This window comes from Oncorhynchus kisutch, linkage group LG6 (genome assembly GCF_002021735.2).
Source record: "Oncorhynchus kisutch isolate 150728-3 linkage group LG6, Okis_V2, whole genome shotgun sequence".
Classification (NCBI taxonomy): Eukaryota; Metazoa; Chordata; class Actinopteri; order Salmoniformes; family Salmonidae; genus Oncorhynchus; species Oncorhynchus kisutch.
In genome coordinates, this window is record NC_034179.2 from 1,087,728 (window position 1) to 1,231,906 (window position 144,179).

General features: G+C 46.4%; 2 protein-coding genes across 3 annotated transcripts; one reads left to right on the plus strand and one right to left on the minus strand.

The window, feature by feature from the left end:
• The first annotated feature begins 6,766 nt into the window (after positions 1–6,766).
• katnal2 (katanin p60 subunit A-like 2) lies at positions 6,767–69,068 on the plus strand. Its single transcript, XM_031825998.1, has 17 exons — positions 6,767–6,976; positions 7,231–7,301; positions 7,399–7,565; positions 7,858–7,894; positions 8,036–8,159; positions 11,797–11,895; positions 12,615–12,677; positions 49,599–49,676; positions 50,270–50,368; positions 51,372–51,435; positions 51,538–51,656; positions 51,736–51,827; positions 53,773–53,883; positions 64,788–64,950; positions 65,317–65,419; positions 65,924–68,193; positions 68,237–69,068. The coding sequence occupies exons 1-16, from the start codon at positions 6,824–6,826 to the stop codon at positions 66,061–66,063; spliced, it is 1,683 nt and encodes a 560-aa protein (XP_031681858.1). The 5' UTR covers positions 6,767–6,823; the 3' UTR covers positions 66,064–68,193; positions 68,237–69,068.
• A 4-nt stretch (positions 69,069–69,072) lies between these two features.
• Positions 69,073–105,282, minus strand: hdhd2 (haloacid dehalogenase-like hydrolase domain containing 2). 2 transcript variants are annotated; one of them, XM_020474424.2, is made up of 7 exons: positions 105,147–105,282; positions 103,754–103,873; positions 103,314–103,522; positions 103,051–103,135; positions 77,770–77,986; positions 70,978–71,041; positions 69,073–70,867 (listed from the first exon to the last, which is right to left on the minus strand). In XM_020474424.2, exons 2-7 carry the CDS (start codon positions 103,852–103,854, stop codon positions 70,764–70,766), a joined length of 780 nt encoding a protein of 259 aa, XP_020330013.1. In that variant the 5' UTR covers positions 103,855–103,873; positions 105,147–105,282; the 3' UTR covers positions 69,073–70,763. The 2 variants fall into 2 exon arrangements, with proteins under 2 accessions (XP_020330013.1, XP_031681859.1); XM_031825999.1 differs by having other exon boundaries at positions 105,133–105,227.
• Positions 105,283–144,179: the final 38,897 nt, after the last annotated feature.

Here is a 144,179-nt window from a genome sequence, read left to right on the forward strand (position 1 = left end):
TAGAGAGGAGCCAGGCTATGAGGGGTGGCCAGTCCTGTTCTGGCTGTGCCGGATGGAGATTATAACAGAACATGGCCAAGATGTTCAAATGTTTATAGATGACCAGCAGGGTCAGACAATAATAATCACAGTGGTTGTAGATGGAAAAAAGGTGTACTTAAAATATTATTTTTATGTTCGTCAAAAGAGAGATCAGGGTCCAGAGTATCGCCGAGGTCCTTCACAGTTTTATTTGAGTTGACCGTACAACCATCAAGATTCATTGTCAGATCCAGAAGACAGAAGATCTCTTTGTTTCTTGGGACCTAGAACTAGCATCTCTGTTTCGTCCGAGTTTAAAAGTAAAACATTTGCCGCCATCCACTTCCTTATGTCTGAAACACAGGCTTCCAGGGAGGGCAATTTTGGGGCTTCACCATGTTTCATCGAAATGTACAGCTGTGTATCATCCGCATAGCAGTGAAAGTTAACATTATGTTTCCGAATGACATCACCAATATATAGTGAAAACAATAGTGGTCCTACAACGTAAACTTGAGGAACACCGAAGTGTACAGTTGATTTGTCAGAAGACAAACCATCCACAGAGACAAACTGATATCTTTCCGACAGATACGATCTAAACCAGGCGAGAACTTGTCCGTGTAGACCAATTTGGGTTTCCAGTCTCTCCAAAAGAATGTTGTGATCGATGGTATCAAAAACAGCACTAGGACAGATGCAGAGCCTTGGTCCGAAGCCATTAAAAGGTAATTTACCACCTTCACGAGTGCAGTCTCAGTGCTACGATGGGATCTAAAACCAGACTGAAGCGTTTCGTATGTCACCACTTTCAGATACAACATGTGGAACTCTCATAGAGACCAAAAAGGAGATGGTAAAAACTGACTTACATGTAATGATAATATTGTCCTCATATCAATTTAGTTGACCAAAAACCTTTCCAATGTTTGATGATAACAGCCAGGAGCCATTTTCACCCAGGTGAATTCCGTCTTCCACAAAGTAGCCAGGCATATTCCAGAAGGAGTCAAAAATGTTGACGAAGGACTTTCCCAAGTCCTTGGTCAGACTCATTAACCACTGGTGAAGAGACCAAAGATCCCACAAGGCGAGGACATGTATTTGGGCCAGAGACAAGTATTTATTTGTATGCCCAGCGTAGCCACTTCTTCTCTGTAGCCCTCCGCAAGCAGGCAATTATCGCACTGAAAGTGAGGGTGATCGACTTCCTATATACAACTCCTACAGAGTTGATAGTGCAACACGTCCTCCATTTGATCAATACAACGGCTCTGAGATATGAATGATATTACTACAAAGATCATACACAAGCTATAGCAAGCTAACAGTACAGTTTATCTTGAAATGAAAACGACTTTCTGTCAAAATTAGAAACAAGTAATATCTGAAAATGTAGTTTGCCACACTATCTTATCCTGTCACAGATGCCATGGTTGCCCTTAGTTTGAAGATGTGATCCGGAGACAGGTGTTTTCTCAAACTCCTTAGCTATCATACACCAATTCCACTGATTTCAAAACTCGGTCCTTCAGAAAGTGGAGAGCAACACTTATGCAGTTCTATTACGTGATATATATATATATATATATATATATATATTTTAAAGCCGTGTTAGACAGGATTACCTATACATACTGACCAGTTCAAATAGACAGAAGCGTGCTACATGGCAGACCAATCTGAACTTGTCTCTCGGCATGTCCAGCCCACTCATTATCTCAGCCAATCATCTTTTTCTGTGGCTAAAACAACTAGGCTTGTAATTTAACAATTGTATTCGTATTTACAGATGGCATGCACGTTTGTTATTAAGGCACATGAAAGTTCACATGTTCCAGAAGGCATTTCTGCCTAAAAACACATTTTGATCAAAATAAAAGTTTACGTTCAAATGGTTCTCCTGTGAAGTAGTGAAGCCTAAATAAATGGTTCTCCTGTGAAGTAGTGAAGCCTAAATAAATGGTTCTCCTGTGAAGTAGTGAAGCCTAAATAAATGGTTCTCCTGTGAAGTAGTGAAGCCTAAATAAATGGTTCTCCTGTGAAGTAGTGAAGCCTAAATAAATGGTTCTCCTGTGAAGTAGTGAAGCCTAAATAAATGGTTCTCCTGTGAAGTAGTGAAGCCTAAATAAATGGTTCTCCTGTGAAGTAGTGAAGCCTAAATAAATGGTTCTCCTGTGAAGTAGTGAAGCCTAAATAAATGGTTCTCCTGTGAAGTAGTGAAGCCTAAATAAATGGTTCTCCTGTGAAGTAGTGAAGCCTAAATAAATGGTTCTCCTGTGAAGTAGTGAAGCCTAAATAAATGGTTCTCCTGTGAAGTAGTGAAGCCTAAATAAATGGTTCTCCTGTGAAGTAGTGAAGCCTAAATAAATGGTTCTCCTGTGAAGTAGTGAAGCCTAAATAAATGGTTCTCCTGTGAAGTAGTGAAGCCTAAATAAATGGTTCTCCTGTGAAGTAGTGAAGCCTAAATAAATGGTTCTCCTGTGAAGTAGTGAAGCCTAAATAAATGGTTCTCCTGTGAAGTAGTGAAGCCTAAATAAATGGTTCTCCTGTGAAGTAGTGAAGCCTAAATAAATGGTTCTCCTGTGAAGTAGTGAAGCCTAAATAAATGGTTCTCCTGTGAAGTAGTGAAGCCTAAATAAATGGTTCTCCTGTGAAGTAGTGAAGCCTAAATAAATGGTTCTCCTGTGAAGTAGTGAAGCCTAAATAAATGGTTCTCCTGTGAAGTAGTGAAGCCTAAATAAATGGTTCTCCTGTGAAGTAGTGAAGCCTAAATAAATGGTTCTCCTGTGAAGTAGTGAAGCCTAAATAAATGGTTCTCCTGTGAAGTAGTGAAGCCTAAATAAATGGTTCTCCTGTGAAGTAGTGAAGCCTAAATAAATGGTTCTCCTGTGAAGTAGTGAAGCCTAAATAAATGGTTCTCCTGTGAAGTAGTGAAGCCTAAATAAATGGTTCTCCTGTGAAGTAGTGAAGCCTAAATAAATGGTTCTCCTGTGAAGTAGTGAAGCCTAAATAAATGGTTCTCCTGTGAAGTAGTGAAGCCTAAATAAATGGTTCTCCTGTGAAGTAGTGAAGCCTAAATAAATGGTTCTCCTGTGAAGTAGTGAAGCCTAAATAAATGGTTCTCCTGTGAAGTAGTGAAGCCTAAATAAATGGTTCTCCTGTGAAGTAGTGAAGCCTAAATAAATGGTTCTCCTGTGAAGTAGTGAAGCCTAAATAAATGGTTCTCCTGTGAAGTAGTGAAGCCTAAATAAATGGTTCTCCTGTGAAGTAGTGAAGCCTAAATAAATGGTTCTCCTGTGAAGTAGTGAAGCCTAAATAAATGGTTCTCCTGTGAAGTAGTGAAGCCTAAATAAATGGTTCTCCTGTGAAGTAGTGAAGCCTAAATAAATGGTTCTCCTGTGAAGTAGTGAAGCCTAAATAAATGGTTCTCCTGTGAAGTAGTGAAGCCTAAATAAATGGTTCTCCTGTGAAGTAGTGAAGCCTAAATAAATGGTTCTCCTGTGAAGTAGTGAAGCCTAAATAAATGGTTCTCCTGTGAAGTAGTGAAGCCTAAATAAATGGTTCTCCTGTGAAGTAGTGAAGCCTAAATAAATGGTTCTCCTGTGAAGTAGTGAAGCCTAAATAAATGGTTCTCCTGTGAAGTAGTGAAGCCTAAATAAATGGTTCTCCTGTGAAGTAGTGAAGCCTAAATAAATGGTTCTCCTGTGAAGTAGTGAAGCCTAAATAAATGGTTCTCCTGTGAAGTAGTGAAGCCTAAATAAGTTCAGGAGTAAAAATGTGTCTTGTTTCAGGAAACTAGGCGTATGTTGCCATAACAAAAGGGTTGAATACTTATTGACTCAAGACATTTCATATTTTCATTTTTATTTAATTTGTAAACATTTCTGAAAACTTCACTTTAACATTAGAGGGTATTGTGTGTGTGTAGGCCACTAAAACAAAATCTCAACTTAATCCATTTTAAATTCAGGCTGTAACACAACAAAATGTGGAAAAGGTCAAGAGGTGTGAATACTTTCTGAAATGTAGAAGCCATCATATTAGCTGCTAGCTTGCAGCACCTTGCCCGATCTGATTCATGTTCGGTACATAGGGCGTGTTCGTAAATTCTCTCTGGGTATCTACTCCGATTTCAAATCACTCTCGTCTGAGTGTGCCAGAGTTTACGAACGCTCAACACCCATTGAATATGGCCGGTGTCACTAAACGTCAGCAAAAAAAAACGCAAATTCAATTGTTGCCAGCAACACAGTTACATTCACCAACGATCTGGATAACATGAAAACAGCCTCTTCTAGGGTTAGTAAAATGGTCAGTGAAGTGTTCTCTCATTTGTGTCTGGAAGTAGCTAGCAGTGTGCACTCTGGACACTCCAACAGCCGAAACGCTCGGGATTTAGCAGCTGACAATCTGATAGAGCACACTCCAGAGCACACTCTGGCGTGAATTTCCGAAAGCCCAGAGCACACTCTGGCGTGAATTTACGAACGCCCAGAGCACACTCCGGCGTGAATTTACGAACGCCCAGAGCACACTCTGGCGTGAATTTACGAACGCCCAGAGCACACTCCGGCGTGAATTTACAAAGGCCCAGAGCACACTCTGGCGTGAATTTACGAACGCCCAGAGCACACTCCGGCGTGAATTTACAAAGGCCCAGAGCACACTCTGGCGTGAATTTACGAACGCCCAGAGCACACTCCGGCGTGAATTTACGAACGCCCAGAGCACACTCAGGCGTGAATTTACAAAGGCCCAGAGCACACTCTGGCGTGAATTTACGAATGCCCAGAGCACACTCCGGCATGAATTTACGAACGCCCAGAGCACACTCCGGCGTGAATTTACGAACGCCCAGAGCACACTCCGGCGTGAATTTACAAAGGCCCAGAGCACACTCCGGCGTGAATTTACGAACGCCCAGAGCACACTCCGGCGTGAATTTACGAACGCCCAGAGCACACTCCGGCGTGAATTTACGAACGCCCAGAGCACACTCCGGCGTGAATTTACGAACGCCCAGAGCACACTCCGGCGTGAATTTACGAACGCCCAGAGCACACTCCGGCGTGAATTTACGAACGCCCAGAGCACACTCCGGCGTGAATTTACGAACGCCCAGAGCACACTCCGGCGTGAATTTACGAACGCCCAGAGCACACTCCGGCATGAATTTACGAAGGCCTATAGCCCACTCCGGCGTGAATTTACGAAGGCCCAGAGCACACTCCGGGTGTAAATTTACGAAGGCCCACAGCACACTCCGGCGTGAATTTACGAACGCCCAGAGCACACTCTGGCGTGAATTTACGAACGCCCAGAGCACACTCCGGCGTGAATTTACGAACGCCCAGAGCACACTCTGGCGTGAATTTACGAACGCCCAGAGCACACTCCGGCGTGAATTTACAAAGGCCCAGAGCACACTCCGGCGTGAATTTACGAACGCCCAGAGCACACTCCGGCGTGAATTTACGAATGCCCAGAGCACACTCAGGCGTGAATTTACAAAGGCCCAGAGCACACTCTGGCGTGAATTTACGAACGCCCAGAGCACACTCCGGCATGAATTTACGAATGCCCAGAGCACACTCCGGCGTGAATTTACGAACGCCCAGAGCACACTCCGGCGTGAATTTACGAAGGCCCAGAGCCCACTCCGGCGTGAATTTACGAAGGCCCAGAGCACACTCCGGTGTGAATTTACAAAGGCCCAGAGCACACTCCGGCGTGAATTTACGAACGCCCAGAGCACACTCCGGCGTGAATTTACGAACGCCCAGAGCACACTCCGGCGTGAATTTACGAACGCCCAGAGCACACTCCGGCGTGAATTTACGAACGCCCAGAGCACACTCCGGCGTGAATTTACGAACGCCCAGAGCACACTCCGGCGTGAATTTACGAACGCCCAGAGCACACTCCGGCGTGAATTTACGAACGCCCAGAGCACACTCCGGCGTGAATTTACGAACGCCCAGAGCACACTCCGGCGTGAATTTACGAACGCCCAGAGCACACTCCGGCGTGAATTTACGAAGGCCCAGAGCACACTCCGGGTGTAAATTTACGAAGGCCCCCAGCACCCTCCTGCGTGAATTTATGAACGCCCAGAGCACACTTCGGCGTGAATTTATGAACGCCCAGAGCACCCTCCGGGTGTAAATGTACGAATGCCCAGAGCACACTCCTGGTGTAAATGTACGAACGCCCAGAGCACACTCCGGGTGTAAATTTACGAAGGCCCAGAGCACACTCCGGGTGTAAATGTACGAACGCCCAGAGCACACTCCGGGTGTAAATTTACGAAGGCCCAGAGCACACTCCGGGTGTAAATGTACGAACGCCCAGAGCACACTCCGGGTGTAAATTTACGAAGGCCCATAGCACACTCCTGGTGTAAATTTACGAACGCCCAGAGCACAGTCCGGGTGTAAATTTACGAAGGCCTAGAGCACACTCCGGCACTCCGGAGTGAATTTACGAATGCACCCATAGTTGATGAGACACTTGATCGTCTGTTTCGGTTAGGTGGCAGCAAGTAGCAACAGTACCTATGGGGCGGAGTTATGGGAGAGACCCGAATCAGCTTCCAAAACGTTTTGTTTGTTCGTCGCCATGGTCAGTAATGCCGCGTTTAAAACACCTGGGAACTCGGAAATCTCAGACTTCAGTGCGTTCAAAACAAATGGGAACTCGGGGAAAAATGAGCTCCGACTGGGAAAAATCCATTTGAACGGAATTCCACCCGGGTCTCTTTCTAGAGCTCCGACATGCCGACCTGAAGATCAGTGACGTCATGATTTGGTCTCGTATGTTCCGAGTTCCCAGTTGTCTTGAACACGGCATTTTGCCCCAACCACAAACCACAGTGTCACGCCGACAGATCGCAACATCCACAATGGAACTTTCTTATCAATCTATCAGAACCGCGAATCAAGCAAGAGAGGCGGTGTGTATTGTTTAGATCAATATGGCTTAATATATAAATACTATATTTTTCGCATCGTGTTTGCATTAAGTAAGTTAACTTTCACAAGCTAACCAGTTGCATGAGTCATTCAGCGTCCACTGTTGCCTAGGCAATCTGTCTTGGCGCTGTGTGGTGAATATAGTGCTGGAACAGAAAGCTGATCATGTTGCAGATGTCTTGTTGTTACCTGGCTTATCATTATATTACACTGATTAACTCGTTTCTTACATTAGGATGAAATGAGAACAGAGTCCAGAAGAAGAAATCTACTCATATTAATCTTTCATCATTTAATGGAGGCAGGGTAAGTCAGTGTGATATACTGCATATCTAGTCTGATTCCTGTAAAGTAGCCTAGGTCTACAGAGGGCTCGACTTGAACATGACTATGTTGTTGACAGGTACATGGATGCTGCCAGTGCTCTGGAACAGGATACCAATGTCTGCTTCCGGCGGTTTGAAGTGTGTGACAATATAGACCTGGACACTGTGTTGATGGAGTATGAGAGTTACTACTTCATCAAGTTCCAGAGATATCCCAAACTAACCAAGAAACTGCCAGAACCAGGTTGGCGTGGTTACGGAATCTCACTTTAATCATTTAGATGTTTGTATTATTATAGTGCCATGCATCTTCAAGGATGCCCAGCCCACGTGGGCTCATTAGACACTGCATTTTCTGTAGCAAAACAAAATAATAATGTATACATACACAAATACACCATTTCAATGCAAACCTATTGAAAAAGAACCTGCAGTTTCAGAGATATAGGTTATGTTGTGGTAATATGTGGTAATGCATCATATCATTAATTGCTATGTGTTTTGGGTTATCTCCTGTTCATCTTTTTTCAATCTAGTTGAAAGTAGACATGCAAGAAGTTGTGGAAAAAAGAGGTGAGCCTTTTTTCTCTGTTAAAACAAGTTTCAGGGTATGGTGTTGGATTTCTGGAATGGCTCAATATCAGAGTTCTGTGTAGCTCATAGCTGTCTGCTGTGTTCTGTCTGTCCGTCGGTCTACCTGTCTGTGTCCTTCAGGGTCCCCTGCACTGGAGTTCAGCCCCTGCCCAGAATAAACTCCTCCCACAGACCCCCCTCCAGGGGTGGAGTCAAGAAGACAGAACCCAAGATGGTGGTCAAGGACGCCAGTAAAGCTGTTGGTGTATGTTTTCACACCACTCTGTTTCAAACAATCAAATTAGTTTACTGAATGTGCTTACATTTCACTATAGACACACCAGATGGAACAGGCTGTTTGTACCATGTGACATCCCAAATGGCACTATATTCCCTATATAGAACTGTATGGGACCTGGTCAAACTGCACTATATGGGGTAGAGGTCGACCGATTAATCGGAATGGCCGATTTCAAGTTTTCATAACAATCGGAAATCTGTATTTTTGGACACTATAAAAAAAAAAAAAAACTTTTACACCTTTATTTAACCAGGCAAGTCAGTTAAGTCAGTTTACACCTTTATTTAACCAGGCAAGTCAGTTAAGTCAGTTTACACCTTTATTTAACCAGGCAAGTCAGTTAAGTCAGTTTACACCTTTATTTAACCAGGCAAGTCAGTTAAGTCAGTTTACACCTTTATTTAACCAGGCAAGTCAGTTAAGTCAGTTTACACCTTTATTTAACCAGGCAAGTCAGTTAAGTCAGTTTACACCTTTATTTAACCAGGCAAGTCAGTTAAGTCAGTTTACACCTTTATTTAACCAGGCAAGTCAGTTAAGTCAGTTTACACCTTTATTTAACCAGGCAAGTCAGTTAAGTCAGTTTACACCTTTATTTAACCAGGCAAGTCAGTTAAGTCAGTTTACACCTTTATTTAACCAGGCAAGTCAGTTAAGTCAGTTTACACCTTTATTTAACCAGGCAAGTCAGTTAAGTCAGTTTACACCTTTATTTAACCAGGCAAGTCAGTTAAGTCAGTTTACACCTTTATTTAACCAGGCAAGTCAGTTAAGTCAGTTTACACCTTTATTTAACCAGGCAAGTCAGTTAAGTCAGTTTACACCTTTATTTAACCAGGCAAGTCAGTTAAGTCAGTTTACACCTTTATTTAACCAGGCAAGTCAGTTAAGTCAGTTTACACCTTTATTTAACCAGGCAAGTCAGTTAAGTCAGTTTACACCTTTATTTAACCAGGCAAGTCAGTTAAGTCAGTTTACACCTTTATTTAACCAGGCAAGTCAGTTAAGTCAGTTTACACCTTTATTTAACCAGGCAAGTCAGTTAAGTCAGTTTACACCTTTATTTAACCAGGCAAGTCAGTTAAGTCAGTTTACACCTTTATTTAACCAGGCAAGTCAGTTAAGTCAGTTTACACCTTTATTTAACCAGGCAAGTCAGTTAAGTCAGTTTACACCTTTATTTAACCAGGCAAGTCAGTTAAGTCAGTTTACACCTTTATTTAACCAGGCAAGTCAGTTAAGTCAGTTTACACCTTTATTTAACCAGGCAAGTCAGTTAAGTCAGTTTACACCTTTATTTAACCAGGCAAGTCAGTTAAGTCAGTTTACACCTTTATTTAACCAGGCAAGTCAGTTAAGTCAGTTTACACCTTTATTTAACCAGGCAAGTCAGTTAAGTCAGTTTACACCTTTATTTAACCAGGCAAGTCAGTTAAGTCAGTTTACACCTTTATTTAACCAGGCAAGTCAGTTAAGTCAGTTTACACCTTTATTTAACCAGGCAAGTCAGTTAAGTCAGTTTACACCTTTATTTAACCAGGCAAGTCAGTTAAGTCAGTTTACACCTTTATTTAACCAGGCAAGTCAGTTAAGTCAGTTTACACCTTTATTTAACCAGGCAAGTCAGTTAAGTCAGTTTACACCTTTATTTAACCAGGCAAGTCAGTTAAGTCAGTTTACACCTTTATTTAACCAGGCAAGTCAGTTAAGTCAGTTTACACCTTTATTTAACCAGGCAAGTCAGTTAAGTCAGTTTACACCTTTATTTAACCAGGCAAGTCAGTTAAGAACACATTCTTATTTTCAATGACGGCCTAGGAACAGTGGGTTAACTGCCTTGTTCAGGGGCAGAACGACAGATTTTTACCTTGTCAGCTCGGGAATTCGTTTTTGCAACCTTCCGGTTACTAGTGCAACGCTCTAACCACCTGCCTTACATTGCACTCCACGAGGAGCCTGCATGGCAAGCTAACCCTAACCTGTTACGCGAGGGCAGCAAGGAGCCAAGGTAAGTTACTAGCTAGCATTAAACTTATCTTATAAAAAACAATCAATCTTAACATAATCACTAGTTAACTACACATGGTTGATGATAATACTAGTTTATCTAGCGTGTCCTGCATTGCATATAATCGATGCGGTACCTGTTAATTTCTTATCGAATCACAGCCTACTTCGCCAAACGGGTGATGATTTACACTGTCGTTGCACCAAACCTAACCATAAACATCAATGCCTTTCTTTAAAATCAATACACAAGTATATATTTTTTAACCTGCATATTTAGTTAATATTGCCTGCTAACATGAATTTCTTCTAACATGGGAAATTGTGTCACTTCTCTTGCGTTCCGTGCAAGCAGTCAGGGTATATGCAGCAGTTTGGGCCGCCTGGCTCGTTGTGAACTGTGTGAAGTCCATTTATTCCTAACAAAGACCGTAATTAATTTGCCAGAATTGTACACAATTATGACATAACATTGAAGGTTGTGCAATATAACAGCAATATTTAGACTTAGGGATGCCACCCGTTAGATAAAATACGGAACGGTTTCGCATTTCACTGAAAGAATAAACCTTTTGTTTTCTAAATGACAGTTTCCGGATTTGACTATATTAATGACCAAAGGCTCATATTTCTGTGTGTTATTATGTTATAATTAAGTCTATGATTTGATATTTGATAGAGAAGTCTGACTGAGCGATGGTAGGCAGCAGACTCGTAAGCATTCATTCAAACGGCACTTTCGTACGTTTGACAGCAGCTCTTCGCTGTGCTTCAAGCATTGAGCTGTTTATGATTTCAAGCCTATCAACTCCCGAGATTATGCTGGTGTAACCGATGTGAAATGGCTAGCTAGTTAGCGGGGTGCGCGCTAATTGCGTTTCAATCGGTGACGTCACTTGCTCTGAGACTTGGAGTAGTTGTTCCCCTTGCTCTGCAAGGGCCGCGGCTTTTGTGGAGTGATGGGTAACGATGCTTCGAGGGTGACTGTTGTCGATGTGTTCCTGGTTCGAGCCCAGGTAGGGGCTAGGAGAGGGACGGAAGCTATACTGTTACACTGGCAATACTAAAGTGCCTATAAGAACATCCAATAGTCAAAGGTATATGAAATACAATTGGTATAGAAAGAAATAGTCCTATAATTCCTATAATAACTACAACCTAAAACTTAACTGGGAATATTGAAGACTCATGTTAAAAGGAACCACCAGCTTTCATATGTTCTCATGTTCTGAGCAAGGAGCAGCTTTCTTACATGGCACATATTACACTTTTACTTTCTTCTCCAACACTTTGTTTTTGCATTATTTAAACCAAATTGAACATGTTTAATTATTTATTTGAGGCTAAATTGATTTTATTGAGGTATTATATTAAGGTAAAAGAAAAGTAGCCATTCAGTATTGTTGTAATTGTCATTATTACAAGAAGAAAAAAAATTGTCTGATTAATCAGTATCGGCTTTTTTTGGTCTTCCAATAATCGGTATCGGTATTGGCGATGAAAAATCATAATCGGTCGACCTCTAATATGGGGAATAGGGTGCCATTTGTTCCTGCTGATCACTATGATTGGCAGATATTGTTGATGGTTGCAGGAGAACGGGGGGCGCTCATCTCCTCCAGAGCCGACAGAGTTCGGCCTGAATGTTTCCCCCATCATCAGGAACGGAGCAGGAGAAGGACAGATGAAGAAGGTAGGGAACGGAAACACACACACACACACACAGTTTTGTACAACTAACCTCGAGAGGGGACACACAATTCAGTCCCATTCTAAATCCTATTTTTCCTAATCCTAACCGTAACCCTAGCTCCTAAACCTAATCCTAACCGTAACCCTAGCTCCTAAACCTAATCCTAACCCTAGCTCCTAAACCTAATTCTAACCCTAACCCTAGCTCCTAAACCTAATCCTAACCCTAGCTCCTAAACGTAACCGTAACCCTAGCTCCTAAACCTAATCCTAGCTCCTAAACCTAACCGTAACCCTAGCTCCTAAACCTAATCCTAACCGTAACCCTAGCTCCTAAACCTAATCCTAGCCGTAACCCTAGCTCCTAAACCTAATCCTAACCGTAACCCTAGCTCCTAAACCTAATCCTAACCGTAACCCTAGCTCCTAAACCTAAACCTAACCGTAGCTCCTAAACCTAATCCTAACCGTAACCCTAGCTCCTAAACCTAATCCTAACCCCCCTAGAAATAACATTTCACCTTGTGGGGACAAACCAGATGTCCCCAGTTGGTCCACTTTTTGTTTGTTTACTATTCTAGTGGGAACTTCTGGTCCTCACAAGTATAGTTAAACAGGTCCACAGACACATACACACAGTGTCAAAGTGTTTCATGACTTTTAGCTGCTGGTATTTTGCTATGTTGATAGTCCTGTGGTTGTGTTGCTTTTCTCTGTTAGGGTCAGCTGATTGACTGCAGAGGCCTTATCCAGGATGCATCCAACAGTCTGTCAGAACCCATGGTACTGTACTCTGACCCCTAACCCTACCGTCCAGACCCCATAGTACTGTACTCCTGACCCCTAACCCTACCGTCCAGACCCCATGGTAATGTACTCTGACCCTAACCCTACCGTCCAGACCCGATGATACTGTACTCTGACACCTGACCCTACCGTCCAGACCCCATGGTACTGTACTCTGACCCCTAACCCTACCGTCCAGACCCCATAGTACTGTACTCCTGACCCCTAACCCTACCGTCCAGACCCCATGATATTGTACTGACCCCTAACCCTACCGTCCAGACCCGATGATACTGTACTCTGACCCTTAACCCTACCGCCCAGACCCCATGATACTGTACTCTGACCCCTAACCCTACCGTCCAGACCCGAAGATACTGTACTCTGACCCCTAACCCTACCGTCCAGACCCCATGATACTGTACTCTGACCCTAACCCTACCGTCCAGACCCCATGATACTGTACTCTGACCACTAACCCTACCGTCCTGACCCCATGATACTGTACTCTGACCCCTAACCCTACCGTCCAGACCCCATGATACTGTACTGTCCCCTAACCCTACCGTCCAGACCCCATGGTAATGTACTCTGACCCTAACCCTACCGTCCAGACCCCATGATACTGTACTGTCCCCTAACCCTACCGTCCAGATCCCATAGTACTGTACTCTGTCCCCTAACCCTACCGTCCAGACCCCATGGTACTGTACTCTGACCCCTAACCCTACCGTACAGACCCCATGATACTCTACCCTGACCCCTAACCCTACCGTCCAGAACCCATGGTAATGTACTCTGACCCTAACCCTACCGTCCAGACCACATGGTACTGTACTCTGACCCCTAACCCTACCGTCCAGATCCCATGATACTGTACTGTCCCCTAACCCTACCGTCCAGATCCCATGATACTGTACTGTCCCCTAACCCTACCGTCCAGATCCCATGATACTGTACTGTCCCCTAACCCTACCGTCCAGATCCCATGATATTGTACTGTCCCCTAACCCTACCGTCCAGATCCCATGATAATGTACTGTCCCCTAACCCTACCGTCCAGATCCCATGATACTGTACTGTCCCCTAACCCTACCGTCCAGATCCCATGATACTGTACTGTCCCCTAACCCTACCGTCCAGATCCCCATGGTATTGTACTGTCCCCTAACCCTACCGTCCAGATCCCATGATAATGTACTGTCCCCTAACCCTACCGTACAGATCCCATAGTACTGTACTCTTACATACTCATCTCATATGTTATACTGTACTCGATATCATCTACTGTATCTTGCCTATGCTGCTCTGTACCATCACTCATTCATATATCCTTATGTACATATTCTTTATCCCCTTACACTGTGTATAAGACAGTAGTTTTTTGGAATTGTTAGTTAGATTACTTGTTCGTTATTACTGCATTGTCGGAACTAGAAGCACAAGCATTTCGCTACACTCGCATTAACATCTGCTAACCATGTGTATGTGACAAATAAAATTTGATTTGATTTGATTTGACCCCTAACCCTACCGTCCAGACCCCATAGTACTGTACTCTGACCCCTAACCCTACTGTCCAGACCCCATAGTACTGTACTCTGACCCCTAACCCTACTGTCCAGACCCCATAGTACTGTACTCTGACCCCTAACCCTACCGTCCAGACCCCATAGTACTGTACTCCTGACCCCTAACCCTACCGTTCAGACCCCATGATACTGTACTCTGACCCATAACCCTACCGTCCAGACCCCATGATACTGTACTCTGACCCCTAACCCTACCGTCCAGACCCCATGATATTGTACTGACCCCTAACCCTACCGTCCAGACCCGATGATACTGTACTCTGACCCATAACCCTACCGTCCAGACCCATGGTACTGTACTCTGACCCCTAACCCTATTGTCCAGACCCCATAGTACTGTACTCCTGACCCCTAACCCTACCGTCCAGACCCGAAGATACTGTAATCTGACCCCTAACCTTACCGTCCAGACCCCATGATACTGTACTCTGACCCCTAACCCTACCGTCCAGACCCCATGATACTGTACTCTGACCCCTAACCCTACCGTCCAGACCCCATGATACTGTACTGTCCCCTAACCCTACCGTCCAGATCCCATAGTACTGTACTCCTGACCCCTAACCCTACCGTCCAGATCCCATGGTATTGTACTGTCCCCTAACCCTACCGTCCAGATCCCATGGTAATGTACTGTCCCCTAACCCTACCGTCCAGATCCCATGATACTGTACTGTCCCCTAACCCTACCGTCCAGACCCCATGATACTGTACTGTCCCCTAACCCTACCGTCCAGATCCCATAGTACTGTACTCTGACCCCTAACCCTACCATCCAGACCCCATGGTACTGTACTCCTGTCCCCTAACCCTACCCTCCAGACCCCATGATACTGTACTGTCCCCTAACCCTACCGTCCAGATCCCATGGTACTGTACTCCTGATCCCTAACCCTACCCTCCAGACCCCATGATACTGTACGGTCCCCTAACCCTACCGTCCAGATCCCATGATATTGTACTGTCCCCTAACCCTACCGTCCAGATCCCATAGTACTGTACTCTGACCCCTAACCCTACCGTCCAGACCCCATAGTACTGTACTCCTGACCCCTAACCCTACCGTCCAGACCCCATAGTACTGAACTCTGACCCCTAACCCTACCGTCCAGACCCCATAGTACTGTACTCCTGACCCCTAACCCTACCGTCCAGACCCCATGATACTGTACTGTCCCCTAACCCTACCGTCCAGATCCCATAGTACTGTACTCCTGACCCCTAACCCTACCGTCCAGATCCCATGGTATTGTACTGTCCCCTAACCCTACCGTCCAGATCCCATGGTAATGTACTGTCCCCTAACCCTACCGTCCAGATCCCATGATACTGTACTGTCCCCTAACCCTACCGTCCAGACCCCATGATACTGTACTGTCCCCTAACCCTACCGTCCAGATCCCATAGTACTGTACTCCTGGCCCCTAACCCTACCATCCAGACCCCATGATACTGTACTCTGACCCCTAACCCTACCGTCCAGACCCGATGATACTGTACTCTGACCCCTAACCCTACCGTCCAGACCCCATGGTACTGTACTCTGACCCCTAACCCTACCGTCCAGACCCCATAGTACTGTACTCCTGACCCCTAACCCTACCGTCCAGACCCCATGATATTGTACTGACCCCTAACCCTACCGTCCAAACCCCATGATACTGTAATCTGACCCCTAACCCTACCGTCCAGACCCCATGATAATGTACTCTGACCCCTAACCCTACCGTCCAGACCCCATAGTACTGTACTCCTGACCCCTAACCCTACCGTCCAGACCCGAAGATACTGTACTCTGACCCCTAACCATACCGTCCAGACCCCATGATACTGTACTCTGACCCCTAACCCTACCGTCCAGACCCCATGATACTGTACTCTGAACCCTAACCCTACCGTCCAGACCCCATGATACTGTACTGTCCCCTAACCCTACCGTCCAGACCCCATGATACTGTACTGTCCCCTAACCCTACCGTCCAGATCCCATAGTACTGTACTCCTGACCCCTAACCCTACCCTCCAGACCCCATGATACTGTACTGTCCCCTAACCCTACCGTCCAGATCCCATGATATTGTACTGTCCCCTAACCCTACCGTCCAGATCCCATAGTACTGTACTCTGACCCCTAACCCTACCGTCCAGACCCCATGGTACTGTACTCCTGACCCCTAACCCTACCGTCCAGACCCCATGATATTGTACTGACCCCTAACCCTACCGTCCAGACCCCATGATACTGTACTCTGACCCCTAACCCTACCGTCCAGACCCCATGATACTGTACTGTCCCCTAACCCTACCGTCCAGATCCCATAGTACTGTACTCCTGACCCCTAACCCTACCGTCCAGACCCCATGATACTGGACTGTCCCCTAACCCTACCGTCCAGATCCCATAGTACTGGTACTCCTGACCCCTAACCCTACCGTCCAGATCCCATAGTACTGTACTCCTGACCCCTAACCCTACCGTCCAGACCCCATAGTACTGTACTCCTGATCCCTAACCCTACCGTCCAGACCCCATGATACTGTACTCTGACCCCTAACCCTACCGTCCAGACCCCATGATACTGTACTGTCCCCTAACCCTACCGTCCAGATCCCATAGTACTGTACTCCTGACCCCTAACCCTACCATCCAGACCCCATGATACTGTACTCAGACCCCTAACCCTACCGTCCAGACCCGATGATACTGTACTCTGACCCCTAACACTACCGTCCAGACCCCATGGTACTGTCATCTGACCCCTAACCCTACCGTCCAGACCCCATAGTACTGTACTCCTGACCCCTAACCCACCGTCCAGACCCCATGATATTGTACTGACCCCTAACCCTACCATCCAGACCCCATGATACTGTACTCTGACCCCTAACCCTACCGTCCAGACCCCATGATACTGTACTCTGACCCCTAACCCTACCGTCCAGACCCCATGATACTGTACTGTCCCCTAACCCTACCGTCCAGATCCCATAGTACTGTACTCCTGACCCCTAACCCTACCATCCAGACCCCATGATACTGTACTCTGACCCCTAACCCTACCGTCCAGACCCGATGATACTGTACTCTGACCCCTAACACTACCGTCCAGACCCCATGGTACTGTACTCTGACCCCTAACCCTACCGTCCAGACCCCATGATACTGTACTCTGACCCCTAACCCTACCGTCCAGACCCGAAGATACTGTACTCTGACCCCTAACCATACCGTCCAGACCCCATGATACTGTACTCTGACCCCTAACCCTACCGTACAGACCCCATGATACTGGACTGTCCCCTAACCCTACCGTCCAGATCCCATAGTACTGTACTCCTGACCCCTAACCCTACCGTCCAGATCCCATAGTACTGTACTCCTGACCCCTAACCCTACCGTCCAGACCCCATAGTACTGTACTCCTGATCCCTAACCCTACCGTCCAGACCCCATGATACTGTACTCTGACCCCTAACCCTACCGTCCAGACCCCATGATACTGTACTGTCCCCTAACCCTACCGTCCAGATCCCATAGTACTGTACTCCTGACCCCTAACCCTACCATCCAGACCCCATGATACTGTACTCTGACCCCTAACCCTACCGTCCAGACCCGATGATACTGTACTCTGACCCCTAACACTACCGTCCAGACCCCATGGTACTGTACTCTGACCCCTAACCCTACCGTCCAGACCCCATGATATTGTACTGACCCCTAACCCTACCATCCAGACCCCATGATACTGTACTCTGACCCCTAACCCTACCGTCCAGACCCCATGATATTGTACTGACCCCTAACCCTACCGTCCAGACCCCATGATACTGTACTCTGACCCCTAACCCTACCGTCCAGACCCCATTATACTGTACTGTCCCCTAACCCTACCGTCCAGATCCCATAGTACTGTACTCCTGACCCCTAACCCTACCGTCCAGACCCCATGATACTGGACTGTCCCCTAACCCTACCGTCCAGATCCCATAGTACTGTACTCCTGACCCCTAACCCTACCGTCCAGATCCCATAGTACTGTACTCCTGACCCCTAACCCTACCGTCCAGACCCCATAGTACTGTACTCCTGATCCCTAACCCTACTGTCCAGACCCCATGATACTGTACTCTGACCCCTAACCCTACCGTCCAGACCCCATGATACTGTACTGTCCCCTAACCCTACCGTCCAGATCCCATAGTACTGTACTCCTGACCCCTAACCCTACCATCCAGACCCCATGATACTGTACTCTGACCCCTAACCCTACCGTCCAGACCCCATAGTACTGTACTCCTGACCCCTAACCCACCGTCCAGACCCCATGATATTGTACTGACCCCTAACCCTACCATCCAGACCCCATGATACTGTACTCTGACCCCTAACCCTACCGTCCAGACCCCATGATACTGTACTGTCCCCTAACCCTACCGTCCAGATCCCATAGTACTGTACTCCTGACCCCTAGCCCTACCGTCCAGATCCCATGGTATTGTACTGTCCCCTAACCCTACCGTCCAGATCCCTTGGTACTGTACTGTCCCCTAACCCTACCGTCCAGGCCCCATGATACTGTAATGTCCCCTAACCCTACCGTCCAGATCCCATGATACTGTACTGTCCCCTAACCCTACCGTCCAGACCCCATAGTACTGTACTCTGACCCCTAACCCTACCGTCCAGATCCCATGATACTGTACTGTCCCCTAACCCTACCGTCCAGACCCCATGATACTGTACTGTCCCCTAACCCTACCGTCCAGATCCCATAGTACTGTACTCCTGACCCCTAACCCTACCCTCCAGCCCCATGATACTGTACTGACCCCTAACCCTACCGTCCAGACCCGATGATACTGTACTCTGACCCCTAACCCTACCGTCCAGACCCCATGGTACTGTACTCTGACCCCTAACCCTACCATCCAGACCCCATGGTACTGTACTCCTGACCCCTAACCCTACCCTCCAGACCCCATGATACTGTACTGTCCCCTAACCCTACCGTCCAGATCCCATGGTACTGTACTCCTGACCCCTAACCCTACCCTCCAGACCCCATGATACTGTACTGTCCCTTAACCCTACCGTCCAGATCCCATGATATTGTACTGTCCCCTAACCCTACCGTCCAGATCCCATAGTACTGTACTCTGACCCCTAACCCTACCGTCCAGACCCCATAGTACTGTACTCCTGACCCCTAACCCTACCGTCCAGACCCCATAGTACTGTACTCCTGACCCCTAACCCTACCGTCCAGACCCCATGATACTGTACTGTCCCCTAACCCTACGGTCCAGATCCCATGGTACTGTACTCTGACCCCTAACCCTACCGTCCAGACCCCATAGTACTGTACTCCTGACCCCTAACCCTACCGTCCAGACCCCATAGTACTGTACTCCTGATCCCTAACCCTACCGTCCAGACCCCATGATACTGTACTCTGACCCCTAACCCTACCGTCCAGACCCCATGATACTGTACTGTCCCCTAACCCTACCGTCCAGATCCCATAGTACTGTACTCCTGACCCCTAACCCTACCATCCAGACCCCATGATACTGTACTCTGACCCCTAACCCTACCGTCCAGACCCGATGATACTGTACTCTGACCCCTAACACTACCGTCCAGACCCCATGGTACTGTACTCTGACCCCTAACCCTACCGTCCAGACCCCATAGTACTGTACTCCTGACCCCTAACCCACCGTCCAGACCCCATGATATTGTACTGACCCCTAACCCTACCATCCAGACCCCATGATACTGTACTCTGACCCCTAACCCTACCGTCCAGACCCCATGATACTGTACTCTGACCCCTAACCCTACCGTCCAGACCCCATGATACTGTACTGTCCCCTAACCCTACCGTCCAGATCCCATAGTACTGTACTCCTGACCCCTAACCCTACCATCCAGACCCCATGATACTGTACTCTGACCCCTAACCCTACCGTCCAGACCCGATGATACTGTACTCTGACCCCTAACACTACCGTCCAGACCCCATGTTACTGTACTCTGACCCCTAACCCTACCGTCCAGACCCCATGATACTGTACTCTGACCCCTAACCCTACCGTCCAGACCCGAAGATACTGTACTCTGACCCCTAACCATACCGTCCAGACCCCATGATACTGTACTCTGACCCCTAACCCTACCGTACAGACCCCATGATACTGGACTGTCCCCTAACCCTACCGTCCAGATCCCATAGTACTGTACTCCTGACCCCTAACCCTACCGTCCAGATCCCATAGTACTGTACTCCTGACCCCTAACCCTACTGTCCAGACCCCATAGTACTGTACTCCTGATCCCTAACCCTACCGTCCAGACCCCATGATACTGTACTCTGACCCCTAACCCTACCGTCCAGACCCCATGATACTGTACTGTCCCCTAACCCTACCGTCCAGATCCCATAGTACTGTACTCCTGACCCCTAACCCTACCATCCAGACCCCATGATACTGTACTCTGACCCCTAACCCTACCGTCCAGACCCGATGATACTGTACTCTGACCCCTAACACTACCGTCCAGACCCCATGGTACTGTACTCTGACCCCTAACCCTACCGTCCAGACCCCATAGTACTGTACTCCTGACCCCTAACCCACCGTCCAGACCCCATGATATTGTACTGACCCCTAACCCTACCATCCAGACCCCATGATACTGTACTCTGACCCCTAACCCTACCGTCCAGACCCCATGATATTGTACTGACCCCTAACCCTACCGTCCAGACCCCATGATACTGTACTCTGACCCCTAACCCTACCGTCCAGACCCCATGATACTGTACTGTCCCCTAACCCTACCGTCCAGATCCCATAGTACTGTACTCCTGACCCCTAACCCTACCGTCCAGACCCCATGATACTGGACTGTCCCCTAACCCTACCGTCCAGATCCCATAGTACTGTACTCCTGACCCCTAACCCTACCGTCCAGATCCCATAGTACTGTACTCCTGACCCCTAACCCTACCGTCCAGACCCCATAGTACTGTACTCCTGATCCCTAACCCTACTGTCCAGACCCCATGATACTGTACTCTGACCCTAAACCCTACCGTCCAGACCCCATGATACTGTACTGTCCCCTAACCCTACCGTCCAGATCCCATAGTACTGTACTCCTGACCCCTAACCCTACCATCCAGACCCCATGATACTGTACTCTGACCCCTAACCCTACCGTCCAGACCCGATGATACTGTATTCTGACCCCTAACACTACCGTCCAGACCCCATGGTACTGTACTTCTGACCCCTAACCCTACCGTCCAGACCCCATGATATTATACTGACCCCTAACCCTACCATCCAGACCCCATGATACTGTACTCTGACCCCTAACCCTACCGTCCAGACCCCATGATACTGTACTGTCCCCTAACCCTACCGTCCAGATCCCATAGTACTGTACTCCTGACCCCTAGCCCTACCGTCCAGATCCCATGGTATTGTACTGTCCCCTAACCCTACCGTCCAGATCCCTTGGTACTGTACTGTCCCCTAACCCTACCGTCCAGGCCCCATGATACTGTAATGTCCCCTAACCCTACCGTCCAGATCCCATGATACTGTACTGTCCCCTAACCCTACCGTCCAGACCCCATAGTACTGTACTCTGACCCCTAACCCTACCGTCCAGATCCCATGATACTGTACTGTCCCCTAACCCTACCGTCCAGACCCCATGATACTGTACTGTCCCCTAACCCTACCGTCCAGATCCCATAGTACTGTACTCCTGACCCCTAACCCTACCCTCCAGCCCCATGATACTGTACTGACCCCTAACCCTACCGTCCAGACCCGATGATACTGTACTCTGACCCCTAACCCTACCGTCCAGACCCCATGGTACTGTACTCTGACCCCTAACCCTACCATCCAGACCCCATGGTACTGTACTCCTGACCCCTAACCCTACCCTCCAGACCCCATGATACTGTACTGTCCCCTAACCCTACCGTCCAGATCCCATGGTACTGTACTCCTGACCCCTAACCCTACCCTCCAGACCCCATGATACTGTACTGTCCCTTAACCCTACCGTCCAGATCCCATGATATTGTACTGTCCCCTAACCCTAACCGTCCAGATCCCATAGTACTGTACTCTGACCCCTAACCCTACCGTCCAGACCCCATAGTACTGTACTCCTGACCCCTAACCCTACCGTCCAGACCCCATAGTACTGTACTCCTGACCCCTAACCCTACCGTCCAGACCCCATGATACTGTACTGTCCCCTAACCCTACCGTCCAGATCCCATGGTACTGTACTCTGACCCCTAACCCTAACCGTCCAGACCCCATAGTACTGTACTCCTGACCCCTAACCCTACCGTCCAGACCCCATAGTACTGTACTCCTGACCCCTAACCCTACCGTCCAGACCCCATGATACTGTACTGTCCCCTAACCCTTCCGTCCAGATCCCATGGTACTGTACTCCTGACCCTAACCCTACCCTCCAGACCCCATGATACTGTCCTGTCCCCTAACCCTAACCGTCCAGATCCCATGATATTGTACTGTCCCCTAACCCTACCGTCCAGATCCCATAGTACTGTACTCTGACCCTAACCCTACCGTCCAGACCCCATAGTACTGTACTCCTGACCCCTAACCCTACCGTCCAGACCCCATAGTACTATACTCTGACCCCTAACCCTACCGTCCAGACCCCATAGTACTGTACTCCTGACCCCTAACCCTACCGTCCAGACCCCATGATACTGTACTGTCCCCTAACCCTACCGTCCAGATCCCATAGTACTGTACTCCTGACCCCTAACCCTACCGTCCAGATCCCATGGTATTGTACTGTCCCCTAACCCTACCGTCCAGATCCCATGGTAATGTACTGTCCCCTAACCCTACCGTCCAGATCCCCATGATACTGTAAATGTCCCCATAACCCTACCGTCCAGACCCCCATGATCACTGTACTGTCCCCTAACCCTACCCGTCCAGATCCCATAAGTACTGTACTCCTGACCCCCCTAACCCTAACATCCAGACCCCATGATACTGTACTCTGACCCCTAACAACCCATACCGTCCAGACCCGATGATACAGTTACTCTGACCTAACCCTAACGTCCAGACCCCATGGTACTAGGTACTCCTGACACCTAACCCTACCGTCCAGACCCCATAGTACTGTACTCCCTGACCCTCTAACCCTGCCCGTCCAGAACTCCATGATATTGTACTGACCCCTAACCCTAACCGTACAAACCCATGATACCTGTAACTCCTGACCCCTAACCCTACCGTCCAGACCCCATGATAATGTACTTCCTGACCCCTAACCCTACCGTCCAGACCCCATAGTACTGTACTCCTGGACCCCTAACCCCTACCGTCCAGACCCCAGCTACGATACTGTACTCTGACCCCTAACCCTACCGTCCAGACCCCATGGTACTGTACTCTGACCCCTAACCCTACCGTCCAGACCCCATGATACTGTACTCCTGACCCCTAACCCTACCGTCCAGACCCCATGATACTGTACTGACCCCTAACCCTACCGTCCAGACCCCATGATACTGTACTCTGACCCCTAACCCTACCGTCCAGACCCCATGATACTGTACTCTGACCCTAACCCTACCGTCCAGACCCCATAGTACTGTACTCTGACCCCTAACCCTACCGTCCAGACCCATAGATACTGTACTCTGACCCCTAACCCTACCGTCCAGACCCCATGATACTGTACTCTGACCCCTAACCCTACCGTCCAGACCCCATGATACTGTACTCTGACCCCTAACCCTACCGTCCAGACCCCATGATACTGTACTGTCCCCTAACCCTACCGTCCAGACCCCATGATACTGTACTGTCCCCTAACCCTACCGTCCAGATCCCATAGTACTGTACTCCTGACCCCTAACCCTACCCTCCAGACCCATGATACTGTACTGTCCCCTTAACCCTACCGTCCAGATCCCATGATATTGTACCTGTCCCCTAACCCTACCGTCCAGATCCCATAGTACTGTACTCTGACCCTAACCCTACCGTCCAGACCCCATAGTACTGTACTCCTGACCCCTAACCCTACCGTCCAGACCCCATGATACTGTACTCTGACCCCTAACCCTACCGGTCCAGACCCCATGATACTGTACTGTCCCCTAACCCTACCGTCCAGATCCATGAGTACTGTACTCTGACCCCTAACCCTACCGTCCAGACCCCATAGTACTGTACTCTGACCCCTAACCCTACCGTCCAGACCCCCATGAGTACTGTACTCCTGACCCCTAACCCTACCGTCCAGACCCCCATGAATACTGTACTGTCCCCCTAACCCTACCGTCCAGATCCCATGGTACTGTACTCCTGACCGCCTAACCCTACCGTACAGACCCATGATACTGGACTGTCCCCTAACCTACCGTCCAGATCCCATAGTACTGTACTCCTGACCCCTAACCCTACCGTCCAGATCCCATAGTACTGTACTCCTGACCCCTAACCCTACCGTCCAGACCCCATAGTACTGTACTCCTGATCCCTAACCCTACCGTCCAGACCCCATGATACTGTACTCTGACCCTAACCCTACCGTCCAGACCCCATGATACTGTACTCTGACCCCTAACCCTACCGTCCAGACCCCCATGATATTGTACTGTCCCCTAACCCTACCGTCCAGATCCCATAGTACTGTACTCCTGACCCCTAACCCTACGTCCAGACCCCATGATATTGTACTGACCCCTAACCCTACCGTCCAGACCCCATGATACTGTACTCTGACCCCTACCCTACCGTCCAGACCCCATGATACTGTACTGTCCCCTAACCCTACCGTCCAGATCCCATAGTACTGTACTCCTGACCCCTAACCCTACCCGTACAGACCCCATGATACTGGACTGTTCCCCTAACCCTACCGTCAGATCCCATAGTACTGTACTCCTGACCCCTACCCTACCGTCCAGATCCCATAGTACTGTACTCCTGACCCCTAACCCTTACCGTCCAGACCCCATATACTGTACTCTGATCCCTAACCCTACCGTCCAGACCCCATGATACTGTACTCTGACCCCTAACCCTACCGTCCAGACCCCATGATACTGTACTGTCCCCTAACCCTACCGTCCAGATCCCATAGTACTGTACTCCTGACCCCTAACCCTACCATCCAGACCCCATGATATTGTACTGACCCCTAACCCTACCATCCAGACCCATGATACTGTACTCTGACCCCTAACGCTACCGTCCAGACCCGAAGATACTGTACTCTGACCCCTAACCATACCGTCCAGACCCATGATACTGTAATCTGACCCCTAACCCTACCGGTCCAGACCCCATGATACTGTACTCTGAACCCTAACCCTACCGTCCAGACCCCATGATACTGTACTGTCCCCTAACCCTACCGTCCAGACCCCATGATACTGTACTGTCCCTAACCCTACCGTCCAGATCCCATAGTACTGTACTCCTGACCCCTAACCCTACCCTCCAGACCCCATGATACTGTACTGTCCCCTAACCCTACCGTCCAGATCCCATGATATTGTACTGTCCCCTAACCCTACCGTCCAGATCCCATAGTACTGTACTCTGACCCCTAACCCTACCGTCCAGACCCCATAGTACTGTACTCCTGACCCCTAACCCTACCGTCCAGACCCCATGATATTGTACTGACCCCTAACCCTACCGTCCAGACCCCATGATACTGTACTCTGACCCCTAACCCTACCGTCCAGACCCCATGATATTGTACTGTCCCCTAACCCTACCGTCCAGATCCCATAGTACTGTACTCCTGACCCCTAACCCTACCGTCCAGACCCCATGATATTGTACTGACCCCTAACCCTACCGTCCAGACCCCATGATACTGTACTCTGACCCCTAACCCTACCGTCCAGACCCCATGATACTGTACTGTCCCCTAACCCTACCGTCCAGATCCCATAGTACTGTACTCCTGACCCCTAACCCTACCGTACAGACCCCATGATACTGGACTGTCCCCTAACCCTACCGTCCAGATCCCATAGTACTGTACTCCTGACCCCTAACCCTACCGTCCAGATCCCATAGTACTGTACTCCTGACCCCTAACCCTACCGTCCAGACCCCATAGTACTGTACTCCTGATCCCTAACCCTACCGTCCAGACCCCATGATACTGTACTCTGACCCCTAACCCTACCGTCCAGACCCCATGATACTGTACTCTGACCCCTAACCCTACCGTCCAGACCCCATGATATTGTACTGTCCCCTAACCCTACCGTCCAGATCCCATAGTACTGTACTCCTGACCCCTAACCCTACCGTCCAGACCCCATGATATTGTACTGACCCCTAACCCTACCGTCCAGACCCCATGATACTGTACTCTGACCCCTAACCCTACCGTCCAGACCCCATGATACTGTACTGTCCCCTAACCCTACCGTCCAGATCCCATAGTACTGTACTCCTGACCCCTAACCCTACCGTACAGACCCCATGATACTGGACTGTCCCCTAACCCTACCGTCCAGATCCCATAGTACTGTACTCCTGACCCCTAACCCTACCGTCCAGATCCCATAGTACTGTACTCCTGACCCCTAACCCTACCGTCCAGACCCCATAGTACTGTACTCCTGATCCCTAACCCTACCGTCCAGACCCCATGATACTGTACTCTGACCCCTAACCCTACCGTCCAGACCCCATGATACTGTACTGTCCCCTAACCCTACCGTCCAGATCCCATAGTACTGTACTCCTGACCCCTAACCCTACCATCCAGACCCCATGATATTGTACTGACCCCTAACCCTACCATCCAGACCCCATGATACTGTACTCTGACCCCTAACACTACCGTCCAGACCCCATGGTACTGTACTCTGACCCCTAACCCTACCGTCCAGACCCCATAGTACTGTACTCCTGACCCCTAACCCACCGTCCAGACCCCATGATATTGTACTGACCCCTAACCCTACCATCCAGACCCCATGATACTGTACTCTGACCCCTAACGCTACCGTCCAGACCCGAAGATACTGTACTCTGACCCCTAACCATACCGTCCAGACCCCATGATACTGTACTCTGACCCCTAACCCTACCGTCCAGACCCCATGATACTGTACTCTGAACCCTAACCCTACCGTCCAGACCCCATGATACTGTACTGTCCCCTAACCCTACCGTCCAGACCCCATGATACTGTACTGTCCCCTAACCCTACCGTCCAGACCCCATGATACTGTACTGTCCCCTAACCCTACCGTCCAGATCCCATAGTACTGTACTCCTGACCCCCTAACCCTACCATCCAGACCCCATGATACTGTACTCTGACCCCTAACCCTACCGTCCAGACCCGATGATACAGTACTCTGACCTAACCCTACCGTCCAGACCCCATGGTACTGTACTCTGACCCCTAACCCTACCGTCCAGACCCCATAGTACTGTACTCCTGACCCCTAACCCTGCCGTCCAGACCCCATGATATTGTACTGACCCCTAACCCTACCGTCCAAACCCCATGATACTGTACTCTGACCCCTAACCCTACCGTCCAGACCCCATGATAATGTACTCTGACCCCTAACCCTACCGTCCAGACCCCATAGTACTGTACTCCTGACCCCTAACCCTACCGTCCAGACCCGAAGATACTGTACTCTGACCCCTAACCATACCGTCCAGACCCCATGATACTGTAATCTGACCCCTAACCCTACCGTCCAGACCCCATGATACTGTACTCTGAACCCTAACCCTACCGTCCAGACCCCATGATACTGTACTGTCCCCTAACCCTACCGTCCAGACCCCATGATACTGTACTGTCCCCTAACCCTACCGTCCAGATCCCATAGTACTGTACTCCTGACCCCTAACCCTACCCTCCAGACCCCATGATACTGTACTGTCCCCTAACCCTACCGTCCAGATCCCATGATATTGTACTGTCCCCTAACCCTACCGTCCAGATCCCATAGTACTGTACTCTGACCCCTAACCCTACCGTCCAGACCCCATAGTACTGTACTCCTGACCCCTAACCCTACCGTCCAGACCCCATGATATTGTACTGACCCCTAACCCTACCGTCCAGACCCCATGATACTGTACTCTGACCCCTAACCCTACCGTCCAGACCCCATGATATTGTACTGTCCCCTAACCCTACCGTCCAGATCCCATAGTACTGTACTCCTGACCCCTAACCCTACCGTCCAGACCCCATGATATTGTACTGACCCCTAACCCTACCGTCCAGACCCCATGATACTGTACTCTGACCCCTAACCCTACCGTCCAGACCCCATGATACTGTACTGTCCCCTAACCCTACCGTCCAGATCCCATAGTACTGTACTCCTGACCCCTAACCCTACCGTACAGACCCCATGATACTGGACTGTCCCCTAACCCTACCGTCCAGATCCCATAGTACTGTACTCCTGACCCCTAACCCTACCGTCCAGATCCCATAGTACTGTACTCCTGACCCCTAACCCTACCGTCCAGACCCCATAGTACTGTACTCCTGATCCCTAACCCTACCGTCCAGACCCCATGATACTGTACTCTGACCCCTAACCCTACCGTCCAGACCCCATGATACTGTACTCTGACCCCTAACCCTACCGTCCAGACCCCATGATATTGTACTGTCCCCTAACCCTACCGTCCAGATCCCATAGTACTGTACTCCTGACCCCTAACCCTACCGTCCAGACCCCATGATATTGTACTGACCCCTAACCCTACCGTCCAGACCCCATGATACTGTACTCTGACCCCTAACCCTACCGTCCAGACCCCATGATACTGTACTGTCCCCTAACCCTACCGTCCAGATCCCATAGTACTGTACTCCTGACCCCTAACCCTACCGTACAGACCCCATGATACTGGACTGTCCCCTAACCCTACCGTCCAGATCCCATAGTACTGTACTCCTGACCCCTAACCCTACCGTCCAGATCCCATAGTACTGTACTCCTGACCCCTAACCCTACCGTCCAGACCCCATAGTACTGTACTCCTGATCCCTAACCCTACCGTCCAGACCCCATGATACTGTACTCTGACCCCTAACCCTACCGTCCAGACCCCATGATACTGTACTGTCCCCTAACCCTACCGTCCAGATCCCATAGTACTGTACTCCTGACCCCTAACCCTACCATCCAGACCCCATGATATTGTACTGACCCCTAACCCTACCATCCAGACCCCATGATACTGTACTCTGACCCCTAACACTACCGTCCAGACCCCATGGTACTGTACTCTGACCCCTAACCCTACCGTCCAGACCCCATAGTACTGTACTCCTGACCCCTAACCCACCGTCCAGACCCCATGATATTGTACTGACCCCTAACCCTACCATCCAGACCCCATGATACTGTACTCTGACCCCTAACGCTACCGTCCAGACCCGAAGATACTGTACTCTGACCCCTAACCATACCGTCCAGACCCCATGATACTGTACTCTGACCCCTAACCCTACCGTCCAGACCCCATGATACTGTACTCTGAACCCTAACCCTACCGTCCAGACCCCATGATACTGTACTGTCCCCTAACCCTACCGTCCAGACCCCATGATACTGTACTGTCCCCTAACCCTACCGTCCAGATCCCATAGTACTGTACTCCTGACCCCTAACCCTACCCTCCAGACCCCATGATACTGTACTGTCCCCTAACCCTACCGTCCAGATCCCATGATATTGTACTGTCCCCTAACCCTACCGTCCAGATTCCATAGTACTGTACTCTGACCCCTAACCCTACCGTCCAGACCCCATAGTACTGTACTCCTGACCCCTAACCCTACCGTCCAGACCCCATGATATTGTACTGACCCCTAACCCTACCGTCCAGACCCCATGATACTGTACTCTGACCCCTAACCCTACCGTCCAGACACCATGATACTGTACTGTCCCCTAACCCTACCGTCCAGATCCCATAGTACTGTACTCCTGACCCCTAACCCTACCGTCCAGACCCCATGATACTGGACTGTCCCCTAACCCTACCGTCCAGATCCCATAGTACTGTACTCCTGACCCCTAACCCTACCGGCCAGATCCCATATTACTGTACTCCTGACCCCTAACCCTACCGTCCAGACCCCATAGTACTGTACTCCTGATCCCTAACCCTACCGTCCAGACCCCATGATACTGTACTCTGACCCCTAACCCTACCGTCCAGACCCCATGATACTGTACTGTCCCCTAACCCTACCGTCCAGATCCCATAGTACTGTACTCCTGACCCCTAACCCTACCATCCAGACCCCATGATACTGTACTCTGACCCCTAACCCTACCGTCCAGACCCGATGATACTGTACTCTGACCCCTAACACTACCGTCCAGACCCCATGGTACTGTACTCTGACCCCTAACCCTACCGTCCAGACCCCATAGTACTGTACTCCTGACCCCTAACCCACCGTCCAGACCCCATGATATTGTACTGACCCCTAACCCTACCATCCAGACCCATGATACTGTACTCTGACCCCTAACCCTACCGTCCAGACCCCATGATACTGTACTGTCCCCTAACCCTACCGTCCAGATCCCATAGTACTGTACTCCTGACCCCTAACCCTACCGTCCAGATCCCTTGGTACTGTACTGTCCCCTAACCCTACCGTCCAGGCCCCATGATACTGTAATGTCCCCTAACCCTACCGTCCAGATCCCATGATACTGTACTGTCCCCTAACCCTACCGTCCAGACCCCATAGTACTGTACTCTGACCCCTAACCCTACCCTCCAGACCCCATGATACTGTACTGTCCCCTAACCCTACCGTCCAGATCCCATGATATTGTACTGTCCCCTAACCCTACCGTCCAGATCCCATAGTACTGTACTCCTGACCCCTAACCCTACCATCCAGACCCCATGATATTGTACTGACCCCTAACCCTACCATCCAGACCCCATGATACTGTACTCTGACCCCTAACACTACCGTCCAGACCCCATGGTACTGTACTCTGACCCCTAACCCTACCGTCCAGACCCCATAGTACTGTACTCCTGACCCCTAACCCACCGTCCAGACCCCATGATATTGTACTGACCCCTAACCCTACCATCCAGACCCCATGATACTGTACTCTGACCCCTAACGCTACCGTCCAGACCCGAAGATACTGTACTCTGACCCCTAACCATACCGTCCAGACCCCATGATACTGTACTCTGACCCCTAACCCTACCGTCCAGACCCCATGATACTGTACTCTGAACCCTAACCCTACCGTCCAGACCCCATGATACTGTACTGTCCCCTAACCCTACCGTCCAGACCCCATGATACTGTACTGTCCCCTAACCCTACCGTCCAGATCCCATAGTACTGTACTCCTGACCCCTAACCCTACCCTCCAGACCCCATGATACTGTACTGTCCCCTAACCCTACCGTCCAGATCCCATGATATTGTACTGTCCCCTAACCCTACCGTCCAGATTCCATAGTACTGTACTCTGACCCCTAACCCTACCGTCCAGACCCCATAGTACTGTACTCCTGACCCCTAACCCTACCGTCCAGACCCCATGATATTGTACTGACCCCTAACCCTACCGTCCAGATCCCATAGTACTGTACTCCTGACCCCTAACCCTACCGTCCAGACCCCATGATACTGGACTGTCCCCTAACCCTACCGTCCAGATCCCATAGTACTGTACTCCTGACCCCTAACCCTACCGGCCAGATCCCATATTACTGTATTCCTGACCCCTAACCCTACCGTCCAGACCCCATAGTACTGTACTCCTGATCCCTAACCCTACCGTCCAGATCCCATAGTACTGTACTCTGACCCCTAACCCTACCGTCCAGACCCCATAGTACTGTACTCCTGACCCCTAACCCTACCGTCCAGACCCCATGATATTGTACTGACCCCTAACCCTACCGTCCAGACCCCATGATACTGTACTCTGACCCCTAAACCCTACCGTCCAGACCCATGATATTGTACTGTCCCCTAACCCTACCGTCCAGATCCCATAGTACTGTACTCCTGACCCCTAACCCTACCGTCCAGACCCCATGATATTGTACTGACCCCTAACCCTACCGTCCAGACCCCATGATACTGTACTCTGACCCCTAACCCTACCGTCCAGACCCCATGATACTGTACTGTCCCCTAACCCTACCGTCCAGATCCCATAGTACTGTACTCCTGACCCCTAACCCTACCGTACAGACCCCATGATACTGGACTGTCCCCTAACCCTACCGTCCAGATCCCATAGTACTGTACTCCTGACCCCTAACCCTACCGTCCAGATCCCATAGTACTGTACTCCTGACCCCTAACCCTACCGTCCAGACCCCATAGTACTGTACTCCTGATCCCTAACCCTACCGTCCAGACCCCATGATACTGTACTCTGACCCCTAACCCTACCGTCCAGACCCCATGATACTGTACTCTGACCCCTAACCCTACCGTCCAGACCCCATGATATTGTACTGTCCCCTAACCCCTACCGTCCAGATCCCATAGTACTGTACTCCTGACCCCTAACCCTACCGTCCAGACCCCATGATATTGTACTGACCCCTAACCCTACCGTCCAGACCCCATGATACTGTACTCTGACCCCTAACCCTACCGTCCAGACCCCATGATACTGTACTGTCCCCTAACCCTACCGTCCAGATCCCATAGTACTGTACTCCTGACCCCTAACCCTACCGTACAGACCCCATGATACTGGACTGTCCCCTAACCCTACCGTCCAGATCCCATAGTACTGTACTCCTGACCCCTAACCCTACCGTCCAGATCCCATAGTACTGTACTCCTGACCCCTAACCCTACCGTCCAGACCCCATAGTACTGTACTCCTGATCCCTAACCCTACCGTCCAGACCCCATGATACTGTACTCTGACCCCTAACCCTACCGTCCAGACCCCATGATACTGTACTGTCCCCTAACCCTACCGTCCAGATCCCATAGTACTGTACTCCTGACCCCTAACCCTACCATCCAGACCCCATGATATTGTACTGACCCCTAACCCTACCATCCAGACCCCATGATACTGTACTCTGACCCCTAACACTACCGTCCAGACCCCATGGTACTGTACTCTGACCCCTAACCCTACCGTCCAGACCCCATAGTACTGTACTCCTGACCCCTAACCCACCGTCCAGACCCCATGATATTGTACTGACCCCTAACCCTACCATCCAGACCCCATGATACTGTACTCTGACCCCTAACGCTACCGTCCAGACCCGAAGATACTGTACTCTGACCCCTAACCATACCGTCCAGACCCCATGATACTGTACTCTGACCCCTAACCCTACGTCCAGACCCCATGATACTGTACTCTGAACCCTAACCCTACCGTCCAGACCCCATGATACTGTACTGTCCCCTAACCCTACCGTCCAGACCCCATGATACTGTACTGTCCCCTAACCCTACCGTCCAGACCCCATGATACTGTACTGTCCCCTAACCCTACCGTCCAGATCCCATAGTACTGTACTCCTGACCCCCTAACCCTACCATCCAGACCCCATGATACTGTACTCTGACCCCTAACCCTACCGTCCAGACCCGATGATACAGTACTCTGACCTAACCCTACCGTCCAGACCCCATGGTACTGTACTCTGACCCCTAACCCTACCGTCCAGACCCCATAGTACTGTACTCCTGACCCCTAACCCTGCCGTCCAGACCCCATGATATTGTACTGACCCCTAACCCTACCGTCCAAACCCCATGATACTGTACTCTGACCCCTAACCCTACCGTCCAGACCCCATGATAATGTACTCTGACCCCTAACCCTACCGTCCAGACCCCATAGTACTGTACTCCTGACCCCTAACCCTACCGTCCAGACCCGAAGATACTGTACTCTGACCCCTAACCATACCGTCCAGACCCCATGATACTGTAATCTGACCCTAACCCTACCGTCCAGACCCCATGATACTGTACTCTGAACCCTAACCCTAACCGTCCAGACCCCATGATACTGTACTGTCCCCTAACCCTACCGTCCAGACCCCATGATACTGTACTGTCCCCTAACCCTACCCGTCCAGATCCCATAGTACTGTACTCCTGACCCCTAACCCTACCCTCCAGACCCCATGATACTGTACTGTCCCCTAACCCTACCGTCCAGATCCCATGATATTGTACTGTCCCCTAACCCTACCGTCCAGATCCCATAGTACTGTACTCTGACCCCTAACCCTACCGTCCAGACCCCATAGTACTGTACTCCTGACCCCTAACCCTACCGTCCAGACCCCATGATATTGTACTGACCCCTAACCCTACCGTCCAGACCCCATGATACTGTACTCTGACCCCTAACCCTACCGTCCAGACCCCATGATATTGTACTGTCCCCTAACCCTACCGTCCAGATCCCATAGTACTGTACTCCTGACCCCTAACCCTACCGTCCAGACCCCATGATATTGTACTGACCCCTAACCCTACCGTCCAGACCCCATGATACTGTACTCTGACCCCTAACCCTACCGTCCAGACCCCATGATACTGTACTGTCCCCTAACCCTACCGTCCAGATCCCATAGTACTGTACTCCTGACCCCTAACCCTACCGTACAGACCCCATGATACTGGACTGTCCCCTAACCCTACCGTCCAGATCCCATAGTACTGTACTCCTGACCCCTAACCCTACCGTCCAGATCCCATAGTACTGTACTCCTGACCCCTAACCCTACCGTCCAGACCCCATAGTACTGTACTCCTGATCCCTAACCCTACCGTCCAGACCCCATGATACTGTACTCTGACCCCTAACCCTACCGTCCAGACCCCATGATACTGTACTCTGACCCTAACCCTACCGTCCAGACCCCATGATATTGTACTGTCCCCTAACCCTACCGTCCAGATCCCATAGTACTGTACTCCTGACCCCTAACCCTACCGTCCAGACCCCATGATATTGTACTGACCCTAACCCTACCGTCCAGACCCCATGATACTGTACTCTGACCCCCTAACCCTACCGTCCAGACCCCATGATACTGTACTGTCCCCTAACCCTACCGTCCAGATCCCATAGTACTGTACTCTGACCCCTAACCCCTACCGTACAGACCCCATGATACTGGACTGTCCCCTAACCCTACCGTCCAGATCCATAGTACTGTAACTCCTGACCCCCTAACCCTACCGTCCAGATCCCATAGTACTGTACTCCTGACCCCTAACCCTACCGTCCAGACCCCATAGTACTGTACTCCTGATCCCTAACCCTACCGTCCAGACCCCATGATACTGTACTTCTGACCCCTAACCCTACCGTCCAGACCCCATGATACTGGTACTGTCCCCTAACCCTACCGTCAGCATCCCATAGTACTGTAACTCCTGACCCCTAACCTACATCCAGACCCCATGATATTGTACTGACCCCTAACCCTACCATCCAGACCCCATGATCCTGTACTCTGACCCCTAACACTACCGTCAGACCCATGGTACTGTACTCTGACCCCTACCCCTACCGTCCAGACCCCATAGTACTGTACTCTGACCCCTACCCACCGTCCCAGAACCCCATGATATTGTACTGACCCCTAACCCTACCATCCAGACCCCATGATACTGTACTCTGACCCCTAACGCTACCGTCCAGACCCGAAGATACTGTACTCTGACCCCTAACCATACCGTCCAGACCCCATGATACTGTACTCTGACCCCTAACCCTACGTCCAGACCCCATGATACGTACTCTGAACCCTAACCTACCGTCCAGACCCCATGATACTGTACTGTCCCCTAACCCTACCGTCCAGACCCCATGATACTGTACTGTCCCCTAACCCTACCGTCCAGATCCCATAGTACTGTACTCCTGACCCCTAACCCCTACCCTCCAGACCCCATGATACTGTACTGTCCCCTAACCCTACCGTCCAGATCCCATGATATTGTACTGTCCCCTAACCCTACCGTCCAGATTCCATAGTACTGTACTCTGACCCCCTAACCCTACCGTCACAGACCCCATAGTACTGTACTCCTGACCCCTAAACCCTACCGTCCAGACCCCATGATATTGTACTGACCCCTAACCCTACCGTCCAGACCCCATGATACTGTACTCTGACCCCTAACCCTACCGTCCAGACACCATGATACTGTACTGTCCCCTAACCCTACTACCGTCCAGATCCCATAGTACTGTACTCCTGACCCCTAACCCTACCGTCCAGACCCCATGATACTGGACTGTCCCCTAACCCTACCGTCCAGTCCCATAGTACTGTACTCCTGACCCCTAACCCTACCGGCCAGATCCCATATTACTGTACTCCTGACCCTAACCCTACCGTCCAGACCCCATAGTACTGTACTCCTGATCCCTAACCCTACCGTCCAGACCCCATGATACTGTACTCTTGACCCCTAACCCTACCGTCCAGACCCATGATACTGTACTGTCCCCTAACCCTAACCGTCCAGATCCCATAGTACTGTACTCCTGACCCCTAACCCTACCATCCAGACCCCATGATACTGTACTCTGACCCCTAACCCTACCGTCCAGACCCGATGATACTGGTACTCTGACCCATAACACTACCGTCCAGACCCCATGGTACTGTACTCTGACCCCTAACCCTACCGTCCAGACCCCATAGTACTGTACTCCTGACCCTACCCACCGTCCAGACCCCATGATATTGTACTGACCCCTAACCCTACCATCCAGACCCCATGATACTGTACTCTGACCCCTAACCCTACCGTCCAGACCCCATGATACTGTACTGTCCCCTAACCCTACCGTCCAGATCCCATAGTACTGTACTCCTGACCCCTAACCCTACCGTCAAGATCCCTTGGTACTGTACTGTCCCCTAACCCTACCGTCCAGGCCCCATGATACTGTAATGTCCCCTAACCCTACCGTCCAGATCCCATGATACTGTACTGTCCCCTAACCCTACCGTCCAGACCCCATAGTACTGTACTCTGACCCCTAACCCTACCCTCCAGACCCCATGATACTGTACTGTCCCCTAACCCTACCGTCCAGATCCCATGATATTGTACTGTCCCCTAACCCTACCGTCCAGATCCCATAGTACTGTACTCCTGACCCCTAACCCTACCATCCAGACCCCATGATATTGTACTGACCCCTAACCCTACCATCCAGACCCCATGATACTGTACTCTGACCCCTAACACTACCGTCCAGACCCCATGGTACTGTACTCTGACCCCTAACCCTACCGTCCAGACCCCATAGTACTGTACTCCTGACCCCTAACCCACCGTCCAGACCCCATGATATTGTACTGACCCCTAACCCTACCATCCAGACCCCATGATACTGTACTCTGACCCCTAACGCTACCGTCCAGACCCGAAGATACTGTACTCTGACCCCTAACCATACCGTCCAGACCCCATGATACTGTACTCTGACCCCTAACCCTACCGTCCAGACCCCATGATACTGTACTCTGAACCCTAACCCTACCGTCCAGACCCCATGATACTGTACTGTCCCCTAACCCTACCGTCCAGACCCCATGATACTGTACTGTCCCCTAACCCTACCGTCCAGATCCCATAGTACTGTACTCCTGACCCCTAACCCTACCCTCCAGACCCCATGATACTGTACTGTCCCCTAACCCTACCGTCCAGATCCCATGATATTGTACTGTCCCCTAACCCTACCGTCCAGATTCCATAGTACTGTACTCTGACCCCTAACCCTACCGTCCAGACCCCATAGTACTGTACTCCTGACCCCTAACCCTCCGTCCAGGACCCCATGATATTGTACTGACCCCTAACCCTACCGTCCAGACCCCATGATACTGTACTCTGACCCCTAACCCTACCGTCCAGACACCATGATACTGTACTGTCCCCTAACCCTACCGTCCAGATCCCATAGTACTGTACTCCTGACCCTAACCCTACCGTCCAGACCCCATGATACTGGACTGTCCCCTAACCCACCGTCCAGATCCCATAGTACTGTACTCCTGACCCCTAAACCCTACCGGCCAGATCCCCATATTACTGTACTCCTGACCCCTAACCCTACCGTCCAGACCCCATAGTACTGTACTCCTGATCCTAACCCTACCGTCCAGACCCCATGATACTGTACTTTGACCCCTAACCCTACCGTCCAGACCCCATGATACTGTACTGTCCCCTAACCCTACCGTCCAGATCCCATAGTACTGTACTCCTGACCCCTAACCCTACCATCCAGACCCCATGATACTGTACTCTGACCCCTAACCCTACCATCCAGACCCGATGATACTGTACTCTGACCCCTAACACTACCGTCCAGACCCCATGGTACTGTACTCTGACCCCTAACCCTACCGTCCAGACCCCATAGTACTGTACTCCTGACCCCTAACCCACCGTCCAGACCCCATGATATTGTACTGACCCCTAACCCTACCATCCAGACCCCATGATACTGTACTCTGACCCCTAACCCCTACCGTCCAGACCCCATGATACTGTACTGTCCCCTAACCCTACCGTCCAGATCCCATAGTACTGTACTCCTGACCCCTAACCCTACCGTCCAGATCCCTTGGTACTGTACTGTCCCCTAACCCTACCGTCCAGGCCCCATGATACTGTAATGTCCCCTAACCCTACCGTCCAGATCCCATGATACTGTACTGTCCCCTAACCCTACCGTCCAGACCCCATAGTACTGTACTCTGACCCCTAACCCTACCCTCCAGACCCCATGATACTGTACTGTCCCCTAACCCTACCGTCCAGATCCCATGATATTGTACTGTCCCCTAACCCTACCGTCCAGATCCCATAGTACTGTACTCTGACCCCTAACCCTACCGTCCAGATCCCATGATATTGTACTGTCCCCTAACCCTACCGTCCAGATCCCATAGTACTGTACTCTGACCCCTAACCCTACCCTCCAGCCCCATGATACTGTACTGACCCCTACCCCTACCGTCCAGACCCGATGATACTGTACTCTGACCCCTAACCCTACCGTCCAGACCCCATGGTACTGTACTCTGACCCCTAACCCTACCATCCAGACCCCATGGTACTGTACTCCTGACCCCTAACCCTACCCTCCAGACCCCATGATACTGTACTGTCCCCTAACCCTACCGTCCAGATCCCATGGTACTGTACTCCTGACCCCTAACCCTACCCTCCAGACCCCATGATACTGTACTGTCCCCTAACCCTACCGTCCAGATCCCATGATATTGTACTGTCCCCTAACCCTACCGTCCAGATCCCATAGTACTGTACTCTGACCCCTAACCCTACCGTCCAGACCCCATAGTACTGTACTCCTGACCCCTAACCTTACCTCCAGACCCCATAGTACTGTACTCCTGACCCCTAACCCTACCGTCCAGACCCCATGATACTGTACTGTCCCCTAACCCTACCGTCCAGATCCCATGGTACTGTACTCTGACCCCTAACCCTACCGTCCAGACCCCATAGTACTGTACTCCTGACCCCTAACCCTACCGTCCAGACCCCATGATACTGTACTGTCCCCTAACCCTACCGTCCAGATCCCATGGTACTGTACTCCTGACCCCTAACCCTACCCTCCAGACCCCATGATACTGTCCTGTCCCCTAACCCTACCGTCCAGATCCCATGATATTGTACTGTCCCCTAACCCTACCGTCCAGATCCCATAGTACTGTACTCTGACCCCTAACCCTACCGTCCAGACCCCATAGTACTGTACTCCTGACCTCTAACCCTACCGTCCAGACCCCATAGTACTATACTCTGACCCCTAACCCTACCGTCCAGACCCCATAGTACTGTACTCCTGACCCCTAACCCTACCGTCCAGACCCCATGATACTGTACTGTCCCCTAACCCTACCGTCCAGATCCCATAGTACTGTACTCCTGACCCCTAACCCTACCGTCCAGATTCCATGGTGTTGTACTGTCCCCTAACCCTACCGTCCAGATCCCATGGTAATGTACTGTCCCCTAACCCTACCGTCCAGATCCCATGATACTGTACTGTCCCCTAACCCTACCGTCCAGACCCCATGATACTGTACTGTCACCTAACCCTACCGTCCAGACCCCATAGTACTGTACTCCTGACCCCTAACCCTACCGTCCAGACCCCATGATACTGTACTCTGACCCCTAACCCTACCGTCCAGATCCCATGGTATTGTACTGTCCCCTAACCCTACCGTCCAGATCCCTTGGTACTGTACTGTCCCCTAACCCTACCGTCCAGGCCCCATGATACTGTAATGTCCCCTAACCCTACCGTCCAGACCCGATGATACTGTACTCTGACCCCTAACCCTACCGTCCAGACCCCATTGTACTGTACTCTGACCCCTAACCCTACCGTCCAGACCCCATAGTACTGTACTCCTGACCCCTAACCCTACCGTCCAGACCCCATGATACTGTACTGTCACCTAACCCTACCGTCCAGACCCCATAGTACTGTACTCCTGACCCCTAACCCTACCGTCCAGACCCCATGATACTGTACTCTGACCCCTAACCCTACCGTCCAGATCCCATGGTATTGTACTGTCCCCTAACCCTACCGTCCAGATCCCTTGGTACTGTACTGTCCCCTAACCCTACCGTCCAGGCCCCATGATACTGGACTGTCCCCTAACCCTACCGTCCAGATCCCATAGTACTGTACTCCTGACCCCTAACCCTACCGTCCAGATCCCATAGTACTGTACTCCTGACCCCTAACCCTACCGTCCAGACCCCATAGTACTGTACTCCTGACCCCTAACCCTACCGTCCAGAGCCCATGATACTGTACTCTGACCCCTAACCCTACCGTCCAGACCCCATGATACTGTAATGTCCCCTAACCCTACCGTCCAGACCCGATGATACTGTACTCTGACCCCTAACCCTACCGTCCAGACCCCATGGTACTGTACTCTGACCCCTAACCCTACCGTCCAGACCCCATAGTACTGTACTCCTGACCCCTAACCCTAACGTCCAGACCCCATGATATTGTACTGCATCCTAACCCTACCGTCCAAACCCCATGATACTGTACTCTGACCCCTAACCCTACCGTCCAGACCCCATGATAATGTACTCTGACCCCTAACCCTACCGTCCAGACCCCATAGTACTGTACTCCTGACCCCCTAACCCTACCGTCCAGACCCGAAGATACTGTACTCTGACCCCTAACCATACCGTCCAGACCCCATGATACTGTACTCTGACCCCTAACCCTACCGTCCAGACCCCATGATACTGTACTCTGAACCCTAACCCTACCGTCCAGACCCCATGATACTGTACTGTCCCCTAACCCTACCGTCCAGACCCCATGATACTTTACTGTCCCCTAACCCTACCGTCCAGATCCCATAGTACTGTACTCCTGACCCCTAACCCTACCCTCCAGACCCCATGATACTGTACTGTCCCCTAACCCTACCGTCCAGATCCCATGATATTGTACTCTGACCCCTAACCCTACCGTCCAGATCCCATAGTACTGTACTCTGACCCCTAACCCTACCGTCCAGACCCCATAGTACTGTACTCCTGACCCCTAACCCTACCGTCCAGAACCCATAGTACTGTACTCCTGACCCCTAACCCTACCGTCCAGACCCCATAGTACTGTACTCCTGACCCCTAACCCTACCGTCCAGACCCCATGATACTGTACTCTGACCCCTAACCCTACCGTCCAGACCCCATGATACTGTACTGTCCCCTAACCCTACCGTCCAGATCCCATAGTACTGTACTCCTGACCCCTAACCCTACCATCCAGACCCCATGATACTGTACTCTGACCCCTAACCCTACCGTCCAGACCCGATGATACTGTACTCTGACCCCTAACACTACCGTCCAGACCCCATGGTACTGTACTCTGACCCCTAACCCTACCGTCCAGACCCCATAGTACTGTACTCCTGACCCCTAACCCACCGTCCAGACCCCATGATATTGTACTGACCCCTAACCCTACCATCCAGACCCCATGATACTGTACTCTGACCCCTAACGCTACCGTCCAGACCCGAAGATACTGTACTCTGACCCCTAACCATACCGTCCAGACCCCATGATACTGTACTCTGACCCCTAACCCTACCGTCCAGACCCCATGATACTGTACTCTGAACCCTAACCCTACCGTCCAGACCCCATGATACTGTACTGTCCCCTAACCCTACCGTCCAGACCCCATGATACTGTACTGTCCCCTAACCCTACCGTCCAGATCCCATAGTACTGTACTCCTGACCCCTAACCCTACCCTCCAGACCCCATGATACTGTACTGTCCCCTAACCCTACCGTCCAGATCCCATGATATTGTACTGTCCCCTAACCCTACCGTCCAGATTCCATAGTACTGTACTCTGACCCCTAACCCTACCGTCCAGACCCCATAGTACTGTACTCCTGACCCCTAACCCTACCGTCCAGACCCCATGATATTGTACTGACCCCTAACCCTACCGTCCAGACCCCATGATACTGTACTCTGACCCCTAACCCTACCGTCCAGACACCATGATACTGTACTGTCCCCTAACCCTACCGTCCAGATCCCATAGTACTGTACTCCTGACCCCTAACCCTACCGTCCAGACCCCATGATACTGGACTGTCCCCTAACCCACCGTCCAGATCCCATAGTACTGTACTCCTGACCCCTAACCCTACCGGCCAGATCCCATATTACTGTACTCCTGACCCCTAACCCTACCGTCCAGACCCCATAGTACTGTACTCCTGATCCCTAACCCTACCGTCCAGACCCCATGATACTGTACTTTGACCCCTAACCCTACCGTCCAGACCCCATGATACTGTACTGTCCCCTAACCCTACCGTCCAGATCCCATAGTACTGTACTCCTGACCCCTAACCCTACCATCCAGACCCCATGATACTGTACTCTGACCCCTAACCCTACCATCCAGACCCGATGATACTGTACTCTGACCCCTAACACTACCGTCCAGACCCCATGGTACTGTACTCTGACCCCTAACCCTACCGTCCAGACCCCATAGTACTGTACTCCTGACCCCTAACCCACCGTCCAGACCCCATGATATTGTACTGACCCCTAACCCTACCATCCAGACCCCATGATACTGTACTCTGACCCCTAACCCTACCGTCCAGACCCCATGATACTGTACTGTCCCCTAACCCTACCGTCCAGATCCCATAGTACTGTACTCCTGACCCCTAACCCTACCGTCCAGATCCCTTGGTACTGTACTGTCCCCTAACCCTACCGTCCAGGCCCCATGATACTGTAATGTCCCCTAACCCTACCGTCCAGATCCCATGATACTGTACTGTCCCCTAACCCTACCGTCCAGACCCCATAGTACTGTACTCTGACCCCTAACCCTACCCTCCAGACCCCATGATACTGTACTGTCCCCTAACCCTACCGTCCAGATCCCATGATATTGTACTGTCCCCTAACCCTACCGTCCAGATCCCATAGTACTGTACTCTGACCCCTAACCCTACCGTCCAGATCCCATGATATTGTACTGTCCCCTAACCCTACCGTCCAGATCCCATAGTACTGTACTCTGACCCCTAACCCTACCCTCCAGCCCCATGATACTGTACTGACCCCTAACCCTACCGTCCAGACCCGATGATACTGTACTCTGACCCCTAACCCTACCGTCCAGACCCCATGGTACTGTACTCTGACCCCTAACCCTACCATCCAGACCCCATGGTACTGTACTCCTGACCCCTAACCCTACCCTCCAGACCCCATGATACTGTACTGTCCCCTAACCCTACCGTCCAGATCCCATGGTACTGTACTCCTGACCCCTAACCCTACCCTCCAGACCCCATGATACTGTACTGTCCCCTAACCCTACCGTCCAGATCCCATGATATTGTACTGTCCCCTAACCCTACCGTCCAGATCCCATAGTACTGTACTCTGACCCCTAACCCTACCGTCCAGACCCCATAGTACTGTACTCCTGACCCCTAACCTTACCGTCCAGACCCCATAGTACTGTACTCCTGACCCCTAACCCTACCGTCCAGACCCCATGATACTGTACTGTCCCCTAACCCTACCGTCCAGATCCCATGGTACTGTACTCTGACCCCTAACCCTACCGTCCAGACCCCATAGTACTGTACTCCTGACCCCTAACCCTACCGTCCAGACCCCATGATACTGTACTGTCCCCTAACCCTACCGTCCAGATCCCATGGTACTGTACTCCTGACCCCTAACCCTACCCTCCAGACCCCATGATACTGTCCTGTCCCCTAACCCTACCGTCCAGATCCCATGATATTGTACTGTCCCCTAACCCTACCGTCCAGATCCCATAGTACTGTACTCTGACCCCTAACCCTACCGTCCAGACCCCATAGTACTGTACTCCTGACCTCTAACCCTACCGTCCAGACCCCATAGTACTATACTCTGACCCCTAACCCTACCGTCCAGACCCCATAGTACTGTACTCCTGACCCCTAACCCTACCGTCCAGACCCCATGATACTGTACTGTCCCCTAACCCTACCGTCCAGATCCCATAGTACTGTACTCCTGACCCCTAACCCTACCGTCCAGATTCCATGGTGTTGTACTGTCCCCTAACCCTACCGTCCAGATCCCATGGTAATGTACTGTCCCCTAACCCTACCGTCCAGATCCCATGATACTGTACTGTCCCCTAACCCTACCGTCCAGACCCCATGATACTGTACTGTCACCTAACCCTACCGTCCAGACCCCATAGTACTGTACTCCTGACCCCTAACCCTACCGTCCAGACCCCATGATACTGTACTCTGACCCCTAACCCTACCGTCCAGATCCCATGGTATTGTACTGTCCCCTAACCCTACCGTCCAGATCCCTTGGTACTGTACTGTCCCCTAACCCTACCGTCCAGGCCCCATGATACTGTAATGTCCCCTAACCCTACCGTCCAGACCCGATGATACTGTACTCTGACCCCTAACCCTACCGTCCAGACCCCATTGTACTGTACTCTGACCCCTAACCCTACCGTCCAGACCCCATAGTACTGTACTCCTGACCCCTAACCCTACCGTCCAGACCCCATGATACTGTACTGTCACCTAACCCTACCGTCCAGACCCCATAGTACTGTACTCCTGACCCCTAACCCTACCGTCCAGACCCCATGATACTGTACTCTGACCCCTAACCCTACCGTCCAGATCCCATGGTATTGTACTGTCCCCTAACCCTACCGTCCAGATCCCTTGGTACTGTACTGTCCCCTAACCCTACCGTCCAGGCCCCATGATACTGGACTGTCCCCTAACCCTACCGTCCAGATCCCATAGTACTGTACTCCTGACCCCTAACCCTACCGTCCAGATCCCATAGTACTGTACTCCTGACCCCTAACCCTACCGTCCAGACCCCATAGTACTGTACTCCTGACCCCTAACCCTACCGTCCAGAGCCCATGATACTGTACTCTGACCCCTAACCCTACCGTCCAGACCCCATGATACTGTAATGTCCCCTAACCCTACCGTCCAGACCCGATGATACTGTACTCTGACCCCTAACCCTACCGTCCAGACCCCATGGTACTGTACTCTGACCCCTAACCCTACCGTCCAGACCCCATAGTACTGTACTCCTGACCCCTAACCCTAACGTCCAGACCCCATGATATTGTACTGCATCCTAACCCTACCGTCCAAACCCCATGATACTGTACTCTGACCCCTAACCCTACCGTCCAGACCCCATGATAATGTACTCTGACCCCTAACCCTACCGTCCAGACCCCATAGTACTGTACTCCTGACCCCTAACCCTACCGTCCAGACCCGAAGATACTGTACTCTGACCCCTAACCATACCGTCCAGACCCCATGATACTGTACTCTGACCCCTAACCCTACCGTCCAGACCCCATGATACTGTACTCTGAACCCTAACCCTACCGTCCAGACCCCATGATACTGTACTGTCCCCTAACCCTACCGTCCAGACCCCATGATACTTTACTGTCCCCTAACCCTACCGTCCAGATCCCATAGTACTGTACTCCTGACCCCTAACCCTACCCTCCAGACCCCATGATACTGTACTGTCCCCTAACCCTACCGTCCAGATCCCATGATATTGTACTGTCCCCTAACCCTACCGTCCAGATCCCATAGTACTGTACTCTGACCCCTAACCCTACCGTCCAGACCCCATAGTACTGTACTCCTGACCCCTAACCCTACCGTCCAGAACCCATAGTACTGTACTCCTGACCCCTAACCCTACCGTCCAGACCCCATAGTACTGTACTCCTGACCCCTAACCCTACCGTCCAGACCCCATGATACTGTACTCTGACCCCTAACCCTACCGTCCAGACCCCATGATACTGTACTGTCCCCTAACCCTACCGTCCAGATCCCATAGTACTGTACTCCTGACCCCTAACCCTACCATCCAGACCCCATGATACTGTACTCTGACCCCTAACCCTACCGTCCAGACCCGATGATACTGTACTCTGACCCCTAACACTACCGTCCAGACCCCATGGTACTGTACTCTGACCCCTAACCCTACCGTCCAGACCCCATAGTACTGTACTCCTGACCCCTAACCCACCGTCCAGACCCCATGATATTGTTCTGACCCCTAACCCTACCATCCAGACCCCATGATACTGTACTCTGACCCCTAACCCTACCGTCCAGACCCCATGATACTGTACTGTCCCCTAACCCTACCGTCCAGATCCCATAGTACTGTACTCCTGACCCCTAACCCTACCGTCCAGATCCCATGGTATTGTACTGTCCCCTAACCCTACCGTCCAGATCCCTTGGTACTGTACTGTCCCCTAACCCTACCGTCCAGATCCCATGGTAATGTACTGTCCCCTAACCCTACCGTCCAGATCCCATGATACTGTACTGTCCCCTAACCCTACCGTCCCGACCCCATGATACTGTACTGTCCCATAACCCTACCGTCCAGATCCCATAGTACTGTACTCCTGACCCCTAACCCTACCCTCCAGCCCCATGATACTGTACTGACCCCTAACCCTACCGTCCAGACCCGATGATACTGTACTCTGACCCCTAACCCTACTGTCCAGACCCCATGGTACTGTACTCTGACCCCTAACCCTACCGTCCAGACCCCATAGTACTGTACTCCTGACCCCTAACCCTACCGTCCAGACCCCATGATACTGTACTGTCCCCTAACCCTACCGTCCAGATACCATGATATTGTACTGTCCCCTAACCCTACCGTCCAGATCCCATAGTACTGTACTCCTGACCCCTAACCCTACCCTCCAGACCCCATGATACTGTACTGTCCCCTAACCCTACCGTCCAGATCCCATGATATTGTACTGCATCCTAACCCTACCGTCCAAACCCCATGATACTGTACTCTGACCCCTAACCCTACCGTCCAGACCCCATGATAATGTACTCTGACCCCTAACCCTACCGTCCAGACCCCATGATAATGTACTCTGACCCCTAACCCTACCGTCCAGACCCCATAGTACTGTACTCCTGACCCCTAACCCTACCGTCCAGACCCCATAGTACTGTACTGTCCCCTAACCCTACCGTCCAGATCCCATGATATTGTACTGTCCCCTAACCCTACCGTCCAGATCCCATAGTACTGTACTCTGACCCCTAACCCTACCGTCCAGACCCCATAGTACTGTACTCCTGACCCCTAACCCTACCGTCCAGACCCCATGATACTGTACTGTCCCCTAACCCTACCGTCCAGAACCCATAGTACTGTACTCCTGACCCCTAACCCTACCGTCCAGATCCCATGGTATTGTACTGTCCCCTAACCCTACCGTCCAGATCCCATGGTAATGTACTGTCCCCTAACCCTACCCTCCAGACCCCATGATACTGTACTGTCCCCTAACCCTACCGTCCAGATCCCATGATATTGTACTGTCCCCTAACCCTACCGTCCAGATCCCATAGTACTGTACTCTGACCCCTAACCCTACCGTCCAGACCCCATAGTACTGTACTCCTGACCCCTAACCCTACCGTCCAGATCCCATGGTATTGTACTGTCCCCTAACCCTACCGTCCAGATCCCATGGTAATGTACTGTCCCCTAACCCTACCCTCCAGACCCCATGATACTGTACTGTCCCCTAACCCTACCGTCCAGATCCCATGATATTGTACTGTCCCCTAACCCTACCGTCCAGATCCCATAGTACTGTACTCTGACCCCTAACCCTACCGTCCAGACCCCATAGTACTGTACTCCTGACCCCTAACCCTACCGTCCAGACCCCATAGTACTGTACTCTGACCCCTAACCCTACCGTCCAGACCCCATAGTACTGTACTCCTGACCCCTAACCCTACCGTCCAGACCCCATGATACTGTACTGTCCCCTAACCCTACCGTCCAGATCCCATAGTACTGTACTCCTGACCCCTAACCCTACCGTCCAGACCCCATGATACTGTACTGTCCCCTAACCCTACCGTCCAGATCCCATGGTAATGTACTGTCCCCTAACCCTACCGTCCAGATCCCATGATACTGTACTGTCCCCTAACCCTACCGTCCAGACCCCATGATACTGTACTGTCCCCTAACCCTACCGTCCAGATCCCATAGTACTGTACTCCTGACCCCTAACCCTACCATCCAGACCCCATGGTACTGTACTCTGACCCCTAACCCTACCGTCCAGACCCCATAGTACTGTACTCCTGACCCCTAACCCACCGTCCAGACCCCATGATATTGTACTGACCCCTAACCCTACCGTCCAGACCCGATGATACTGTACTCTGACCCCTAACCCTACCGTCCAGACCCCATGGTACTGTACTCTGACCCCTAACCCTACCGTCCATACCCCATAGTACTGTACTCCTGACCCTAACCCTACCGTCCAGACCCCATGATATTGTACTGACCCCTAACCCTACCGTCCAGACCCCATGGTACTGTACTCTGACCCCTAAAGTCCAGACCCCATGACACGGTACCCCCCCTTAACCCATGGTAACGTATACAGTCTGAACATATGCACACAGATCATGGAAGAGCTATGGTCTGTGTGTGTAGAGCTAATTTCAAACCTTAAACCACAAAATGGTGTTCTCTTCTCTCCAGGAGCCTCTTCTGAAACCTCTCAGTGCCTTCATTGGGATGAACAGTGAGATGAGAGATCTGGCTGCTGTTATTAGCAGGGTAAGAACTGTTATGAGCAGGGTAAGAGCTGTTATGAGCAGGGTAAGAGCTGTTATGAGCAGGGTAAGAGCTGTTATGAGCAGGGTAAGAGCTGTTATGAGCAGGGTAAGAGCTGTTATGAGCAGGGTAAGAGCTGTTATGAGCAGGGTAAGAGCTGTTGTTAGCAGGGTAAGAGCTGTTGTTAGCAGGGTAAGAGCTGTTATGAGCAGGGTAAGAGCTGTTATGAGCAGGGTAAGAGCTGTTATTAGCAGGGTAAGAACTGTTATGAGCAGGGTAAGAGCTGTTATGAGCAGGGTAAGAGCTGTTATGAGCAGGGTAAGAGCTGTTATGAGCAGGGTAAGAACTGTTATGAGCAGGGTAAGAGCTGTTATGAGCAGGGTAAGAGCTGTTATGAGCAGGGTAAGAGCTGTTATGAGCAGGGTAAGAGCTGTTATTAGCAGGATCCTTTTTAGTTATTTTGGGAAGTCGTTGAAGACGTTCTTTTAATCTGTAATACTCAGGTGAAACACTAGAGGACTGAAGAGCTACCATTGTATGGAATGTGTGTGTTTATTAATGAATGTCTGAGCTCTACCCCTCTCCTCTCTCTAAAGGACATCTATTTACAGAACCCCGCTGTGCGCTGGGATGACATTATAGGCCTGCAGGCCGCCAAGCGATTAGTCAAAGAGGCTGTCGTCTACCCTATTAAGGTACAGGCCGTAAGCACCATGCTCTTTCTCTGCTGCTGTACCACTTCCATTCTACTTCTGAATATGTCTACACTAAAAGCAGTAGGAAACAAAGTGCTGTTATTCGTGAAGGTATGGCCCATATTAGAGTATGGCCCATCATAGAGTACGGCCCATCTTACAGTACGGCCCATCTTACAGTACGGTCCATCATAGAGTATGGCCCATCATAGAGTATGGCCCATCTTAGAGTACGGTCCATCTTACAGTATGGTCCATCATAGAGTACGGTCCATCTTACAGTATGGTCCATCTTACAGTATGGCCCATCGTAGAGTACGGCCCATCATAGAGTATGGCCCATCTTACAGTATGGCCCATCGTAGAGTATGGTCCATCTTACAGTACGGCCCATCATAGAGTATGGCCCATCGTAGAGTACGGCCCATCATAGAGTACGGCCCATCTTACAGTACGACCCATCATAGAGTATGGTCCATCGTAGAGTACGGCCCATCGTAGAGTACGGCCCATCTTACAGTACGGCCCATCATAGAGTATGGCCCATCTTAGAGTACGGCCCATCTTACAGTACGGCCCATCTTAGAGTACGGCCCATCTTACAGTATGGCCCATCATAGAGTATGGCCCATCTTAGAGTATGGCCCATCTTAGAGTACGGCCCATCTTACAGTATGGCGCATCTTACAGTATGGCCCTTCTTAGTGTATGGCCCGCCCTTCTTAGTGTATGGCCCATCTTAGAGTACGGTCCATCTTAGAGTACTGCCCATCTTAGAGTATGGCCCATCTTAGAGTGTGGCCCATCTTACAGTACGGCCCATCTTACAGTACGGCCCATCTTAGAGTACTGCCCATCTTATAGTACGGCCCATCTTAGAGTACTGCCCATCTTATAGTACGGCCCATCTTACAGTACGGTCCATCTGACAGTACGGTTGCTGCCCCGACATTGTAATTTGATCTGACTCTATAGAACTAACATTCCTTCATTCTGTCCTTAGTATCCACAGCTATTCACTGGCATCCTGTCTCCATGGAAAGGTCTGCTGTTATACGGACCTCCAGGTAACACCTACACACACACCTACACACGCACACTCACCTACACACATGCACACACACACACCTACAGACACCTCCACACACACTCCTAACCTCTCCTCTCAGGTACAGGTAAGACACTGCTGGCCAAGGCTGTAGCCACAGAGTGTAACACCACGTTCTTCAACATCTCAGCCTCCAGCATCGTCAGCAAGTGGAGAGGAGACTCTGAGAAGCTGGTCAGGGTACGTGGCTGTCTGATGTCCCTGTATGAATGTTACAGACTGATGTTTATTAGTTGACATAATGCACTCCTCTCTCCAGGTGTTGTTTGAGCTGGCTCGCTACCACGCCCCTTCCACCATTTTCCTGGATGAACTGGAGTCAGTTATGAGCCAGAGAGGGACTGGAGGAGGGTGAGTTACGGAGGGTGAGTTACGGAGAGAGGGGAGGGTCAGTTACGGAGAGAGGGGAGGGGGAGTTACGGAGAGAGGGGAGGGTGAGTTAGAGAGAGAGGGGAGGGTGAGTTAGAGAGAGAGGGGAGGGTGAGTTAGAGAGAGAGGGGAGGGTGAGTTACAGAGAGAGGGGAGGGTGAGTTACGGAGAGAGGGGAGGGTGAGTTACGGAGAGGGGGATGGGGAGTTACGAAGAGAGGGGAGTGGGAGTTACGGAGAGAGGGGAGGGGGAGTTACGGAGAGGGGGTAGGGGGTAGGGGAGTTACGGAGAGAGGGGAGGGGGAGTTACGGAGAGGGGGGGGGGTTACGGAGAGGAGGGGAGTTACGGAGAGGGGAGGGGGAGTTACGGAGAGGGGAGGGGGGAGGGGGAGTTACGGAGAGAGGGGGGAGGGTGAGTTACGGAGAGGGGGGAGGGTGAGTTACGGAGAGAGGGGAGAGTGAGTTACGGAGAGGGGGGATGGGGAGTTACGAAGAGAGGGGAGTGGGAGTTACGGAGAGAGGGGAGGGGGAGTTACGGAGAGAGGGGAGGGGGAGTTACGGAGAGGGGGTAGGGGGAGTTACGGAGAGAGGGGAGGGGGAGTTACGGAGAGGGGGGGGGGGAGTTACGGAGAGGGGGGGAGTTACGGAGAGGGGAGGGGGAGTTACGGAGAGGGGAGGGGGGAGGGTGAGTTACGGAGAGGGGGGGAGGGTGAGTTACGGAGAGGGGGGAGGGTCAGTTACGGAGAGAGGGGAGAGTGAGTTACGGAGAGAGGGGAGGGTGATTTAAGGAGAGAGGGGAGGGTGATTTAAGGAGAGAGGGGAGGGGGAGTTACAGAGAGAGGGGAGGGTGAGTTACAGAGAGAGGGGAGGTTGAGTTACGGAGAGGGGGAGGGTAAGTTATGGAGAGAGGGGAGGGTGAGTTACGGAGAGAGGGGAGAGGGGAGGGTGAGTTACGGAGAGAGGGCAGGGTGAGTTACGGAGAGGGGGAGGGTGAGTTACGGAGAGAGGGGAGGGTGAGTTACGGAGAGGGGGAGCGTAAGTTACGGAGAGAGGGGAGGGTGAGTTACGGAGAGAGGGGAGGGTGAGTTACGTAGAGAGGGGAGGGTGAGTTACGGAGAGAGGGCAGGGTGAGTTACGGAGAGAGGGGAGGGTGAGTTACGTAGAGAGGGGAGGGTGAGTTATAGTGGGGGAGTAGGAGTTATAGTGGGGGAGTTAGAGAAGGAGTGGGGGAGGGGGAGTTAGAGAAGGAGTGGGGGAGGGGAGTTAGTGAATGGTTGGGGGAGGTGGAGTTAGTGAAGGATTGGGGGAGTTATAGTGGGGGAGGGGGAGTTACAGAGAAGGAGTGGGGGAGGGGGAGTTAGAGAAGGAGTGGGGGAGGGGGAGTTAGAGAAGGAGTGGGGGAGGGGGAGTTAGTGAATGATTGGGGGAGGTGGAGTTAGTGAAGGATTGGGGGAGTTATAGTGGGGGAGGGGGAGTTACAGAGAAGGAGTGGGGGAGGGGGAGTTATAGTGGCGGAGGGGGAGTTATAGTGGGGGGAGGAGGAGTTATAGTGGGGGCGGGGGAGTTAGTGAAGGAGTGGGGGAGTTATAGTGGGGGAGGGGGGGTTATAGTGGTGGAGGGGGAGTTACAGAGAAGGAGCGGGGGAGGGGGAGTTAGAGAAGGAGTGGGGGAGGGGAGTTATAAAGAAGGAGTGGGGGAGGGGGAGTTATAGTGGGGGAGGGGGAGTTATACTGGGGGGGTTATAGTGGGGGGAGGGGAATTATAATGGGGGAGGGGAAGTTAGTAAATGCTGCTCTCTGTGTTTTTAATGCGGCTCTCTGTGTTTTTAATGCTGCTCTCTGTGTTTTTAACGCTGTTCTCTGTTTTACTAATGCATGTATGTGTTATTAATGCTGCTCTTCGTTCTCTGTGTTGCTGTCCTGGTCCAGAGGAGAGCACGAGGGCAGCAGAAGGATGAAGACAGAGCTTTTGGTCCAGATGGATGGACTGGCCCGATCTGATGATCTGGTTTTTGTCCTGGCAGCATCTAACCTTCCCTGGTAGGTCAATCCCTTACCTTCCCTGGTAGGTCTAACCATAACCTTCCCTGGTAGGTCTAACCATAACCTTCCCTGGTAGGTCTAACCCTAACCTTCGCTGGTAGGTCTAACCATAACCTTCCCTGGTAGGTCCAACCATAACCTTCCCTGGTAGGTCTAACCATAACCTTCCCTGGTAGGTCTAACCCTAACCTTCCCTGGTAGGTCTAACCCTAACCTTCCCTGGTAGGTCTAACCCCACAGCCTCTCTAACACTAACCTACCCTGGTAAGTCCTGGCGTTTGTCCTGGCAGTCTCTAACCTGCCCTGGTAAGACCTGGCATTTGTCCTGGCAGACTCTAACCTACCCTGGTAAGTCCTGGCGTTTGTCCTGGCAGCCTCTAACCTACCCTGGTGAGGCCTGGCAGCCTCTAACCTACCCTGGTGAGACCTGGCAGCCTCTAACCTACCCGGATGAGCCCTGGCGTTTGTCCTGGCAGCCTCTAACCTACCCTGGTAAGTCCTGGTGTTTGTCCTGGCAGCCTCTAACCTACCATGGTAAGTCCTGGCAGCCTCTAACCTACCCTGGTGAGACCTGGCAGCCTCTAACCTACCCTGGTGAAACCTGGCAGCCTCTAACCTACCCTGGTAAGTCCTGACAGCCTCTAACCTACCCTGGTGTCACCACGTTGGCCTCTTTGGGTATAACAAGCCCCATCCCCCACTCCCTGCCTCCCCCTTTCCTCCTTCAACTAGGTTGCTGTGGTCAGAGAGACGTTGTATAGTATAGAGAGAGTATATTTTCATAGACGACAAAGGAAATCCTTCCACCTCAAAGAACTAGAGGTACGAACAAATTTCATGTTCCGGAGAAAGTATAAAAGATGGGTGAAGAATCCAGCTACGAGCTGGTCTGTTTGTCACAACTTGGGGAAGCTCATGGGAGACGGTGTGGCCACATTACCATAACACTGTTTATATAATAGACTCAGATATGAGGTTTACATCTAATTGTTGTATAAGATGAATGAGTGAGGATGATACTGTTTGTATAATTGTGTAATATGATTTTGGACTGTTTAATGAAGAAAAATACAATTCCCTTTTGATTTGAACTAAATCAGAAGACCGCCCCTGAGGCCAGTTAGGGTCAGGCCTCCTGGGACAGCCCTTTTTCGGCCCTTCCGAAAACCCCCACTCAGGTTTTCGATCAGCAGACCGAGCTTACCTCAATTACGAGATGGCTAAAGGTTGCAGACCATGTTTTTCTCCATTAGGGGAGACAAAGGTTGTGGACCATTGCTGAATCTTTTAATCATACCACGTGGTTAAACTCTTAGACTATCGATACCGACAGAATAAGAACAAGTCTTTGATATTAATTACTAGTCTGCAGCTAGGAATTCGGTATCACTGAACGCAAAGAACGACAACCGCCGAAACATCCACTCTATAACAAAAAGAATGAATGTCACTCTGAACTAACCACTATAACCACGACAGAGAGAGAGAGGGAGAGAGACGGACAATTCTACAAAAGAAATGAACTTTTCACCAGCGTAAATATATATATATATATATATATTGATTGCAATTGTTCCCGAATGAGTGAGCGTTCATGTGCAAAGGATTAGCATTTCAATTGTTATAATTATCACTTTGCCGTGACTTCTTAGTCGACCCCCACTTCCCCTTTTGTCTAACAAGCTGCCAGGCCGGTTTAGCCCACTAGGGCACATTCTCATTTCATGTAACCACATTTACCATATTTACAGTTTGTTTATGCATTTCTGTGAATTACTTAGTAATAAATAAATGATTTAAGACAATTGATGTATGGATGACTCATAGTGAAGACTGGGTTCGTGCAGATAACCAACAATTTACCACGTTTGGAATGAGACTAACGTGAGGTAAAGTAAATTATTAATTAATCAGAAGATTATGGATCAGATATGAAAATATCTGAAAAGACACAACATTTATGACGCCCCCGGGTAAGGAATCTAAGATAGAATTAGACTTTGCTGTGGAATTCTATATATCAATTGTGCAAACAGAATTGTACAAACAGACTGCTTTGTATACATCCAAATTGGTTGTGTGTGTGTTCCCATTGGAAGAGGCTACAGAGCGCCTCCGGTAGTGGTTTTTAGCGTCGGAGCAATGAGTGATAAATTCCAGATTTAGTCCGTTAGGCCAAACATCTTAACTTCTAGAGCCAGTAAGGTTAGAAATTAGAAGATATTCTTTCCTTCCGAGCCGAAGTATTTTTGTCCGCCTACCGCACTACACCAGTGTGGACTGACTACAGGCAGATCCGTATTATGTACCGTGTCGCTCCGGTCAACATAACGCTAGCAAAGTATGCCGAAAGGTTTAATGTGAGATGTCACTAGTAAACCCACCCTTTCCATGGTGAGAGGACCCTATTTTGTGCTTAGAACGTGATATTTCTGAACAATTTAGGATTACGAGATGCTAAACTAACAGAGGGGGAACATTTTTCACTTCCTGTGTTCCGTTTAAAATCCTCCACCTTCCGTGACGGAAGTACCGCAATTTGTACTTCCGTTTGATTTCAGCATTCTGCATCACTGGTGGTGAAGAATCGCAAGTACATTTCTTAAAAGAAGTGTTGGAAATCCAAACGTGGATCACGTTAAAATAATCCAGCAATCTCAATTGCTTGGGTCTCATTCAATTTATTTATTTAAATTGTTGGACATACCTTTCTAGGTTCTTTCAATTAAACGAGACACCTTAAACTTTGCAATAGTAACCTAGATGAACCAACTTCCCAGGTTAATTTAAAATGTAATACCCAGATAGCCTATCCAGGTATGATATCATTATCATTGATTAATTCGCTTAATTTGCTTTTGCAAATTCATTCACGTCGAACTTCCACAGTACTGTCCAGTACTGATGGTTAATTAACGTCTATAAATAGATTAAAATCATCTTTGCAGCTCCCAATATATTCCAAAACCAAACTTTGGAAAATTAGGAAAAACATTTTTTCCTTTCAAAATGTTCTAATAAAGTGCAAGCTATCAGAGGGGGTAGTCCCCACTCGCCTATCAGAGGGGGTAGTCCCCACTCGCCTATCAGAGGGGGTAGTCCCCACTCGCCTATCAGAGGGGGTAGTCCCCACTCGCCTATCAGAGGGGGTAGTCCCCACTCGCCTATCAGAGGGGGTAGTCCCCACTCGCCCGCTAATTAGTGAACCTCCACCCGCAAATGGATTGATCTCTGACCTCAGCAGCGATACCAACCCTAATTATGCCATTAGTGGAAAAACACAACAACGCTTTCCAAAATCAACCATCGGGCGCAGGCCTCGTAAAGGTTCTCTCCAGTCTAGCCCTGATGTCTTGCCACCCAAGATTGGCATCTGTCCAATACCACAGTGCACAGCTGAAGCACGAGCAGGTAATGGGAGACATAAAGGGACAGAGGGAGAGAACCGGGAAACCAATGACAAATGCTGAAAAGGGAAAAATTCTGCTAGCTATGGAACTGCGCTTGAAAACTTAACAATTAAATGTAATTGCAAAAACGTATGACGATGAACAAGTACAAGCTCTTCAACAAAATTGGCTTCTACAGGAACAAGGATCATATGCTACAGGATCATATGCTACAGGAACAACTCGATTTAGCCAAAACTAAATACGATGATGTTCACGCCAAACTAGATAAATCTTAAGAGTTATCTACAAACAGGAGCGCTCAACTTGATAACATGCATGCAGCTTTGTTGAACGTTACTCAAAGTAACACGATTCTACTCAAAACGCTGCAGGCCAAAGACGATCAGTTAATGAACCCAATGACAAAGTTGGATGACAAATCAGCAGAACTCACTGAAGTCACTGACCAAATGAATGATGAGAGAACTCAGGTGATGAAGATGGAAATATTGATTTCTAAGCAAGCGGAGGAAATCTCATCACTGAATCTTTTGCTCCGTACTCAAGACCTCTATCTGCAAGCCATGACAGATAAGTTTGAGACAGAAAGGAGCAAGTGTGACACTCACGTGTCCAAAATCAGTACTCTAAGCGCTCAAGTGGACTCTGCAATGCAGCAGAATACCACCCTTAGGGACCATCTGGAGGAAGTCCAGAATGGTCACGCTCTACAGCGGGATTACCAATCCAAGCAACCGGAGCCCAAGCCTGTCCCTCAGTCTTCTCCTCTTGGCCATTCAGCACTGAGTAATATTGCGCCACTTGGCCAACAACAACAAGGCTTGGCTTCTCCTCTTGGCCTTTCGGCCCCAATCTCTCCACAGGATGAAGCCAACCCTTTCAGCCCGCTTGGCGCGGAATACCTTGACAAACTCATCAAGAATTTCCCCACCTTTGACCACGTTCCAGGTCAGCCAAACGATACTGAGACGTTCCTAGCTGACATAGAGGACGCGTTGGATGGCTACCCGAACGGTACGGGTTCTGACAGGGTTTACCTGTTGAAGCAAACGTCAAATAGACACGTGACAAGGTTAATTCGTCTACAACAGCAACACGTGCTAAACGACTACGCTAAACTTGCCACAGCATTGAAATTACAATTCAGTGGTTCTGCGACTCGCAAACACGATAGCTCACTGGCTAACACCGTCAAACAAGCTCGGAACGAACATCCACAAGCTTACTATCATAGGCTTTGTTCAGCTTACTTTGGCTTACTTTTACTCACTGAAACAGGCATGGAAGACCTGTTACCTTTTAAACAAATGTTCCTGTCGAACATGTATCCTACCTTCATTACCTACTTGGGCCCTGCCGCCCACGTTGGCTTGCCTATCTTACAACTCAGAGAGCTTGCAATCACAGCTTTTGAAGCATTAAAAGTTCACAACGCTAAGAGCCCTGACCACTTGGTTTTGAAGTTTGACCAGGAGCACCCACTCCAGTTAGAGGGTGCATTATCAGGTATTGGAGCGTTGAGAGATGACGCACAACAACAGTTTCTACCACGAAACCATGATTCCAAAATCTCTGCGGTCTAAATAACTGTAAAGATAAAGATAAATCACAAGGACCAGACGGGGGATAACCGGACACCAGGTCCACAGGAATTAACACCCATAGCAAGGACTAGACAAGGAATTACCGGACACCAGGTCCACAGGAATTAACACCCATAGCAAGGACTAGACAAGGAATTACCAGACACCAGGTCCACAGGAATTAACACCCATAGCAAGGACTAGATGGGGAATTACCGGACACCAGGTCCGCAGGAATTAACACCCTGAGCAAGGACTAGATGGGGAATTACCAGACACCAGGTAATGTGTCACCACTCTGACATAAAGGTTGCGAAGAAAAAGGTCATGCGCTTTGTTAAAGCCAAGCCCACTCAAAATCGGAAAAGTCAATCTGCTTCCACCTTGAACAGAAATGGCACATCACGTCGTTGCGAACGACCTCTCCACTTTGTGGGAAATATGTCCACTAACCATGAATCTAAATGGCCATACCTGGAAACAATCCTGGAGGACTGCTTAACTTGTCATGCGCTAATTGATTCGGGTGCGACAATATCACTCATCTCTCAAACATTATTTGATGATCTCAAAAGGGCTTTGAAGCCAACTAAACGTTGGTTAAAAGTGGAACGATGCAACACTACACTTCGAGGGGTCACTCAGACTACCTCGTCTCTCACATTGAGAGTCATGCTGAAACTACACTTCAAGGACGTATCGCTTGTTCACCCTGTGTATGTTACCAGCCTCGAAACTGTAACCCTGCTACTTGGCGCAGACTTGATGGATCGGTTACTCCCATTGATGGATTGGAAAACCAACCAGGTATGGTCACAGGCCACCGTGCCTTCTCCACTGACCACACTGTCTACCCCTAACGCTAGCTGCAACGCAGTCATTCACGAGGCGTATCTGTCGAAAGCACCCCTTGGGAAAAAGACGTTTAGAAACCTTTTGGGGCAGAATCCGATCCAAGGAGATATTACGATATCTCGACACATTCCATCAGCCAACTTGATTGACCATTCTTGTCCTGATTTCGAGCCAGCTGTCTCTGTGAATAAGCAAATTCCCTCCTCCTTGCAGTCGTGCAATACGGTAGTTGATATGAACTCCTCTTGCCCTTCGGACACGTCCGCAAGCACTGCGGTCGTATCAACAAGAAAACATTGATGCGCAGAGTATACTCTGCTTCCGATGATACACCTTCCACTTTGTTGGGGACTGTCACCCCTTACAATGACACTAATGGCGTCAGTCCAGCAACTGACCCGATGACTCCCACTGGTGAAACACTTTGCGATATCACAGACCGATATCCTCGTCTCAGTTCACATGTACTGAAGTGGTTGCCACACGCGGACGCGGTGGTGACTGACATGCCTCTAAAGACACTGAGCGTTTTGAAGCACAAACACCAGGAGATTTGGTTGAAAGGTTACAGCCATTCTCATAACACGGACAACTCGTACATAGGGTCCGACCTTTTCGTTTGCGCCTCGGACACCAACACCACCCGCTGGTGGGGGGGTCCCGAGACACAAAGGGGGGGAATAGTAGCCCAGACCCATGATGAGCCTCATCGAGGCCGGTGGTGGGGTCGAGACTACGGACAACACCGTACGAGGCCGCCAGAGCATAAATCAAATCTAGTTGTAAACTCCCCTATGAGAACAGTGAGGAGCAGACAACCCCCATCTAGGGGCCTATCTTAGAACACATCTAAGATAGTACTGAGGTGTACCACACTGGTCGTAAAGGAAGTCCAGTGGACTTGTCCACCTCCAAAACAAATGGCAACAATAATCATTCCTTGCCATGTGTAGGTTCAACTACAATACAACTAGTAAAATGCTCCAATCATGTGTTCCTGTAGTATAATATTTCTGAATAAATCGGTAGGATAACTGGTCCCTTTGAGCACCAGTACCAATACCAGTGACAGTCAGTCTAGCTACAATCAGTAAGAAGGTTAGAGACACAACCAATCAAATGACCCTTGACAATAGCGACATAGGAGTCACTCAGAGTGCAACACGTGGAAGGGAATCTCCAGTGCACTCTTCCAATGGTTAACACACATGTCACTAATAAATAGAATCCTTAATTCAGGAGGAAAAGTATTAGAATCATTAACTACGATCACACCACCTACGACTGGTCCAATACTTAATGAGTACTTCCGTCGTGAGGTTAGCTCCTCCGTGGATAACATAGCTATGAAAGAGACTTCATACCTATCACCACTACAATAGTGGAAGACACAGTGACTTGTAGTAAAAACTAATACAGACTTCCTCGACACCAATTCTGATTGACCTCCAGGCATTGACCTGAAAATTACCTGACTACGTCAGACTCATTCTGAACAAGTTGTAATCTGCCAGGATACTTGGTTTTCTTACTTTGACATGCACGCTTGTGTAAGCATAAACACACATGCACAACAGAACATCCAATTAGGATTTATGCTAGGATCACTTAATGGTCCAAGCAAAATACCAACCTTAGTAAAGTTGAACATTTACTTCTCGGCCTTTGACTCTACAGCTACAGCACTCACCAGTTTTCTTCCCAGAAGTCCATAGGTCATCCCTGTAGACTGCCAAAACTAGTGCCTTACAGCTGTAAACGTATCATATAGTTATCAACTTAGGATAGTGCCTAAGCAACACACCAAGTAGGAATACCCCAGATATGGCATTAGAGACAATGCCATGATAGTCATTTTGCCAGAACATTGGACGTATATAGAGTATAGTCCAATTAGATTATTTTTGTGTGAAAACTATTTTGTATATCTTTTGTTTATGCTTTCATTCCTTTTCGGTTCAGTTCCTTTGACACTTAGGAAGTGATAGAGCCATAAACAAAGTCCCCATACAACCATCACTTAGAGCCACAATGCCGCTCACTGGGGAATGAATGTAATTATATATATTTCATGAGTGTGTGCGTTGTTAACATCTGCCTACGTTACTGCCCAGATCTTCCAGTCTGGACGACAACCAGACTATGGGTCTGGAACGGCGACCCCAAATCCGGACACCCACGGCCCATCCTTCTGGCAGCATGCCCCGCTGTCAGGGTGCCTACCAAGGTAAACCACCAGAGGGGGGGCCGCAATGGCGATCACTAACCAGGGACATCCCCTGGCCCTCCCTGGGGTACTTTGCAGCTTCCAGGGAACCTACTAAGGTACATCACTAGAAGGGACCGCAACTGAAGACCGCCCCTGAGCCCAGTTAGGGTCAGGCCTCCTGGGACAGCCCTTTTTCGGCCCTTCCGAATAAAACCCCCACTCGGGTTTTCGATCAGCAGACCGAGCTTACCTCAATTACGAGATGGCTAAAGGTTGCAGACCATGTTTTTCTCCATTAGGGGAGACAAAGGTTGTGGACCATTGCTGAATCTTTTAACTTGTAACGGCTGTCTTCCTCCGACGAGGAGGAGGAGTAGTAAGGATCGGAGAACCAATGCGCAGAGTGGTACGTGTTCATGCTCTTTATTAAAACAAGCGAACACTGAAACAAAACAATAAACGACACGTGAAATATCCGTGTGGAACACACAGACACAGAAAATAAACACAGGTGTAAAAAGGCTACCTAAGTATGATTCTCAATCAGAGACAACAAACGACACCTGCCTGTGTTTGAGATTCATACCAGGCCAAACGCAAAACACAACATAGAAAACGGAACATGGACAAACCACCCAACTCACCCTGACCGTACTAAAACAAAGACACTAAGGTCAGAACATGACATAACCATAACACGTGGTTAAACTCTTAAACTATCGATACCGACAGAATAAGAACAAGTCTTTGATATTAATTACTAGTCTGCAGCTAGGAATTCGGTTACATTGAACGCGAAGAACGACAACCGCCGAAACAACCATTCTGTAACGAAACGAATGAATGTCACTCTGAACTATCCACTATAACCACGACAGAGAGAGAGAGATGGACAATTCTACAAAATAAATGAACTTTTCATCAGTGATCAAGACGACACACTGAGCGTAAATATATATATTGATTGCAATTGTTCCCGAATGAGTGAGCGTTCATGTGCAAAGGATTAGCATTTCAATTGTTATAATTATCACTTTGTCGTGACTTCTTAGTCGACCCCCACTTCCCCTTTTGTCTAACAAGCTGCCATGCCGGTTTAGCCTACTAGGGCACATTCTCCTATCATTTCTTGTAACCATATTTACCATATTTACTTTTTGTTTATGCATTTCTGTGAATTACTTAGTAATAAATAAATGATTTAAGACAATTGATGTATGGATGACTCATACATGACTCATACATGACAATTTACGACGTTTGGAATGAGACTAACGTGAGGTAAAGTAAATAATTCATTAATCAGAAGACTATGGAGTAGTTATTTTAGGAAATTATAACTTTGTAATCTGAATATTTTTGCTTGGTGCCCCAACTTCCTAGTAATTACGGTTACATGATTAGTCAGTTTAATCGCGTAATAACTAATTACAGAGAATCTTTGATAAAAAACTATAAGTCTTCAGTTAGTAAAGACACGACACTGGTAAGTCCTGGCGTTTGTCCTGGCATCCTCTAACCTGCCCCGTTGAGACCTGGCATTTGTCCTGACAGCCTCTAACCTACCCTGGTAAGTCCTGGCAGTCTCTAACCTGCCCTGGTGAGACCTGGCGTTTGTCCTGGCAGCATCTAACCTGCCCTGTTAAGACCTAGCGTATGTCCTGGCAGACTCTAACCTGCCCTGGTAAGACCTGGCAGTCTCTAACCTGCCCTAGTAAGACCTGGTGTATGTCCTGGCAGCCTCTAACCTGCCCTGGTAAAACCTGGCAGCCTCTAACCTGCCCTGGTAAGTCCTGGCGTATGTCCTGGCAGCCTCTAACCTGCCCTGGTGAGACCTGGCGTATGTCCTGGCAGCCTCTAACCTGCCCTGGTGAGACCTGGCGTATGTCCTGGCAGCCTCTAACCTGCCCTGGTAAGACCTGGCGTATGTCCTGGCAGCCTCTAACCTGCCCTGGTGAGACCTGGCGTTTGTCCTGGCAGCCTCTAACCTGCCCTGGTAAGACCTGGCGTATGTCCTGGCAGTCTCTAACCTGCCCTGGTAAGACCTGGCGTATGTCCTGGCAGCCTCTAACCTGCCCTGGTAAGACCTGGCGTATGTCCTGGCAGCCTCTAACCTGCCCTGGTAAGTCCTGGCATATGTCCTGGAAGCCTCTAACCTGCCCTGGTGAGACCTGACGTTTGTCCTGGCAGCCTCTAACCTGCCCTGGTAAGACCTGGCGTATGTCCTGGCAGCCTCTAACCTGCCCTGGTAAGACCTGGCGTATGTCCTGGCAGCCTCTAACCTGCCCTGGTAAGTCCTGGCATATGTCCTGGCAGCCTCTAACCTGCCCTGGTGAGACCTGGCGTATGTCCTGGCAGCCTCTAACCTGCCCTGGTGAGACCTGTCGTTTGTCCTGGCAGCCTCTAACCTGCCCTGGTAAGACCTGGCGTATGTCCTGGCAGCCTCTAACCTGCCCTGGTAAGACCTGGCGTATGTCCTGGCAGCCTCTAACCTGCCCTGGTGAGACCTGGCGTATGTCCTGGCAGCCTCTAACCTGCCCTGGTAAGACCTGGCGTATGTCCTGGCATCCTCTAACCTGCCCTGGTAAGACCTGGCATATTTCCTGGCAGCCTCTAACCTGCCCTGGTGAGACCTGGCGTATGTCCTGGCAGCCTCTAACCTGCCCTGGTAAGCTCAGAAGAACTGGAACCATATTTATCAAGCTGCTCAGGGTGTTGATCTCAGAGCAGGTAGAGATATAGTCAGGGTTCAACACCTACAGGGTCAGGAGGGTAACAGGTATGACAGGTGGTCTCGGTAACAGAAGAGGTTTCTCCCTATGTCTCTCTTCGTCTTCTCAGGGAGCTGGATCATGCCATGCTGAGACGTCTGGAGAAAAGGATTATGGTTGGCCTTCCCTCTGACAATGCCCGACAGGCCATGGTCTCTCATTGGCTGCCTCCACTCAGCTGCACTGGAGGGGTGGAGCTACGCACCGAGCTGGCCTATGAGATGATTGCAAAGGTAGGGGGGAGGAACAGTGGGATCTCACATCTCTGTTGACCAAAAGATTGACTACTAAAAAGCTGTTCTTGCCATAATATGGACTTAGCTTGTTTGGTAAAAGACCATCTTCTGTACACCACCCCTACCTTGTCACAACACAACTGATTGGCTCAAACGCATTAAGAACTTCTAACAAGGCACACCTGTTAATTGAAATTGTATAGTAGTTAAGTAATAGATGTTATCTTGTATTATAGTAAGTTAGCTAGTTGTAGTAGTTAATATTAGTAATAATGTTGTTATCTTGTATCATAGTAAGTTAGCTAGTTGTAGTAGTAATAGATGTTGTCTTGATATATTAATACTAATATCTATATATTCTAGGCGACGGAAGGATACTCTGGGTCTGATATCAGGCTGGTGTGTAAAGAAGCAGCCATGAGACCAGTCAGGAAGATATTTGATGCTCTAGAGAGCCACCAGCAGGGTAAGGAAACAGCCGTGAGACCAGTCAGGAAGATATTTGATGCTCTAGAGAGCCACCAGCAGGGTAAGGAAACAGCCGTGAGACCAGTCAGGAAGATATTTGATGCTCTAGAGAGCCACCAGCAGGGTAAGGAAACGGCCGTGAGACCAGTCAGGAAGATATTTGATGCTCTGCAGAGCCACCAGCAGGGTAAGGAAACAGCCGTGAGACCAGTCAGGAAGATATTTGATGCTCTAGAGAGCCACCAGCAGGGTAAGGAAACGGCCGTGAGACCAGTCAGGAAGATATTTGATGCTCTGCAGAGCCACCAGCAGGGTTACATTGTAATATTTACTCAGCTGAAAACTCCGGTATTGACAAAAAATGGAGGATCTCGTTTTTCAGTAGCACTTGGCTGTGTGCAGTAGATTTAGCATGTAGAATCATCTGGAAATTAGTAGAAAATGACGGCCGTGGTGATAGGACGGCTATCCGTTATTAATAATACCACTCCTCCCCTTACAGGGAGCTGCAACATGCCTGTCATTCACCTGGAAACTGTGACAACAGACGACTTCCTGGAGGTGATCGCTCACACCAAACCCTCGGCCAGGAACCTTATAGACAAATACACCGCCTGGGAGACTGAGTACGAGTCTGTGTGACACACTCAACATAGCAATATACAGTGCCTTCAGAAAGTATTCAGACCCCTAGACTTTTTCCACATTTTGTTATTTTACAACCTTAATTTAAAATGTATTCAAAAAAATAATAATTAACTTTTCATTTTATTTTTTAAAATTTTACCCCTTTTCCTCCCCAATTTCGTGGTATCCAATTGTTTAGTACCTACTATCTTTTCTCTGGTACAACTCCCAAAGGGGCTTGGGAGAGACGAAGGTTGAAAGTCATGTGTCCTCCGATACACAACCCAACCAAGCCGCACTAACCCTAACCCTTCTTAACACAGTGGGCGCATCCAACCCAGAAGCCAGCCGCACCAATGTGTCAGAGGAAACTTCATGCACCTGGCAACCTTGGTTAGCGTGCACTGCGCCCGGCCCGCAACAGGAGTCGCTGGTGCGCGATTAGACAAGGATATCCCTACCGGCTAAGCCCTCCCTAACCCGGACGACACTGGGCCAATTGTGCGTCGACCCCATGGACCTACCGGGTGTGGCCGGTTGCGAACCCAGAGTCTCTGGTGGCACAGCTGGCGCTGCAGTACAGCGCCCTTAACCACTGCGCCACCCGGGAGGCCCTTAAAAGATAAAAACTCATCTACACACAATAACCCTTAATGACAAAGCGAAAACAGTTAAAAGAAATAAATAAACAGAAATATCTTAATTACGTAAATATTCAGACCCTTTGATATGAGGCTCGAAATTGTGCTCAGGGACATCCTGTTTTCGTTGATCATCCTTGAGATGTTTCTACAACTTGAATCGAATCCATCTGTGATAAATTCAATTGATTGGACATGATTTGGAAAGACACACACCTGTCTATATGAGGTCCCACAGTTGACAGTGCATGTCAGAGCAAAAACCAAGCTATGACGTCTAAGGAATTGTCCGTAGAGCTCTGAGACAGGATTGTGTCAAGAAACAGATCTGGGAAGTGTACCAAAAAATGTCTGCAGCATTGAAGATCCCCAAGAACACAGCGCCCTTCATCAGTCTTAAATGGAAGAAGTTTGGAACCACCAAGACTCTTCCTAGAGCTGGCCTCCCAGCCAAACTGAGCAATCAGGGGAGAAGGGCCTTGGTCAGGGAGGGGACCAAGATCCCGATGGTCACTCTGACAGACATCCATAGTTCTTCTGTGGAGATGGGACAACCTTCCAGAAGGACAACCATCTCTGCAGCATCCCACCAATTAGGCCTTTATGGTAGAGTTGCCACTCCTCAGTAAAAGGCACATGACAGCCCACTTGGAATTTGCCAAAAGGCACCTAGACTCTCAGACCATGAGAAACAAGATTATCTGGTCTTATGAAACCAAGATTGAACTCTTTAGCCTGAATGCCAAGTGTCAAGTCTGGAGGAAACCTGACACCATCTCTACGGTGAAGCATGGTGGTAGCATGAGGGTATGTTTTTCAGTGGCAGGGACTGGGAGACTAGTCAGGATTGAGAGAAAGATGAACGGAGCAAAGTACAGAAAGATCATTGACGAAAACCTGGTCCAGAGCACTCAGGACCTCAGACTGGGGTGGAGGTTCACCTTCCAACAGGACTACGACCCTAATCGCACAGCCAAAACAATCAGGAGTGGCTTCAGGACAAGTCTCTGAATGACCTTGAGTGGTCCAGCCAGAGCCCGGACTTGAACCCAATCAAACATCTCTAGAGAGGCCTGAAAATAGCTGTTCAGCAACGCTCCCCATCCAACCTGACAGAGCTTGAGAGGATCTGCAAAGAAGAATGGAAGAAACTTCCCAAATACAGGTGTGCCAAGCTTGTGGCGTCATACCCAAGAAGACTCAAGGCTGTAATTGCTGCCAAAGGTGTTTCAACAAAGTACTGAGTAAAGGGTCTGAATTTCTTTCATCTAAAAAACAGTTTTTGCTTTGTCATTATTGGGTATTGTGTGTAGATTGATATGGGATTTTTTTTAATTAAAATTTAGAATAAGGCAGTAACGTGACAAAATGTGGAAAAGGTCAAGGGGTCTGAATACTTTCCGAATGCACTGTACATATCTGTAGCAATGAGCATCTTAGATTAGCAATACAATGTAATAGGTCAGTGTGTCTGTACATAGGGCTTGTCTGAGACAGAACCTAGGTCAGTGTGTCTGTACATAGCGCCGGTCTGAGACAGAACCTAGGTCAGTGTGTCTGTACATAGGGCTTGTCTGAGACAGAACCTAGGTCAGTGTGTCTGTACATAGGGCTTGTCTGAGACAGAACCTAGGTCAGTGTGTCTGTACATAGGGCTTGTCTGAGACAGAACCTAGGTCAGTGTGTCTGTACATAGTGCCGGTCTGAGACAGAACCTAGGGCAGTGTGTCTGTACATAGGGCTGGTCTGAGACAGAACCTAGGTCAGTGTGTCTGTACATAGGGCTTGTCTGAGACAGAACCTAGGTCAGTGTGTCTGTACATAGGGCTTGTCTGAGACAGAACCTAGGTCAGTGTGTCTGTACATAGGGCTTGTCTGAGACAGAACCTAGGTCAGTGTGTCTGTACATAGGGCTGGTCTGAGACAGAACCTAGGTCAGTGTGTCTGTACATAGGGCTTGTCTGAGACAGACCCTAGGTCAGTGTGTCTGTACATAGGGCTTGTCTGAGACAGAACCTAGGTCAGTGTGTCTGTACATAGGGCTTGTCTGAGACAGAACCTAGGTCAGTGTGTCTGTACATAGGGCTTGTCTGAGACAGAACCTAGGTCAGTGTGTCTGTACATAGGGCTTGTCTGAGACAGAACCTAGGTCAGTGTGTCTGTACATAGGGCTTGTCTGAGACAGAACCTAGGTCAGTGTGTCTGTACATAGGGCTTGTCTGAGACAGAACCCAGTGTTTCTGTACATAGGGCTTGTCTGAGACAGAACCTTTGGTAAAAACGGTTTCTGGAACTTCACTGAAGAAATGGAAGGTTGCTGACCTGTGTTTTATACAGCTGAATGGATTCTCTATGTTCAATTAAAGACAATATGAGTCATTGGTAGTACTAGTCATGATCACTTTTTTTATAAACATGATTACACACAAGACATTTTTCAGAAACATGCCATTTTAAACACTCTTCACAAGTGCAAAGGTTTGATGCAGTCTTGTTATCCCAGTATCTATTCATCAACACAGAAACCTAACTACCTATTCATCAACACAGAAACCTAACACGACCTATTCACCAACACAGAAACCTAACACTACCTATTCATCAACACAGAAACCTAACACTACCTATTCATCAACACAGAAACCTAACACGACCTATTCATCAACACAGAAACCTAACACTACCTATTCATCAACACAGAAACCTAACATTACCTATTCACCAACACAGAAACCTAACACTACCTATTCATCAACACAGCACCTTAACCCTAGCCTCAGTTAGATGAGGAACACAGCAGCCATAGTTAGATGGAGTGTGGGACTAGAGGAGGTGTTACAGTCTGGTGTGGGACTAGAGGTGGTGTTACAGTCTGGTGTGGGACTAGAGGTGTTAGTCTGGTATGGGACTAGAGGTGTTACAGTCTGGTGTGGGACTAGAGGTGTTACAGTCTGGTGTGGGACTAGAGGAGGTGTTACAGTCTGGTGTGGGACTAGAGGAGGTGTTACAGTCTGGTGTGGGACTAGAGGAGGTGTTACAGTCTGGTGTGGGACTAGAGGTGTTACAGTCTGGTGTGGGACTAGAGGAGGTGTTAGTCTGGTGTGGGACTAGAGGAGGTGTTAGTCTGGTGTGGGACTAGAGGAGGTGTTAGTCTGGTGTGGGACTAGAGGAGGTGTTACAGTCTGGTGTGGGACTAGAGGAGGTGTTAGTCTGGTGTGGGACTAGAGGAGGTGTTAGTCTGGTGTGGGACTAGAGGAGGTGTTAGTCTGGTGTGGGACTAGAGGAGGTGTTACAGTCTGGTGTGGGACTAGAGGAGGTGTTACAGTCTGGTGTGGGACTAGAGGAGGTGTTATTCTGGTGTGGGACTAGAGGAGGTGTTACAGTCTGGTGTGGGACTAGAGGAGGTGTTACAGTCTAGTGTGGGACTAGAGGAGTTGTTACAGTCTGGTGTGGGACTAGAGGAGAGTTAGTCTGGTGTGGGACTAGAGGAGGTGTTAGTCTGGTATGGGACCAGATGAGGTGTTAGTCTGGTATGGGACTAGAGGAGGTGTTACAGTCTGGTGTGGGACTAGAGGAGGTGTTACAGTCTGGTGTGGGACTAGAGGAGGTGTTAGTCTGGTGTGGGACTAGAGGAGGTGTTAGTCTGGTGTGGGACTAGAGGAGGTTTTACAGTCTGGTGTGGGACTAGAGGAGGTGTTAATCTGGTGTGGGACTAGAGGAGGTGTTAGTCTGGTGTGGGACTAGAGGTGTTAGTCTGGTGTGGGACTAGAGGTGGTGTTACAGTCTGGTGTGGGACTATAGGTGTTAGTCTGGTGTGGGACTAGAGGAGGTGTTACAGTCTGGTGTGGGACTAGAGGAGGTGTTACAGTCTGGTGTGGGACTAGAGGAGGTGTTACAGTCTGGTGTGGGACTAGAGGTGTCAGTCTGGTGTGGGACCAGAGGAGGTGTTACAGTCTGGTGTGGGACTAGAGGTGTCAGTCTGGTGTGGGACTAGAGGTGTTAGAGTCTGGTGTGGGACTGCAACATGATGAGATATACCCATGTCTAAATGATCTAATAGTGAGAGAATCATAGTTAAAGGATGTGTTGGAGGATGTGGTCCACAGCTTGAGTGAAGCTGTCACAGGTCAGGTATGGTGGAGGATTAATTTTACCCTCATCTCCCACTCTGTATTTACCTATAGAAGACAACATGCTATGAATCAATAGAAATGATTGGCATTAGTTGCTTTTAGAATGCTTTTAAAGAGGTTTTCTATGAGTTATGAAGCGATGTCATGTCTCTTACCGGTTCTGACTACAATTCCCAGCATGCCAATGTTTTGAGCCCCGCCCACGTCGTCTCTGGCGTCCTGTAAAGGGGGGGGTAGATATTGAACAATATTGTTAAACAGATTGACGTTAGATATAAATTGCAGTTAGATTGTGGATTCTATCAATGTAATGTCTGCATCTTTTCCAATCCCCCATACAGTGGCAACAATAACCTCAACCAAATGTTTTCTGTAGTTGTGGATCAGACCTGCAAAATGGTCAGGAGGAATGTTGGACCATTCCTCTTTACAAAACTGTTTCAGTTCAGCAATATTCTTGGGATGTCTGGTGTGAACTGGTCTCTTGAGGTCATGCCACAGCATCTCAATCGGGTTGAGGTCAGGACTCTGACTGGGCCACTCCAGAATAGAGGCATGGCCGTTTAATTAGGGACAATTTCAAGTTTTCGTAACAAATCGGTAATCAGCATTTTTGGACGCCGATTAAATTGCACTCCACGAGGAGACTGCGTGGCAGGCTGACCACTTGTTACGCGAGTGCAGCAAGGAGCCAAGGTAAGTTGCTAGCTAGCATTAAACTTATCTTTTTCTTGCCACTGTGTGTGCGTGTGTGTATGTATAAATATATATTATTTTAAATATAGTTTTTATATATTTTCCTTTATTATTTTCCGCTAACCCTACCACCCCTCCCCTAATTGGTGTAAACTAATGGACAACAACAGTTCATGCTTATACATTTTACAATAATATTTTTTGTTTTTAGTCCCATTCTTCAGCTCCCCTCAACCCCTCCCATCTATCTCTGAACACCATCCAGTTTCGAGTTCTATTTGCTAAATATTTTTCATCTGTGCTGTTTCACAAAAGTTCTGAACCTACAGTGGCTTCGGGAAGTATTCAGACCCCTTGAATTTTTCCACATTTTGATAGGTTACAGCCTTCTTCTAAAATGTATTAAATTGTTTTTTACCCCTCATCAATCTACACACAATACCCCATAATGTCAAAGCAAAAACAGTTTTTTAGATAGTATTTTTACAAATGTATTACAAAAAAATCATATTCACACCCTTTACTCAGTACTTTGTTGAAGCACCTTTGGCAGGGATTACAGCCTCGAGTCCTGTTGGGTATGATGCTACAAGCTTGGCACATCTGTATTTGGGGAGTTTCTCCCATTCTTCTCTACAGATCCTCTCAAGGTCTGTCAGGATGGATGGGGAGCGTCGCTGCACAGCTATTTTCAGGTCTCTCCAGAAATGTTTCATTGGGTTCAAGTCCGGGCTCTGGCTTGGCCACTCAAGGACATTCAGAGACTTGTACTGAAGCCACCCCTGCATTGTCTTGGCTGTGTGCTTAGGGTAGTTGTTCTGTTGGAAGGTGAACCTTCACCCCAGTCTGAGGCCCTGAGCGCTCTGGACCAGGTTATCATCATCAAGGATCTCTCTGTACTTTGCTCAGTACTCGATCCTTACTAGTGTGGTGGCATATTTCTGCTTTACCAAATGAGGAGAGTTACAAACTACACACCAGTCAGAGTTATACTTAAACTACATCTTTAATAATAATAATGATAAGCTTTGCAATAGCATTTGACTTTCAGCAATTCACTATTTCTAATGAACCATTGAGAAGTGACTACAGAAAAGTACAAAGATCTTTTATAGCCAAGATACACCCCTCTCAACTTACACTGACGAACCACAGATCTTAGGAACAGTTCACAAAGGTTAAGATTTGTATGACAGATATCTATAAAACATAGCAGACAGTTACTGCTGTGTCAACAGTTTTCATTGTAAAGACCAGTGTCTGGCCCCCTCTCTCCAATAGGGAACCTGTCTCTCCCTGGTACGGCATAGAACAGAACCATTAGCTCATGTAATCTGGAATGCTCTTTAGGTTTTATCACCCCAAAGACATCGTAAATCTCCTCTGTCCGTGTTATCTCATAGAGGCCCATCCTCAGTGGAACACACACACAAAATACTCTATTCTGTCGAATGTAACAACTATTATAATGTAATACAAGCATTATAACAATCTTACAAGCATTATAACATAATCTTGCAATTTCCCACGACACTAGTTCCCCAGTCCCTTCCGCTGAAAAACATCCCCACAGCATGATTCTGCCATCACCGGTCTTCACCGTAGGGATGGTGCCAGGTTTCCTCCAGACGTGACACTTGGCATTCAGGCCAAAGAGTTCAATCTAGTTCATCCGGATAGCCTCAGACAACAACATTGATCCGAACGCTGACTCGGTGAGTGAGTTTATTAGCAAGTGCATCGGTGATGATGTACCCAAGGTGACTATTAAAATCTTCCCCAACCAGAAACCGTGGATTGATGGCAGCATTCGTGCAAAACTGAAAGCGCGAACCACTGCTTTAAATCATGGCAAGGCGACCTTAAACATGACCGGATACAAACATTGTAGCTATTCCCTCCGCAAGGCAATCAAACAACCTAAGCGTCAGTATAGAGACAAAGTAGAGTCGCAATTCAATGGCTCAAACAGGAGACGTATGTGGCAGGGTCTACAGTCAATCACAGACTACAAAAAGAAAACCAGCCCCGTTGCAGACACCGACGTCTTGCGCTCAGACAAACTAAACAACTTCTTTGCTCGCTTTGAGGACAATACAGTGCCACTGACACGGCCTGCTACCAAAACCTGCGGGCTCTCCTTCACCGCAGCCAACGTGAGTAAAACATTTAAACGTGTTAATCCTCGCAAGGCTGCTGGCCCAGACGGCATTCCTAGTCAAGTCTTCAGAGCATGCGCAGACCAGCTGGCTGGTGTGTTTACGGACATATTCAATCAATCCCTATCCCAGTCTGCTGTTCCCACATGCTTCAAGCGGGCCACCATTGTTCCTGTTCCCAAGAAAGCGAAGGTAACTGAGCTAAATGACTATCGCCCCGTAGCACTCACTCCCGTCATCATGAAGTGCTTTGAGAGACTAGTCAAGGATCATATTACCTCCACCCGACCTGACACCCTAGACCCACTCCAATTTGCAATTACACTGCACACTGCCCTAACCCATCTGGACAAGAGGAATACCTATGTAAGAATGCTGTTAATCGATTACAGCTCAGCATTTAACACCATAGTACCCTCCAAACTTGTCATTAAGCTCGAGACCCTGGGTCTCAACCCTGCCCTTTGCAACTGGGTCCTGGACTTTGACGGGCCGCCCCCAGGTGGTGAGGGTAGGAAACAACATCTCCACCCCGCTGATCCTCAACACTGGGGCCACACAAGGGTGCGTTCTCAGCCCTCTCCTGTACTCCCTGTTCACCCATGACTGCGTGGCCATGCACGCCTCCAACTCAATCATCAAGTTTGCAGACGACACTACAGTGGTAGGCTTGATTACCAACAAAGACGAGACGGCCTACAGGGAGGTGGTGAGGGCACGGTCAAAACTAGAAGCACAAGCATTTTGTTACACTCGCATTAACATCTGCTAACCATGTGTATGTGACCAATCAAATGTGATTTGACCAGAGAAGCTTGTTTCTCATGGTCTGAGAGTCTTTTAGGTGCATTTTGGCAAACTCCAAGTGGGCTGTCATGTGCCTTTTACTGAGGAGTGGCTTCCGTCTGGCCACTCTAAAATAAAGGCCTAATTAGTGGAGTGCTACAGAGATGGTTGTCCTTCTGGAAGGTTCTCCCTTCTCCACAGAGGAACTCTAGAGCTCTGTCGGGTTCTTGGTCACCTCCCTGACCAAGGTCCTTCTCCCCCGATTGCTCAGTTTGGCTGGGAGGCCAGCTCTAGGAAGAGGCTTGGTGGTTCCAAACTTCTTCCATTTAAGACTGATGGAGGCCAATGTGTTCTTGGGAACCTTCAATACTGCAGAATGTTGTTTGTACCCTTCCCCAGATGTGTTTCTTGACACAATCCTGTCTCCGAGCTCTATGGTGTCAGATCAATTCTATAAGAAGAGAGACTGCAGATTTTTTCAAACAACATATTTATTTGCAAAAATGAAGCAATCAACCATCACTAAGAGTTGAATGCTCATCGAACAGAGCTGTCAGGTTTTTAGAAATATTTGCAAATGTATTAAAAATAAAAACTGAAATAAAAGAAACGTCCCCTTTTCAGGACCCTTTCAAAGATAAACATCCAAATAACTTCACAGATCTTCATTGTAAAGGGTTTAAACACTGTTTCCCATGCTTGTTCAATGAACCATAAACAATTAATGAACATGCACCTGTGGAACGGTCGTTAAGACACTAACAGCTTACAGATGGTAGGCAATTAAGGTCACAGTTATAAAAAGTTAGGACACTAAAGAGGCCTTTCTACTAACTCTGAAAAACACCAAAAGAAAGATGCCCAGGGTCCCTGCTCATCTGAGTGAACGTGCTGCAAGGAGGCATGAGGACTGCAGATGTGGCCAGAGCAATAAATTGTAATGTCCATACTGTGAGATGCCTAAGACAGCGCTACAGGGAGACAGGACGGACAGCTGATCGTCCTCGCAGTGGCAGACCACGTGTAACAACACCTGCACAGGATCTGTACATCCGAACATCACACCTGCGGGACCGGTACAGGATGGCAACAACAACTGCCCTAGTTAAACCAGGAATGCACAATCCCTCCATCAGTGCTCAGACTGTCCGCAATAGGCTGAGAGAGGCTGGACTGAGGCCTGTTGTAAGGCAGGTCCTCACCAGACATCACCGGCAACAACGTCACCTATGGGCACAAACCCATTGTCGCTGGAACAGACAGGACTGGCAAAAAGTGATCTTCACTGATGAGTTGCGGTTTTGTCTCACCAGGGGTGATGGTTGGATTCACGTTTATCGTCGAAGGAATAAGCGTTACACCAAGGCCTGTACTCTGGAGCGGGATCAATTTGGAGGTGGAGGGTCCGTCATGGTCTGGGGTGGTGTGTCATAGCATCATCGGACTGACCTTGTTGTCATTGCAGGCAATCTCAACACTGTGCGTTACAGGGAATCTCAGCAATCACTGCCTCATTGCCTTCGTGCGCAATGGGTCCACGGTCAAACGACCACCCCTCATCACTGTCAAACGCTCCATAAAACACTTCAGCGAGCAGTCCTTTCTAATCGTATGGAAAGTTACTGAGTCAGACAAGGGGTGGATAGAGAACTGGCTGTATGGAAAGTTACTGAGTCAGACAAGGGGAAGGGTGGATAGAGAACTGGCTGTATGGAAAGTTACTGAGTCAGACAAGGGGAAGGGTGGATAGAGAACTGGCTGTATGGAAAGTTACTGAGTCAGACAAGGGTGGATAGAGAACTGGCTGTATGGAAAGTTACTGAGTCAGACAAGGGGTGGATAGAGAACTGGCTGTATGGAAAGTTACTGAGTCAGACAAGGGGAAGGGTGGATAGAGAACTGGCTGTATGGAAAGTTACTGAGTCAGACAAGGGGAAGGGTGGATAGAGAACTGGCTGTATGGAAAGTTACTGAGTCAGACAAGGGTGGATAGAGAACTGGCTGTATGGAAAGTTACTGAGTCAGACAAGGGGAAGGGTGGATAGAGAACTGGCTGTATGGAAAGTTACTGAGTCAGACAAGGGGTGGATAGAGAACTGGCTGTATGGAAAGTTACTGAGTCAGACAAGGGGTGGATAGAGAACTGGCTGTATGGAAAGTTACTGACTCAGACAAGGGGAAGGGTGGATAGAGAACTGGCTGTATGGAAAGTTACTGAGTCAGACAAGGGAAGGGGTGATAGAGAACTGGCTGTATGGAAAGTTACTGAGTCAGACAAGGGAAGGGGTGATAGAGAACTGGCTGTATGGAAAGTTACTGAGTCAGACAAAGGTGGATAGAGAACTGGCTGTATGGAAAGTTACTGAGTCAGACAAGGGGAAGTGCAGAAAGTTCACATTATGTTCCTAAGGAGGGAGGCAAAGGGCACCAGTCTAGTTAGTTTCTGATAAGGCAGACCAGCTGTGGAACTATGGAGGAGCAAGGAATTCAGCTGGAGGTCAAGTCAATAGCTGAAGTGAGAAGAAACCTCTGGGAGGGGGTCCAGAGGGGCCCACCACAACAACCCTCCTACTACAGTCCTATCTCACACATACACCTCTACGCCCATGAAGGTTCAAGCATCAGGCAGGACCATGTCTACACCAGTGAGATGAAAAATGTAGTTCCCACTTAGCAACAGAGATGTATTGGCTGTCTAGATCTGTAAGGAGGTGACTATTAGGATGTTATAAATATGTGATTGTGAAAGCAGACCTTGTCTTTGTAGATGTATGTCCCAATGGGTGAATTAACTTGGTTTGACCACTTCCTATTCATCCATTTGAGTTTTTACTATGTTTGCTCAGAACCTAACACGATGAATTGGAACGCTGACTAAGCCAGGCCTAATCGCCCAACATCAGTGCCCGACCTCACTAATACTCTTGTGGCTGAATGGAAGCAAGTCCCCTCAGCAATGTTCCAACATCTAGTGGAAGGCCTTCCCAGAAGAGTGGAGGCTGTTATAGCAGCAAAGAGGGGACCAACACCATATTAATGCCCATGATTTTGGAGTGAGATGTTTGACGAGCAGGTGTCCACATACGTTTGGTCATGTTGTGCATCTGTATTCCCAGTCATGTGAAATCCATAGATTAGGGCCTAATAAATTTATTTCAAATGACTGATTTCCTCATATAAACTGTAACTCAGTAAAATCTTTGAAATTGTTGCATGTTGCATTTATATTTTTGTTAATTGTAGATAACCCTAACCCAACTATATAGGGAACAGGGTACTATTTGGGAGTCCTCCAGTGTGACTCACGTCTCCAATCATGATGGCCTCTTCAGGACAACAGCCAATGTCCCTCAGAGCCTCCAGGAAGAATGTCCCCTCAGGCTTCCCCACAACGGTGGCTTGACAGTCTGTAGCGTACTCTAACCCTGTCACAAAGGCTCCGGGGCCCAGCGCCAGACCATCCTTCCTCTTATAATACCTGGCCTTATGGATGGCTATGAGGGGGGCCCCGTCTAGAACCAGCCTGGTAGATAGAAGAAAAGAGTTTTATTTGATGTGTACTAAGGCAGCTGAGACTCACATACAAGAAAACACATGTAAAGCAATAAATAGAGATGTGACAGTGGGGTCTGAAATGATTAATACCCATGATCAATAATGACTGTAAAACAGATCAAATACCGAGCTATATTCCTCAAACAGTAAATGTATCGACACGTGTAGAGATTCTTATAAATAAAGTAGTAAAAAGTTTAGTTTTTGGTCCCATATTCATAGCATGCAGTGACTACACCAAGCTAGAGACTCAACTTGAACAACCGTGTTGATGCATTTGCAGTTTGTTTTGTTGTGCCCAATAGAAATTCAGCAGAGAAAAAAGCATGTATTGTCATTTGTCACTTTTACTGGAAATAACAATATCATATATTTCTAAACATTTCTACATTAATGTGGATGCTACCATGACTACGGATAATCCTGAATGAGTGAGAAATGTACAGATGATCAAAGATTTGTATTTATTATCGATCCCCAGTAGCTGCTGTCAAGCTAGCAGCTACTCTTCTTGGGGTCTGGAAAAATGAAGGCAGTTATAGAATTTTAAAAACATTACAATACATTCATAACATGTTATCATGTGTGTGTATGCATGTATCTGTGCCTATGTGTGTCTCTTCACAGTCCATGCTGTTCCACAAGGTGTTTTTCTATCTGGTTTTGTTTTTTTAATCTGCTTGCATCAGTTACCTGATGTTGAATAGAGTTCCATGTAGTCATGGCTCTATGTAGTACTGTGCGCCTCCCATAGTCTGTTCTGGACTTGGGGACTGTGAAGAGACCTCTGGTGGCATGTCTTGTGGGGTTTGCATGGGTGTCTGCCTTGTTCTGAGACAATTGCAATTTTCCCAAGTCCCTCTGTTGTATCAATATGATTTGAACATGAGTTTACAATTCAGGGTTACTCCAAGCAGTTTAGTCACTTCAACTTCTACAGTTTCCACATTATTTAGTTGAGGTTTAGTCAATGATGTGTCCCAAATATAAATATTTAAAAAACTAAAAGTATTGTGACTAACTTCTCCCTTGCCACCCACTCTGAAACTAAGTGCAGCTCTTTGTTAAGTGTTGCAGTCATTTCAGTCGCTGTAGTAGCTGACGTGTATAGTGTTGAGATTGCCACATACATAGACAAACTGACTTTACTCCCAGGACTGCGGATTGTCCCGGGTTTGTGGCAGTCTAGATCCCTGCTGTTTGTTGTGTTCAACCTTCCCTGTGACCTGCCCTGTCTGGAACTGCGAGGAGTAACAGCGTAGCCTACATTGCTACCATGACAAAGACCAACGCCAGTGGGAGTATTGTTGAGGACAGTGGTGTCTCTCTATCACACGTGAAGGATCTTTTAAAATTAACAAAAAGAGACTACACACAGTTGTTACAACAACAAGAAAATAGCTTAAAGTGTTTTGTCCAAATACTCATGGATTCTACTAATAAAAGAATGGACGACCTGACCAGAGAGGTCCAGGACCTGAAGAACAGTTTGCAGTTCTACCAGGGTCAGCTCGGTGAGTTGAAACATGAGAGCAACAAGATGACAGCAATCTGTAAGTCATTGAGAGAGGACATCAGTTCTGTGTGTGAATCCATGATTACAATGACAGATAAATCAGACTCGAAGGACAATCAAGACGGAGCAACATGGTTCTGGACGGAATTGTAGAATCTCCACATGAGACCTGGACGGAGTCTGAGGACAAAGTGAGGGAAATGATTCTCTGAGAAATTGAAGATGGACCACAGGAAGATTGAGGTGATAGGCCCAGGCCGATAGTGGTCAAGTTCCTGAGGTTCAAGGACAAGGTAGCGGTTCTGGAAAGAGCCAATAACTTTAGAGGAATGTATATCTTCCTCAACGAGGACTAACCTGAAGCAGTGTGCCAGAAGAGGAAAGAACTGATCCCAGCAATGAAAGCTGCCAGAGCGCGTGGGGACATTGCTTACATCCGCTACGACAGGCTCATTGTCAAGAAGCCTGGTAGGGATGAGAGAGCCAAGACTATGGGTTCGTAGCTTCAACCCCGCAGCGCACAAGCACCAATTTATTTGTATTTACTTATTTTTTTAATTTAACTAGTCACGTCAGTTAAGAACAAATTCTTATTTACAATGACGGCCTAGGAACAGTGGGATAACTAACCAAAAGGCAAAAGACCTCCTGCGGGGACGGGGATTATAAAAAATATATACAGTGCCTTGCGAAAGTATTCGGCCCCCTTGAACTTTGCGACCTTTTGCCACATTTCAGGCTTCAAACATAAAGATATAAAACTGTATTTTTTTGTGAAGATTCAACAACAAGTGGGACACAATCATGAAGTGGAACGACATTTATTGGATATTTCAAACTTTTTTAACAAATCAAAAACGGAAAAATTGGGCGTGCAAAATTATTCAGCCCCTTTACTTTCAGTGCAGCAAACTCTCTCCAGAAGTTCAGTGAGGATCTCTGAATGATCCAATGATGACCTAAATGACTAATGATGATAAATACAATCCACCTGTGTGGCCCAGCGCCAGACCATCCTTCCTCTTATAATACCTGGCCTTATGGATGGCTATGAGGGGGGCCCCGTCTAGAACCAGCCTGGTAGATAGAAGAAAAGAGTTTTATTTGATGTGTACTAAGGCAGCTGAGACTCACATACAAGAAAACACATGTAAAGCAATAAATAGAGATGTGACAGTGGGGTCTGAAATGATTAATACCCATGATCAATAATGACTGTAAAACAGATCAAATACCGAGCTATATTCCTCAAACAGTAAATGTATCGACACGTGTAGAGATTCTTATAAATAAAGTAGTAAAAAGTTTAGTTTTTGGTCCCATATTCATAGCATGCAGTGACTACACCAAGCTAGAGACTCAACTTGAACAACCGTGTTGATGCATTTGCAGTTTGTTTTGTTGTGCCCAATAGAAATTCAGCAGAGAAAAAAGCATGTATTGTCATTTGTCACTTTTACTGGAAATAACAATATCATATATTTCTAAACATTTCTACATTAATGTGGATGCTACCATGACTACGGATAATCCTGAATGAGTGAGAAATGTACAGATGATCAAAGATTTGTATTTATTATCGATCCCCAGTAGCTGCTGTCAAGCTAGCAGCTACTCTTCTTGGGGTCTGGAAAAATGAAGGCAGTTATAGAATTTTAAAAACATTACAATACATTCATAACATGTTATCATGTGTGTGTATGCATGTATCTGTGCCTATGTGTGTCTCTTCACAGTCCATGCTGTTCCACAAGGTGTTTTTCTATCTGGTTTTGTTTTTTTAATCTGCTTGCATCAGTTACCTGATGTTGAATAGAGTTCCATGTAGTCATGGCTCTATGTAGTACTGTGCGCCTCCCATAGTCTGTTCTGGACTTGGGGACTGTGAAGAGACCTCTGGTGGCATGTCTTGTGGGGTTTGCATGGGTGTCTGCCTTGTTCTGAGACAATTGCAATTTTCCCAAGTCCCTCTGTTGTATCAATATGATTTGAACATGAGTTTACAATTCAGGGTTACTCCAAGCAGTTTAGTCACTTCAACTTCTACAGTTTCCACATTATTTAGTTGAGGTTTAGTCAATGATGTGTCCCAAATATAAATATTTAAAAAACTAAAAGTATTGTGACTAACTTCTCCCTTGCCACCCACTCTGAAACTAAGTGCAGCTCTTTGTTAAGTGTTGCAGTCATTTCAGTCGCTGTAGTAGCTGACGTGTATAGTGTTGAGATTGCCACATACATAGACAAACTGACTTTACTCCCAGGACTGCGGATTGTCCCGGGTTTGTGGCAGTCTAGATCCCTGCTGTTTGTTGTGTTCAACCTTCCCTGTGACCTGCCCTGTCTGGAACTGCGAGGAGTAACAGCGTAGCCTACATTGCTACCATGACAAAGACCAACGCCAGTGGGAGTATTGTTGAGGACAGTGGTGTCTCTCTATCACACGTGAAGGATCTTTTAAAATTAACAAAAAGAGACTACACACAGTTGTTACAACAACAAGAAAATAGCTTAAAGTGTTTTGTCCAAATACTCATGGATTCTACTAATAAAAGAATGGACGACCTGACCAGAGAGGTCCAGGACCTGAAGAACAGTTTGCAGTTCTACCAGGGTCAGCTCGGTGAGTTGAAACATGAGAGCAACAAGATGACAGCAATCTGTAAGTCATTGAGAGAGGACATCAGTTCTGTGTGTGAATCCATGATTACAATGACAGATAAATCAGACTCGAAGGACAATCAAGACGGAGCAACATGGTTCTGGACGGAATTGTAGAATCTCCACATGAGACCTGGACGGAGTCTGAGGACAAAGTGAGGGAAATGATTCTCTGAGAAATTGAAGATGGACCACAGGAAGATTGAGGTGATAGGCCCAGGCCGATAGTGGTCAAGTTCCTGAGGTTCAAGGACAAGGTAGCGGTTCTGGAAAGAGCCAATAACTTTAGAGGAATGTATATCTTCCTCAACGAGGACTAACCTGAAGCAGTGTGCCAGAAGAGGAAAGAACTGATCCCAGCAATGAAAGCTGCCAGAGCGCGTGGGGACATTGCTTACATCCGCTACGACAGGCTCATTGTCAAGAAGCCTGGTAGGGATGAGAGAGCCAAGACTATGGGTTCGTAGCTTCAACCCCGCAGCGCACAAGCACCAATTTATTTGTATTTACTTATTTTTTTAATTTAACTAGTCACGTCAGTTAAGAACAAATTCTTATTTACAATGACGGCCTAGGAACAGTGGGATAACTAACCAAAAGGCAAAAGACCTCCTGCGGGGACGGGGATTATAAAAAATATATACAGTGCCTTGCGAAAGTATTCGGCCCCCTTGAACTTTGCGACCTTTTGCCACATTTCAGGCTTCAAACATAAAGATATAAAACTGTATTTTTTTGTGAAGATTCAACAACAAGTGGGACACAATCATGAAGTGGAACGACATTTATTGGATATTTCAAACTTTTTTAACAAATCAAAAACGGAAAAATTGGGCGTGCAAAATTATTCAGCCCCTTTACTTTCAGTGCAGCAAACTCTCTCCAGAAGTTCAGTGAGGATCTCTGAATGATCCAATGATGACCTAAATGACTAATGATGATAAATACAATCCACCTGTGTGTAATCAAGTCTCCGTATAAATGCACCTGCACTCTGATAGTCTCAGAGGTCCGTTAAAAGCGCAGAGAGCATCATGAAGAACAAGGAACACTCCAGGCAGGTCTGAGATACTGTTGTGAAGAAGTTTAAAGCCGGATTTGGATACAAAAATATTTCCCAAGCTTTAAACATCCCAAGGATTATGACATTGAAGGTTGTGCAATGTAACAGGAATATTTTTCCCACAATAAGTTGGGTGAATTTTGGCCGTTTCCTCTTGACAGAGCTGGTGTAACTGAGTCAGGTTTGTAGGCCTCCTTGCTCGCACATGCTTTTTTAGTTCTGCCAAAATTAATTCTATACACATTTTCTATAGGATTGAGGTCAGGGCTTTGTGATGGCAACTCCAATGCCTTGACTTTGTCCTTAAGCCATTTTGCCACAACTTTGGAAGTATGTTTGGGGTTATTGTCCATTGGGAAGACCCATTTGCGACCAAGCTTTAACTTCCTGACTGATGTCTTGAGATGTTGCTTCAATATATCCACATAATTTTACTTCCTCATGATGCCATCTATTTGTGAAGCGCACCAGACCCTCCTGCAGCAAAGCACCCCCACAACATGATGCTGCCACCCCTGTGCTTTACGGTTTGGATGGTGTTCTTCGGCTTGCAAGCCTCCCCCTTTTTCTCCAAACATAAAGATGGTCATTATGGCCAAACAGTTCTATATTTGTTTCATCAGACTAGAGGACATTTCTCCAAAAAGTACAATCTTTGTCCCCATGTGCAGTTGAAAACTGTAGTCTGGCTTTTTTATGGCGGTTTTGGAGCAGTGGCTTCTTCCTTGCTGAGTGGCCTTTCAGGTTATGTCGGTATAGGACTCGTTTTACTGTGGATATAGATACTTTTGTACCTGTTTCCTCCAGCATCTTCACAAGGTCCTTTACTGTTGTTCTGGGATTGATGTGCACTTTTCGCACCAAAGTACGTTCATCTCTAGGAGACAGAACGCGTCTCCTTCCTGAGCGGTATGATGGCTGTGTGGTCCCATGGTGTTTATACTTCCGTACTATTGTTTGTACAGTTGAACGTGGTACCTTCAGGCGTTTGGAAATTGCTCCCAAGGATGAACCAGACTTGTGGAGGTCTAGAATTTTTTTTCTGAGATCTTGGCTGATTTCTTTTGATTTTCCCATGATGTCAAGCTAAGAGGCACTGAGTTTGAAGGTAGGCCTTGAAATATATCCACAGGTACACCTCCAAATGACTCAAATTATGTCAATTAGCCTATCAGAAGCTTCTAAAGCCATGACATAATTTTCTGGAATTGTCCAACTGTTTAAAGGCACAGTCAACTTAGTGTATGTAAACTTCTGACCCACTGGAATTGTGATACAGTCAGTTAGAAGTGAAATAATCTGTAAACAATTGTTGGAAAAATGACTTGTGTCATGCACGAAATAGATGTCCTAACCAACTTACCAAAACTTTAGTTTGTTAACAAGAAATTTGTGGAGTGGTTGAAAAACGAGTTTTAATGACTAGAACCTAAATGTATGTAAACTTTTTACTAATACTGTAGAAATGTGTTATTAAGCTGTATCTGTACCCAGTAAGCAGTGATCACAATATAGTGTCTATTTCCAGGAAAGACAAAGTTCCAACATCTTGGCCTAAAATAGTGTATAAGAGATCATACAAAATATTTTTCTGGGACTTATGTGGATGTTAAAAATATGTGTTGGTCTAATGTGATTAATGAGGAGCATCCAGACGCTGCACTTGATGAATTTATTAAAATTGCTTCTTCCAATTATTGATAAACATACACCTGTTAAGAAACTGACTGTTAGAACTGTTAAGGCTCCATGGATTGATGAGGAACTGAAAAACTGTATGGTTGAAAGAGATGGGAGCAAAAGGAGTGGCTAATAAGTCTGGCTGTACATCTGACTGGCTGATTTACTGCAAATTGAGAAATGATGTGACTAAACTCAACAAAAAGAAGAAGAAACTTCATTACGAAGCCAAGATCAATGATCGAAAGAAACTTGAGTACTTTAAATGAAATTATTGGCAGAAAGACTAATTCAACTCCATCTTTCATTTGAATGATTATTTAATTGGCAAAGTGGGCAAACTTAGGAAACGCCAACAACGAACAGTGAGCAATTGTATTCATGCATAAAAAAACGAATGAAATAAAAGCATTGCAAGTATGCATTTTGTAAAGTTAGTGTGGGAGAGGTGTAATTGTTTTTGTTATCAATCAATAATGTCAAACCTCCTGGCATTGACAACTTAGACGGAAAGCTACTGAGGATGGTGGCTGACTATAGCCACTCCTATCTGTCATGTCTTTAATCTGAGCCTAGAAGTCCTTGTCCTCAAGGCTGGAGGGAAGACAAAGTAATTTCGCTACCCAAGAGTGGTAAAGTGACCTTTACTGGTTCTAACAGCAGACCTATAAGCTTGCTACCAGCTCTTAGCAAACTGTTGGGAAAAAATTGTGTTTGACCAAATACAATTTCTCTGTAAACCAATGAACAACAGACTTTCAGCATGCTTACAGAGAAGGGCACACAACATGTACTGCACTGAAACAAATGACTGATGATTGGTTGAAAGACATTGATAAGAAGATTGTAGGAGCTGTACTGTTAGATTTCAGCGCAGCCTTTGATATTATTGACCATAACCTGTTGTTGAAAAAACATGTGCCATATCGTGGATTCAGTGCCATCTAATAGAACTCAAAGGGTTTCCTTTAATGGAAGCTTCTCTAATGTCAAACATGTGAAGTGTACCACAGGGCAGCTCTCTTGGCCCTCTACTCTTTTGACCAATGACCTGCCACTGGCATTAAACACAGCATGTGTGTCCATGTATGCTGATAATTCAACCATATACACATCAGCAACCACAGCTAGTGAAGTCACTGAAACCCTTAACAAAGAGTTGCAGTCTGTTTTGGAATGGGTGGCCAGTAATAAACTGGTCCTGAACATCTCTAAAGCTAAAAGCATTGTATTTGGTACATATAATTCCCTAAGTTCTAGACCTCAGCTGTATCTGGTAATGAATGGTGTGGCTGTTGAACAAGTTGAGGAGACTACAGTCTAAGGTAACACCAAGTAATTTAAACTATCATGGTCAAAACATATAGATTCAATGGTTGTAACGATGGGGAGAGACTGTCCGTAATACAGAGATGGGGAGAGGTCTAGCTGTAATAAAGAGATGGGGAGAGGTCTGTCCTTAATAAAGAGATGGGGAGAGGTCTGTCTGTAATAAAGAGATGGGGAGAGGTCTGTCTGTAATAAAGAGATGGGGAGAGGTCTGTCTGTAATAAAGAGATGGGGAGAGGTCTGTCTGTAATAAAGAGATGGGGAGAGGTCTGTCTGTAGTAAAGAGATGGGGAGAGGTCTGTCTGTAATAAAGAGATGGGGAGAGGTCTGTCTGTAATAAAGAGATGGGGAGAGGTCTGTCTGTAATAAAGAGATGGGGAGAGGTCTGGCTGTAATAAAGAGATGGGGAGAGGTCTGGCTATAATAAAGAGATGGGGAGAGGTCTGTCTGTAGTAAAGAGATGGGGAGAGGTCTGTCCGTAATACAGAGATGGGGAGAGGTCTGTCCGTAATACAGAGATGGAGAGAGGTCTGTCTGTAATAAAGAGATGCTCTGCTTTTTTGACACCACACTCCAAAAAGCAAGGTCTGCAGGCTCTAGTTTTGTCTAATCTTGATTATTGTCCAGTCGTGTGATCCAGTGCTGCAAGGAAAGACCTAGTTAAGCTGCATCTGGCCCAGAACAGAGTGGCATGTTCTGCTCTTCATTGTAATCAGAGGGCTGATATAGCCAGTCTCTCCTGGCTAAGAGTTGAGGAAAGACTGACTGCATCACTTCTCTTTAAAAGAAACATTGTGTTGAAAATCCCAAATTGTTTGCATAGTCAACTTACACACAGCTCTGACACACACACTTATCCCACCAGACATGCCACCAGGGGTCTTTTCACAGTCCCCAAATCCAGAACAAATTCAAGAAAACATACTGTACTATAGAGCCCCTATTGCATGGAACCTCCTTTCATCTCATATTGCTCAAATACACAGCAAACCTGGTTTTAAAAAAACCAGATGAAGCAACGCCTCTCCCCTATTTGACATAGATAGTTTGTGTGTATGCATAGATATTTTTGTCGTACTGTATTGCTTTATCTTGGCCAGGTCACAGTTGTAAATGAGAACTTGTTCTCAACTGGCCTACCTGGTTAAATAAAGGTGTTCTCAACTGGCCTACCTGGTTAAATAAAGGTGTTCTCAACTAGCCTACCTGGTTAAATAAAGGTGTTCTCAACTGGCCATCTGGTTAAATAAAGGTGTTCTCAACTAGCCTACCTGGTTAAATAAAGGTGTTCTCAACTAGCCTACCTGGTTAAATAAAGGTGTTCTCAACTAGCCTACCTGGTTAAATAAAGGTGTTCTCAACTAGCCTACCTGGTTAAATAAAGGTGTTCTCAACTAGCCTACCTGGTTAAATAAAGGTGTTCTCAACTAGCCTACCTGGTTAAATAAAGCTGTTCTCAACTAGCCTACCTGGTTAAATAAAGCTGTTCTCAACTGGCCTACCTGGTTAAATAAAGCTGTTCTCAACTGGCCTACCTGGTTAAATAAAGCTGTTCTCAACTGGCCTACCTGGTTAAATAAAGCTGTTCTCAACTGGCCTACCTGGTTAAATAAAGCTGTTCTCAACTGGCCTACCTGGTTAAATAAAGCTGTTCTCAACTGGCCTACCTGGTTAAATAAAGCTGTTCTCAACTGGCCTACCTGGTTAAATAAAGCTGTTCTCAACTGGCCTACCTGGTTAAATAAAGGTGTTCTCAACTAGCCTACCTGGTTAAATAAAGGTGTTCTCAACTGGCCTACCTGGTTAAATAAAGGTGTTCTCAACTGGCCTCCCTGGTTAAATAAAGGTGTTCTCAACTAGCCTCCCTGGTTAAATAAAGGTGTTCTCAACTAGCCTCCCTGGTTAAATAAAGGTGTTCTCAACTAGCCTACCTGGTTAAATAAAGCTGTTCTCAACTAGCCTACCTGGTTAAATAAAGCTGTTCTCAACTAGCCTACCTGGTTAAATAAAGCTGTTCTCAACTAGCCTACCTGGTTAAATAAAGGTGTTCTCAACTAGCCTACCTGGTTAAATAAAGGTGTTCTCAACTAGCCTCCCTGGTTAAATAAAGGTGTTCTCAACTAGCCTCCCTGGTTAAATAAAGGTGTTCTCAGCTAGCCTCCCTGGTTAAATAAAGGTGTTCTCAACTAGCCTACCTGGTTAAATAAAGGTGTTCTCAACTAGCCTACCTGGTTAAATAAAGGTGTTCTCAACTAGCCTACCTGGTTAAATAAAGCTGTTCTCAACTAGCCTACCTGGTTAAATAAAGCTGTTCTCAACTGGCCTACCTGGTTAAATAAAGCTGTTCTCAACTGGCCTACCTGGTTAAATAAAGCTGTTCTCAACTGGCCTACCTGGTTAAATAAAGCTGTTCTCAACTGGCCTACCTGGTTAAATAAAGCTGTTCTCAACTGGCCTACCTGGTTAAATAAAGCTGTTCTCAACTGGCCTACCTGGTTAAATAAAGCTGTTCTCAACTGGCCTACCTGGTTAAATAAAGCTGTTCTCAACTGGCCTACCTGGTTAAATAAAGGTGTTCTCAACTAGCCTACCTGGTTAAATAAAGGTGTTCTCAACTGGCCTACCTGGTTAAATAAAGGTGTTCTCAACTAGCCTCCCTGGTTAAATAAAGGTGTTCTCAACTAGCCTACCTGGTTAAATAAAGGTGTTCTCAACTAGCCTACCTGGTTAAATAAAGCTGTTCTCAACTAGCCTACCTGGTTAAATAAAGCTGTTCTCAACTAGCCTACCTGGTTAAATAAAGGTGTTCTCAACTAGCCTACCTGGTTAAATAAAGGTGTTCTCAACTAGCCTCCCTGGTTAAATAAAGGTGTTCTCAACTAGCCTACCTGGTTAAATAAAGGTGTTCTCAACTAGCCTACCTGGTTAAATAAAGGTGTTCTCAACTAGCCTACCTGGTTAAATAAAGGTGTTCTCAACTAGCCTCCCTGGTTAAATAAAGGTGTTCTCAACTAGCCTACCTGGTTAAATAAAGGTGTTCTCAACTAGCCTACCTGGTTAAATAAAGGTGTTCTCAACTAGCCTACCTGGTTAAATAAAGGTGTTCTCAACTAGCCTACCTGGTTAAATAAAGGTGTTCTCAACTAGCCTCCCTGGTTAAATAAAGGTGTTCTCAACTAGCCTACCTGGTTAAATAAAGGTGTTCTCAACTAGCCTACCTGGTTAAATAAAGGTGTTCTCAACTGGCCTACCTGGTTAAATAAAGGTGTTCTCAACTAGCCTCCCTGGTTAAATAAAGGTGTTCTCAACTAGCCTCCCTGGTTAAATAAAGGTGTTCTCAACTGGCCTACCTGGTTAAATAAAGGTGTTCTCAACTAGCCTCCCTGGTTAAATAAAGGTGTTCTCAACTAGCCTACCTGGTTAAATAAAGGTGTTCTCAACTAGCCTACCTGGTTAAATAAAGGTGTTCTCAACTGGCCTACCTGGTTAAATAAAGCTGTTCTCAACTGGCCTACCTGGTTAAATAAAGGTGTTCTCAACTAGCCTACCTGGTTAAATAAAGGTGTTCTCAACTGGCCTACCTGGTTAAATAAAGGTGTTCTCAACTAGCCTCCCTGGTTAAATAAAGGTGTTCTCAACTAGCCTCCCTGGTTAAATAAAGGTGTTCTCAACTAGCCTCCCTGGTTAAATAAAGGTGTTCTCAACTAGCCTACCTGGTTAAATAAAGGTGTTCTCAACTAGCCTACCTGGTTAAATAAAGGTGTTCTCAACTGGCCTACCTGGTTAAATAAAGGTGTTCTCAACTAGCCTCCCTGGTTAAATAAAGGTGTTCTCAACTAGCCTCCCTGGTTAAATAAAGGTGTTCTCAACTAGCCTCCCTGGTTAAATAAAGGTGTTCTCAACTAGCCTACCTGGTTAAATAAAGGTGTTCTCAACTAGCCTACCTGGTTAAATAAAGGTGTTCTCAACTAGCCTACCTGGTTAAATAAAGGTGTTCTCAACTAGCCTACCTGGTTAAATAAAGGTGTTCTCAACTAGCCTCCCTGGTTAAATAAAGGTGTTCTCAACTAGCCTACCTGGTTAAATAAAGGTGTTCTCAACTAGCCTACCTGGTTAAATAAAGGTGTTCTCAACTAGCCTACCTGGTTAAATAAAGGTGTTCTCTACTAGCCTACCTGGTTAAATAAAGGTGTTCTCAACTAGCCTACCTGGTTAAATAAAGGTGTTCTCAACTAGCCTACCTGGTTAAATAAAGGTGTTCTCTACTAGCCTACCTGGTTAAATAAAGGTGTTCTCAACTAGCCTACCTGGTTAAATAAAGGTGTTCTCAACTAGCCTCCCTGGTTAAATAAAGGTGTTCTCAACTAGCCTACCTGGTTAAATAAAGGTGTTCTCAACTAGCCTACCTGGTTAAATAAAGGTGTTCTCAACTAGCCTACCTGGTTAAATAAAGGTATTCTCAACTAGCCTACCTGGTTAAATAAAGGTGTTCTCAACTAGCCTACCTGGTTAAATAAAGGTGTTCTCAACTGGCCTACCTGGTTAAATAAAGGTGTTCTCAACTGGCCTACCTGGTTAAATAAAGGTGTTCTCAACTGGCCTACCTGGTTAAATAAAGGTGTTCTCAACTAGCCTCCCTGGTTAAATAAAGGTGTTCTCAACTAGCCTCCCTGGTTAAATAAAGGTGTTCTCAACTGGCCTACCTGGTTAAATAAAGGTGTTCTCAACTAGCCTCCCTGGTTAAATAAAGGTGTTCTCAACTAGCCTACCTGGTTAAATAAAGGTGTTCTCAACTGGCCTACCTGGTTAAATAAAGGTGTTCTCAACTGGCCTACCTGGTTAAATAAAGCTGTTCTCAACTGGCCTACCTGGTTAAATAAAGGTGTTCTCAACTAGCCTACCTGGTTAAATAAAGGTGTTCTCAACTGGCCTACCTGGTTAAATAAAGGTGTTCTCAACTAGCCTCCCTGGTTAAATAAAGGTGTTCTCAACTAACCTACCTGGTTAAATAAAGGTGTTCTCAACTAGCCTCCCTGGTTAAATAAAGGTGTTCTCAACTAGCCTACCTGGTTAAATAAAGGTGTTCTCAACTAGCCTACCTGGTTAAATAAAGGTGTTCTCAACTAGCCTCCCTGGTTAAATAAAGGTGTTCTCAACTAGCCTACCTGGTTAAATAAAGGTGTTCTCAACTAGCCTACCTGGTTAAATAAAGGTGTTCTCAACTAGCCTACCTGGTTAAATAAAGGTGTTCTCAACTAGCCTACCTGGTTAAATAAAGGTGTTCTCAACTAGCCTACCTGGTTAAATAAAGGTGTTCTCAACTAGCCTACCTGGTTAAATAAAGGTGTTCTCAACTAGCCTCCCTGGTTAAATAAAGGTGTTCTCAACTAGCCTACCTGGTTAAATAAAGGTGTTCTCAACTAGCCTACCTGGTTAAATAAAGGTGTTCTCAACTAGCCTACCTGGTTAAATAAAGGTGTTCTCTACTAGCCTACCTGGTTAAATAAAGGTGTTCTCAACTAGCCTACCTGGTTAAATAAAGGTGTTCTCAACTAGCCTACCTGGTTAAATAAAGGTGTTCTCTACTAGCCTACCTGGTTAAATAAAGGTGTTCTCAACTAGCCTACCTGGTTAAATAAAGGTGTTCTCAACTAGCCTCCCTGGTTAAATAAAGGTGTTCTCAACTAGCCTACCTGGTTAAATAAAGGTTTTCTCAACTAGCCTACCTGGTTAAATAAAGGTGTTCTCAACTAGCCTACCCGGTTAAATAAAGGTGTTCTCAACTAGCCTACCTGGTTAAATAAAGGTGTTCTCAACTAGCCTACCTGGTTAAATAAAGGTGTTCTCAACTGGCCTACCTGGTTAAATAAAGGTGTTCTCAACTGGCCTACCTGGTTAAATAAAGGTGTTCTCAACTGGCCTACCTGGTTAAATAAAGGTGTTCTCAACTAGCCTACCTGGTTAAATAAAGGTGTTCTCAACTAGCCTACCTGGTTAAATAAAGGTGTTCTCAACTAGCCTACCTGGTTAAATAAAGGTGTTCTCAACTAGCCTACCTGGTTAAATAAAGGTGTTCTCAACTGGCCTACCTGGTTAAATAAAGGTGTTCTCAACTAGCCTCCCTGGTTAAATAAAGGTGTTCTCAACTAGCCTCCCTGGTTAAATAAAGGTGTTCTCAACTAGCCTACCTGGTTAAATAAAGGTGTTCTCAACTAGCCTCCCTGGTTAAATAAAGGTGTTCTCAACTAGCCTACCTGGTTAAATAAAGGTGTTCTCAACTAGCCTCCCTGGTTAAATAAAGGTGTTCTCAGCTAGCCTCCCTGGTTAAATAAAGGTGTTCTCAGCTAGCCTCCCTGGTTAAATAAAGGTGTTCTCAGCTAGCCTCCCTGGTTAAATAAAGGTGTTCTCAGCTAGCCTCCCTGGTTAAATAAAGGTGTTCTCAGCTGGCCTACCTGGTTAAATAAAGGTGTTCTCAACTAGCCTACCTGGTTAAATAAAGGTGTTCTCAACTAGCCTACCTGGTTAAATAAAGGTGTTCTCAACTAGCCTACCTGGTTAAATAAAGGTGTTCTCAGCTAGCCTCCCTGGTTAAATAAAGGTGTTCTCAACTAACCTACCTGGTTAAATAAAGGTGTTCTCAACTAGCCTCCCTGGTTAAATAAAGGTGTTCTCAACTAGCCTCCCTGGTTAAATAAAGGTGTTCTCAGCTAGCCTCCCTGGTTAAATAAAGGTGTTCTCAACTAGCCTACCTGGTTAAATAAAGGTGTTCTCAACTAGCCTCCCTGGTTAAATAAAGGTGTTCTCAACTAGCCTACCTGGTTAAATAAAGGTGTTCTCAACTAGCCTACCTGGTTAAATAAAGGTGTTCTCAACTAGCCTACCTGGTTAAATAAAGGTGTTCTCAACTAGCCTACCTGGTTAAATAAAGGTGTTCTCAGCTAGCCTCCCTGGTTAAATAAAGGTGTTCTCAGCTAGCCTCCCTGGTTAAATAAAGGTGTTCTCAGCTAGCCTCCCTGGTTAAATAAAGGTGTTCTCAACTAGCCTACCTGGTTAAATAAAGGTGTTCTCAACTAGCCTACCTGGTTAAATAAAGGTGTTCTCAACTAGCCTACCTGGTTAAATAAAGGTGTTCTCAACTAGCCTACCTGGTTAAATAAAGGTGTTCTCAGCTAGCCTCCCTGGTTAAATAAAGGTGTTCTCAACTAGCCTCCCTGGTTAAATAAAGGTGTTCTCAACTAGCCTCCCTGGTTAAATAAAGGTGTTCTCAACTAGCCTCCCTGGTTAAATAAAGGTGTTCTCAGCTAGCCTCCCTGGTTAAATAAAGGTGTTCTCAACTAGCCTACCTGGTTAAATAAAGGTGTTCTCAACTAGCCTCCCTGGTTAAATAAAGGTGTTCTCAACTAGCCTACCTGGTTAAATAAAGGTGTTCTCAACTAGCCTACCTGGTTAAATAAAGGTGTTCTCAACTAGCCTACCTGGTTAAATAAAGGTGTTCTCAACTGGCCTACCTGGTTAAATAAAGGTGTTCTCAACTAGCCTACCTGGTTAAATAAAGGTGTTCTCAACTAGCCTACCTGGTTAAATAAAGGTGTTCTCAACTAGCCTACCTGGTTAAATAAAGGTGTTCTCAACTAGCCTCCCTGGTTAAATAAAGGTGTTCTCAACTAGCCTACCTGGTTAAATAAAGGTGTTCTCAACTAGCCTACCTGGTTAAATAAAGGTGTTCTCAACTAGCCTACCTGGTTAAATAAAGGTGTTCTCAACTAGCCTACCTGGTTAAATAAAGGTGTTCTCAACTAGCCTACCTGGTTAAATAAAGGTGTTCTCAACTAGCCTACCTGGTTAAATAAAGGTGTTCTCAACTAGCCTACCTGGTTAAATAAAGGTGTTCTCAGCTAGCCTCCCTGGTTAAATAAAGGTGTTCTCAGCTAGCCTCCCTGGTTAAATAAAGGTGTTCTCAGCTAGCCTCCCTGGTTAAATAAAGGTGTTCTCAGCTGGCCTACCTGGTTAAATAAAGGTGTTCTCAACTAGCCTACCTGGTTAAATAAAGGTGTTCTCAACTAGCCTACCTGGTTAAATAAAGGTGTTCTCAACTAGCCTACCTGGTTAAATAAAGGTGTTCTCAGCTAGCCTCCCTGGTTAAATAAAGGTGTTCTCAACTAGCCTACCTGGTTAAATAAAGGTGTTCTCAGCTAGCCTCCCTGGTTAAATAAAGGTGTTCTCAACTAGCCTCCCTGGTTAAATAAAGGTGTTCTCAGCTAGCCTCCCTGGTTAAATAAAGGTGTTCTCAACTAGCCTACCTGGTTAAATAAAGGTGTTCTCAACTAGCCTCCCTGGTTAAATAAAGGTGTTCTCAACTAGCCTACCTGGTTAAATAAAGGTGTTCTCAACTAGCCTACCTGGTTAAATAAAGGTGTTCTCAACTAGCCTACCTGGTTAAATAAAGGTGTTCTCAACTAGCCTACCTGGTTAAATAAAGGTGTTCTCAACTAGCCTACCTGGTTAAATAAAGGTGTTCTCAGCTAGCCTCCCTGGTTAAATAAAGGTGTTCTCAGCTAGCCTCCCTGGTTAAATAAAGGTGTTCTCAGCTGGCCTACCTGGTTAAATAAAGGTGTTCTCAGCTGGCCTACCTGGTTAAATAAAGGTGTTCTCAACTAGCCTACCTGGTTAAATAAAGGTGTTCTCAACTAGCCTACCTGGTTAAATAAAGGTGTTCTCAGCTAGCCTCCCTGGTTAAATAAAGGTGTTCTCAACTAGCCTACCTGGTTAAATAAAGGTGTTCTCAACTAGCCTCCCTGGTTAAATAAAGGTGTTCTCAACTAGCCTCCCTGGTTAAATAAAGGTGTTCTCAGCTAGCCTCCCTGGTTAAATAAAGGTGTTCTCAACTAGCCTACCTGGTTAAATAAAGGTGTTCTCAACTAGCCTCCCTGGTTAAATAAAGGTGTTCTCAACTAGCCTACCTGGTTAAATAAAGGTGTTCTCAACTAGCCTACCTGGTTAAATAAAGGTGTTCTCAACTAGCCTACCTGGTTAAATAAAGGTGTTCTCAACTGGCCTACCTGGTTAAATAAAGGTGTTCTCAACTAGCCTACCTGGTTAAATAAAGGTGTTCTCAACTAGCCTACCTGGTTAAATAAAGGAGAAAGACATTTTTTTAAATGTATGTAGTTCTGTCCTTGAGCTGTTCTTATCTAATGGTGTTCTGTATTGTTTCTGTCACGTTCTGACCTTTATTTCCTTTGTTTTGTCATTTAGTTAGTATGGTCAGGGCGTGAGTTGGGTGGGCAGTCTATGTTTGTTTTTCTATGATTTGGGTATTTCTATGTTTCGGCCTAGTATGGTTCTCAATCAGAGGCAGGTGTCGTTAGTTGTCTCTGATTGAGAATCATACTTAGGTAGCCTGGGTTTCACTGTGTGTTTGTGGGTGATTGTTCCTGTCTCTGTGTTTGCACCAGATAGGACTGTTTAAGGTTTTCACACGTTTCTTGTTTTTGTAATCAGTTGTTCATGTTTACGTATTAAAAGAACCATGGACACTTACCACGCCGCATATTGGTCCTCTGATCCTTTTCGCCTCTCCTCTTCGGAAGAAGAGGAGGAAATCCTTGACAGTTTCATGTTTGTGTGGAATCCAGGAACCCCCCCAAAAAACGAATATTTTTCAAATAAAATCTAATTGTATTTGTCACTTGCGCTGAATACAACAGGTATACAACCTTACCATGAAATGTTTACTTACAAGCCCTTAACCAACAATGCAGTTCAAGAAATAGTTAAGAAAATATTTACTGGAATAAACTGAAGTTTAAAAAAAATCTAAAAATCAAACAGTAACAAGATATTAACAATAACGAGGCACAGGAGATAACGGTACCGAGTCACTGTGTGGGGGTACAGGTTAGTTGAGGTCATTTGTAACGTGACTACGCATAGATAATAAACAGCGAGTAGCAGCAGTGTAAAAAGAAAGGGACGGGGGTGGTCAATGTAAATAGTCCAGGTGGCCATTGGATTAATTGTTCAGCAGTCTTATGGCTTGGGAGTCCGAGACTTGGCACTCTAGTACCGCTTGCCGTGTGGTAGCAGAGAGAACAGTCTGTGACTGGGGTGACTAGAGTCATTGACAATTTTTTGGGCCTTCCAGTCTCCTGAGGGGGAAAATGTGTTGTCGTGCCCTATTCACAACTGTCTTGGTGTGTTTGGACCATAATAGTTCGTTGGTGATGTGGACACCAAGGAACTTGAAACTCGATCTGCTCCACTTCAGCCCCGTCAATGTTAATGGGGGCTTGTTCGGCCCTCCTTTTCCTATAGTCCATAATCAGTTCCTTGTTCTTGCTCATATTGAGGGAGAGGTTGTTGTCCTGGCTCAACACTGCCAGGTCTCTGACCTCCTCCCTATAGGCTTTCACATTGTTGTTGGCCTACCACTGTTGGGTCGTCAGCAAACTTAATGATGGTGTTGGAGTCGTGTTTGGCCACACAGTCGTGGGTGAACAGGGAATACAGGAGGTGACTAAGCACGCACCCCTGAGGGGCCCCAGGGTTGAGGATCAGCGTGGCAGACGTGTTGTTGCCTACCCTCACCACCTGGGGGCGGCCCATCAGGAAGTCTAGGATCCAGTTGCAGAGGGAGGTGTTGTTGCCTACCCTCACCACCTGGGGGCGGCCCATCAGGAAGTCTAGGATCCAGTTGCAGAGTGAGGTGTTGTTGCCTACCCTTACCACCTGGGGGCGGCCCATCAGGAAGTCTAGGATCCAGTTGCAGAGGGAGCTGTTTAGACCCAGGGTCCTTAGTGATGAGCTTTGAGGGCACTATGGTGTTAAACGCTGAGCTGTAGTCAATGAACAGCATTCTCAAATAGGTGTTCCTTTTGTCCAGGTGGGAAAGGTCAGTGTGGAGTGTGATTGAGATCCAGTCACCTGAGGATCTGTTGGAGCCGTATGCGATTTGGAATGGGTCTAGGGCATGGTGTTGTGAGCCATGACCAGCAATTCAAAGCACTTCATGGCTACCAACGTGAGTGCTATGGGGCGGTAACCATTTAGACTGGTTACCGCCTAAATGGTCGTTTTCTTGGGCACAGGGACTATGGTGGTCTGTTTGAAACATGTAGGTATTACAGACTCGGTCAGGGACAGGTTGACCAACTGACCATCTGTCAGTGAAGACACTTGACAGATGGTCCACGCATGCTTTGAGTTCACGTCCTGGTAATACGTCTGGCCCTGCGGCTTTGTGAATGTTAACCTGTTTAAAGGTCTTGCTACGGAGAGTGATCGCAGTCAGGAACAGCTGGTACTCACACGCTTCAGTGTTGCTTGCCTCAAAGCGAGCATGAAAGGAATTTAGCTCGTCTGGAGTCCCTGGGCGGCTCGCTGCTGGGTTTCCCTTTGTAGTCCGTAATAGTTTTCAAGCCCTGCCTCATCTGACGAGCATCAGAGCATCAGAGCCAGTGTAGTAGGATTCAACATTAGTTTGGCGCTTTGCCTGTTTGTTGGTTCGTCTGAGGGCATAGCAGGATTTCTTATAAGTGTCAGGATTAGTTTCCCCCTCCTTAAAAGTGTCAGCTCTAGCCTTTAGTGCTTCTACACCTGCATTGCTTGCTGTTTGGGGTTTTAGGCTGGGTTTCTGTACAGCACTTTGAGATATCAGCTGATGTACGAAGGGCTATATAAATACATTTGATTTGATTTGATTTAGCGCGGTGCGGATGTTGCCTGTAATCCATGGCTTCTGGTTGAGAAATGTACGTACGGTCACTGTGGGGACGACGTCAACGATGCACTTATTTTTTATTTATTTTACCCCCTTTTCTCCCCAATTTCGTGATAGCCAATTAGTTACCATCTTGTCTCATCACTACAACTTCCGTACGGGCTCGGGAGAGACGAAGGTCGAAAGCCATGAGTCTGCCGAATCACAACCCAACCAAGCCGCACTGCTTCTTAACACAGCGCGCATCCAACCCGGAAGACAGCTGCACCAATGTGTCGGAGGAAACACTGTGCACCTGGCGACCTGGTTAGCATGCACTGCGCCCGGCCCGCCACAGGAGTCGCTAGTGCGTGATGAGACAAGGATATCCTTACCGGCCAAACCCTCCCTAACCCGGAAGACGCTAGGCCAATTGTGCATCGCCCCACGGACCTCCCGGTCACGGCCGGCTGCGACAGAGCCTGGGCGTGAACCCCGAGTCACTGGTGGCACAGCTAGCACTGCGAAGCAGTGCCCTAGACCACTTTGCCACCCGGGAGGCCCAACGATGCACTTATTGATGAAGCCAATGATTGAGGTGGTGTACTCAATGCCATTGGATGAATCCAGGAACATATTCCAGTCTGTGCTAGCAAAACAGTCCTGTAGCGTAGCATCCGCATCATCTGACCACTTCCCTATTGAGCGAGTCACTGGTACTTCCTGCTTTAGTTTTTGTTGTAAGCAGGAGGATACCTATATAACGTAGGTCGATGACGTAATGACACCACAAAAAACACAGCGTTCCTAACCTAGCCCACAATGTCTGCTGTGTGAATCTATTTTGAAGTTTCAAAGGAAGACAACAAAAAGGCCATATGCAATGTTTGTGCTGCTATTATTTCCCGAGGGGAGAAAGTGAAATCTAAAACCACAAACCTAATGACTAATTTGAAAGTGCATCACCCCCAGACGTTCAGAGACTACGTAGAACAAAAGCAGAAAACAACTAAGCGCATACTTTCAACAACAACTTTCAACAACTCCAGCAGTCATTTGAAAGATTAAGAACATTTCAGACAGACAACTCAAAGGCGAAATCCATCAATGCCAAGATAATGGAATTATTGCCCTTGACAATCAACCGTTCTCTGTAGTGGATGATGTTGGCTTTCGCCAACTGGTCGAGCACCTTGAGCACCGGTACACTACCAAGTAGGCGCACTTTTTCAGATGTTGCCCTACCGGAGTTACACAGTATTGTTAAAACACATCCATGAGCTACCTGTTATGGGCGTCACTGCTATTAGCTTCACGACTGACATCTAAACCAGCGATGTCAGTCCCATGAGCATGCTGAGTCTGCCAGCACAGTGGGTCGACGAGGATTTCGTACTGAGGAAAGCCGTATTGCAAGGTCAAGAATGTGCTGGTTCTCATACCGCTGGTGCCATTTCAATGGCATTTGAGAACATGTATAAAACTTGGAAACATGAACACACTCCTAGGTCCATTCGAACAACTTACTGGAGAAATAAGCTCATCAACTGTGTCTGCAGCAGACGTGATACCCTCTGTCATGGCATTGAAACACCTACTCAACTAATCTGCCGACAGATCGTAGGGTTAACTTGGAAAAGTACTCTACTAGAGGCTGTGAACTAGTGATTCGGTGGCATTCTCTGAGCCTCTTTACTGTGTCACCACCATGCTCGATGCTAGGTACAAGGATCACTACTTCGATGCAGACAAAAAACAAGGTTTACGTGAAATGGACAGTTACAGTGCGCACCGAGGAAGAGGACCCACGACAGAAGAGGCCACGGACAGAGCTGAAACTTCAACGCTTAACATGTATGATGAAATCCTGGTTGAGAATGAAACGACTGAACAACAAAACAGCACAGCAAGTAAGTGAAATAAATAAAAAATGGTATGTTTTACTGGTAATGGGGACATACATAAATGACAACAAAATAACTTTTGGTCAGTGTGTGAGTGTTTCAACTGTTTAATTGAACTAGAATACTTAAAAGGTCGCTCAAATTTTAAATATCGGCATCAGGTTTTTTGGCAAGGAAAATATTGGACATCGGTAAAAAAAATCTAATCGGTGCATCCCCAGTGTTCGCCTGCATTAGTCCCACGAGGAGCGACGCTTCTGGATGAGCATCTCTTGTTTGCTTATGGCCTTGAGTGCCGTCTTAGTGCCAGCATCGGTTTGTGGTGGAAATAGAAGGCTACAAATTATATAGATGAGAACTCTCTTGGAGATAGTCTGGTCTACAGCTTATCATGAGGTATTATACCTCAGGCAATCAATAACTTGATGCTTCTAACACACCGGCAGCGTCATTGCGCAAAATAGTAAGCAGCATCATCTGGATATGTTTGCAACAAAAGTTCAACACTCACCTTCTGCTACCATTTCTGTCAAGCCGAACACGTACAGTTTGACGCATACGTTCGATAAATCCAATGTATGCACCACACCGAACGCACTGCAAATGCCTCTGCAATACAATGCTGCAAGGCAAACGCAGCATTTCATTGGAAATGAATGTCATTCTAGTGAACCAAAATGCAATGACGCTGTTGGTGTGTTCAAAGCGTGAGGCTTTTTTAATATTAGATATCGCCAACAGTTATTGACAAATAGACACACAACCCCGCCCCTCGTCTTACCAGACGTAGCTGTTCTGTCCTGCCGAAACACGGAGAAGCCAGCCAGCTCTATATTATCCGTGTCGTCGGTCAGCCAAGTCTCGGTGAAAAGTAAGATATTTCAGTTTAATGTCCCGTTGGTAGGATAGTCTTAATTGTAGATCGTCCAGTGGGTTTTACAATGATTGCATGTTGGCCAATAAAACCGAGGGTAGCAGTGGTTTACCTACTCGGCAAATTCTTACAAGGCACCCCACCCTCCTCCCCCTTTTCACCATCTTTTCTTCACGCTGATGACGGGGATTTGGCCTTGTCTCAACAAAGCGTTGGACTCATTCATTTCACACGTTATCTAGATAAGATCATAGTCCCAAGACATGCTAACTAGAGGTGGACCGATTAATCGGAATGGCCGATTAATTAGGGCCGATTTCAAGTTTTCATAACAATCGGAAATCTGTATTTTTGGGCGCCGATTAAAAAAAAAAATGTACACCTTTATTATTTTCAATGACGGCCTAGGAACGTTCTGAATGACAGATGTTTACCTTGTCAGCTCGGGGGATCCAATCTTGCAACCTTACAGTTAACTAGTCCAACGCTCTAACCACCTGATTACATTGCACTCCACGAGGAGCCTGCCTGTTACGCGAATGCAGTAAGCCAAGGTAAGTTGCTAGCTCGCATTAAACTTATCTTATAAAAAACAATCAATCAACGACTGTCGTTGCTCCAACGTGTACTTTACCATAAACATCAATGCCTTTCTTCAAATCAATACACAAGTATATATTTTTAAACCTGCATATTTAGCTAAAAGAAATCCAGGTTAGCAGGCAATATTAACCAGGTGAAATTGTGTCACTTCTCTTGCGTTCATTGCACGCAGAGTCAGGGTATATGCAACAGTTTGGGCCGCCTGGCTCTTTGCGAACTAATTTGCCAGAATGTTACGTAATTATGACATTGAAGGTTGTGCAATGTAACAGGAATATTTAGACTCATGGATGCCACCCGTTATATAAAATACGGAACGGAATAAACGTTTTGTTTTCGAGGTGATAGTTTCCGGATTTGCCCTAAGGCTCGTATTTCTGTGTGTTTATAGTTAAGTCTATGATTTGATATTTGATAGAGCAGTCTGACTGAGGGGTTGTAGGCAGCAGCAGGCTTGTAATAGTCAAAGGTATATGGTTTAGAGAGAAATAGTCGACGCGTTATAATTCCTGTAATAACTTGCGGCTGAACTTGAAAGGGCTTCCTTCATTATTTTACCGTTCATGTCTTCCATAGAGAATGTCTTGATCTACTTACAATAAGGTCTGTGTTTCGTGCAGGTTAGGGTGCAGGTTTAAACCGCCTCTGTTCATGTCTTCCAAAGAGAATGTCTTGATCTACTTCAGATAAGGTCTGTGTTTCGTGCTTAAACCGCCTCTGCATTTTGATACCCGTGTAAATCTCACTAGGATAAGGTAACGTTTGTCAACATATTTTCATAAATCCACTCTACAATTATTATTATTTTTTTTAAATCTTCGCTTATATTTAGACAATATTGATCAGAGTTACCTTGTCCTATGGCTATCTACACAGTTATAAAATTGGCAAGGTGGTGTAAGCCTACACGAAACACAGACCTTATTTTAAGTGAATATAAAAATATCCTATGGAATAAATGAATGAAGGAACCGCTTTTCAGATTTTGCTAGAAGGTGTCATGGGAATTATGACTCGCACTTTGGTAGTCAATTCTTACCATGTCCATTATTAAAATAGGATTTCCTTTATATAGAAATTATGTTTTCAACATTCATCACAGGTAACTTATACTCTATTTTTATTCAAACAGTTGAGAGTATTTGTCTCCTAAGCAGACTCTTCAGTATCATTGTCACTTCAGAGCTGTTTCTGTGTGTGGTGTGTGGTTTGTGTGTGAGAGAGAGAGAGAGAGAGAGAGAGAGACAGATGGCAGAGAAAAGCAGAGCACCAGACGATTACATGGAATTGGCACCAGGGAAAGCAAGGTGTCTTATTTGTGATAAAGATGTAAGCATGGGGTCAGCAACGGCTAAATCAAAAAATACCATCAACCTGTGGAATCACCTTAAGAACAAACATCCAAAAACCCATAATATGTATTATATTAAGTTAAAATAGAAGTGTTCATTGAGTATTGTTGCAATTGTCATTATTACAAAAATGTGTGTGTGTGTATATAAATACTTTTTTATAATTATTTATAAATGTATTATTCTTATTTATTTATTTTTAAATTGTCCGATTAATCGGTATCAGCTTTTTTTGTCACCCAATAACCGGTATCGGCGTTGAAAAATCATAATCGGTCGCCCTCTAATGCTAACCTTTCACCATTACAATAACAGGGGGGGTTACAGTATGAGGACTGACTCAGCGGTTTACCTGAATGCTTTGTTGAGCGTCTGGTAGTTGAAGTGGTCTGGAGCTAAGCCTATCACCACAGCGTTGGGTTCGGATGTCTCCATACCTGCAGCACAACATGGATAGAAGACGCTTTATAGAGTTAAAGCTACACCCGCATCTCAAATGGCACCATATGCCCTATACAGTGCACTACTTCTGACCAGGGTCCATACAGCTCCATTGGGATGCTAAATGTAAGTTAGTTTGCAATCTGCTCTGCCTCATCTAGCCCTGGCTCTCACCTGAGAAGTCCTCCAGTGCACTGTCCGCCACCAGCAGTAGGGGGCGTAGTTGTCTCTGCTCCACGAGGCTCCTGGCTGCTGTCAGGGACGTGAAGATCTCCTGCTCCTGGATGTCAAAGTTCAGACTGTGGAGACGCTCCACAAGGTTCCTCTTACACTCCTTAGTGGTGTTGGTCACAAACTTCACCGCTACAGAGGACTGACGCAACCTAGTGTATAAACCCCAAACATAGAGACTGTGACTTCAGAAGAAACTCACAGAATTGAGGACTGGGTGAGTACTGAATATGGGGACTGAGGCATGCTGCAGAAAGAAAATCTTAGACGTATTTGTGACTTCTTACTTTCAGATGTAACCAGAGGGTTGTGTGAGCAACTTAGGACAAAGTGGCTGGGTGAGTACTCAATAACAAGGATAACAGGGCTCTGGGCAGACTGACCTGTGGAGGGCGTCCTGTGCTCCAGGCACGGCTGTGTCTTCTACATGGAGGGTTCCACTCAGGTCAATCAGCACTGCCTTCAGAGCCCGTCTGGTCGCCATGATACCAGGTACCTATGTACTGTATACATACACCATTATTGATAGAGATAAATCCATGCACATAGAGATCCTATTCAATAGTTGAGTATCTGGAGCATCAGCATTTGTAGTAATCGAACCCACAAATGCTGATGCTCCAGATACTCAACTAGACTAAAGGCCCGTTTTATTGCTTCTTTAATCATAACAAGTTTTCAGCTGTGCTAACATAATAAAAAGGGTTTTCTAATGATCAATTAGCCTTTTAAAATTATACATTTGGATTAGCTAACACAATGTGCCATTGGAACACAGGAGTGATGGTTGCTGATAATGGGCCTCTGTACGCCTATGTAGATATTCAATTTTTAAAATCTGCCGTTTCCAACTACAATAGTCATTTACAACATTAACAATGTCTACACTGAATTTCTGATCAATTTGATGTTATTTTAATGGACAAATTTTTGATTTAATTTTTTATATTTTTATTACATTTCTAAGTGACCCCAAACTTTTGAACGGTAGTTCAAAACTACCGTAGTGGATTAAACACAACGGGGCTAAATTCAAATTCAAAGAGCGCGTCCTCGCGCTAGCTTGCGACTCTACGTTTTACAGGAACGCGCTTACCGGCCAAGCACACGCACTGTCGTGGATGCGAGGTCCGATCCCACTTCTGACATCAATGTAATGAAACAGCAGGGAGCAGGTCTCGAACCCTCGACCTTCTAGCCCGAGGCGCGCTATCGACTGTGCCGCAAAAGCATGCTCAAGGACAAAGCACTGTGTGTATATATAAAGGTTCTCTGTATGTGTGTGTATATATATATATATATATATATATATACACACACAGATCAATATACAATCCACATCTCTAAATAATAGGGGATTACACAGCTGAGTTTGCGCTCCATGCAGGGGGTTTGTGTAACTAACATAGTGGTGGCAGGGTAAAGCTAGGAAAACATGGGGATGATGGGGGTGTGTATAATCATCGTACATAGGCCTTATTTGGATAAAGGTTCTCTGTATAATTAAGAAAACTAGGAAATAAATAGTAGCTCAATCAACCGGTAGGCTTTATTCTGGTTGTCAACGTATCTAAAGCAAAGCTGAAGAGAAGTCAGAGCTGCAACAGGGTGAGCAAACAGACCAACGATACAGGCTAACTAGCAAACATAACTAGCCTGTTGGGGAAAGACCTAGCTACTACTAGTGTTGTTTGAGAGTTGCCGTAGTTTCTATCAATGTAATGTTTAAGAATGATACATAAGGTAGTGTGTAAAGAAATACCAAAACTCCAGTACTTCGAAAACGCAGGCTAAGTGCGGTATGAAATTCCGCAGCTTCCGCCCACAGCTGGCAGAACGTAAACTCTGACGTTTATATTTTGCGGTCCTTCGAGTTAACTGGATTTTTTAGCCGCCTGTCAAACTGCCTGTTTCAATGGCGTTTGGTCAACGAGAGGCTGTCATTCGTGTTTTATTATTTCTGTATATTAATAACAAAACAATAAAATATCAACTAATGATAATAATCTTCTAATGGGGAAGATGAATAATCACACGCACGCCCACTTGTTATTCTCCTATTACCCATGACTAATTTAAAGGGTTATATGGAACAGATTAGCTACCGGGTTATAGCATTCATAGAATTGACCGAAACGGTGGCGGCGTGTGTGTTTGTACAAAATCTAGAGGCTTACTACATTTTTACCCTCTTATTTAAAAAAAACCAGAAGAAACTAAATCAAATAACATTTATTTATATAGCCCTTCGTACATCAGCTGATATCTCAAAGTGCTGTACAGAAACCCAGCCTAAAACCCCAAACAGCAAGCAATGCAGGTGGAGAAGCACGGTGGCTAGGAAAAACTCCCTAGAAAGGCCAAAACCTAGGAAGAAACCTAGAGAGGAACCAGGCTATGTGGGGTGGCCAGTCCTCTTCTGGCTGTGCCGGGTGGAGATTATAACAGAACATGGCCAAGATGTTCAAATGTTCATAAATGACCAGCATGGTCGAATAATAATAAGGCAGAACAGTTGAAACTGGAGCAGCAGCACAGTCAGGTGGAAGTTGAAACTGGAGCAGCAGCATGGCCAGGTGGACTGGGGACAGCAAGGAGTCATCATGTCAGGTGGTCCTGGGGCATGATCCTAGGGCTCAGGTCAGTTGAAACTGGAACAGCAGCATGGCCAGGTGGACTGGGGACAGCAAGGAGTCATCATGTCAGGTGGTCCTGGGGCATGGTCCTAGGGCTCAGGTCCTCCGAGAGAGAGAAAGAAAGAGAGAAGGAGAGAATTAGAGAACGCACACTTAGATTCACACAGGACACCGAATAGGACAGGAGAAGTACTCCAGATATAACAAACTGACCCCAGCCCCCCGACACATAAACTACTGCAGCATAAATACTGGAGGCTGAGACAGGAGGGGTCAGGAGACACTGTGGCCCCATCCGAGGACACCCCCGGACAGGGCCAAACAGGAAGGATATAACCCCACCCACTTTGCCAAAGCACAGCCCCCACACCACTAGAGGGATATCTTCAACCACCAACTTACCATCCTGAGACAAGGCTGAGTATAGCCCACAAAGATCTCCGCCACGGCACAACCCAAGGGGTACCATAAATCAATGGCTACAGAGGGACTTATCTTTAAAAGGTAGAGTCCTAATAACCAAGGCTGAAGGTATCTCTAGACTAACATATGGTGCTCTGTCCTTAATTTATAAACACAATTTTTCTGTATAAAAATACCTCTGTTTTTAGAATATTGTTTTCCCGAAATAACATCCTATTGGTGAGCCAACTGGTAAATGCAGAGGGTCTTTTACTCAGTTTTAAAGAATTCTTATCACTTTACAAGGTCCCTGTAACACCTAAAGATTTTGCAATTGTTTTAGATGCCATTCCCTTATTCAGGAACATGTCAAGACCTGACCCTCAGAGCCTACCTTCTATTGACCCTGTTGACTCATCAGTAGGAAATATTTGTTTCTCTTTTGGTCCATTCAACAACAGAGCGATACGATCCTTGTTTCAGCAGGATGTTGTATCTATACCTTATGTCATGCCTTATTGGAATGGATTTATTGATAATATCTGTTGGAAAAAAGTTTGGATGTTGCCACACACATACCTACTTGTTAACAAAATTAAGGAAGTTTCCTTTAAAATTATTCATAAATATTATCCTGCCAACCACTATATGAAGAAGTTTAAGGAAAACATCAACTCAAATTGCTCCTTTTGTAATGACCACCCAGAAACAGTTTTGCATCTTTTTTTGGCATTGTATGCATGTAAGAAAACTGTGGCAAGACATCAGTAGGTTTATAATTCAACACATTTATGAAGATTTTACACTATTGTGGAGAGATGTACAGTTTGGATTCTTTACATACAATAGAAATAAGCGGAATCATTTTTACGTAATTAATTTCATTATTCTTTTGGCCAAATTTCATATACACAAATGTAAATTTACAAACAGAAAACCACATTTTCGTACCCTACAAAAATAAATTGAACTGTATTTTAAGACGGTTAAATGCTCTACTAACAAAAAAGCTGTTAGAATTGTAAGTATATGCATGTCCCTTAAGGTCCTTGTGTATTTGTAATGTGATATTGTAGCCCCGCCCCCAGCCCCGCCCCTAGTTCGATTGTCTATTGTTTGTAATCTATGTATGCTTGTTTTCCCTCATGTGCTTTATGTATTGATTTGTTATTAATAAAAAATATATATATTAAAAATAAAAATAAAAAAGTGTGTGTTTGTACATGGAATGATGTGCAATTTAACCCTCGTTCAGATCTGAAAATGGATGGTCTTGAGGTCTTCCTGAATATCGTCCTTGTTGGTGTCGGCTATCGGCCTCCTAAACATAAGCATTTCCATAATTTACTTGAATCGAATTGCTGTGATCACAATGTATTTGTTTATAGAGAATGTATTCTGCTTGGCGATTTTAATACAAATATGCAGTTACCACCCCAGAGAAGTACACTAGTAAATGCCCTGTATGACTTTAATCTGTTATTTGGACTAAAACAACTGATTGTTGAGCCAACCCGGGTGTGTATTGACAGCAAATCAACTTTGGATTTGATTATTGTATCAGACTAAGCGAAAATATGTCAGTCAGGAGTCTTAAATATTGGTTTTAGTGATCATATGGTAACCTACTGTACCCGTAAGAAATCCAAAATGCTTCTAGAGCCAGGTAATATATACATGAAGGTACTGTCTATGACAAAATACTCAAAATAATGTTTTGTAGAGGTCCTTGGAATTTTAGATTGGTCTCATGTACTAAACTGTGATGTTGATCAAGCTTGAATCTGGCTCAGATTAAACTAATTCAAATCAAACAGCGGTCAGGGAAATGGATCACTTCCGAGATCGTAGACCTCATAAGGAAAATGGATCGCGACCAGGCCAGATTCAGAGGGACAAATCTACAAGATTATGACGGTTATATTTACTGTAGAAACCAGGCAAGATACAAAATGGATTTAGGCAAAATTCCAACATTATATAGACACTGTTAATGACAACTTACATCAGCTTCGTAAATTGTGAAATGTTAAAGGACATTGGCTCAAAAACTCCCCATAAGGTAAAATACTGTAGTATTGGCTTGGATATTGATGATGTTTTATGTTATGACCAGGCAAAGGTTGTAAATTATTTATCACATTTTTTTACCACTGTAGCCTCATCTCTGGTTAAGAAGTTACCCATCTGCTCTGAACACTATGGCCAATTGTTCATTAACAACTTTTACCATAGCAAAGGTATCACACATTTTTGAGCGGACAAAGTTTCCAATCTGCTATGCCTTGTTAGGTTCTAACTCCACAGACACTATGAAAGCTTAACCAAGTATATTCTGCCCAGAGGCTCAATACAGCTGCATTCAGTCAAAAACATTTCACACAAGCACTGATATTTAACCGTTCCTCATTGACTAAGTCTCCTCCTACCCATCTGTACAAACATCGTTCTTTACTGCTAGGCAGGACACTAGTGATACGGGCCATAAACTTTTATTTCTCCCTTAAGGTGACCTGACCTCAACCCCCCTCCATCACTAATCCATGGCTCTCTCCCCTTATCAATGCCACATGTAAACACTTCCCTGCACTCGACACATCCCAAGTGTAGTTCCAAACGCCTGAAGGTACCACGTTCATCTGTACAAACAATAGTACGCAAGTATAGACACCATGGGACCACGCAGCCATCATACCGCTCAGGAAGGAGACGTGTTCTGCCTCCTAGAGATTAACGTACTTTGGTGCAAAAAGTGCAAATCAATCCCAGAACAACAGCAAAGGACCTTGTGAAGATACTGGAGGAAACAGGTACAAAAGTATCTATATCCACAGTAAAAACGAGTCCTAAATCGACATAACCTGAAAGGCCACTCAGCAAGGAAGAAGCCACTGCTCCAAAACCACCATAAAAGAAGCCAGACTACAGTTTGCAACTGCACATGGGGACAAAGATCATACTTTTTGGAGAAATGTCCTCTGGTCTGATGAAACAAAAATAGAACTGTTTGTCCATAATGACCATCGTTATGTTTGGAGGCAAAAGGGGGAGGCTTGCAAGCCGAAGAACACCATTCCAACTGTGAAGCACGGGGATGGCAGCATCATGTTGTGGGGGTGCTTTGCTGCAGGAGGGACTGGTGCACTTCACAAAATAGATGGCATCATGATGTGGGAATATTATGTGGATATATTGTAGAAAAATCTCAAGATATCAGTCAGGAAGTTAAAGCTTGGTCACAAATGGGTCTTCCAAATGGACAATGACCCCAAGCATACTTCCAAGTTGTAGCAGAATGGCTTAAGGACAACAAAGTCAAGGTGTTGGAGTGGCCATCACAGAGCCCCGACCTCAATCCTATAGAAAATGTGTGGGCAGAACTGAAAAAGCGTGTGCGAGCAAGGAGCCTACAAACCTGACTCAGTTACACCAGCTCTGTCAGGAGGAATGGGCCAAAATTCACCCAACTTATTGTGGGTAGCTTGTGGAAGCCTACCTGAAACGTTTGACCCAAGTTAAACAATTTAAAAGCAATGCTACCAAATACTGATTGAGTGTTTGTAAACTTCTGACCCACTGGGAATGTGATGAAATAAATAAAAGCTGAAAATCATTCTCTCTACTATTATTCTGACATTTCACATTCTTAAAATAAAGTGGTGATCCTAACCGACATAAGACACAGATTTTTTGCTATGATTAAATGTCAGGAATTGTGACAAACTTAGTTTAAATGTATTTGGCTAAGGTGTATGCAAACTTCCGATTTCAACTGTATATACAGTGCCTTGCGAAAGTATTCGGCCCCCTTGAACTTTTGCCACATTTCAGGCTGCAAACATAAAGATATAAAACTGTATTTTTTTGTGAAGAATCAACAACAAGTGGGACACAATCATGAAGTGGAACGACATTTATTGGATATTTCAAACTTTTTTAACAAATCAAAAACTGAAAAATTGGGCGTACAAAATTATTCAGCCCCTTTACTTTCAGTGCAGCAAACTCTCTCCAGAAGTTCAGTGAGGATCTCTGAATGATCCAATGTTGACCTAAATGACTAATGATGATAAATACAATCCACCTGTGTGTAATCAAGTCTCCGTATAAATGCACCTGCACTCTGATAGTCTCAGAGGTCCGTTAAAAGCGCAGAGAGCATCATGAAGAACAAGGAACACACCAGGCAGGTCCGAGATACTGTTGTGAAGAAGTTTAAAGCCGGATTTGGATACAAAAATATTTCCCAAGCTTTAAACATCCCAAGGAGCACTGTGCAAGCGATAATATTGAAATGGAAGGAGTATCAGACCACTGCAAATCTACCAAGACCTGGCCGTCCCTCTAAACTTTCAGCTCATACAAGGAGAAGACTGATCAGAGATGCAGCCAAGAGGCCCATGATCACTCTGGATGAACTGCAGAGATCTACAGCTGAGGTGGGAGACTCTGTCCATAGGACAACAATCAGTCGTATATTGCACAAATCTGGCCTTTATGGAAGAGTGGCAAGAAGAAAGCCATTTCTTAAAGATATCCATATAAAAGTGTTGTTTAAAGTTTGCAACAAGCCACCTGGGAGACACACCAAACATGTGGAAGAAGGTGCTCTGGTCAGATGAAACCAAAATTGAACTTTTTGGCAACAATGCAAAATGTTATGTTTGGCGTAAAAGCAACACAGCTCATCACCCTGAACACACCATCCCCACTGTCAAACATGGTGGCAGCATCATGGTTTGGGCCTGCTTTTCTTCAGCAGGGACAGGGAAGATGGTTAAAATTGATGGGAAGATGGATGGAGCCAAAATACAGGACCATTCTGGAAGAAAACCTGATGGAGTCTGCAAAAGACCTGAGACTGGGACGGAAATTTGTCTTCAAACAAGACAACGATCCAAAACATAAAGCAAAATCTACAATGGAATGGTTCAAAAATAAACAAATCCAGGTGTTAGAATGGCCAAGTCAAAGTCCAGACCTGAATCCAATCGAGAATCTGTGGAAAGAACTGAAAACTGCTGTTCACAAATGCTCTCCATCCAACCTCACTGAGCTCGAGCTGTTTTGCAAGGAGGAATGGGAAAAAATTTCAGTCTCTCGATGTGCAAAACTGATAGAGACATACCCCAAGCGACTTACAGCTGTAATCGCAGCAAAAGGTGGCGCTACAAAGTATTAACTTAAGGGGGCTGAATCATTTTGCACGCCCAATTTTTCAGTTTTTGATTTGTTAAAAAAGTTTGAAATATCCAATAAATGTCGTTCCACTTCATGATTGTGTCCCACTTGTTGTTGATTCTTCACAGAAAAATACAGTTTTATATCTTTATGTTTGAAGCCTGAAATGTGGCAAAAGGTCGCAAAGTTCAAGGGGGCCGAATACTTTCGCAAGGCACTGTATATATATATATATTTATATATATTTTTAAACTGCATTTTTGGTTAGGGTAAGCATTTAAGTAACCATTTCACTGTAAGGTCTACACCTGTTATATTCGGGGCATATGACTAATAACATTTTATTTGAGAGTTTTGTGGAACTCAGTATAAACAGCCTTCACATTGCGAGAGAGAAGGAGAAATGAAGGAGAGAGAGGGGGAATGAGAGATCAGGGCATGACAGAAATGATCAGCGACTGCAGGTGTAGCCTACCTCATTGTTGGTGATACTCTCCTCCTCCTTATCATGTTTCAGGAGAAGACCCAGATGCAGACAGAAGTAACTGGTAGGCTTGACGAACAAAACAAACTTGCAACAGACAAACAGAGGACACAGGTACTAATATACTGGGGATAATGGGGAAGACAGGTGAAACAGATCAGGGTGTGACACTCCTGTGATTGGTCAAAGATAGAGTCCATCTCCTCCATGTAGTAAGGGGGTAACGGGTCACCTCTTCCAGAACCTTCTCCAAGCGGGTAACGCGCCTGGGGGTGTCGCATTGGCAGGAGATGTACACATTGGTACACTCACCCACGTACATAGATAAAGGCAGGTTTCCCATACAACATCATGTTATTACAATATTGAGAAATATATATTGGGTAAATGTACCAAAAAAGTAGTTATCCTTTCTTACTTTGATTGGGGTTGTACTGTATGTTCAAATGTGTTGGCAGATTAAAGAACAGATATTCTTGATCTAGAAAAATAAATACAATTAACTGTAATATCAGGTAACGTTGTTGCCAGAAACAAATAACGCCTTGTTTAATCATAGGACTGGATGGTTTCAAATCCTAACCTTAAATAGTTAGCTATCTTACTAGTTATTTTACTCCTTTTAAAATAAGAAGTCACCCTTTCTGTTATATAACTATGGCGCTGACAGAGATGGTCGTCTCGCTTCGAGTCCTCAGGAAACTTTGCAGTATTTAGTTTTTTTAATGTATTATTTCTTCCATTGTTACCCCAGGAAATACTTCCAGGAAATCTGAAGTCTTATTACATACAGCCGGGAAGAACTATTGGATATAAGAGCAACATCAACTAACCAACATTTCGACCAGGAATATGACTTTCCCGAAGTGGATCCTCTGTTTGGACCACGACCCAAGACAATGGATCTAATCCCAGAAGCTGACCCAAGACAACGGCGGGGCAGATGGGGCAGCCTCCTGGTCAGGTTCCGTAGACGTGCACATCGCCCACCGCTCCCTAGCACACTACTCGCCAATGTCCAGTCTCTTGACAACAAAGTAGATGAAATCCGAGCAAGGGTTGCCTTCCAGAGAGACATCAGACATTGGAACATGGCTCTCTCTGGATATGTTGTCGGAATCAGTACAGGGCTTCTCCATGCATTGCGCTGACAGAAATAAACACCTAACTGGGAGAAAAAAAAACATTTAGAATGTGATCCTAATTCCAAGTTGGAAACTCAAGCATCTTTCTAGAGCAACGACTTTCCGACAGTGAAGAGGCGACTCCGGGATGCTGGCCTTCTAGGCAGAGTTCCTCTGTCCAGTGTCTGTGTTCTTTTGCCCATCTTAATCTTTCTCTTTTTATTGGCCAGTCTGAGATATGGCTTTTTCTTTGCAACTCTGCCTAGAAGGCCAGCATCCCGGAGTCGTCTCTTCATTATTGACATTGAGACTGGTGTTTTGCGGGTACTATTTAATGAAGCTGCCAGTTGAGGACTTGTGAGGCATCTGTTTCTCAAACTAGACACACTAATGTACTTGTCCTCTTGCTCAGTTGTGCACCGGAGCCTCCCACTCCTCTTTCTATTCTGGTTAGAGACAGTTTGGGCAGTTCAGTGAAGGAAGTAGTACACAGCTTTGTACGCGATCTTCAGTTTCTTGACAATTTCTCACATGGAATAGTCTTCATTTTTCAGAACAAGAATAGACTGACAAGTTTCAGAAGAAAGTACTTTCTTTCTGTCCATTTTGAGCCTGTAATTGAAGCCTCAAATGCTGATGCTCCAGATACTCAACTAGTCTAAAGAAGTTGTATTGCTTCTTTAATGAGAACAACAGTTGTCAGCTGTGCTAACATAATTGCAAAAGGGCTTTCTAATGATCACTTAGCCTTTTAAAATGATAAACTTGGATTAGCTAACACAACGTGTCATTGGAACACAGGAGTGATGGTTTCTGATAATGGGCCTCTGTACGCCTATGTAGATATTCCATTATAAAATCCATTATAAAATCGACGTTTCCAGCTACAATAGTCATTTACAACATTATCAATGTCTACACTGTATTTCTGATCAATTTGATGTTATTTTGATGGACAAAAAATGTGCTTTTCTTTCAACTACAATGACATTTCTAAGTGACCCCAAATGTTTGAACGGTGGTGTACCTCAGCACAATAATCCTTAGCTAGATGTAAAATGGGATGACTAACACTTCCTCACCAAAATTACAACATTGTTACCATTTATTGTTTTACATTAATTCAGACAGTTTTGAAGCAGAAATGGGGTTCAGTAGATGTCACCTGGGTAATATTTTAGAATGTTATGGCAGCCCATTGTAGCCAGACTTTTATCTATCCCATTACCCTTTACAAGATACGAGACAATGGCATATAACCCATTTTATCATGGACATTGCCATTGAGGGCTTCCGCCATTTTAAAGTAGTCAACTGGGTGGAGATTCCTATGAGTTGGGAGCAATCAGCTGAAGAAGAAAAATGGACTACTTTAAAATGGAGATGGCCTCAATGGCGCTGGCAATGCTGTCACAGACACCATAAAGGCACAGAATACAAAGATGGGTCCTCTATCTATCTCTATGGCCGGTTGTTCACACACTATCTGCCCCCGCCCATCTGCCTTTCATCTTTAAAGGACATGCATTTCCATTGTTAGAGCGGTCATATGTCGATCTTGTTAATATGATAGACAATCTTTGGCTATCCAACATTTTTAAATACATAATTTTTAAAATCCATCCTTCCTCCTTCACTTAAGACAATTGACCAAATAATTAATGTCTACTTTTACCAAGGATTCCGACTGCTTCATTGAATATAATGCATCCTCATTTCTTACTGATGGAACAGTCATAGACCTTTCTTACTGATGGAACAGTCATAGACCTCTCTTACTGATGGAACAGTCATAGACCTCTCTTACTGATAGAACAGTCATAGACCTCTCTTACTGATGGAACAGTCATAGACCATTCTTACTGATGGAACAGTCATAGACCTTTCTTACTGATAGAACAGTCATAGACCTCTCTTACTGATGGAACAGTCATAGACTAAAAAGTCTATCTTCTCACCAAAGTAAAAGTATTGAAATCAACAGAAAAAAATGAAATCAATAGAAAAAAGTCAGAGTATGAATTATTGTATAGACTTTTAATTATGAACATAAATAGTAGATAAACCACAAGAACATATATTTAAATACATCTGCATTAACAGTTTGTAATAATAATAATATAAATGACTTTGTGTTAATGACAATTCATCCATTATATCTTCTGAACAAGGAACGTTTATTTGTAATGTTAATTGTTCTTCCTGTCTGTGAGAATGTTTGTACTCAGGGCACCATTGGGACTGAGACCCTGGTCTCAATTGGGCTACCCTGAATAAATTCAAGTTAATCAAAATAAATAAAATTAGGATGAGTTTTTAATGTTCTCTGTTGATGCATCTGTCTTCCTCCTTTGACATGTGACATGTTGTCATGATCAGGATCATAGTCAGTAATGTAGTCAGTGATGTTGTCAGTAATGTAGTCAGTGATGTTGTCAGTAATGTAGTCAGTGATGTTGTCAGTAATGTAGTCAGTGATGTTGTCAGTAATGTAGTCAGTAATGTAGTCAGTAATGCACAGTAGTCTGATTGAGAGAGCGAAACAAACCCATGTGGTTTCAATGTACATTACCAGTTAAGAGTTCAATCATGTTGTATTGGAACACCAATGTAGATCTCCATGGATGACTGGGTCAGTTTAGAACAATAATATATGCAACACAGTAGTATTTCACTGTTGTCTCAGTTTAGACCTGGATGGACAAAGTCTGTCTCCGTTTCATCGATGCTCCATGATAATGCTCTGTGATACTTCATATCAGGGACTGTCCAGTGTTATCTGTCCAAGGTTAATGGTCATGGATTGGCTGGGGGACGAGGTCACTTCTCTGTTTTAGTCCTGTTTCAGGTTATTTTACTCCTGAGGTTCATAGGACCTTAGTTTCTCCTTCAGATTTTCAGGAATGTCTTCCACGTTCCCTGGAAAGTATGATCTCATTACTATCATATTATACCATGTGTATCATGTTTAGTATAGTAGTATACAGTGAATTCGAAAAGTATTCAGACTCCTTGGCTTTTTCCACATGTTAATTTACGTTACAGCCTTATTCTAAATGGATAAAATTATTTGTTTTCCTCATCAATCTAAACACTATACACAATTGTAACAAAATGAAAACAGGTTTTTATAAATATATTCAAATTTGTAAAAAATGTAAAAACGAAATACCTTATTTACATAAGTATTCAGTTCCTTTGCTATGAGACTGTAAATTGAGCTCAGGTGCATCCTGTTTCCATTGATCATCCTTGAGATGTTTCTACATGATTAGAGTCCACATGTGTTCAAATTCAATTGATTGGACATATTTGAAAAGGCACACACGTCTATTTAAGATCCAAAAGTTGACAGTGCATGTCAGAGCAAAAACCAACCCATGAGGTCGAGGGAAATGTCCGTAGAGCTCGGAGACAGGATTGTGTCGAGGCACAGATCTGGGGAAGAATACCAACACATTTCTGGGGCGCCAGGGTAGCCTAGTGGTTAGAGCGTTGAACTAGCAGCTGAAAGGTTGCAAGTTCAAATCCCTGAGCTGACAAGGTACACATCTGTCGTTCTACCCCTGACCCACTGTTCCTAGGCTGTCATTGAAAATAAGAATTTGTTCTTAACCGACTTGCCTAGTTAAATAAAGGTAAAATAAAAATTCTGCCACATTGAAGATCCCCAAGGACACAGTGGCCTCCTTTATTCTTGAATAGAAGAAGTTTGGAACCACCAATACTCTTCCTAGAGCTGGCCGGACAGCCAAACTGAACAATCGGGGGAGAAGGGCCTTGGTCAGGGAGGTGACCAAGAACCCGATGGTCACTCTGACAAGAGTTCTAAAGTTCCTCTGTAGAGGTGGGAGAACCTTCCACAAGGACGACCATCCACCAATCAGGCCATTATTGTAGTGGCCAGACGGAAACCACTCCTCAGTAAAAGGCACAAGGCCCGCTTGGAGTTTGCCAAAAGGCACCTAAAGGCTCTGACCATGAGAAACCCGGATAAAGCACTAAATAAACTTCAGTTAGTGCTAAATACGGCTGCTAGAATCCTGACTAGAACCAAAAAATGTGATCATATTACTCCAGTGCTCCTGTCAAAGCAAGGGCTGATTTCAAGGTTTTACTGCTAACCTACAAAGCATTACATGGGCTTGCTCCTACCTATCTCTCTGAATTGGTCCTGCCATACATACCTACACGTACGCTACGGTCACAAGAAGCAGGCCTCCTAATTGTCCCTAGAATTTCTAAGCAAACAGCTGGAGGCAGGGCTTTCTCCTATAGAGCTCCATTTTTATGGAACGGTCTGCCTACCCATGTCAGAGACGCAAACTCGGTCTCAACCTTTAAGTCCTTACTGAAGACTCATCTCTTCAGTGGGTCATATGATTGAATGTAGTCTGGCCCAGGAGTGGGAAGGTGAACGGAAAGGCTCTGGAGCAACGAACCGCCCTTGCTGTCTCTGCCTGTCCGGTTCCCCTCTTTCCACTGGGATTCTCTGCCTCTAACCCTGTTACAGGGGCTGAGTCACTGGCTTACTGGGGCTCTCTCATACCGTCCCTGGAGGGGGTGCGTCACCTGAGTGGGTTGATTCACTGATGTGGTCATCCTGTCTGGGTTGGTGCCCCCCCTTGGGTTGTGCCGTGGCAGAGATCTTTGTGGGCTATACTCAGCCTTGTCTCAGGATGGTAAGTTGGTGGTTGAAGATATCCCTCTAGTGGTGTGGGGGCTGTGCTGTGGCAAAGTGGGTGGGGTTATATCCTTCCTGTTTGGCCCTGTCCGGGGGTGTCCTCGGATGGGGCCACAGTGTCTCCTGACCCCTCCTGTCTCAGCCTCCAGTATTTATGCTGCAGTAGTTTATTTGTCGGGGGGCTGGGGTCAGTTTGTTATATCTGGAGTATTTCTCCGGTCCTATTCGGTGTCCTGTGTGAATTTAAGCGTGCTCTCTCTAATTCTCTCTTTCTCTCTTTCTCTCTCTCGGAGGACCTGAGCCCTAGGACCATGCCTCAGGACTACCTGACATGATGACTCCTTGCTGTCCTCAGTCCACCTGGCCGTGCTGCTGCTCCAGTTTCAACTGTTCTGCCTTATTATTATTCGACCATGCTAGTCATTTATGAACATTGGAACATCTTGGCCATGTTCTGTTATCATCTCCACCCGGCACAGCCAGAAGAGGACTGGCCACCCCACATAGCCTGGTTCCTCTCTAGGTTTCTTCCTAGGTTTTGGCCTTTCTAGGGAGTTTTTCCTAGCCACCGTGCTTCTACACCTGCATTGCTTGCTGTTTGGGGTTTTAGGCTGGGTTTCTGTACAGCACTTTGAGATATCAGCTGATGTACGAAGGGCTAAATAAATACATTTGATTTGATTTTTGATTTGAAACAAGATTCTCTGGTCTGATGAAACCAAGATTGATGTCACGTCCTGACCTTAGTTCCTTTTTTATGTCTCTGTTTTAGTTTGATCAGGGCGTGAGTTGGGGTGGTCAGGGCGTGAGTTGGGGTGGTCAGGGCGTGAGTTGGGGTGGGCATTCTATGTTTTTGTTCTATGTTTTGTATTTCTGTGTTTGACCTGGTATGGTTCCCAATCAGAGGCAGCTGTCAATCGTTGTCTCTGATTGAGAACCATACTTAGGTAGCCTGTTTTCCCACTCTTGTTTGTGGGTGGTTATTTTCCGTTTCAGTTTTTCACCATACGGGACTGTTTCGGTTTTCCTTTATTCGCTTGTTTTCTGTATTCATTAAATAAATATGATGAACACTTACCACGCTGCATCTTGGTCCTCACCTTCTAACACCAACGGTCGTTACAGAACCACCCACCACAACCGGACCAAGCAGAGTGGTAACCAGGAGCAGAGGGTTCTGGACTCCTGGACATGGGAGGAGATTTTGGACGGTAAGGGACCCTGGGCACAGGCTGGGAAAATCGCCGCCCCAGGGAAGAGCTGGAGGCAGCCAAAGCTGAGCGGCGGCATTATGAGGAATTAGCCAGAAGAGCGGAGGCAGCAGGTAAAGGGAGCCAGCGCTTTGAGGGAACACGGCTGGCAAGGAAGGCCGAGAGGCAGCCCCAAACATTTCTTGGGGATGGCACACGGGGAGTGTGGCTAAGTCAGGTACGAGGCCTGAGCCAACTCACCGTTCTTACCATGGCGAGAGGTGGACCGGGCAGGCACCGTGTTATGCCGTGAGGCGCACGGTGTACCCAATGTGCAGGCATAGCCCGGTGCGCTCCTTGTATCGCCGGGCTAGAGTGGGCATCGAGCCAGGAGCAATGAAGTCGGCTCAGCGCATCTGGTCTCCAGTGCGTCTCCTCGGCCAGGTTATATGGCACCAGCCCTACGCACGGTGTCCCCGGTTCGCCAGCACAGCCCAGTGCGGTCTGTTCCACCCTGCCGCATTTGCCAGGCTACGGGGATTATCCAGCCAAGACAGGTTGTGCAGGCTCGGCGCTCGAGACCTCCAATGCGCCTCCACGGTCCGGTCCATCCGGTGCCTCCTCCACGCACCAATCCTCCTGTGGCAGCCCCACGCACCAGGCTGTCTCTCTGTCTCCTCCCTCCAGGTGCTCCCGCCTGTCCAGCGCTTTCGGAGTCTCCCTCCTGTCCAGCGCTCCCCCAGAACGGGGAGTTGGCTCAGGCCTCGTTACCACGCTGCTTCTACACCTGCATTGCTTGCTGTTTGGAGTTTTAGGCTGGGTTTCTGTACAGCACTTTGAGATATCAGCTGATGTACGAAGGGCTATATAAATACATTTAATTTGATTTGATTCTAGAGTTTCCCTCCTGTCCAGCACTTCCAAAGCCTCCCTCCAGTCAGAAGCTGCCAGAGCCGCCCATCAGTCAGAAGCTGCCAGAGGCGCCCGTCAGTCAGGAGCTGCCAGAGTCGCCCTTCACTCCGGCGCTGCAAGAGTCGCCCTTCACTCCGGCGCTGCCAGTCTCCCGTCTATTCGGGGCCGCTGCAAGGGTCCCCAGTCCGAGGTCGGCACCACTTAAGTGGGCCAAGACTATGGTGGAGTGGGGCCCACGTCCCGTGCCAGAGCCGCCACCGCGGACAGATACCCACCCAGACCCTCCCCTATGGGGTTAGGTTTTGCATCCGGAGTCTGCACCTTTGGGGGGGGGGGGTACTGTCAGGTCCTGACCTTAGTTCCTTTTTTATGTCTCTGTTTTAGTTTGGTCAGGGCGTGAGTTGGGGTGGTCAGGGCGTGAGTTGGGGTGGTCAGGGCGTGAGTTGGTGTGGTCAGGGCGTGAGTTGGGGTGGTCAGGGCGTGAGTTGGGGTGGGCATTCAATGTTTTTGTTCTATGTTTTGTATTTCTGTGTTTGACCTGGTATGGTTCCCAATCAGAGGCAGCTGTCAATCGTTGTCTCTGATTGAGAACCATACTTAGGTAGCCTGTTTTCCCACTCTTGTTTGTGGGTGGTTATTTTCCATTTCAGTGTTTTCACCATACGGGACTGTTTCGGTTTTCCTTTATTCGCTTGTGTTCATTAAATAATTATGATGAACACTTACCACGCTGCATCTTGGTCCTCACCTTCTAACACCAATGGCCGTTACAATTGAACTCGGCCTTAATGCCAAGCGTCAGGTCTTAAGGAAACCTGGTACCATCCCTACGGTGAAGCATGGTGGTGACAGCATCAAGCTGTGGTGATTTTTTTCAGCAGCGAGACTGGGAGCGTAGTCAGGATCAGGGCAAAGATGAACAGAGCAAAGTACAGAGAGATCCTTGGTGAAAACCTGCTTCAGAGCGCTCTTCACCTCAGACTTGGGCGAAAGTTCACCTTCCCACAGGACAATGACCCTAAGCCCACAGCCAAGACAATGCAGGAGTGGCTTCGTCTCTGAATGTCCTTGAGTGGTCCAGCCAGAGCACAAACTTGATCGAACAGCTCTGGAGGGACCCAAAAATAGCTTTGCAGCATCGCTCCCCATCCAACCTGACAGTGAATCTACAGAGATGGAATGGGAGGAACTCCCCAAATACAGGTGTGTCAAGCAAGAAGACTCGAGGCTGTAATCCCTGCCAAAGGTGCTTCAACAAAGTACTGAGTAAAAGGTCTGTATACTTGTGTAAATGTGATTTTTGTTATTTCTGTGATTTCTAAATTCCTGTTTTTGCTTTGTCATTATGGGGTATTGTGTGTGTAGATTGATGAGAAAAAAAAACAATTTAATACATTTTAGAATAAGGCTGTAACGTAACAAAATGTGGGAAAAAGTCAAGGGGTCTGAATACTTTCCGAATGCACTGTATAACCTTTCAAACATTTGCAACATGCTAGCAAACTTCCAACACCATGTACTTCCATAAACAATATCATTCATTTAATAATTTTTAATAACTAATACACATGTTTGATTTATCTGCTGTTTTTAATCTCCTCCATAACAAGCTTCCTCAATGCCTTTACAAAACACAGAAACCATCAATATGTTATTTACCATTTAGCTGTTAAGATGTGACGTGATCTTTTCTTTCCAGATGTTGTTTCTGGATTGAATCTGAAGAACAAGACAGAGTAAAAACATACATTATTCCAGTGTAGTTACATTTCTTAAAAACATACATTTGTAGAAAATGAGTCCTGGGCCGCCCCCAGGTGGTGAAGGTAGGAAACAACACCTCCACTTCGCTGGGGCCCTCAATCATCATCTCAATCATCAAGTTTGCAGACAACACAACAGTGGTGGGCTTGATTACCAACAATGACGAGACAGCCTACTTGGAGCAGGTGAGAGCCCTGGGAGTGTGGTGCCAGGAAAATAACATCTTACTCAATGTCAACAAAACAAAGGAGATGATCGTGTACTTCAGGAAACAGCAGAGGAAGCACCCCCCTATCCACATTGACGGGACCAAAGTGGAGAAGGTGGAAAGCTTCAAGTTCCTCGGCGTACACATCGCTGACAAACTGAAATGGTCCACCCACATAGACAGTGTGGTGAAAGTGCAACAGCGCCGCTTCACCCTCAGGAGGCTGAATTAATTTGGCTTGGCATCTAAACCCCTCATAAACTTTTACAGATGACAATTGAGAGCATCCTGTCCGGCTGTATTTTTAAAAAATTTGTAAATTTTTTAATTTGACCTTTATTTAACCAGGTAGGCTAGTTGAGAACAAGTTCTCATTTGCAACTGCGACCTGGCCAAGATAAAGCATAGCAGTGTGAGCAGACAACAAAGAGTTACACATGGAGTAAACAATTAACAAGTCAATAACACAGTAGAAAACAAAGGGAGAGTCTATATACAATGTGTGCAAAAGGCATGAGGAGGTAGGCAAATAATTACAATTTTGCAGATTAACACTGGAGTGAAGAATGATCAGATGGTCATGTACAGGTAGAGATATTGGTGTGCAAAAGAGCAGAAAAGTAAGTAAATAAAAACAGTATGGGGATGAGGTAGGTGAAAAAGGGTGGGCTATTTACCAATAGACTATGTACAGCTGCAACGATCGGTTAGCTGCTCAGATAGCTGATGTTTGAAGTTGGTGAGGGAGATAAAAGTCTCCAACTTCAGCGATTTTTGCAATTTGTTCCAGTCACAGGCAGCAGAGTACTGGAACGAAAGGTGGCCAAATGAGGTGTTGGCTTTAGGGATGATCAGTGAGATACACCTGCTGGAGTGCGTGCTACGGATGGGTGTTGCTATCGTGACCAGTGAGCTGAGATAAGGCGGAGCTTTACCTAGCATGGACTTGTAGATGACCTGGAGCCAGTGGGTCTGGCGACGAATATGTAGCGAGGGCCAGCCGACTAGAGCATACAAGTCGCAGTGGTGGGTGGTATAAGGTGCTTTAGTGACAAAACGGATGGCACTGTGATAGACTGCATCCAGTTTGCTGAGTAGAGTGTTGGAAGCCATTTTGTAGATGACATCGCCGAAGTCGAGGATCGGTAGGATAGTCAGTTTTACTAGGGTAAGCTTGGCGGCGTGAGTGAAGGAGGCTTTGTTGCGGAATAGAAAGCCGACTCTTGATTTGATTTTCGATTGGAGATGTTTGATATGAGTCTGGACGGAGAGTTTGCAGTCTAGCCAGACACCTAGGTACTTATAGACGTCCACATATTCTAGGTCGGAACCCTCCAGGGTGGTGATGCTAGTCGGGCATGCGGGTGCAGGCAGCGGTATCACCGCTTCACGGCAATGCTATATCTAACACGGCTACATCTATCACGGCTATAGTATATCTAACACGGCTACATCTTACACGGCTACATCTAACACGGCTACATCTTACACGGCTATAGTATATCTACCACGGCTACATCTAACACGACTACATCTAACACGGCTACATCTAACACGGCAACATCTAACACGGCTACATCTAACAAAGCTACATCTAACACGGCTACATCTAACACGGCTACATCTAACACGGCTATATCTAACACGGCTACATCTAACAAAGCTACATCTAACACGGCTACATCTAACACGGCTACATCTAACACGGCTATAGTATATCTAACACGGCTACATCTAATAAAGCTACATCTAACATGGCTACATCTAACACGGCTACATCTAACACGGCTACGTCTAACACGGCTACATCTAACACGGCTACGTCTAACACGGCTACGTCTAACACGGCTACATCTAACACGACTACATCTAACAGGGCTACATCTAACACGGCTACATCTAACACGGCTACATCTAACAAAGCTACATCTAACACGGCTACATCTAACACGGCTACATCTAACACGGCTACATCTAACACGGCTACATCTAACACGGCTACATCTAACACGGCTATAGTATATCTAACACGGCTACATCTAATAAAGCTACATCTAACATGGCTACATCTAACACGGCTACATCTAACACGGCTACGTCTAACACGGCTACATCTAACACGGCTACATCTAACACGGCTACGTCTAACACGGCTACATCTAACACGGCTACATCTAACACGGCTACATCTAACACAGCTACATCTAACACGGCTACATCTAACACGGCTACATCTAACACGGCTACATCTAACACAGTTACATCTAACACGGCTACATCTAACACGGCTACATCTAACACGGCTACATCTAACAAAGCTACATCTAACACGGCTACATCTAACACGGCTACATCTAACACGGCTGCATCTAACACGGCTACATCTAACACGGCTATAGTATATCTAACACGGCTACATCTAACACGGCTATATCTAACACGGCTATGGTATATCTAACACGGCTACATCTAACACGGCTATAGTACATCTAACACGGCTACATCTAACACGGCTATAGTATATCTAACACGGCTACATCTAACACGGCTATATCTAACACGGCTATAGTATATCTAACACGGCTATAGTATATCTAACACGGCTACATCTTACACGGCTATAGTATATCTAACACGGCTACATCTTACACGGCTATAGTATATCTAACACGGCTACATCTAACACGGCTATAGTATATCTAACACGGCTACATCTTACACGGCTATAGTATATCTAACACGGCTACATCTAACACGGCTACATCTAACACGGCTACATCTAACACGGCTATATCTAACACGTCTATAGTATATCTAACACGGCTACATCTAACACGGCTATAGTATATCTAACACGGCTACATCTAACACGGCTATAGTATATCTAACACGGCTACATCTAACACGGCTATAGTATATCTAACACGGCTACATCAAACACGGCTATAGTATATCTAACACGGCTACATCTAACACGGCTATAGTATATCTAACACGGCTACATCTAACACGGCTACATCTAACACGGCTATATCTAACACGGCTACATCTAACACGGCTATATCTAACACGGCTATAGTATATCTAACACGGCTACATCTAACACGGCTATAGTATATCTAACACGGCTACATCTAACACGGCTATAGTATATCTAACACGGCTACATCTAACACGGCTATAGTATATCTAACACGGCTACATCTAACTCTGTAAACAAGGGCACCCTCATAGACGTCATCCTGACCAACTGGCCCTCCAAATACACCTCCGCTGTCTTCAACCAGGATCTCAGCGATCACTGCCTCATTGCCTGTATCCGCTACGGAGCCGCAGTCAAACGACCACCCCTCATCACTGTCAAACGCTCCCTAAAACACTTCTGTGAGCAGGCCTTTCTAATCGACCTGGCCCGGGTATCCTGGAAGGACATTGACCTCATCCCGTCAGTTGAGGATGCCTGGTCATTCTTTAAAAGTAACTTCCTCACCATTTTAGATAAGCATGCTCCGTTCAAAAAATGCAGAACTAAGAACAGATACAGCCCTTGGTTCACCCCAGACCTGACTGCCCTCGACCAGCACAAAAACATCCTGTGGCAGACTGCAATAGCATCGAATAGTCCCCGTGATATGCAACTGTTCAGGGAAGTCCGGAACCAATACACGCAGTCAGTCAGGAAAGCTAAGGCCAGCTTCTTCAGGCAGAAGTTTGCATCCTGTAGCTCCAACTCCAAAAAGTTCTGGGACACTGTGAAGTCCATGGAGAACAAGAGCACCTCCTCCCAGCTGCCCACTGCACTGAGGCTAGGTAACACGGTCACCACTGATAAATCCATGATTATCGAAAACTTCAATAAGCATTTCTCAACGGCTGGCCATGCCTTCCGACTGGCTACTTCAACCTCGGCCAACAGCTCCGCCCCCCCCGCAGCTCCTCGCCCAAGCCTCTCCAGGTTCTCCTTTACCCAAATCCAGATAGCAGATGTTCTGAAAGAGCTGCAAAACCTGGACCCGTACAAATCAGCTGGGCTTGACAATCTGGACCCTCTATTTCTGAAACTATCTGCCACCATTGTCGCAACCCCTATTACCAGCCTGTTCAACCTCTCTTTCATATCGTCTGAGATCCCCAAGGATTGGAAAGCTGCCGCAGTCATCCCCCTGTTCAAAGGGGGAGACACCCTGGACCCAAACTGTTACAGACCTATATCCATCCTGCCCTGCCTATCTAAGGTCTTCGAAAGCCAAGTCAACAAACAGGTCACTGACCATCTCGAATCCCACCGTACCTTCTCCGCTGTGCAATCTGGTTTCCGAGACGGTCATGGGTGCACCTCAGCCACACTCAAGGTACTCAACGATATCATAACCGCCATCGATAAAAGACAGTACTGTGCAGCCGTCTTCATCGACCTTGCCAAGGCTTTCGACTCTGTCAATCACCATATTCTTATCGGCAGACTCAGGAGCCTCGGTTTTTCGGATGACTGCCTTGCCTGGTTCATCAAATCAAATCAAATCAAATTTATTTATATAGCCCTTCGTACATCAGCTGATATCTCAAAGTGCTGTACAGAAACCCAGCCTAAAACCCCAAACAGCAAGCAATGCAGGTGTAGAAGCACGGTGGCTAGGAAAAACTCCCTAGAAAGGCCAATACCTAGGAAGAAACCTAGAGAGGAACCAGGCTATGTGGGGTGGCCAGTCCTCTTCTGGCTGTGCCGGGTGGAGATTATAACAGAACATGGCCAAGATGTTCAAATGTTCATAAATCAAATCAAATCAAATCAAATGTATTTATATAGCCCTTCGTACATCAGCTGATATCTCAAAGTGCTGTACAGAAACCCAGCCTAAAACCCCAAACAGCAAGCAATGCAGGTGTAGAAGCATAAATGACCAGCATGGTCGAATAATAATAAGGCAGAACAGTTGAAACTGGAGCAGCAGCATGGCCAGGTGGACTGGGGACAGCAAGGAGTCATCATGTCAGGTAGTCCTGGGGCATGGTCCTAGGGCTCAGGTCAGTTGAAACTGGAACAGCAGCATGGCCAGGTGGACTGGGGACAGCAAGGAGTCATCATGTCAGGTAGTCCTGGGGCATGGTCCTAGGGCTCAGGTCCTCCGAGAGAGAGAAAGAAAGAGAGAAGGAGAGAATTAGAGAACGCACACTTAGATTCACACAGGACACCGAATAGGACAGGAGAAGTACTCCAGATATAACAAACTGACCCCAGCCCCCCGACACATAAACTACTGCAGCATAAATACTGGAGGCTGAGACAGGAGGGGTCAGGAGACACTGTGGCCCCATCCGAGGACACCCCCGGACAGGGCCAAACAGGAAGGATATAACCCCACCCACTTTGCCAAAGCACAGCCCCCACACCACTAGAGGGATATCTTCAACCACCAACTTACCATCCTGGGACAAGGCTGAGTATAGCCCACAAAGATCTCCGCCACGGCACAACCCAAAGGGGGGGCGCCAACCCAGACAGGATGACCACAACAGTGAATCAACCCACTCAGGTGACGCACCCCCTCCAGGGACGGCATGAGAGAGCCCCAGCAAGCCAGTGACTCAGCCCCTGTAATAGGGTTAGAGGCAGAGAATCCCAGTGGAAAGAGGGGAACAGGCCAGGCAGAGACAGCAAGGGCGGTTCGTTGCTCCAGAGCCTTTCCGTTCACCTTCCCACTCCTGGGCCAGACTACACTCAATCATATGACCCACTGAAGAGATGAGTCTTCAGTAAAGACTTAAAGGTTGAGACCGAGTTTGCATCTCTGACATGGGTAGGCAGACCGTTCCATAAAAATAGAGCTCTATAGGAGAAAGCCCTGCCTCCAGCTGTTTGCTTAGAAATTCTAGGGACAATTAGGAGGCCTGCGTCTTGTGACCGTAGCGTACGTGTAGGTATGTACGGCAGGACCAAATCAGAGAGATAGGTAGGAGCAAGCCCATGTAATGCTTTGTAGGTTAGCAGTAAACCCTTGAAATCAGCCCTTGCTTTGACAGGAAGCCAGTGTAGAGAGGCTAGCACTGGAGTAATATGATCAAATTTTTTGGTTCTAGTCAGGATTCTAGCAGCCGTATTTAGCACTAACTGAAATTTATTTTGTGCTTTATCCGGGTAACCGGAAAATAGAGCATTGCAGTAGTCTAACCTAGAAGTGACAAAAGCATGGATTAATTTTTCAGCATCATTTTTGGACAGAAAGTTTCAGATTTTTGCAATGTTACGTAGATGGAAAAAAGCTGTCCTCGAAATGGTCTTGATATGTTCTTCAAAAGAGAGATCAGGGTCCAGAGTAACGCCGAGGTCCTTCACAGTTTTATTTGAGACGACTGTACAACCATTAAGATTAATTGTCAGATTCAACAGAAGATCTCTTTGTTTCTTGGGACCTAGAACAAGCATCTCTGTTTTGTCCGAGTTTAATAGTAGAAAGTTTGCAGCCATCCACTTCCTTATGTCTGAAACACATGCTTCTAGCGAGGGCAATTTTGGGGCTTCACCATGTTTCATTGAAATGTACAGCTGTGTGTCATCCGCATAGCAGTGAAAGTTTACATTATGTTTTCGAATAACATCCCCAAGAGGTAAAATATATAGTGAAAACAATAGTGGTCCTAAAACGGAACCTTGAGGAACACCGAAATTTACAGTTGATTTGTCAGAGGACAAACCATTCACAGAGACAAACTGATATCTTTCCGACAGATAAGATCTAAACCAGGCCAGAACATGTCCGTGTAGACCAATTTGGAGACAGAGTTCAGTGTGTCAAATCAGAGGGCATGTTGTCCGGTCCTCTGGCAGTCTCTATGGGGGTGCCACAGGGTTCAATTCTCGGGCCGACTCTTTTCTCTGTGTATATCAATGATGTTGCTCTTGCTGCGGGCGATTCCCTGATCCACCTCTACGCAGACGACACCATTCTATATACTTTCGGCCCGTCTTTGGACACTGTGCTATCTAACCTCCAAACAAGCTTCAATGCCATACAACACTCCTTCCGTGGCCTCCAACTGCTCTTAAACGCTAGTAAAACCAAATGCATGCTTTTCAACCGGTCGCTGCCTGCACCCGCATGCCCGACTAGCATCACCACCCTGGATGGTTCCGACCTAGAATATGTGGATGTCTATAAGTACCTAGGTGTCTGGCTAGACTGCAAACTCTCCTTCCAGACTCATATCAAACATCGCCAATCGAAAATCAAATCAAGAGTCGGCTTTCTATTCCGCAACAAAGCCTCCTTCACTCACGCCGCCAAGCTTACCCTAGTAAAACTGACTATCCTACCGATCCTTGACTTCGGCGATGTCATCTACAAAATGGCTTCCAACACTCTACTCAGCAAACTGGATGCAGTCTATCACAGTGCCATCCGTTTTGTCACTAAAGCACCTTATACCACCCACCACTGCGACTTGTATGCTCTAGTCGGCTGGCCCTCGCTACATATTCGTCGCCAGACCCACTGGCTCCAGGTCATCTACAAGTCCATGCTAGGTAAAGCTCCGCCTTATCTCAGCTCACTGGTCACGATGGCAACACCCATCCGTAGCACGCGCTCCAGCAGGTGTATCTCACTGATCATCCCGAAAGCCAACACCTCATTTGGCCGCCTTTCATTCCAGTACTCTGCTGCCTGTGACTGGAACGAATTGCAAAAATCGCTGAAGTTGGAGACTTTTATCTCCCTCACCAACTTCAAACATCAGCTATCTGAGCAGCTAACCGATCGCTGCAGCTGTACATAGTCTATTGGTAAATAGCCCACCCTTTTTCACCTACCTCATCCCCATACTGTTTTTATTTATTTACTTTTCTGCTCTTTTGCACACCAATATCTCTACCTGTACATGACCATCTGATCATTCATCACTCCAGTGTTAATCTGCAAAACTGTAATTATTTGCCTACCCCCTCATGCCTTTTGCACACATTGTATATAGACTCTCCCTTTGTTTTCTACTGTGTTATTGACTTGTTAATTGTTTACTCCATGTGTAACTCTTTGTTGTCTGCTCACACTGCTATGCTTTATCTTGGCCAGGTCGCAGTTGCAAATGAGAACTTGTTCTCAACTAGCCTACCTGGTTAAATAAAGGTGAAATAAAAAAAATAACACGGCTACATCTAACACGGCTACATCTAACACGGCTATAGTATATCTAACCCGGCTACATCTAACACGGCTACATCTATCACGGCTATAGTATATCTAACACGGCTACATCTAACACGGCTACATCTATCACGGCTATAGTATATCTAACACGGCTACATCTAACACGGCTATAGTATATCTAACCCGGCTACATCTAACACGGCTACATCTATCACGGCTATAGTATATCTAACACGGCTACATCTAACACGGCTACATCTAACACGGCTACATCTATCACGGCTATAGTATATCTAACACGGCTACATCTAACACGGCTATAGTATATCTAACACGGCTACATCTAACACGGCTATAGTATATCTAACACGGCTACATCTAACACGGCTATAGTATATCTAACACGGCTACATCTAACACGGCTATAGTATATCTAACACGGCTACATCTAACACGGCTATATCTAACACGTCTATAGTATATCTAACACGGCTACATCTAACACGGCTATAGTATATCTAACACGGCTACATCTAACACGGCTATATCTAATAAAGCTACATCTTACACGGCTACATCTAACACGGCTACATCTAACACAGTTACATCTAACACGGCTACATCTAACACAGTTACATCTAACACGGCTACGTCTAACACAGTTACATCTAACACGGCTACATCTAACACGGCTATAGTATATCTAACACGGCTATAGTATATCTAACACGGCTACATCTAACACGGCTATAGTATATCTAACACGGCTACATCTAACACGGCTATAGTATATCTAACACGGCTACATCTAACACGGCTATATCTAACACGGCTATAGTATATCTAACACGGCTACATCTAACACGACTATATCTAACACGGCTATAGTATATATAACACGGCTACATCTAACACGGCTATAGTATATCTAACACGGCTACATCTAACACGGCTATAGTATATCTAACACGGCTACATCTAACACGGCTATATCTAACACTGCTATAGTATATCTAACACGGCTACATCTAACACGGCTATAGTATATCTAACACGGCTACATCTAACACGGCTATATCTAACACGGCTATAGTATATCTAACACGGCTACATCTAACACGACTATATCTAACACGGCTATAGTATATATAACACGGCTACATCTAACACGGCTATAGTATATCTAACACGGCTACATCTAACACGGCTATAGTATATCTAACACGGCTACATCTAACACGGCTATATCTAACACTGCTATAGTATATCTAACACGGCTACATCTAACACGGCTATAGTATATCTAACACGGCTACATCTAACACGGCTACATCTAACACGGCTATATCTAATAAAGCTACATCTTACACGGCTACATCTAACACGGCTACATCTAACACGGCTACATCTAACACAGCTACATCTAACACGGCTACATCTAACACAGTTACATCTAACACGGCTACATCTAACACGGCTACATCTAACACGGCTACATCTAACACGGCTATATCTAATAAAGCTACATCTTACACGGCTACATCTAACACGGCTACATCTAACACAGTTACATCTAACACGGCTACATCTAACACAGTTACATCTAACACGGCTACGTCTAACACAGTTACATCTAACACGGCTACATCTAACACGGCTATAGTATATCTAACACGGCTATAGTATATCTAACACGGCTACATCTAACACGGCTATAGTATATCTAACACGGCTACATCTAACACGGCTATAGTATATCTAACACGGCTACATCTAACACGGCTATATCTAACACGGCTATAGTATATCTAACACGGCTACATCTAACACGACTATATCTAACACGGCTATAGTATATATAACACGGCTACATCTAACACGGCTATAGTATATCTAACACGGCTACATCTAACACGGCTATAGTATATCTAACACGGCTACATCTAACACGGCTATATCTAACACTGCTATAGTATATCTAACACGGCTACATCTAACACGGCTATAGTATATCTAACACGGCTACATCTAACACGGCTATATCTAACACGGCTATAGTATATCTAACACGGCTACATCTAACACGACTATATCTAACACGGCTATAGTATATATAACACGGCTACATCTAACACGGCTATAGTATATCTAACACGGCTACATCTAACACGGCTATAGTATATCTAACACGGCTACATCTAACACGGCTATATCTAACACTGCTATAGTATATCTAACACGGCTACATCTAACACGGCTATAGTATATCTAACACGGCTACATCTAACACGGCTACATCTAACACGGCTATATCTAATAAAGCTACATCTTACACGGCTACATCTAACACGGCTACATCTAACACGGCTACATCTAACACAGCTACATCTAACACGGCTACATCTAACACGGCTACATCTAACACGGCTACATCTAACACGGCTACATCTAACACAGCTACATCTTACAGGGCTACATCTAACACGGCTACATCTAACACAGTTACATCTAACACAGTTACATCTAACACGGCTACATCTAACACGGCTACATCTAACACGGCTACATCTAACACGGTTACATCTAACACGGCTACATCTAACACGGCTACATCTAACACAGTTACATCTAACACGGCTACATCTAACACAGCTACATCTAACACAGCTACATCTAACACAGTTACATCTAACACGGCTACATCTAACACGGCTACATCTAACACAGTTACATCTAACACGGCTACATCTAACACAGCTACATCTAACACAGCTACATCTAACACAGTTACATCTAACATGGCTACATCTAACACAGCTACATCTAACACGGCTACATCTAACACAGTTACATCTAACACAGTTACATCCAACACAGCTACATCTTACAGGGCTACATCTAACACGGCTACATCTAACACGGCTATATCTAATAAAGCTACATCGAACACGGCTACATCTAACACAGTTACATCTAACACGGCTACATCTAACATGGCTACATCTAACACAGTTACATCTAACACGGCTACATCTAACACGGCTACATCTAACACAGCCACATCTTACAGGGCTACATCTAACATGGCTACATCTTACACATCTATCAATAGGTGCCCTTCTTTGTGAGGCATTGCACAACCTCCCTGGTCTTTGTGGTTAAATCTGTGTTTGAAATTCACTGCTCAACTGAGGATCCTTATGGATAATTGTATGTGTGGGGTACAGCAATAAGGTAGTCTTTAATAATGGAACACTAGTCACTTTAATAATGTTTACATGCTGCTTTACTCATGTAATATGCTGTTATTGTTTTGTTAATAACAGCTGGTACGTGATGTCTAATATTAAAGAAGTCTCGATGTATTGCTCGCCTGAGGTAGAGTACCTTATGATAAGCTGTCGACCACACTTACTACCGAGAGAGTTCTCATCTGTATTATTCGTAGCCGTCTATTTACCACCACAAAGCGAAGCTGGTACTAAGACCGCTCTCAACCAACTCTATAAGGCCATAAGCTAAGAAGAAAATGTTCACCCAGAAGCGGCGCTCCTAGTGGCCAGGGACATTAATGCAGGCAAACTTAAATCAGTTTCACCACATTTTTACCAGCATGCCACATGTGCAACCAGGGGAAAAAAATCCTAGACCACCTTTACTCCACACACAGAGATGCATACAAAGCTCTCCCCCACCCTCCATTTGGCAAATCTGACCACAATTCTACCCTCCTGATTCCAGCTTACAAGCAAAAACTAAAGCAGGACGTACCAGTGACTCGCTCAATACGGAAGTGGTCAGATGATGCGGATTCTACACTACAGGACTGTTTTGTTAACACAGACTGGAATATGTTCCGAGATTCATCCAATGGCATTGAGGAATACACCACCTCAGTCATCAGCTTCATCAATAAGTGCATCGATGACGTCGTCCTCACAGTGACTGTACGTACATATCCCAACCAAAAGCCAAAGATTACAGGCAACATCCACATCGAGCTAAAGGCTAGAGCTGCCGCTTTCAAGGAGCGGGAGACTAATCCAGACGCTTATAAGAAATCCCGCTAATCCCGGATTGAGATTGAATCGTACTATACCGGCTTTGACGCTCGTCTGATGTGGCAGGGCTTGAAAACCATTACAGACTACAAAGGAAAACCCAGACGCGAGCTGCCCAGTGATGCGAGCCTACCAGATGAGCTAAATACCTTTTTATGCTCGCTTCGAGGCAAGCAACACTGAAGCATGCACAAGAGCACCAGCTGTTCTGGTGTGTGATAACGCTCTCGGTAGCCGATGTGAACAAAACCTTTAAACAGGTCAACATTCACAAAGAAGCTGGGCCAGACAGATTACCAGGGTATGTACTCAAAGCATGCGCGGACCAACAGTCAAGTGTCTTCGCTGACATTTTCAACCTCCCTGACCGAGTCTGTAATACCTACATTTTTCAAACGGACAACCATAGTCCCTGTACCCAAGAACACTAAGGTAACCTGCCTAAATGACTACTGACACGTAGCACTCACGTCGGTAGCCATGAAGTGCTTTGAAAGGCTGGTCATGGCTCACATCAACAGCATCCTCCCGGACACCCTAGACCCACTCCAATTCGCATACCGCCCCAACAGATCCACAGATGACGCAAAAAAGGAACACCTATGTGAGAATGCTGTTCATTGACTACAGTTTAGCGTTCAACACCATACTGCCCACTAAACTCATCACTAAGCTAAGGACTTTGGGATTAAACACCTCCCTCGGCAACTAGATCCTGGACTTCCTGATGGGCCACCCCAGGTGGTAAGGGTAGGCAACAACACGTCTGCCATTCTGATCCTCAACACTGGGGCCCCTCAGTGGTGCGTGCTTAGTCCTCTCCTGTATTACCTGTTCACCCACGACTGCTTTCCAAACACGACTCCAACACTGTCATTAAGTTTGCTGAAGACACAACCTGATCACCGACAACTTTGAGACAGCCTATAGGGAAGAGGTCAGAGAACTGGCAGTGTGGTGCCAGCACAACAACCTCTCCCTCAATGTGAGCAAGACAAAGGAGCTGATCGTGGACTACAGGAAAAGGCAGGCCGAACAGGCCCCCCATTAACATCAACGGGGCTGTAGTGGAGCGGGTCGAGAGTTTCAAGTTCCTTGGTGTCCACATCACCAACGAACTATCATGGTCCAAACATACCAAGACAGTCATGAAGAGGGCACGACAAAACCATATCCCCTTCAGGAGACCAAAAAGATTTGGCATGGGCCCCCAGATCCTCAAAAGGTTCTACAGCTGCACCATCGATAGCATCCTGACCGGTTGCATCACCTCCTGGTATGGCAACTGCTCGGCAACTGACCGTAAGGCGCTACAGAGGGTAGTGCGTACGGCCCAGTATGTCACTTGGACCAAGCTTCCTGCCATCCGGGAGCTATATAGTAGGCGGTGTCAGAGGAAAGCCCATAAAATTGTCAGAGACTCCAGTCACCCAAGTTACAGACTGTTTTCTCTGCTACCGCTCGGCAAGCGGTACCGGAGTGCCACGTCTAGGACCAAAAGGCTCCTCAACAGCTTTTACCCCCAAGCCATTAGACTGCTGAACAATTCATTATTATCGCCAACGGACAATTTACATTGACACCCCCCCTCTTGTACACTGCTGCTACTCGCTGTTTGTTTCTTGCCTATGCATAGTTACTTCGCCCCCACCTACATGTACAGATTACCTCAACTAGCCTGTACCTCTACACACTGACTCGGTACCGGTGTTCCCTGTATATAGACTCGTTATGGGTATTCTTATTGTGTTACTTTTTATTATTACTTTTTATTTTAGTCTACTTGGTAAATATTTTCTTCTTCTTGAACTGCACTGTTGGTTGCAGCATTTCACGGTAAAGTCTACACTTCCTGTATTCGACGCATGTGACAAATAAAGTTTGATTTAATTTACTGTATTCTATTCTACTTTATTTTTGTCAATTCCACTCCGACATTGCTGGTCCTAATATTTATTTTCTTAATCCGTCCTTTTACTTTTAGATTTGTGTGTATTATTGTGAATTGTGAGATACTACTGCACTGTTGGAGCCAGGAACACAAGCATTTTAGTTAGATATTACTGCACTGTTGGAGCCAGGAACACAAGCATTTTAGTTAGATATTAATGTACTGTTGGAGCCAGGAACACAAGCATTTCGATATACCGTAATAACATCTGCTAAACATGTATGTGACCATTACAATTTGATTTGATTTGATCTGACTAGTATCAGATGCACTGTGTGATTGATAAAATGTTCCACTGGTAAACTCCTAGACTACAGATTCATGGTCATAGGCATATGAGGAATTATTTCCATTACACCATATTTACCAACACCACACAAAAGTAATCAAAGGTAAAGACCATTCTACAGGAATTCAGACAATACATAATAATCATCATGACAAATACAATAGATCTGTAGCTTTATCCTAAACCAATTCAGAAGTCCCAGTGGAGAATCCAGGTGTCTAAAACAGCCACAAGATGGAGACAAATTACTGGCTGGCTTAGTATTTCTCCTTAAGGTCTAGAGCACTGGTTCCCAAACTGTTTATAGTGCTGTACCCCATCAAACATTCAACCTCCAGCTGTACCCCCTCTAGCAACAGGGTCAGCACACTCTCAAATGTTGTTTTTTGTCATCATTGTAAACCTGCCACACACACACTATACGAAACATAGTGGTTAGAGTGTTGGACTAGTAACTGGAAGGTTGCTAGATCGAATCCCTGAGCTGACAAGGTAAAAATCTGTCATTCTGCCCCTGAACAAGGCAGTTAACTCACTGTTCCCCAGTAGGCTGTCATTGTAAATAAGAATTTGTTCTTAACTGACTTGCCTAGTTTAATAAAGGTTAAATAAAAAATGTAACCCAGCTCGTGGGAAGTGACAAAGAGCTCTTATAGGACCAGCACACAAATAATAATCAATCATTTTGCTCTTTATTTAGCTTTCTTACATATAAAACCTTATTTGTTCATCGAAAATTGTGAATAACTCGCCACAGGTTAATGAGAAGGGTATGCTTGAAAGCATGCACATAACTCTGCAATGTTGGGTTGTATTGGAGAGAGTCTCAGTCTTAAATCATTTTCTACACACAGTCTGTGCCTGTGTAGTTTTCATGCTAGTGAGGGCCGAGAATCCACTCTCACATAGGTACATGGTTGCAAAGGACATCAGTGTCTTAACAGCACAATTTGCCAAGGCAGGATAATCTGAACGCAGATCATTTTGCTGAGGTCTAGCAAAATGAAGGCAGTTATACATTTTAAAAACATAAGACATTCATAACAGATTTCACAACATTAAGTGTGTGCCCTCAGACATCTTCTCTATGACCACATATCTATCACACAAAATCCATGTACGTGTGTGTATAGTGCATATGTTATTGTGTGTGTATGCATGTGTCTGTACCTGTGTGTGTGTCTCTTCACAGTCCCCGCTCTTCCAGAAGGTGTTTTTCTATCTGGTATTAACATATAATTTCAGTGCTGCCATGAGTTACTTGAGTTCCATGTAGTCATGGCTCTATGTAGTACTGTGCACCTCCCAGAGTTTGTTCTGGACTTGGGGACTGTGAAGAGACCTCTGGTGGCATGTCTTATGGGGTATGCATGGGTGTCCGAGCTGTGCGCCAGTAGTTCAAACAGACAGCTCGGTACATTCAACATGTCAATACCTTCACTTTCAGCCAGGAGAGATTGACATGCGTATTATTACAAGATTTAGTTGAGGTTTAGGATTTTAGTGAATGATTTGTCCCAAATACAATGCTTTTAGTTTTTGAAATATTTAGGATTAATTTATTCCTTGCCACCCATTTTGAAACTAACTGCAGCTCTTTGCTAAGTGTTGCAGTCATTTCAGTCGCTGTGGTAGCTGATGTGTATAGTGTTGAGTCATTTGCATACATAGACACTCTGGCTTTACTCAAAGCCAGTGGCATGTCATTAGTCAAGATTGAAAAAAGTAAGGGGCCTAGACAGCTGCCCTGGAGAATTCCTGATTCTACCTGGATTATGTTTGAGAGGCTTCCATTAAAGGACACCCTCTGTGTTCTGTTAAGGTAGGCAAAATTACAATTCTTGTCTTTCAGAATTTTGGCAGATATACTTGGATGTGTAGTGTCAGCGTTTGTTGCTGGCATGTCATGCCTAAATATGCTAATCTTGCCAATTAAAAAGTAATTCAAGTAGTTTGCATTATCAGTGGGTTTTGTGATGAATGATCCGTCTGATTCAATGAATGATGGAGCTGAGTTTGCCTTTTTTCCCAAAAAGTAATTTAAGGTGCTCCAAATCTTTTTTACTATCATTCTTTATTTAATTTATCTTTGTTTCATAGTGTAGTTACTCATTTTGTTCAGTTTAGTCACATGATTTCTCAATTTGCAGTACATTTTCCAATCGGATGTATATCCTGCCTGTTTGGCCCTGTCCGGGGGTATCATCCGATGGGGCCATAGTGTCTCCTGACCCCTCATGACCCCTCCTGTCTCAGCCTCCAGTATTTATGCTGCAGTAGTTTATGTCTCGGGGGGCTAGGGTCAGTCTGTTATATCTGCAGTATTTCTCCTGTGTCCTGTGTGAATTTAAATGTGCTCTCTCTAATTCTCTCTTTCTTTCATTCTCTCTCTTGGGGGCCTGAGCCCTAGGACCATACCTCAGGACTACCTGGCACGATGACTCCTTGCTGTCCCCAGTCCAACTGGCCGTGCTGCTGCTCCAGTTTCAACTGTTCTGCTTGAGGCTATGGAACCCTGACCTGTTCACCGGACGTGCTACCTGTCCCAGACCTGCTGTTTTCAACTTATCAGGAGCGGTAGAGATAATCTCAATGATCTGCTATGAAAAGCCATCTGACATTTACTCCTGAGGTGCTGACCTGGTGCACCCTCGACAAATACTGTAATTATTATTATTTGACCATGCTGGTCATTTATGAATATTTGAACATCTTGGCCATGTTCTGTTATAATCTCCACCCTGCACAGCCAGAAGTCGACCCCCCCCCCCCCCCACCGTGCTTCTACACCTGCATTGCTTGCTGTTTGGTGTTTTAGGCTGGGTTTCTGTACAGCACTTTGAGATATCAGCTGATGTAAAAAGGGCTATATCAATACATTTGATTTGATTTGATTTACAGCCACGTCTATTTGCCATCTCTTTTGCCTCATTTCATAAAATTTTTCAATTCCTCTTCAATCCATTGGGATTTAACAGTTTTTAGAGTCATTTCCTTAATGGGTGCTTATTAGTAACTGGGATAAGCAATTTCATAAATGTGTCAAGTGCAACATCTGGTTGCTCCTCATTACTCACCACAGACCCACAAATACTCTTCACATCAATAACATAAGAATCACTATAAAAATGTATGATATGACCTCTTATACACTATATTAGGCCCAGACTTCAGAATTGTGGTTTTCCTTGATATGGCTCCTATATTGTGATCACTTCAAACTAATTTCAAACTAATTTCTGCAGCATTAGTAAAGATGTGATCAATACATGTTGATGATTTCATTCCTGTGCTGTTTAACTACCCTGGTAGGTTGATTGACAACCCAAACAAGGTTGCAGACCCTAGTTACAGTTTGAAGCTGTCTCTTGAGTGGGCAGCCTGATGAAAGCCAGTCAATATTGTAAATCACCCAGGGAATATACCTCTCCATTGATATCACATACATGATCAAGCATTTCACGATCCCTTGGTGGTCCCTTGGTGGTCTATAGCAGCTTCCCACCAGGGCTATAGTGCGAGGGGTTAGGGTGTGAGGGGTTAGGGTTAGGGTTAGAGACAGAGAGGTAGACCTACGGAACACAGGGAAGGGTTAGGATTAGAGTTAGGGTATAAGGGGTTAGGCTGTGAGGGTTAGGTTTAGAGACAGAGAGGTAGACCTACGGAACACAGGGAAGGGTTACGGTTAGGGTATGAGGGGTTAAGGTGTGAGGGTTAGGGTTAGGGTTAGAGACAGAGAGGTAGACCTACGGAACACAGGGAAGGGTTAGGATTAGAGTTAGGGTGTGAGGGGTTAAGGTGTGAGGGTTAGGTTTAGAGACAGAGAGGTAGACCTACGGAACACAGGGAAGGGGGAGGGTTAGGGTTAGGGTATGAGGGGTTAAGGTGTTAGGGTTAGAGACAGAGAGGTAGACCTACGGAACACAGGGAAGGGTTAGGATTAGAGTTAGGGTATGAGGGGTTAGGCTGTGAGGGTTAGGTTTAGAGACAGAGAGGTAGACCTACGGAACATAGGGAAGGGTTAGGCTTAGAGTTAGGGTATAAGGGGTTAGGCTGTGAGGGTTAGGTTTAGAGACAGAGAGGTAGACCTACGGAACACAGGGAAGGGGGAGAGTTAGGGTTAGGGTATGAGGGGTTAGGCTGTGAGGGTTAGGGTTAGGGTTAGAGACGGAGAGGTAGACCTACGGAACATAGGGAAGGGTTAGGCTTAGAGTTAGGGTACGAGGGGTTATGCTGTGAGGGTTAGGTTTAGAGACAGAGAGGTAGCCTTATGGAACACAGGGAAGGGTTACGGTTAGGGTATGAGGGGTTAAGGTGTGAGGGTTAGGGTTAGGGTTAGAGACAGAGAGGTAGACCTACGGAACACAGGGAAGGGTTAGGCTTAGAGTTAGGGTATAAGGGGTTAGGCTGTGAGGGTTAGGTTTAGAGACAGAGAGGTAGCCTTATGGAACACAGGGAAGGGTTACGGTTAGGGTATGAGGGGTTAAGGTGTGAGGGTTAGGGTTAGGTTTAGAGACAGAGAGGTAGACCTACGGAACACAGGGAAGGGGGAGGGTTAGGGTTAGGGTATGAAGGGTTAAGGTGTGAGGGTTAGGTTTAGAGACAGAGAGGTAGACCTACGGAACACAGGGAAGGGGGAGGGTTAGGGTTAGGGTATGAAGGGTTAAGGTGTGAGGGTTAGGTTTAGAGACAGAGAGGTAGACCTACGGAACACAGGGAAGGGGGAGGGTTAGGGTTAGGGTATGAGGGGTTAAGGTGTTAGGGTTAGAGACAGAGAGGTAGACCTATGGAACACAGGGAAGGGTTAGGATTAGAGTTAGGGTATGAGGGGTTAGGCTGTGAGGGTTAGGTTTAGAGACAGAGAGGTAGACCTACGGAACATAGGGAAGGGTTAGGCTTAGAGTTAGGGTATAAAGGGTTAGGCTGTGAGGGTTAGGTTTAGAGACAGAGAGGTAGACCTACGGAACACAGGGAAGGGGGAGGGTTAGGGTATGAGGGGTTAGGCTGTGAGGGTTAGGTTTAGATACAGAGAGGTAGCCTTATGGAACACAGGGAAGGGTTATGGTTAGGGTATGAGGGGTTAAGGTGTGAGGGTTAGGTTTAGAGACAGAGAGGTAGACCTACGGAACACAGGGAAGGGGGAGGGTTAGGGTTAGGGTATGAGGGGTTAAGGTGTGAGGGTTAGGGTTAGGGTTAGAGACAGAGAGGTAGACCTACGTAACACAGGGAAGGGTTAGGCTTAGAGTTAGGGTATGAGGGGTTAAGGTGTGAGGGTTAGGGTTAGGGTTAGAGACGGAGAGGTAGACCTACGGAACACAGGGAAGGGTTAGGCTTAGAGTTAGGGTATAAGGGGTTAGGCTGTGAGGGTTAGGTTTAGATACAGAGAGGTAGCCTTATGGAACACAGGGAAGGGTTACGGTTAGGGTATGAGGGGTTAAGGTGTGAGGGTTAGGGTTAGGGTTAGGGTTAGAGACAGAGAGGTAGACCTACGGAACATAGGGAAGGGGGAGTTTCCCTTCAGAGCGTGGAACTCCTGTTCTAGTCGTCTTCGTAGATCGATCTGTTCCAATAGAACCTTCTGGAGTTCCTCTTTCTCCATGTTCTCAACATCCTCCTTTAGTGGAACAGGGGAACTTCCATCTTGAGTTTGATCCCCTGGAACAAATGAAAGAAAATACATTTTTGAATCAATAAGACAGTGAGTTATATTATCCAAACATAGCCTCGTAAAACTGACTATCCTACCGATCCTTGACTACGGCGATGTCATTTACAAAATAACCTCCAACACTCTACTCAGCAAATTGGATGTAGTCTATCACAGTGCCATCTGTTTTGTCACCAAAGCCCCATATACTACCCAACACTGCAACCTGTATGCTCTCGTTGGATGGCTCTCGCTTCATATTCGTCGCTAAACCCACTGGCTCCAGGTCATCTATAAGTCTTTGCTAGGTAAAGCCCGCCTCATCTCAGCTCACTGGTCACCATAGCAGCACCCACCCATTGCACTCGCTCCAGCAGGTATATCTCACTGGTCATCAATCAAAGCCTACTCCTCCTTATGCCGTCCTCTCCTTTAAGTTCTCTGCTGCCAATGACTGGAACAAATTGCATAAATAACTGAAGCTGGAGACTTATATCTCCCTCTCTAACTTTAAGCACCAGCTGTCAGAGCAGCTTACCGGTCACTGTACCTGTACACAGCCCATCTGTAAACAGCCCACCCAACTTCCTCATCCCCATATTGTTATTTATTTATTTGCTCCTTTGCACCCCAGTATCTCTACTTGCACATCTTCTGCACATCTATCACTCCAGTGTTAAATTGTAATTATTTCACCACTATGGCCTGTTTATTGCCTTACCTCAATAATCTTACTACATTTGCACACACTGTATATTTATTGTTCTATTATGTTATTGACTGTACGTTTGTTTATTACATCTGTAACTCAGTGTTGTTTGTGTCGCACTGCTTGTTAATTGTTTACTCCATGTGTAACTCTTTGTTGTCTGCTCACACTGCTTTGCTTTATCTTGGCCATGTCGCAGTTGTAAATGAGAACTTGTTCTCAACTGGCCTACCTGGCTAAATAAAGGTGAAAAAAATCCCTCTAATAATCTGTAGTACTCTGATTGCAATGCAACCATTGGCCTATAGGTGTGAGTCTAACTGCATATTTCCAGCGGACTACAACCAGAGAGCTTTTTTATAGACTACCACTCTTTCCTGTAGCCCTTTCACTGAATAACTGTAACAAAATAAAATAAGATCTCAATGGTCATTGCATTCCGTTAAGAACACCTTGGTTTTGATTGAAATTAGAAACTACATTTAAAATCTCTATAACAATCGCTCATATCTATTACATCAGAATAATCATGCTCACTATTAATTTGACAAATAAGACAATTGAAATGTTTTGCATTACGCATTGCTGAATAGTATTCCATCAACATGTAAAATGGAATTAATACTGAACACACCTTGATGATTTAAATAACTAATTAATCAAATTGTTCAATGCTAAATGCATTAAACCTTCAATAAAATAAGTGCAAGAAATCGATTTCACGTGAAACAATATTTACATTTTTATGCTTCCCATAACACCTATTGTTCTGTCTGCAGTCTATAGTGTCTGTAGTCATGCTGCGTTTGTTAACAGTGGATTTGTATTACTGTAGTCCTGTAACCATGATGACCATATTGTTCTATCACTCTTCTACAATGTTAGTGTCGTTTCCATTATGGCCTGATTTCTTCATCTATGAACCTGAAAATGTCTTGTGTGTTTATGTCTGAATTCTGACAATGTGGCAAATCAAACGGCTTAATGAAACGATCCAGCACATTCGTTTATATAATCTCCCCCCACCCCTCTCCCCCTCTCTCTATATAATCTATCCTTCTCTCCATTTCTCACTCTCTCTCTTTAACTCTTTTGTCATTTCATGTCTTGCCTCCTTCAGCCTTGCCTCCTTGCCTCCTTTGCTCTCGCTCTCTCTCGCTCTCTCGCCGCTCTCTCTGTCTCATTTGACAAGCAAATCAGCAGACATTGCCTCGGGATATCTGCCTCGTTTGACAGTCAATTAACCAGGAATAGTCAAAGCCAAAGCAGTTTGCATTACATAAAAGGAAAATTAGATAATTTTTCTCCCAAGAAACAGCCCTCCCCTTTAGACAGAGTGTCTTTGGAATCAGAACGTCCAATCATATCGTCCATCGCCCAGGGAGACGTTTAGCAATCAGACAAAGGTGGTCTCATTTAATTT

What these genes read in the sequence shown, in the direction of transcription:
- katnal2 (XM_031825998.1), top strand. Translation starts at nt 6,824, where the DNA reads ATGATTTGGTCTCGTATGTTCCGAGTTCCCAGTTGTCTTGAACACGGC. An exon ending in ACTCTGAGAAGCTGGTCAGG is followed by an intron (nt 51,657 to 51,735) that starts GTACGTGGCTGT and finishes TCCTCTCTCCAG; the next exon opens with GTGTTGTTTGAGCTGGCTCG. An exon ending in TCTAGAGAGCCACCAGCAGG is followed by an intron (nt 65,420 to 65,923) that starts GTAAGGAAACAG and finishes CTCCCCTTACAG; the next exon opens with GGAGCTGCAACATGCCTGTC.
- hdhd2 (XM_020474424.2), bottom strand. Translation starts at nt 103,854, where the DNA reads ATGGCGACCAGACGGGCTCTGAAGGCAGTGCTGATTGACCTGAGTGGA. An exon ending in GCACAGGACGCCCTCCACAG is followed by an intron (nt 103,523 to 103,753) that starts GTCAGTCTGCCC and finishes TTTATACACTAG; the next exon opens with GTTGCGTCAGTCCTCTGTAG. An exon ending in GGGAATTGTAGTCAGAACCG is followed by an intron (nt 70,868 to 70,977) that starts GTAAGAGACATG and finishes TGTCTTCTATAG; the next exon opens with GTAAATACAGAGTGGGAGAT.